The sequence below is a fragment of the Peromyscus maniculatus genome, chromosome 21 (assembly GCF_049852395.1).
Source record: "Peromyscus maniculatus bairdii isolate BWxNUB_F1_BW_parent chromosome 21, HU_Pman_BW_mat_3.1, whole genome shotgun sequence".
Classification (NCBI taxonomy): Eukaryota; Metazoa; Chordata; class Mammalia; order Rodentia; family Cricetidae; genus Peromyscus; species Peromyscus maniculatus.
Genome location: NC_134872.1, coordinates 52,184,075 through 52,328,253, shown reverse-complemented (window position 1 = coordinate 52,328,253; position 144,179 = coordinate 52,184,075). Strand labels below are relative to the sequence as shown.

Here is a 144,179-nt window from a genome sequence, read left to right as displayed (position 1 = left end):
TCACCTCCACTACACATGCACATGATAGAGTGAGTGTCCGGGTCCTTCAGACCCAAGCGGAGAAGGTTCTAGCAGGGCCCAGACCTCCAGTGGGCATCTGGGATCTGAGGCAGCCTGACTATGGGTCCACTCTTCCACCAAGTACCTTTGTGACTCGTCACTCGTGGGTGCTGTGTGGGTCACATATTAACTAAACCTGTTTCCTCACAATACAGCCCCCTCCAGCCCACACTTTGCCTTAGAAGCCTTTAAATATAGAGACATCCTTTGTCTTGTGGGCCTCAAACTTTGCCTTTGGACTCCTGCTGTGGCCTATTGCCTGAAATGAACGACATTCACCGCGTTAGGCAAGTTCAAGCCCCAGATAGACAGCATGCAAGTGTATGTGTGTGCGTGTGCGTGCATGTGTGTGTGTGTGTGTGTGTGCGCGCGCGCTGCATGCATGCGTGTGTGTCCTCCTCTTATGCTCCCTAGAATCTAATATTATACACTCACACATCTGTGGGGGAAGAGGGGGGCCAGTGAGTGGGGAGCATAATGTAGGGGGAAATCTATTTTTGTGTTTGCAAAGTGAAACGTTAATTATTATTTTTAATGCTTTGAAATGTTTAACATATGTGTGGGTTTTGTCTGCATAACACATGGGTCCCTGCCAGAGGAGGGTGTCAAAGCCCCTGACACTGGAGTTACAGATGATTGTGAGCCATCCTGTGGGTGCTGGGAATTGAATTTGACTTCTCTGCAAGAACAGCAAGTGCTCTTAACCCCCGAGTCATCTCTCCAGCCCCTGTAAAACATTAATTATTTTTAGTTAATGAAAATTTAATTAAAAAACTTTGAAGTTGTCTGCATAGTGCTCCCCTCCCCCCGTAAACTCTAGATTTTTAAAAAACTGAGGAAGAGCCAGTTTTATTTCTCTGTTATTTCTAGAGCAAATGAAGAGGCTGAAAGATGGCCACTTCACCCACTAGAAAGTTACTCAACCCAAGGCAGGCTTCAGTAGAAACTCCCAGATCTATTTCCTTAGGTTCTTGGGCAAAAAGACAATGGGGCTTTGCAAGAAGGCTGCTGTGCTGAACTGTAGTTACCCTGATTGGACGGTAGAGGGCAGGCTCTGACCAAGAACCTCACCCAGACACCTTGACAAGATAACCGCACCTGAGTGCCTCTCTAGCTCACAGGAGTGGGGGGTCGGGTGGGGTTAGTGCTGCTCTTCTGATTAGCAGTGTGGCTGCATCCTTGCTTTGTTTAATAGGAGAGGTTAGGAAGCTCAGAGCACAATAGCTCAGCCGAGTGACAAGCAATGCCTTTCTTTCCCGGGTTTGTGCCCCAAGGTGCCGGTAAACAGTGCGGACCGCTTAAGCAAAGGAGGAATCAGCCGCGGTCTGCGAACAATTTCCACCTGCTAGAAAGCAGCCTGTGTGGGTGGGTACGCCTTGGACATCTTGTGTGGATACATAAGTTAAGGGTTAAGTCAAGGTCCTGAGGCCACACTGATTGAGACTACCTTGAGCTTTCCGATTTAACTGATTGGAAAGAAGTAGTTTGAAAACGTATGTTAAGGTTTGAGCTTCCCCCTCCCCTGCAGTGGTGGTGGTGGTCTTCTTGTAGGTTCAGTTTTGTTCCTAAGGCCAAGTAAGTACAAACAGTGATTGGCAGCCAGAATAGAGATTTATAGTCAAGCGCCGCCTGGGGAGATCAGAGCTGCTGGGCCATCACTGCCTGTTCTACTCTGCTTCCTGTTGCTGTGATAAACACCATGACCAGAAGTGACTTGGGGAGGAGAGGGCTTGTTGGGCTTGCCCATCCCTACCACAGTCCCCAACACTAAGAGAAGCCGAGGCCTGAATTCAAGCCTGGCAGGAACCTGCAGAGAATCCGTTTACTAGCTTGCTATCACGGCTTGCTAGCTCGCTTTTTTTGTATAATCCAGGACCGCCTGCACCGGGGGTACCACGAACCACTGTGGGTGGGCCCTCCTGCGTCAATCATCATCAAGAAAATGCCCCAGAAACTCGCCAATCTGATGGGGACATTTTCTCAGTTGAGGTTCCTTCTACCCAGACGACCTTAGTTTGTGTCAGGTTGACAAGAAAACTAACCAGTACAGCCCGTCGACCCTCTGTCCCAGGGCTCAGCTCATCCCAGGAGACGGTAAAGAGATTTTCCTCTCCATCATCAGTCAAGCAATGCCTTCCAACCCTGTGGCCCATAGCTAGACAATATCCTCCACTAGAGCACATATCCACACCCCCGTGGAAATGTTATAAAATTAGGTCTTTTTTTAAGCTGCAATATACACAGTTTAATTCAACAAGAACAACAACAACAAAAACATGTAATAATCAAGTGGAAATAAACTGAACAGTAAACTTTGTTCCTGGGGAGATTTCATTGCGTACTCCTTCCGGCTGGCTCACACAGAGCCAGGCGTCACTCTTATGTTAAGCACACAGGTGAATAAAGAGGATTCCACCTGAATCGCACCCCAGCCTTCCCCACCCTCCAGCCTACAGCCGCGGCTGTGATTTAAGCCCTAGCAGGGTCTCTCTTCTTCATGCTGCTCAGCTTCCCTCAGAGAAGCAGCAAAGACCGTGCAGTATACCCATACAGCTTTAGTCCTCTTGGGTTGTGATTGAACGCTGAGGCTCTCTTGAAAAAGATTTCATTCCCACAATGGGTGTGGTGACACATGCCTGCCATCTCTCAATTCTTTTGAGGCTGGAGCAGGAGGCTCATGAATTTGAGGCAAATCTAAGCTACACAGGGAGACCTGAGCTCAAACAACAAAAGTATATCCCTTCTAACACCAAACCATGGGGTAGCCGCCCCCCCCCCCCAGATTCTGTGCTAGAGCTCGCGTGCATACGTGCTTTGGTCTTACACAAGCCACGCAAGCATGCTACCACACTACTGTTAAGCTATATACTCCCACTGCCACACACACACACACACACACACACACACACACACACACACACACACACACAAACTTTTTAGACAGAATCTCATTTATCTCAGGCTGAGCGAGACCTTTCCACATAACTAAAGGTCCCTCTTGATCCTTTTTGCCTCTGGGTCCTAAATGCTTGGGTTGCTGTGCTGGTTTATAGGCTACTGAGGACTGAACGCAGGGCTTCGTGCATGCTAGGTAAGCAGCACTCTACCAACAGAGTGGCATCCTTTGCTCATTCCAGATCCTTCTGAAAACTGGGGCAAGGTGGAATGAGAGCTGGATCAGGAGAAAACTATAGGAAAGGTCTCATAGCTCAGTCCCTACTGCTAACTCTATAGTAATTCCACAGTTCACCTGCTTTGAACCTAGCTGAAGGAGTCAGGATTCCACTCCATAGACTGACTCCTGTGAGATGATGTGGAGGAGTCTCTCCGGGTCAGGGAGACCCTGGGGGACCCACACCCGACATTCTCTATTGTTTCCACAGTTGAGTTCTTCATCTTTGAAATGGCAAGCCTGCACTCAATAGATAACCTCAAAGGTCTCTTGGATCCCGAACTTTCTATGGTTCTGTGACTCTTCACAGTTAACACCCTGGAAGAAGAGAAATTTATCGCCAAAGATTACCAGCCCAAGTGGGTTTGGCAAGAGCTTATCTTGGTGGGTAGGAATCATCGGTACAAACATTGCCACCAGCTACATTATGCCAACTGCATGGGAGGGGACACCCTATTGGAATTCTGACCTGATGATCTGATCCACAGCAGAGGAGCTCCTCGCTGTGATGTGCTGCCAAGGGACACATTGGTTTTGTGGATAAGGCTTCCTGGTTCTTAGATCTCAGCCACATCCCTCACCAGGACCTGGGGAAGGCAGCTTGTGAATTCCATAACAACATATTGCCAGGTTCTGCCAAGGATAACTGTGCCGTCTGAGAGCTTCCCCTGGTACTGGCGATAATGCGGCTCTGTTTTCCTGGAGCCAACTGGGCCAGGGAACTAGCTCCATCTATCATCTGTTTCATCAGAGGGAGGGAATGTTATGAAGCACCAACCCTTGCCACCGATTTTGAAAGGAAGAAATAGGAAATCGCATTCCCAGAGGCACAGTCAGAATTTGGTCTGACCATATTAAAAAGTCTGTTAAAAAAAAAAAAAAAAAAAAAAAAACATGACTTGGTCATGACCTGATTTCTCTTAGACTAGAGAATGATTCTCCAGGTCTCACTCCAAGCAGCAGCATCCAAGTATTCAAGCACTTGTTAGAAATGCTATGTCCAGGCTGGGGAGACTGTTCTGTTGGTAAATTGCTCGTTGTGAACACATAAGGACCTGAGCTTGATTCTCCTAGATCCATGTAAAAAATTCTGGGCACAGTAGAGCATGCTTGGAATCCCCGCGCTGGGCAGGGAGAGACAAGATGATCCCTGAAGCTCCGTGACCAGCCGGTCTAGCTTACTTGGTGAGCTACAGGTTCAGTGAGAGTCTGGTCTCAAAAATAAGGTGGAGCAGGGCATGGTGGTGCACACCTTTAACCTTAGCATTTAGGAGGCAGGAGAACATGGATCTCTGTGACTTTCAGGCTAGCCTAGTCTACTTAGTGAGACCTTGCCTCAAACAAACAAACAAACAAATAAATAAATAAAATAAAAAGAAAGCAATTGAGAAAGAGTGGATGCTAACCTCTGGCCTCTGCACATACAGGCGTGCGCACCTGTACACACACCAGCACCAACATAGACATGTTCAATAAAATAAAACGTAGACACCAGGGGCCTGCATTTCCACACACTATCCAAGCAACTGCTGCCTACTCAAGTTCAGAGACACTAAACTGAAAACTTGAGAGGAGATTGTTAGAGCCTGAGATGTGATTGGGCACCAAGGTGGTGATGGTACGAGCTCTTCTTTCTGATTGCTTTTGCATCATCACTGGCATTTCTCTGAGCTTCAGCAGTCAAGAGAGTGTTGGGAAAGGCCTGAGCTAAGATGTTGGACGGAGGTTTTCAGGCGATGTAGTATGGGTGTTAAGAATGAAACTGGTTGGAGGCCTGGCTCCTTCCCTAAACTGTACCAACCTGGTTACCTAGCAACCCTTGGGCACATTATCATAAGAAAAACTGTGGGTGAGAGTATGGGAGGGGAGCCTGAAAGTTCTCTGAAAAGTCTCTGATAGGGGTTCAAGACGCACAGGAAGATGGATTATTGAAGGTAAGAAATTTATTAGAGGAGTTATCAGTGCCGTGGGCAGATAGACAGACGGACGGCAGCATGGCAGGGGCTTTGAGGCAAGTCCAAGCTCCAGACAGATGACATGGCTGGGCCTCTGGAGAGAAGAAAGTCGAGGCCCACAGGGCTGAAGTGGAGTCTTTCCTTAGACCTTTCACAGTGTGACCACCGATACCTGCTTGGAATCTGCTGGGTAGATATTCCCAGGAGAGGCTCAGTGCGGAGCCTGTCAGTATCTGGGAGGGCTGCTGCAGGTCTGCATTCCGCGGCCTGAGCTGGGTTCCTACATGCTTGACATTCTTAACAGACTTCCTGTTATTTGACGAGCTCCTGACAAAGGGCCGCCGCTGTTTTTTATTGTCGGTAATGCTAACACGGAGCAGCAGCGAGGGAAGAACTCCGCACAGCTCTGCTGTGAGCGTAACTCAGTGTGTTTAAAGGAAAGGCATCATTGGAGAGGACAATGCACACTCAAACCTCATTTCTGTCACTGACGTCCTGGGACAGACTACAGTACCGTAAGCTGTAAAGTGGGGAAGACGACAATGATCTTGCTGGGTCCTTGGGAGGCTCAGGTGGAGAAGCAGACAGGGAGGGCAGCTGTTGGGGCATGAAGCACTGAGGATTTTTCAACAGCGCCTTCCACTTTTCACCGTCTTCTTCAGTGGAGGAAGCAAACTCAGGCATCCAAGAGTGCAAGGACAGTGTACTGTCTATTCCACCAGGCAGGACACTCTCCTGCACCACACCAGGGGCAGGACTTTGGGACTATACACATACTTTCCCCCTTCCTCCTAGCCTTTCTCTATTGAAACTGGAAGCTCCTGTCAGTATCCCAAAGATAGATTTGGGGGTCTCTGAACAGCCCCGTTAACTATTTCTCTTTCCACTGTGGCCACATTGAATAAATCTCCCTTCACACACACACACACACACGCACACGCACACGCACACGCACACGCACACGCACACGCACACGCACACGCACACGCACACACAAAATGGGACGTTCTATTTATGTAGACTGGAAAACGCCTCTCTAAAGCTAGAGGGAGGGCTGGAGTTAGTCTTTTAGAGCACTGACTGCTCTTTCCATCACCTGAGCACCTGGGTTCAGTTCACTGCGCCCACCTGGAGGCTCACAGTGGCAGTTCCAGTCACAGAGACCGATGTCTTCTGTCCTCCATGGGCTTCTATACACATGCGGTACACATATACATAAACACAAAATAATAAAATAAATCCTGTTTTAAAAGCTAGAAGGGGGGTCTATGGAAGGGGCTGAGAATAAGAAAGAAATATATTTCCATTTCTTGTTTATTACCCTATAGAAAATGTTGATGGCCCCTCGTCAGGTAGAAACAAAGGTAGCAAAAGAAGCCTTCGAAAAGAAATAAAACTGAAGAGTTACAAAACAAGACAATTCTCAATTTCTTTTTTTTCCTAGTTAACACAAAACAGACATTTTAGGGCTGGTGACGTGGTTCAGTGGGTAAAGGTGCCCACTGTTAAGTCTGATGATCGAGTTCAGTCCCCAGGATCCACATGACGGAAAGGGAGACGGACTTCTGAAGTTGTCCTCTGACCTCCACATGTCCCTGTGGCACACATGAACTGAGGCACACTCTTTTTCACACATAACTACACACTCAAAATAAATAAACAAACAAACAAATGAGAGAGAGAGAGACGGAGGGAGGGAGGAAGGAAGGAAGGAAGGAAGGAAGGAAGGAAGGAAGGAAGGAAGGAAGGAAGGAAAGGAGAGAGAGAGGAAGAGAGAGAGAGAGGAAGAGAGAGAGAGAGAGAGAGAAGAGAGAGAGAGAGAGAAAGAAAGAAAGAAAGAAAGAAAGAAAGAAAGAAAGAAAGAAAGAAAGAAAGAAAGAAAGAAAGAAAGAAAGAAAGAAAGAAAGAAAGAAGAGACTTTTATTTAGGCAGTGGTTCTCAACCTTCCTAAAGCTGTGACCCTTTAATACAGTTCCTCTTGTGGTGACCCTCACCCATGAAATTATTTTGTTGCTATTTCTTCTCCTTACTGTCTTTTAAGTTTATTTGACTTACCAACTGCAGTTTCCCCTCCCTCCTCTCTCCCGTTTTCTCCTCTGACCTCCTTCCTAACCCCCATCCACTCCTCAGAAAGTGTAAGGCCTCCCATGGGAGTCAGCAAAGCATGGCATACCAAAGGCATCCCACCATAGGGAATGGGTTCCAGAAAGCCAGCTCGTGCTCCAGGGACAGATCCTGGTCCCGCCGCCAGGGGCCCCACAAACAGACCCAGCTACACAACTGCCACCCCTATGCAGAGGGCCCAGGTCGGTCCATGCAGGCTCCCTAGCTGTCGGTCTAGAGTCCGTGAGCTCCCACCGGCTGGGGTCAGCTGTCTCTGTGGGTTTCCCTCATGGTGATCTTGACCCCCCTTGCTCATATAAACCCTCCCCCCTCTCTTCCGCTGGACTCCAGGAGCTAGGCTGAGTGCTTGGCTGTGGATCTCGCATCTACTTCCATCATTCCATCCATTGCTGGATGAAGGTTCTAGGATGACGTTAGGGAAGTCACCGATCTGATCAGAGGAGAAGGCCACTTCAGGGACCCTCTCCACTGTTGCCAGTTGCTATTTCTTAACTGTCATTTTGCTGCTGTTGTGAATCGAAATGTAAATATCTGTGTTTTCTGATGGTCTTAGGTGACCCCGCAAGTGGGTCGCGACCCGCATGGTGAGAACCACTGGTTTAGGCCCTCTTCAAGTGCAATTCTTCCTAACCCACCTCTCCCCCTGCCTTTGTTTTCTGCTCTACAGAGGCCCAGACGCCAGCATCCAGCCCTTTTCCGGTCTGCCCCTCCTCCAGACCATATGGGAATGTGTTTTTCTTATCCTGGCCTTGCAGGTGCAGGGAGTGCCCATGCAGAGCAGTAATATACGTCTGATGGAGTGTTGAAGTGAGGCGTAGTTTACTTCCGGAGTATAATCAGAGGCCGCACAGAAGGTGTGACTATAAGGCAGTGGGATGGAACTCTTTCTTCCTAAAGGAATTTGGCTTTTGTTTATTTGTTCATTTGGGGGAGTTCAGGACGGTCTCCAGACTACAGACTTCGAGCTCCTTATCTACATCACCTCTTACACTTACCGTACATCCTCTGGTAATTAATCTCTCCACTACTTTGAAACCTCAGCTGTGAAATAAGGAGAGCCAAGGTCCTGCCTACGGGTTGCTATGAGAATTAAATAAGTAGTGCATTTAGCAAAATTCCTGGAACACATTCAGTGCTCAGTATATGTTCCTATTAACATCTGGTTAATTAGTGTACAGCTGCCCAGCAGACAGCGAAGATTCCTCTCCTTGTTATACTTTCCCTTCTTAAGTCCTATTCACCCCACCAAGACACAGCCTGAAAGTCCAGATCACACCTTTCAAGACTAGGCTGAGAAACGGCTCTTGCCGAGGACCTGAGTTCCCAGCACCCATAGCTGGCAGCTCATAACTGCCTATAATTCAACTCCAGGAAATTTGACCCCCATTTCTGTCCTCCATGGGCATCGGTATATACACTCTTGTGCTTACTTACACAAGCACAAGCCCCTCCCCCTACCCACACATACGTGAATAAAAATAAAATCTTTGTAAAATAAATAAAACCCTACTCACAATATTTATTTTAAATATTCACACCCCTGGGCCAGTCATGATAGGATATACCTTTAATCCTAGGAACTGGGACGCAGAGGCAGGTAGATTTCTATGAGTTCAAAGGTAGCCAGAGCTACAAAGTGAGACCCTGTCTCAAAAACAAAAACAAAAACAAAAACAAAAAACTTTCAAACCCTGGTCAAAGCTGCTGATTGGTCATGATCAGTGGTGTCAGCATTACTGATGGTAAAAAGAGGGCAACCTCCACCCTGCCATAACTCCAAGGGAAGCGTTTGTTTGCTCAGCCTCCCTCCCACACTTCCCTGGCTTTGAGTGCTGTTCCCAGCCTCCATAGCCTCCCTGCCAGGTCAAGCCCCAAATCAAAGAGGAGGCCAGCCTCTCTTGGAGCTGCAATCAATCAACTGCTGCTAGGTATTTCGCAACGCTCAGAAGCGATCCTGGGCAAGGGGCAGCTAGACTCAATGCAGTCAGTACGCTGGGCTGGCGTAAGGTGACAGCTTCTATAGCCAAGAAGTAAGGAGGCAGCCTGACACAACCCCACTTTACCTTTAGGAATGCCTCTACTGGGTGGACCCAAATGCACTACAGCATATGTACATGTCTGTATGTGTGCGTGTGTGTGTGTGTGTGTGTGTGTGTGTGTGTGTGTGTGTGTACGCTTGTGTGTTTCTGTAGGTGCACATGTGTGTGCAGAGGCCAAAAGCTGACCCTGGGATTTGCTCCTCAGGAGCCACCCAGCTTTCTTTTAAGACAGGATTCTTAATGTCTGGAACTTTCCAAGTAGGCAAGGCTGATTTGCTAGTAAGGCCCAGAGATCTATGTGTCTCTGCCTCCTCAGCTTTGGAATTACAAACACATCACAACACCCAGCCGTTCCACATGGCTTCTGGGGATCCGACTCAGATCTTCAGGTTGGACACTGTACAAATGAAGCCGGCGCCCCAGGCTTCAGAACCCCAATTACAGCTCAGCAGTAGCTTCATACGGATGGACGTATAGATCTAACATAACAAACCCAGTCCTGGAGACGAGGAGACAGACGAAATTCATCTAGAAAGTGGCAAAAATAGAACTCCAACTCAAGATGTTGCCACTCCGATTCTATTCTCCTTCCCAATCAGGAATGCCAGAGATCTGAGGAGGGCTGAGGAGGGAGGGACTTCCGGAGTGCTTTCTGGGGCTCATCAGATTCTTCTCAGCTAATGCTTTTCTTTTAATCTGTTAACTTAGCTCTGGCAACACACACACACACACACACACACACACACACACACACACACACACACACACACACAAAAACAACCAGCCAACAAACAAACCAAACCTCGATGTTTAGTGGTAAGTAAACTCATGCTAGCCCTGGGTTTATGGTTGAGAGTTGAATCTCTGGACCAGCTTATATTCTTTGCAGCCCCGAAGCTCCCCAGGCTGTCAAAAGTTCTAGTTCTTGCCTCCCTGACTTTAACTGCCAGGACCTGAAAGCAGATAATAATGTCAAGAAGAATGAAGAGGTCCTGGGTTAGAGACACGCCCCCAGGAAGCCAGGCCTCCGGGCTGGACTTCCTAGTGGGAAGGAAAGAGTTCTCTTCTTTCTCCCAACAGTGGGGAAGGTCACAGGGGAAGCAGTTACCACGTTTATTCTCAGCCTGTCTCCCAGGGAGGCAAGAGCAGGGAGACCCGTCTAATAGTCAAACAAGTTAAAAAGAAACCCACCTGGGTTGGATGTTGGAAGCATGAGAGGAGGAGAAATTAATTAAAGAGGATAGAGGTATTTTTTTTTTTAATTCCTGCTGAAACTGTGAGTCTGAAGTAAAGGTCATTCTATTGCTAGAAAGAAAAACCCAGTGCAAGATGCGGAGAGATGTGGGTCCTTGTTTACTAAAGAGCTTTGAGAGAAAGAGGCATGTGCAAGAGAGGACCTCTGTAGTTTCTTCTGTCAGAAGGAAGAGGCCAGTAGGTGCGTGTGCGTGTGCGCGCGCGCGCGCGCGCGCGTGCGTGCGTGTGTGTGTGTGTGTGTGTGTGTGTGTGTGTGTGTGTGAGAGAGAGAGAGAGAGAGAGAGACAGACAGACAGACAGACAGACAGACAGACAGACACAGACAGACACAGGTGCATACAGAGGCCAGAGGAGGGCATCAGATCCCCTGCAGATGGAATTACAGGTAGTGTGAGCCAGCCATCATGGTGCTGGGAACTGAACTCAAGACCTCTGTGAATGAGAACCTGACTGTTCCTAGGAACGTCTGAGAAGGAGGTTTTTATTGTAGATATGAGATAGAGAACAGTCAGAGGCATCTGGACAGGTCCAGACTGAACTGGGCCATGAGAGGTGTCTCCGTTTGCATTTCCTGTTGCTGTGAAAAGACACCATGACCACAGCAACTCTTCGGAAGTAAACATTTCATTGGGGTGGCTTGCTTACAGTTTCAGAGGTCCAGTCCATTGAGACCACGAAGGAGAGCACGGTGGTGTGCAGGCAGGTGTGATGCTGGAGCTGAGAGTCCGACATCTCACAGGCAACAGGAAGTCAACTGGCAGTCACACTGAGGGAAGCTTGAGCAAAGGAGACCTCAGAGCCCAGCCCCACAGTGACACATGTCCTCCAACAAGGCCACACCTCCTACTAGTGACACTCCCTTTGGGGACCATTTTCTTTCAAACCACCTCAAGGGGAGAGGAGAGTGGAGGGGAGGGGAGGGGAGGGGAGGGGAGGAGATCAAGAGAGGAAGAAGGGGGAGCTTAGTGTAGGGGCAGGGTATGCCACCCCAGGGTGACTCTGTAACAGGTACTTGTGAGGAAGGACTGAGGGAACATAGGCCTTGATATGCGCATGTCCCTTTTGCCAGAGATAAGGAGAAGGATTCCTTTCAGCAAGTAGGAATTATCTTCTTAAGTCCCTGGGGGAATGCTGGCTTTTGACTAAATGCCAGACTTTGGGGAAAGGACCTAGCACTCAGAAAGAGTACAAACCCTTAACCACTGAGTCCTCTCTCCAGTCCCTCATAGTGGATAGATAGTTCATCCTGCTAGGGCTGGATCATCAGGGCAGTGGGAAGACAGAACCATGGTGGAACGTGGCAGATATATCACTCAGTATTGGAATGAGAAAATAAAACATGTTGAGTTGCTGGGGATCGAACCCAGGGCCTATCAAATGCTAAGCTGACATCTACCACCGGGTGACAATCACAGCCCTCTTGTTTTACCTTATGAAATGATATTTCAACCCCCTGTGTTCTTACTTGGGACACTTTCTTTTTATGAGTCTATCCCTAGTAAAGGGCCATGCCTTTTCTCTGCAGTTAGCTGAAGCCATGTTGGTGGATTTAACTACATCTGAATTCATTCCGCACTTGATAAGCTGTCCTGCATGGATTTAGTTCTTAGGCTGCACACAAGAGGTAGTCTCAAGATATGTAACTGGCTTGTTCATAAAGTGCTGAGCACTCTTGTGGCTTTTATTAATGTCACTCTCATAAACGTTGGGGACAACAATCAACATTTATACTTCTAGGCTTGGGCAGGGAGGAGATAAGCTTAGACAGGATATTTATATTCAAGTACTTCTGAAAGGAGGCATTTCTTGGGTTCCTTCAGCTTTACTCTAATGACAAAATGGGGAGACAAACAGCATTAACTCCTTCTTCTAGAATGGTTCTCCTTAGATGTGTATGGACCAGATACGGAAGTGAGTCTTAAAGGTAGGACTGTGCTATGTAGGGTTATCTGAGAAGAGGGAAGTGATATCTGAGAACATGCCTTCATCAAACTGGCCCGGCAGAGAAGCCTATGGAACATTCATCTAATCAGTGATTGATGTGAGAGGGCCCGATCTACTTTGGATGGTGCCACCCATGGGCTGCTGGTCCTGGGTTCTATTTTAAAAAAGAGACTCATCAAGCCATGAAAAGCAAGACTGTAAGCTTCTCTCTCCATGGCCTCCACATCAGCTTCTGCCTTCAGGTTCCTCCCCTGTTTGAGTTCCTGCCCTGACTTCCTTCAATGATTAATAGTGATATGGAAGTGTAAGCCAAAAACAAAACCCTTTCCCCTCCAAGTTCCTGTTGTTCGTGGTGTTTCATCACAGCAATAGACAAGGACTCACTCATTCATTTTATAAAGTTCATTGAAGGTTTCCTCTCAGTTAGGCACTCTGCCCCCAGGAGCACAGTGGGATTATGGTGAATAAGGGAGATGATATCACCACCACTATGGAAACTATCACTAGTCACATATCCATGTGATACCAAGCCATCTCACCCAGCACATGTCATAACTATTAACCCTGTCTGATGGGTGTTTTCTTGCTTTCTTTTAGCCTCTGCCATCCTGCAAAGTGAGATTTCTTTTATTGTTGTTGATTGATCTGAAACATATAGGACCTGCCAATGGATAACTCAATATGTTCATGCTTGTATAGTTGCATTCCAAAGGAAAAAACTTGCCATTCACTGTTACTTCACTTATCAGGAAACACGTTTACTCTCCTACCTGCACAAACGTTGTCTTTTCAAGGTCCATGTAGCTGATTTCTATCTATAATTTGAAGTACAAATGTGCTCTCATAATATTCAACATGAGGTGTACCTATTCCTTTGAACAATATGACATATAAATGTGGCCTGTTTGGTTTTCATTTGTTTGTGTTTACTGTGTGTGTATGAATGTGCACACATGCACTTGTGTATAAAATTTGCACATGCCACAGCGTACATGTGGTGGTCAAAGCATTAAGGCCCATTAAGGAAAAAACTCCTTCTGGTCAAGAGACTAGGGCCTGTGGCCTGGCTAGAAACATAACATTTCAATTGGGCCATGTCAGTTATTTGGTCAAGTCCTGCCCTCCCCTGCACCCCCCCAGGATCACAGTAAGCCAAGCTAAGGAGATAGACAGAATGATCATCTCTTTAATGAGCTACTGTACTTTTCCTTCCCAGATTTCCAACTCTCACTGCAGCTCCTACGGGCCATCACCATGAGGGTCTTCCAACCTTCTGGGGCCCAAGAGAGAAAAGTGTAACTTTCCATTTTTAATTTTTCTGTCTCTTCCTTTTGGAAGAGAAGCTAAGTGTGCCTTTTCCAATCCTTTAGACTTCTTTCTTCTTTCTTTAAATCTACCCTTACCAACACGTGCCTGCTTCTCCCGGACATGTCTGACTTCAGTGCTGGTTTAAATGGCATGTTTTTGCTTTTTCCTTTCCTTCTCTCCTCCAGACATTGGTTAGGTTTTAGAGCTTGCCTGCCCTGGGGCTGTCTTTTAAACAGTAATAAAATTGCCCTTGAGTTTCCATTTGAATCGATTCGTAAACGCATATATTAACAAGCCTAAGAAGCCCCAAATGGGAGTCCTCATTTCCCCTGTGTAAAGAAGGCACCTTGCGGGCATCACCACTCTCCCCCATGTGGGTTCTGGGGATGGTACTCAAGTACTGGACCTTGACCAGCAGCCCTGGGGGCAAATGCCTTGAACCTCTGAGTTGTCTCACAGCCCAGCAAAAGTGTTCTTCCGACAGGCAGTGTCTTATCTGCTCTCACCCATAAGATATCGAGGCAGAAAATTCCGAAGGCAGAAAAATGGAGAAAATTCCGAAGACTGACAGAGTCAGGCAGCAGCAGGGGAAGGACTGGCAGCCCCTACCTACCCCAGCTTCATCCCATCAAGGGCGCATGCTCAGAAAAGCCGGTGTTATAGGAACCTGGAAGAGGCTGGTGCTATCCGGGCATTCTTCTGGGATTATGTCTCCTAGAAATGACGGGAAGACCTCCCCCATGATACCTCCACAATATGGATGCCCACACAAGACCTGAACAGTAACATCAACAGACATGCTGTTGTGAAAGAGGAGACATCTCATGGGGTTCCTAGACAAAGAACGACAGGTAACTAATGGCCGATGGGGGGAGAATTAGTCTTTCCCAGGGATGAGTTCTCGAGTTGTTTATTCAACGCCAAGCATTCAGCCCTGAAATTATACACACACACCAACACTAAATGGATTCAACACGTTGTATTTATGTATTTCTGCAGATACATGTATAACAATAATAGTGAAAGAAAAAGTGAGTTTGAGAAGGAGAGGGGCACATGGGAAAATTTGCAGGGAAGAAATTTTAGTGGAAATGGAGGGAAGAAAGGGAAGGGGGAAAAGATGTAATTATATTTTAGTTAAAATTTAAAATTACTAACTTCTTAAAGAAAAAGGTCCCTGAGGACCACACCTCAGTCAGTCTTGCCTTCTGGGGCCAAGCCGCAGGGGGCGAGGCAGGGCATGCCTCCAGGCCCCATTCTATCTGGCCCGTAACAAGCCATCCCGTCTCCTGTAACCATGCACAGACCTCTGTACAACCCAATGCAAAGGGGCACAAGAACCCGAGACTTCAGCGTCTGCCTTCTGGACCCCAGATCTGCTTCGGTGACAACATGGTGGCTTTGTTTCCATATTGCTGCGGCCCGTGTCCTGACACTGCCGTGTACTTTCCACCGTGAACATATGTGTGTACATGTAAATATTAAGTAAGAGCTATGATTTATTCTTTCATGTAAACACTCGTGTTTGGTGGAAAACAAATGTGACTCACATTTTCTTGTAATTTTGCTTTACAACAAGTGGCATTTCCAGAATCGGTGCTTGGGAAATCACTGTAAAATCACTGAAGGTCAACTATAGACACCTGGGACCCACTGGGGTGGCTGTTCTGACATTGTAGCATCTTGTGCTGCAGATGGGGGTACATCTGTGAACACTGAAGGCTGAAAAGTGAATAAATGGCCAAATTCCAAATTAAACAGAAAAAAAAGAAGATAATTGGGATTGCAAACCAGTAGGATGAACCATGTCCCCATTGGTAATTAATCTAACCTTAAGAGCTGTCTGTCTTGCCTTTGGTTACTAGGAGATGCTCAGCACCCCCCACCCCCACTTTCCCCACCATGTCCTGTCTAGGAAGATTTTTGTTTACATGAGCCATGCTGAACAGTCTAACAACATATGATTTAGAGGGTGGGAGACCAAATTTATTAGCTTGGTGTGTAGAGGTCATCCATGTGGTCCCTCAGTTATAGCTGCATAATTGGTCCTCAATAAAAATTCTGGGTACTCAGTGATTCCATATGTTAGAGTCTCTTGCCAGGGAGAGTTAGCATCCTAGTTTGTAGCCAAAGATCAAATGGAAGCATTTAGAAAGTTCTTAGATCCTGCCTTAATCTGCACACACACACACACACACACACACACACACACACACACACACACACACACATGAGCGCATGCACGCACACACAAAAGAGAGAGAGAGAGAGAGAGAGAGAGAGAGAGGGAGGGAGGGAGGGAGGGAGGGAGGGAGGGAGGGAGAGAGAGAGAGAGAGAGAGAGAGGAGCGGGGGAGGCTCTCATATAGTTTAAACTGGTCTGAACTCCCGATCCACCTGTCTGCCCCTCAAGTACTACCCGAGTTCTAGAATTACAGGATGCATCATCATACCCAGCATGCATCTGTGGCATTCATCTGTCTATTTTCTCATTGTAATAAACTGTCTCCAAGAGCACCAGTGCTTCCTGTGTGAATCTGACATCTCCTCCTGATAGCTTATCAGAACCCAGAATGATCTTGGGACTCTGGAGTCTTTAGAATTGGCATCACCATCAGGGTCATTTGGTAGACTATGCCCAACTTGGTGGAGAAACAGTATCACTATTTCCTTTATTACAAGTTCTTAATGATTTTAAAGTGAGACACTGATTAAAATAACACCTTTCGGAAGCAATAAAATGACATGAACATATCTTATTTGTAAAATGCCTTAGGAAGATTAAAGGGAGTACATCTGTCTGTTCATTGATTCATTCATTTTCCAGATTGTTTTACTGCAAGACAGGGATATTTTGTTGCTCAGGATGCCCTCGAACTCAAGCTTCTCTTTTCTCAGCCTCCAAAATGTTGTAATTACATAAATGCTCCACCATACTCCTCTTGTTTCTGTTTTAAAAAGTGCACGCATCTGTGTGTGTCTTCGATTGTTTCTTACTGTTAGATGCAGGAAAGTTAGATGAGTTGGTTAACAGGCATGCACCAGGCTTGAAGGATATGGACGTGTAGGTATGTGACGTAGAAGAGGTCAGGGAGGGGCTCCTCAGGAGGACTGAAGAGCAGGGCAAATGCCGGAAGAGAGAAGAACATGTGTGTCTTGGGGTTCTGTGAGAGAATGATCCAGGATAATGCACAGATGGATGAGCCATCGAGGGGAATGGATTTAGAAGGTATGTCTCACTTGACGGTGGAGTCATCCAAGATGCTTAGAAGTTTGCAAGACAGGAAATACTTCAATTCTCAGACCTCCTGAGAGGTAAGCTGCTGCTGATATTTGGGGAGCCTAGTCTTATTAATCACCCCGGAGCGGTGAGATGGCTCTGTGGCTAAGATAACTTGCTTCCAAGCCAGATAACCTGAGTTTGATTCCCAGAACCAACATGGTGGAAGAAGGTGACTAAGTCCCACAGACTGTCCTCCGACCTCCACAAGGTGCTGTGGCAATCATGCATTCACACATATGCAGGAACACGTGCACACAAAATAAATCAATATGATGTAAAAAATAAAATGTCAAAAAAGGCTCACTTTCAATGTCAACCATTCCCAAGCACTCAGAAGAACCAGGCAGGAGATAACACACGAATCATGTGGGCAGAGTCCAGACTAAAAGTCTTTTTGCTACAAGGACACTTAATAGAATTTAAAAACCTTGAGAGTTCTTACAGAGGGCTGTAAGTGGACGTAGCTCACTTGCTCTGTTCTTGACTTATACGCACAAAGCCCTGGGTTCAGTTCCCAGTACTACCTAAAGCCAGGAGCAGTGGGGCTGTCTGTAATCTCAGCACTCAGGAGGCAACAGCCGCAGGATTAGAAGTTCAAGATTATCTCTGAGTACATAGCACATTCAAGGTGAGCCTGGGCTGCATGCAGCTCTGAATAATAATAATAATAATGATAATTATGATAATAATGATAAAATAAGAGTAATAATAGGTTCTGTGCCAGCAAGATAGATCAGCAGGTAAAGGCACTCTGGCCTACACACACACACACACACACACACACACACACGCACGCACGCACGCACGCACGCACGCATGCACGCACGCACGCGCACGCGCACACACACACACACACACACACACACAGGAATAATGATTTTAAAGTTTTTACACAAATACTGAAGCATTACTAGGACTTACTAAGAAAATAATATTTTGCCATTAAAGTATCTTAATTCATATAATGGAAGCTTCCAAGTAGCTCCCCAGCTGCCACCGAAGGCTCGTGGGCATAGCAGATATGATAAATGTTATGTCAGAGGATAATGATGGGTGATGGGTGAATAGAAGCTATTACCGTTCCGTTATATCATCACAATGGTCGAACTCAAAGGCCTATTATTAGAGGACATGGACAGTTTCTAAAAGGATGAAGTGTTCAAATATGAAACACCTAAGGATTTTTCTAAATATTTTGGAATGATTAATGAGGTTGTTGTATTTTGAGAGATAATACTCCTCTAGCAAAGAATGGAAAATAGATGTATGGTTTTTTTTTTGTTGTTTTTTTTTGACAATTTGATCCATGAACAAGGATAGAGGACCCTTGTAACTCTGACTCCAATGTATCCCTGAGAATAATTCTCCTCACTGTGTGTCCACAGAAGGCCAACTTCATGGATGTGCGACTTGCAAGACCCACAGGGTTCCACAGGGTTCCACAGGGCTCACACTGGCTTCATTCTGTATTGTCCTTGTCTAGAAATTCTTAATTTCTTAAGAAAGGGACTTAAGCTTTATTCTTTACTGGGATCTGCAAATTCCATACCAGAACAGGCCCCTATTGAGGTGGTTCTTATCGAGAAAGGAGCTGAGCAACTATGAGGTAGCTAAACAGAAGACATGGGTCAGCATTGGTTCCTAACGTGCTTGCATGAGGCCTTGAGTTTAATCTCAAGGAACAATGTGGAACATGGTAGCATGTACTTGGAGGCACAGCCAGAAACAAGCAGACCCCCAGGACTCACCAGAGAGCCAGCCTAGCCTACATGTCAAGTTCTAGCTAGTGAGAGAGAGAGGCAAGGATGCTGCCAGCATCCTTGCCTCTCTCTCTCACTACACGGCAACGTCTCCTGGAGAGTGGCACCCACAGTTGCACTCTGGCCTCCACATACGTACGTGCACACATGTGCATGAATGCTGCATGCTCACACTCACTTCCCAGCATCCACCTACCCATGGAATTCTCTGCCACAGCCGCAGTCCTCATCCTGCATTTTCTCTGTCCCACTAGCCGGCCTGATTCTGGGTGGTATCGTCAATTCCTTGCTTCCCCCAAACTTACCATATTCTCTCACACGTCCTTTTCACCTTCAGAATACTTCAGAATATTTCTTCAGGCTCCTGGGATCCCCTTCCTAACAGCACATAAGGAGGACCCCACCGCTGGAACTGTAGATTTTGTTTAATGACCCTCTACTCCTGCTTGAGAACAGCACCTTTTCCCAGCCATTCAGGGTACCTGCCATCAAACTCTGTGTGTGTGTGTGTGTGTGTGTGTGTGTGTGTGTAGGTTTCAAGATTGTATATTTCTTACGTCTTTTTCATACTGCCTTTATACTGATTAATCTTCTTCCCCGACCTCTCCATCTCCCCTATCCTCTCCCCTCCCTGCTTAAACCATTCCATCCCTAATATTATCCCCTCTCTACTTTCATTTTATCTACACTCTATTCTCTCTCTCTCTCTCTCTCTCTCTCTCTCTCTCTCTCTCTCTCTCTCTCTCTCTCTCTCTCTCCCATTCCTTAAGGCATCTCTCTCCCCTTGGTCCTTTTCTAGTTTCCTGGCTTCTACAGTAGTTCAAACTGAACACATAAAATTCAGTGTTAAGATTCACATGTGAGAATTCGCAGGCGGACATGTGGCATCTGGGCCTGTATTACCTTACTCAGCATGTCTTCCAGTTTTTATTTGTTTACCTGAAAATCCATAATTTCACTTTTCTTTACATCTGAGTAAAGTTCCGTTGTGTCCATGCACGATGTTTTCATTATTTTCTCATCAGTTGATGGACGTCTAGGCTGATTCCATTCTCTAGCTATTGTGAATAGAGTGAGCATGAGCATCGGTGAGCCAGCATCTCCATAGTTATCTCCTTTTCATCCCCACGTCAACTACCTGACCAGAGAAAGAGCCTGAGCTGACTGCGTGGGGTGTTCAGAAGAGACCTGCAGGCCCCCGGTCATAACCGAAGCAGTCAAGGATGAAGTACAGCCCAAGGGTATGTGCTGTGCTCACTTTCTCTGCCCTTTACAGGAGCATTGTATGGTTGTTTCTGCAAATATTTGGTGTTGTGTCGGAACACTGTGGGATGGAGTCATGTGTAAATCACACACAGTCGTAACTCACTCTAGACAAGCAAACTCTTTCCCTTATGGCTCAAAGTATATACCCTGTTGTTTAAAAAAAAATCCCCCTTCTTTCAAACTAAGAATGCTGTTCTTAATTTTAAAAAAGTAACTTCCCATTCCCAATGTTTATCAAGTTCTCCATGTACTTGCCAATCTCTTTTTTATAACTTACACCTGAGGCTGATACGTAAGTGAAAAATCAATTCTATGTTGATCACAGTCATATTTCCTGATGGACTGGGTCAATATTTGCCTTACTGCTTCAGAAGACAGGAGCAGAGTCTTGAGATAAATGGATCATTTGCCTTCAGTATAAATATCCTGGAAAATTTCAAAACTTTGCCTTCTCGGTTTCCTTGTCTACAGCTTGTCTGGAGGTATCTGGGCCTTCAGAATCAGGAGTAAGACTATACTAGAAAATACCTGTCGTGATGGATAGGAATTACATCTGTGAGGAGAGAATTAATTGCCTTCTATTAACATTATGTCATATTTATGGCTTTGCAAGAAAGATTAGCTTTAGGGAAAGAGGTTACTTCCGCTTTTCCCAGGCTCAAGCTTTGTTCTTTTTCTTCCTTACTGAGGACACAAGGTCTCTCAGCACATAAACAGGGAGCTGGGTAGCCAACATCTTAGGATGTTCTCTTTTTAACAAACAGGAATAGACACGCTTGGAGGTTTTCTTGTTCACTACTGTGGTTCCCGTTAAAAGTTTTCAAACAGAAGTTTTGAAGATAAGTATGTTTCATAATCTCTCAACTCTAAATAGCAGTCACTGCAACAGAAAGAATTCATAGTTAAGTGCAAATGTTCTTCAGGAGTCTGTCTCCCTAGCGTGGAGATTGGGTCATGGCTGTGAGTATAAGTGTGTGTGAATATGAGCCTCATGAAGCAGAGAAGGTCATCCAATGTCTGATCCGAACTGAGCCATATTTTGAAACACAGCCAAGGAAACTTTCTGAGGTCCAGTTTCCCTACTCATTAAACAAGAGAGTTGAGCGTCTGCTGGCACAGAGGCTGGCCCTTCCATGACTGCAAATGTAGCAGACATGGCCGACCCACCCTGAGTGTTCCCACTCAGCCAAAATCAGGAATAAAATTCTTCTCAGCTAAATACTACCAAGCTGCATCCAGTTGAGCAGATCTTGTGTATCTCCAATGTGACGCACATATGCTTCCACAAGTAGCTAAAATATAAGGGATCCCATCTGGAAGCTGTGTGTGTGTGTGTGTGTGTGTGTGTGTGTGTGTGTGTGTGTGTGTGTGTGTGTTAGCAGACTGAACCTTTGAGACAAAAGTAAGTGTATTTTATGATTTAATTCAAGAAATAGTACCCAAAGTGAGGCAATCAAAAATGCTCATTCCCTGCTGCTGTCTGCTGCTTTCTCACCTGACAGTTCCCCACTTTCATGAGGCTGGGAAGAGTCGGACCATATATCCAGAACAGAAGTCACTACTCAGAGTAGCGGCCATCTCTGCACACTGGGAGCCTTAGAGCAAGTTATTTTCTTATGCACTTAATTTTAATTCAGCAAACTCAGTGATACTACCTTGTGTGTTTTATATCAGCCGAGATGCTAGAGAATGGGTGTGGACCAGTGTTTAACCTTGAAAGAAGAGAGTGGTGCTGCAGTGGAACGCTCATGCCAAAGTAGAAGAGTGTGGACCCTCAGTGGGATGCTCATGTCAAAGTCTACGTGTGGAGTATGGATGGTTCAGACTAGGAAATGTTATTCACAGATGCCAATGTGTAGAGGAAAGGCTTCACTGAGATGCAAACATCTGGACATGACAACTGGCATTAGTCACAAAAAGGAGGGAAAACAGTTGAAGCTTACATTAAATGCCTGGCACTAAGGACAGGAGAAATGGTCATATTAGCAGAATGGTGGAACAGGGATCATGGCTTCCCTAACACTAGGAGAGGCATCTCTAGGAATGCAATTCAGAAAGAACTTTTCATGCTGGAAAAAAATCAACTCCCACTGAAAAATGCTAAAACTTTTGCCTTCGTTTTTCTTAATAATCTGAATGATTTTATAACATAGCTTTTGTCTTTGAGAAAAAATTATCTACAAATATAAATTCTGTAGTGGATCTTAAGATAACTAATTAATGATATTTATGAAAAAATTTATAACTTCCAAGACATTAAATAAATAAAAATAAGTAACATAAAATTTTTATCTTTAAAAATTGGTTTGTAGCTAATGGGTGTATATATTCTACTTCAAAGACAGAGTGTGTGTTACTCTGAGTTCCTTGGAGTCTCTTTTCCAAGGGTAGCTGTAGGGCATCAAGGTGCCTGCTACCGGAAACTCTTGGGCTCTCAATAAAGATAACATGAAGGGCAAATTTAAAACCTCAAACAGTCACTAGTGGAACTCAAAAACAGAAGTTGAACAAATGGAAAACATCAAAATAGAACTTTGAACGTTAGGTGGCATTTTAAAAAGAATAGTCCTATGCCCAATATTTACCCAATCATAATGATGTTTCTGTAACAACAGAAAGACAGTATTTACAGAAAATAATGAAAAATTTGCAGGTTAACTAGAAATACTTTTGAAATTTGATGTTAAACTGGCCAAACACATAATATTGGTTTAAAAAATAATTGTCATACCTAGATTGAGACTTTTTACAACGGTTGTTAATAATAGCTACTAAACTAAAAAAATCTACTGTATAAAAATTAATGACCAACTAAATTATGTCATCATTAACTGTATACCTACAAAGTGGTAAAAAAAAAATACTTCTAGTTGAAAAAACAAGAAAGTAAAAATTTACAAATGCTTCCTGGGATTTATATTTATTATTTAAAAAGTAAGAGTTCCAAATTTTATAAAAAGTCAAAAGCACAGCTTACCATTTTAGGCACTTGGTTTAAAAGTCTTTTGAGAATGCAGCTCAGGCATTTTCTATAGAAGAGGAAATATGTTGGGATGGATATTGTTGTTTATGCTTCTGCTGAGCTAGAGATTGGACCTAATGTCGTAGGCATGCTAGGCAAGCAGGCACTCACTCTACCACTGAACTATATCCCTGGCCCTCAGCATGATTTGAATTGGGTATCAGAACACGAACTCTGAACTCAAGCACGCAGTACCATGAGACAGTTCAAAGACTACACAAGGTGTTGCTTGCATCCACCAGAAATTGGAATAATAAACTAAGCCAGGTATGACAGTGGTACCATATATGTAATCCTGCATCATGGGAGACTGAGGCAGGAGGATGAAGAGTTTGCAGCCAGACTAGGCTACAAAACAAAATTAATGTCTAATTTGGCCATATGACCACTCATAGACATCGCATGACCACAATGGCTGAAAGCCATCAAAGCCATTTTGATTTATTTTATGTTGAGATAGAATCTCACTCTCTAGCTCAACTTAGGCTAAAGCTCATGGTAAAAATGTCTCAGCTTCCCTAGTGCTGGGCTCACAGGTATGAGCCACCATGCCGCGTCTGGATTTGATTTAGACAAGCTGTCAGATGTACATGAGAGTTACCCAAAAGAGCAAACGCTTTTAGGCAAGAAGCAGTTCACGGCAATCAGCAGAACATTACAAGAATTTGAACACGAGCTGTCCACATTTTATTTAGATGGACTGATGGGTTCTGTGTTGATTTCATGTGCTCTGTTAAAAATATTACAAAAAGAAAATCCATGTTTTATTATTTTATACATGAAAGGATTCTAGTTTTTAAAAAATGTTTTTAGACATGGCATCACATAGCCCAAGCTGACCTCAGCCTCATGTGGAGGTGAGGATGGCTCTACACTCCTCTTGCCTCCTCTTCTTAAGACAGACACCATCAGGCCCAGCTTTTTTCTTTTCCGTTTTCAGTGAAAAATGCCACATAAGACACAAAAAGGCATTCCAATAGAATAAAAATATTTGTGGGCAAACAATCCTGAAAGAAAATTCTGTCAGGCTTTTCTGGCCCCAAAGGTTGTAGAACGTGGTGGCCACTGATGAGCAGTTTGAAGAAATGCCAGATACAGCTATTTTCTGTCTTCTTCCATTCCAGCTTTGAGAAACTCAGTAACGTTAGAAATGCTATGTGAAACTAGACTGCAAATCCACTTCCTTCAGGTCCCTGACACTTATAATCAGACTTTATTCTCTTCACTACACATGGTAACCGAAGGGCAGGAATGAATCAGTAAGGAGTTACACCCTCTAACGGGAAGCAAATCCAGGCTCCCAGGAAAATTAGGGCAAACTCAGGGCCACTTCTTAACTCCCCACATTGCCCATCTCCCTCCTCTGTGCACCTTGGGACCTTTTAAATATCAGACTTCAATGGAAGTATCTACTTCTCCTAGTTTCTTGATTTTTAAATTTTATTTTTAAGCATAGTTTATTACTAAGAGCATAATGACTTTTCTGTTTATTTTTTTTCCATAGGCACACTAAAAAGGCATTCTTCAGGAACACCCTGATTCATGCTTTGTTCATTCTTTCCTTCTCTTATTCTGTGTTTGCTAGTCCAAAAGAAAACCAAAAATTAGTGTATAGGTTCTTAAAGCACAGCTGGAGTCAGATACGTAATCTCTGATTTCAGTTGCCTTCAAAGGGCGTTCTTGCCCTTCAGTTGCTCTCAGGATTGAGTGAAATCATGTCACCCACTCTAATAAAGTATCCTTGACATAATACATAAGCAATGGTATTGATTATTCTTCAAGAAGTAAATTTACTTTTGAATTTATGGAAAATGTGTTCTGCATTCCCTAAGATATGACTGGGCTCTATTTAGTGTGTGTGTGTGTGTGTGTGTGTGTGTGTGTGTGTGTGTGTGTGTGTTTATGGAGGTCAAAGGACAACTCCTGGGAGTTGGTTCTCAAGTTGGGTTTCAAGGGCTGAACTCAGGTCATCAAGCTTATCGCCAAGCACCTCCCTATGCTGTGCCACCTCCTTGGCCCATGAATTAAAATAAAGAAAAAAGAAACAGAAAAAAGTGACTGCTAAATTGTCTCATCCCTACCCCAACTCCTTCCTTATCTTCTTTACATTTCCTTTCCTTTCTTTTATCTTGTTTTTGTTTTTAGCTCTGAGGATCAGACCTAGGACCTCGGGGCCTCAGCATGTTACACAACTGCTCTGCCTTTAGGTGACATCCCTAGCCCCTCAATTTCTATCAGATGTGGAAATGGTGTGTGTGTGTGTGTGTGTGTGTGTGTGTGTGTGTGTGTGTGTGTATGACTAAGATAATAGTAGACAGGAATTCTTTACAAATGATATATTATCAAGTTGCATGAAAAAAAAAATCTCAATAAGGTCAGCATACCAGAGTTACAGTATTTCTAAATCTGCATAGTCAGGAAATGATTTAAAGGCTGAGGGAGGCTATGAACTCCTTGGACTCAGAATGTGTCCTATTTGTTTCTATGGTGCTACAGGACCCAACATAGAGCGTGGGATGGGACTGGAGGTGTTGCGATAGTAAGACATCTTCAAGGGGAGTCTTTGGAGTCCGGAGACACTGCTCTAGCTTCATTTCTGCTGCTGTGATAAAATACACCCTGACAAAAAGCAATGTTGAAGAGGAAAAGACTTATGATGGTTACAATTCCAGGTCAGTCCAGGATTGAAGACAAGCGAAGGCAGAACCTCAGATACGAAGTCACATCACAGTCAAGATCAAGAGCTGTTGGAAACCAATAGACTCATGCTGCCTACCTGCTTCTAGCTTCCCTCTGCCTTTCTCCTGTCTCAGAGCACAGAACCCCCTCCTAGGGAATGGCGCTACCCGCAGTGTGCTGGGTCTTCCTACCTTAACTAACAATCAAGACAGTCACCCATAGACAGACACACAGGCAAACGTGATCTAAGTAATCCCTTTGTTGAGAGTTTCTTCTCAGGTGAATCTGTGCTTTGGCAAGTTGACATTTAAAAACTATCCATCACACACATGAATAAAGAACATAAAATGTTTCTGTTGATCCTGAAGAGTGAAGAGCTGAGAAAGAACTGTTTCTGTGACAAGAAATGATGGACCATTGAGGCCAAGAGCTTGGGAGACATCCCCTGGGAAGAATGAGTGAGTCCCCTAGGAAGTGTGAGGGTGAGTTCAACAATGGTAAGTCACAGGACGTGGTTTCCATCTGAGGGTAACCTACACCCTGGAGCCTACAGACACCCAGTAGGCAGCCTATGCCAGAATGCTTCTCATTTCAGAATATAAACGATTGAGGGAAAATGGTTTCCTAAGATATTTAGTATTTATAGAAAACATTTAGTAACCAAGACCCAAACAAAAAACCAGAACATTCTGGAAAGTGCGTGGAACTTCAAGACCTTGTCAATGTTACTTGTGTGCACATTTTCTATCTACTAGCTTTGAGTCACCAGTGACTCTGCAAACAAAGCCTTCTAGCTTTTCCAGTCAGTGATAGAAACCAGTCTCCTGTCTCCTCATCCCATCTACCTGCCAGCTAGCATCTACAGTCATTGATGAATATATTCAGCAGTGGGTGGGACAAGGAGGGATACAAGGCTGGCTAAGACACAGCAAAGATGCTTAGACTGTACAGTAGACATATACACACCAGGAAGTTAAGATGCACGAGCTCTGGATGGATGCTTATTTTAGAAGATACCCTAACTGGGTTGGACAGAGGTCAAAATTGGTACCCGCTGAACACTTGCAAGGACAGATGAAAAGAAAGAGGCTGAACTGTTGTGGGTTTTGAGAACTTAGCACTTTATATAGTAGTGACAGAAGGAGCCAGACGGGGAGAAAGAAAAGATGCCAGGAGGCCTGGGGAAGGTAAAGGAACCCAGTCCTAGCCCATAGACAGAGGCATGAGGGGAGCGCTGTCATAATCATCCCCAGTCACAGACGATGAACAAAGGTGTGAGGAGAACATGGGTCAAAACCATTTCCTGTGCAGCAAAGTCAAGGGGACTTTTAGGACACGGGCGACCAGTAAGGACTTAAGAGGTTTTCTGAGGTATGACCTAGCTAGCCATTTCTCTTTTCTCTGACATTTAATAGAAGTCGGTTCTGCTCAACAGCTTTATGCCAGCTGGGATTTAGGAAGTGGGAGATTGTGGAGTTTGGTTCAGAAACCAAGAACCACAGCTATGTGGTGAAATATTCCTTGGGGTTCCAGGGAGGATGGCCCTGAAGAATGCGACTCCCCGCTGCTTTCTTTTGGAGAATCCCAGAGGATGGAGAAATATGGGATCTGGCAGAGTTTCCATGTCAGAAGTGATTAGACCTGAACCCATCATCTTCATTCTATGGTAAAGAAGAGTTATTTGGTCACACACAAGAACAAAATTGTATCCCTTGCAGGAAAAATAGATAGAATTGGAGATCATGTTAAGTGAGAGAAGCTAGACTAAAAACAAGTACACATTTCTCACATGTGTGATCTGGGGGTGGGTTAGGGGTTTGTTCATGAAGGTAGATCTACTAAGAAAAAGTGGATGGTGGAATAAATGAGGGTAACATTTTGTGGACCATAAATGTGGTCAAAGTATATTATATACATATAATGAAAATGCCATAATAAACCCCACCTACTGTTCTGGACATAACATAGGCTGTTAAGGAAAGGAAGCACAGTAAGCATCCATGAGTTTTGCATTTAGGGAGAATTGGTCAAGTTACCTTCTGTCAAAGGCATGTAGTAAGGTCTTGACTAATTTTTGGTGCTGCTATTTTTGTTACTTGAGTGGATAGGTTGTAGAGTCAAAGATCTAGAATGTAAGACAAAAAGGCCAGAGAGATAGCCCAGCCAATAAAGTGCTTGCTGGGTAAAAAACCATGGTCTCCTTTGTCAAGGGGTTTGCCGTGACCACTCAGCAGGAGGACATCTCTAAATAGTTGTCTACATGGCTAGAATTCCTATGAAATCTGTTTTTAAGAACCCCTGCTCAGGTGACATGAATGTCCTTTCTTTATCAAGGTCATTGGTCAAAACCTAGACCTCTCTCCCCAGACCTGGTGAACCCCGTCCTCTTGTCTTCCATAGACCTGCTTTAGACTTTGCCGTCTGTCCCGACTGAAAACCCTGATGGTCAGCTGACAGTTCCACCATGTGCTTTTGTTATTGACACATTTTATATCTATATACAAATTGATTTGATTTCAATATGATGTTTAGACCCACACCTGTGGCATGGACTGATCAAACCTGCCTACTTCCTTTTTTTTAAAAAAAAATTATTTAAAGAACTTTTTTCATTTATTTTACATACCAGCCAGTTTTCCTTCTCCCTCTCCTCTTAGTCAACCCTCCTTCTCCCCCCAAATTCCCATCTACCCCTCCCCCTTCCACTCCTCCTCCTCCATTCAGAAAGGGGCAGGCTTCCCACAGGCTTGAGCAAAGCATGGCACATCAAGTTGAGACAGGACCAAGCTCCTCCCCCTGCATCAAGGCTGGGCAAGGTAGCCCAGCATGGGCAACAGGTTCTCAAAAGCCAGCTAAGCATCAGGGACAGGTCCTGATCTCACCTCTAGGAGACCCACAAAGAGACCAAAGAGACCCCACACACATGCAGAGGGCCTAGGTAGGTCCTACAGAGGGCCCCCCAACTGTTTTTCTAGATTCCATGTGCTCCCATAAGCCCAGGTCAGCTGCCCCTGAGGGTTCCGCTATCATGACCCTCCTCCCCTTGCCTCCCCCCCACTTCCCCACTCCCACCCCCAGTTCTACAATCCCTGCTCCCTTTCTTCGGCAAGACTTCCGGAGCTCAGCCCAGTGCTTGGCTGTGGATCTCTGCATCTGCTTCCATCAGTTACTGGATAGAGTATCTCTGATGACAATTAGGGTAACCACCAATCTGGTTACAGTAGATGGCCAGTTCAGGCACCCTCTCCACTATTGCTAGGAGTCTTAATTCTGATAGGTCTGCCTTTATATGTTACTCGGCCTTTTTCATTTGCAGCTCTTAATATTCTTTCTTTATTCTGTATGTTTAGTGTTTTGATCATTATGTGGTGAGGGGACTTTTTTTTTTTTTTTTTTTTTTTGGTCCAGTCGATTTGGTGTTCTGTAAGCTCTTTGTACCTTCATAGGCATGTCCTTTTTTAGGTTGGGAAAGTTTTCTTCTATGATTTTGTTGAATGCATTTTCTGTGCCTTTGAGCTGGAATTCTTCTCCTTCTTCTATCCCTATTATTCTTAGGTTTGATCTTTCATTGGTGTCCCAGATTTCCTGGGTGTTTTACATTAAGAATTTTTTGGATTTAACGTTTTTTGTTTTTTGTTTTTTGACCAATGAATCTATTTCCTCTATTGTATCTTTAACACCTGAGATTTTTCTCTTCCATCTCTTGTATTCTGTTGGTGATGCTTGCATCTGTAGTTCTGTTCAATTACCCAAATTTTTCCATTTCCAGAATTCCCTCAGTTTGTGTTTTCTTTATTGCCTCCATTTCAGTTTCCAATTTTTTGTTTGTCTTTTCATCAATTTCTTTAAGGGAATTTTTCATTTCCTCTTTAAGGGCATCTATCATCTTCATAAAGTTATTATTATTTTTTTTTTGGTTTTTCGAGACAGGGTTTCTCTGCGTAGCTTTGTGCCTTTCCTGGAGCTCACTTGGTAGCCCAGCGTGACCTCGAACTCACAGAGATCCGTCTGCCTCTGCCTCCCGAGTGCTGGGATTAAAGGTGTGCGCCACCACCGCCCGGCCATAAAGTTATTTTTAAGGTCATTTTCTTCTGCTTCATCTGTGTTGGGATGTTGAGGTCTTGCTGTTGTAGGACCACTGGGTTCTGGTGGGGCCATATTGCCCTTTGTGTTGTTGCATGTATTCTTACACTACTGTTTGCCAATCTGTTCTTCCAACTGGTGTAGGTGGTGCTTGTGCCTATATTGGCCAAGGGGAGGGTGATGGGGTCAGTGGGTTTGGCCTGCAGAGTGGATCTTAGAGGTTACAGAGTCCAGTGAGTGTCAGGAGTGTTGGTGCAGCCTGCCTATAGGTCTCTCACCTGTTGGCTGGCTGCTGGGGACTGTTCCAGGGCAGTGAAGATCCACCAGAGTGGGAGCAGGGCCCAGCTACCTTGCTGTGACTGAGATGGGAGGGGGAGGGACACAGGATGTGTCCTGGGGCTTGAGTACTGGAGATTGGGACTGTTCAGCTGGGGCATCAGTCACTCACCTGTTCTTCCAACTGGAGTATGAGGTGCTTGTATAGGGGCTGCTGATGTTGCACTGGATGGTTGGCCGAGAGGAGAGGGTGATGAGGTTGGGGTGGACGGTTGGGTGGCAGAGTAGGTCCTAGAGGTTACAGAGTCCAGTGGACGTCTAGGGTGTTGGTGCAGCCTGCCTGCAGGTCTCTCACCTGTTGGCCAGCTTCTGGGGACTCGCCTACCTACTTAACTTAGTTGTTTGTATTTATAATTTATTTGTTAGTGTTTTAGTGTTTTAGTGTTTTAGTGTGTGTGTGTGTGTGTGTGTGTGTGTGTGTGTGTGTGTGTTTGCACACACATGCAATGCACATATGGAGGTCAGAGGACAATTTGTATGAACCGGTTCTCTCCTTCTACCGTGTGGGTCTTGGGATTGACGTCAGGTTCTCAGGCTTGGTTGCAAGTGGCCCTACTCACAGAGCCATCTTGCTGGCCTTCCACACACTCTTTGCTCCCCTTCCCAATTCTTAGTAACCACTATTGCCCTTTTGTCTTAACTACTTTTCTGTTGTGAAGAGACACCCTGACCGAGGCACTTTATGAGAGAAAGCATTTAACTGGGGACTTGCCTGTAGGTTCAGGGGATGAGCCTATGACCATCATGGTGGGGAGCTTGGAAACAGGCATGTAAGAACGGAGCTGTAGCAGTAGCTGAGGGTGTAAATCTTATCCTCAAGCTGGAGGCAGAGAACCAGGGTGATTGGGAATGGTGTGGCTTCATCCCCGATGGCACACCTCTTCCAACAAGGCCATACCTCCTAATCCTTCCCCCAAACAGTTCCAGCAACTAGAGACCAAGCAGTCACGTATGTGAGCCTATGGGGGCCATTCTTCTTCAAACAATCACACCTTTCAAGGGGAATTTTTCTCAGCTTCCATACACTAAAAACAGAACAAAATAAAGCATGCAATCTTGTCTTCCTAAATCGGGCTACTTAACTGCTACTTAACATAAATATCTCTAGCTCCATCTACTTTACTGCAAATGTCCAGGTTTTAGTGTTTTATGTGGTGGGATAAAAACACCAACGTGTATAGTAGCCTTGTTTATCTGCCCCATTCTCCTGTTGCTGGGCACCTAGCCTGATTCTATATCCTAGCTGTTGTGATCCACGTGGCAATAAACGTGGGCACACAGGTATCTCTGCGTTGCTGGTTTGCTTTTCTCTGTGTATATAACCAGAGGTGAGCTAGCTGGGTTACATACTAGATCTATTCTTAGTTTTCCAAGGGCTCACACCTGCTTTCCACAGTTGCTGTACCAGTTTGCATTCTATTGACAGTGTGTAAGAGTTCTGTTTTCTCTACATCCTTACCAGTTTCTTTTTTTCTTCTTTCCTCTCTACCTGTCTCTCTCCCTCCCTCTCTCCCTCTCTTGCTCTCTCCCTCCTCCCCTCCCTCCCTCCTTCTTTCCCTCCCTCCCTTCCTTTTTGTTTTGTCTTTTTGATAATAGTCACTTTCACTAGGGTGAAATGTATCTCATCCTAGTTTTGAATGGCATCTCCTTGACAGTTAATGATATATATTATCCACCCCCACCCCCCGCAGTGTTGGCTAGTTCCTCTTTTGAGTATCTTCAATTTGCCCATCTTTTTAAAGTCAGTTTTTGTTTTGTGTTGTTGAGTTGAGTTTTGAAACTTTACCATCTGTCAGATGGCAGATAAATTCTCCCATTCTCCAGGTTGTCTCTTCAGGCATAGTTTACTTTGCTGTAAGAAAGTGTACAATGTATTCCCCCCTTTTTTCCTTTTCTTTCTTGAGTTTTTAAGGTCCTACTAGAAAATCAGTGTTTGCACCAATGTCTTTAAGTGTGCCCTCTGCTCTGAGTTTCGGGTCTTACATATTTAGTTCTTTCATCCATCTTTTACGGGGTGAGAGATAATGGCCAAGTTTCAATCTTCCCTATGAGAATACCCAGCCTTCCCAGCACCCTTGCTTAGATGCTGCCCTTTCTCTAGCATAAGCCTTTGGTAGCACTGTTAAGAGTCAGTTGACCAAGGATTGACACACTTATTCCTAAGTTTATGATTGTTCTGTTGATCGTCTACCATGCTGTTCTGGTCACTATGGTTCTGCATATGTCTTGAAACCAGACATCAGGATGCTTACAGCTTTGTTATTTTTGTTCAAGATTGCTGTGGTTATTCAGGGTCTTTTGTGCTTCTATTATGAATTAAAGCATTGCATTAAATTTGTAGATGGCCTTGAATGTGGACATTATAACAATATTAATTTTTCTGATCCAGAAACATGGGGTTTTAGGTTTGCAATTTCCTTGTTCAGGGTTTATAATTTCTATTATACAAGTTTTTCTTTGGTTACATTTATTCTTAGTGTTTTATTTATTATTTATTTATTTATTTATTTATTTATTTATTTATTGTATTTGTTGTAAATGGAATTGATTCAATGATTTCTATCTCAGTAAACTCACTGTCAACATGTTGAAAAACTATTGGGTTTTATGTATTGATTTTCCATCCTTTTACATTACTGAATTAGTAATCTTTTAGTGGATGTTTTGATGAAGGTTCTTGTATATGTACCATCATATCCTCTGCCAACAAGGATAATTTGACTTCTTCCCTAACTATATGGTTTTAATTTCACTCTCTTGCTCAATTGTTCTGGCTAAATAGTTTTCTAGTACTGTGTTGAATAAAGGTGTCAGGAGTGGAAAGCCCTCTATTATTACAATCTAGGAAGAAATGCTTTGATCTTTTCCTCTTTCTTACGGTGTTGACTATGAATTCATCATCTATAGTCTTTGCTATGTTGAAGGACTTCTATACTTATTTCAGGACTTTAATCGTAATGTATATGGGGATATGTATGAATATTTATATCCAAGTATGAATATTCATGTGTGTTCACCTAGAGGCCACAGGTCCATGTCAAGTGTCGTCCTCTCTCATTCTCCCCATTGGTTTTTTTTTTTTTTTTTCAGATGGAGTCACTGTCATCTAAGAGTTAGCTAGAGTGGCTGGTCAGCAAGTCCCCAGGACCCCCCTTTCTCTGTTTCCCACTTCTGAGAGAACAAGTGTACACCAACCACAACCACCACAGCCAACTTTTTGCTTGGGTACTGGGAACCCGAGCTCATGCGCATATGCTTGTACAGCATGCACTGAGCCACCTCTCAGCCTCTTCGTACTGAATTTTAGTGAGTGATATTTTACATCTATTGAGAAGACTGCAGTCTTTATCTGTTGTTCTGATACATTGTTATACTTATTGATTTGCATATGTGTAACCATCCTTGCATGCCTCCAAAGACACCAACTTGACCACGATGAAAGACATTTTTATACACTATTTAGTTTGATTTGCAAGTATTTTGCTTGAGAAATTTTGAACCAATGCTCATCAGGGATATTGGTATAGAGTTTGTTGTTGTGTCCTTGTCTAGTTTTAGTAACAGGGTGATGCTGGCCTCAGAAGGAATTTGGAAGAGTTCCTCTCATCTCAATTTTGTGGGATGGTTTGAGAAAAACTGGGATCGCTTCTTTAAAAAATTGGCAAAATCCAGTAGGGAAAGCTGGTGCTGTGGCTCGGTTGACAGTGTTTACTTGAATGTTCATGACCTTGGGGTCAATGAGAGAGGACGACACTTGAAAAAAAAACAACCAGGTGAATTCAGCTTTGAGACAACACACTGTCAGCAATGCTTACATCGACCTTCTTTCCAAGGATCATTTTCAAAGTGGTAAAATCATAATTCTTACCTCAATATGAAATAAATACACAGCAGAGGTTGTCTCTATCTCATTAATTAATGAAGGGGGCTGTAAGGCATTAAAATTTGTCCCAAGGGAAATCTGAAGAACAAGTTTATTTATACATAGATGGTCATGAAGGCTGAACCACATTTGCTAATATAAGCACGACTGGATAATTCCCTATAATGAACTAAAATAGGATGATGCTCAGGATAAGCGTTTGCAGAGAGGACATCAATTACCCTGCATGCCACCAAACAAAATGAATTTCCACTTCTAAAATAAGAATCATTTTCTGTAACAATGGTTTCTCTAAGAATAATTACAATATGGCCAAGGACAATAAAAAATAGACCCCTATAGATTCACACCCCTCCTTACAAGATCTCCTAGTGCTGCTCAACACTCTGCTGACGGATGATCCTGTTTTTGTTTCCATTTTAAAGTCTTCCACTCTTTCCTGATGCTCCCATTTTAACTGGAATAATACCCACTAACTAGGAACCAAACAGAGTTGCTAAGAAAAATGCAAATAACTCATTACATGAGTACCTTTATTTTAGATACATGTGTATGGGGCTGGAGAGATGGCTCAGCAGTTTGAAGAGCTTACTGCTCTTCCAGAGGACCCAAATGTAGGCCCCGAGCATCCACACTGGAGGGCTCACAACAGCCTGTAATTTCAGCTCCAGGGGACCTGACCCCACTTCAGGCCTCTGCAGTAAGGCCCCCAACATGTGCGTGCGTCGCCCTCCCCACACAAATAAACAAACAAACAAATAAATAAATAACAAAAAAACCCTTTAATTTCCAGTGCTGAGCACAAAAGTGGCTACTCAGAGTGCCTGTGACCTGATTGTCCTTGCACATGCTGGCATTCTTGTACTTTAATCAGGCAGCCCCATTGGAGCATCTCAGCTAAGAACAGCCTTTGTAAACAGAGAAGGCAACCACTTGATTCTGGAGAACCCTGGGAAGGAACCCAAATACATGCTTAAAAATTCCAGGGGTGACTGTCAAGGATGTGTTCTAACCCATAAAATGACAGATGACGGTGTGGCTTTAACAATGCCTCAGAGTCCAAGAAAAAGGCAAAGGCTAATGCTTTGCTGCAGTGGCAGCCACTGTGGTGTGTTCCAGGACCTCCCTCTGCCTGCAGGAGAGAGGAAAGAAGGAAGGAGTCAAGCCGGAAGCGCAGAGAGCCTGCCCTGATGCTTCCCCTACAGGAAATGCTGGTGTGTGACGGCCCCCTAACTTCCTGTCTCGATGTTTTCTATCCTTTCCTCGCCCCACACTTCTTCCCAACTTCCCCACCTTCATCCTGCCTCCCTTCCTTTCCCAATCCATCCCTTCTCTCCCACCCCCACTTGCTGGTTCCTCCTCCCCCTTCTCCTCTTATGTTTTAATGACCTGTGCTTCCCCTCACCCTTATTAACTCTAGTCCCTTCTCTTCTGAGCACATCTAAACATTTTTAAAGATTTATATTTACTTTTATTTGTACAGGTGAGGCGCGTGTGTGCAGGTACCTGAGATGGCCAAAAGAACGTGGAACTAGAGTTACAAGTGATTCCGAGCTACCCCCATGTGGGTTGTGTGAACCAAACTCAGGTGCTAGATCCGTCTCTGTGGCTGTATAACCTTTCCTTTTTTGAAGGCTAAGTTTCAAGAAAGGATCTGAAAAGTCCCCTCTGGAGTCCTCTAAGCATGAACCCCAATTTATAGGCATATTGCTCTTTCCTCAGACCTGGAAAAAAATGGCTGAACTTGAGTTTCAGCAAATACTGATTCTTCCTTTTTCTTTAGATAAAAATTGGGATGATCCCAAAACAATTCCTTCTGGAATGAATGTTCCTCTTCTCCTCCCCAAACCAGCTCAAATGTGGTCACCTTGTCAGTTGAACTAGGTTGAGGGTAGAAAATAAGACATGTGAACGTCTCTTCACTGAGAGGCATAGCTCGCTTTACCATTTTATTTATTTGTTTGTTTCTATTTGCATGAATGTTTTGTCTGCATGTATGCTTGTGCATCATGTGAATGCTTGGTCTCCAGAGAGGCCAGAAGTATCAAATTCCTTGGGACTATAGTCATAAACTATTGTGAGCCAACATGTGGTTGCTTGGATTTAAACCCATGTCCTCTGGAAAAGCAGCCAGTGTTCTTAACTACTGAGCCATCTCTCCAGTCCCAGCATATCTAACTCTTAAATATTCATTTTCTGAATAGTGGCCATCACTTATTCCTAACACAGTCTGCAAGGACATGACAAGCTATGGCATTGTTTCCTGTGAAAATACTGCTCTCCATCTGCCAGAGTTTAAACTGTAAAACCCTAACAACAATTGTGTGTTTTCTTCTGAGTCATCAGTTTTCTTTTTCTCCTAAAGATCTCTTTCTCCTATATAATGGCAATTTATAAATATTCTTCCGAGTAACTATCAACTTACAGAAATCAAATATTTCTGAGTGTGGGTCCTGGCGATTTGGTCCATACCTCAGAGAGAGAGACAGAGATAAGGAGGTAGAGAGACAGGTTTCCTGGCTTTGGGAAATAACCATAGTTTGTAGGGAACAATACCAGGGATCGGGTTATTAGAGAATGTGCTTGGGGGGGGGGGGGGGCTCTCAGAGTTAAAGGACCCTGGAACGAGGACTCTGCATTCTGCATAGAGTAATTCTCGTAAATGAAGAGAGGGAGGAAAGGAGGGAATGAGAAGGAGGATTAAACAGGGCATGCAGAAGGGAGCCTTGAGGTAAAGCAGGGAAGTTGTTCTATGATATGGTGAAGTGTTTGGCTTTTCTTCTTAAGGTATCACAAGATTTTAATCATGAGAAACATTTCATGGAGATTGTATTTGAGGGCAATTTCCCTGGAAGCTGGGACAAGAAGCTAAGACATTGGCAAAGAGTCAACTGGTGTGATGTTAACTGACACATTGTAGTGTGTTTCTGTTGTGGGATATTTGTACACCGTGTGAAGATATGTCACTGGGATTGGTTCAGTAAAGAGCAAAATGGCCAATAGCTAGGCAGGAAGCCATTAGGCAGGACTTCTGGGGACAGAGAGGACTCTGGAAAAAAGAAAGGCAGAGTTGCCAGCCAGACATAGAGAGGAAACAGAAGGTGCAAGATGGAAGAAAGGTAATGCCACGTGATAGAATTAGGTTAATATAAATGGGTTAATATAAGTTATAAGAGCTAGTTAGGAACAAGCCTAAGCTATAGACGGAGCTTTCATAATTAATAAAAAAAAAAATCTCTGTGTTGTTATTTGTGATCTGGCAGCCCAAAGAAAATTCTGACTGTGTGCCTCTCTTCACACCCCCAATTCCCTCCAGGCACTAGCTTCTAATATGCTTCACCCAACAAAGCAAAATAGGGGAGTCTAAGCCTCTTGAAGTCACCTCATTTAGAGTTCCCAGCATCTTCCTATAACTGGAAGTAGCTTGGCGGATTACTCTGTATAGTTATACTGAGGCCTGTGCTCACAGAGGCCTCCCTGTCCTTGGCTGAGTGCTCTTTTGCCGCCATCTTGAATTCTTACACTTTCGAATGAGTGCCTTTTGTTCTCAGCTCACAGCGAGCTTCACACTTCATGTGGAAAGGGTCCTGCTTGCAGCCATTTATAAGCCATAGGTCACCAATAATTCTTAAAGCAGAAGAATGACTTGAGAATTATTAGGAGATTTTTTTCAAGATTGATAAAGACTATCATGAGCCTTTCTATAGAGAGAGCAGTGCCAGTCTCTCCTGGGGGCAGGCAGACCCTCTTCCTGAGCCAGTGCTGACATGTTTCTCACTGGCTGCTCTGCTACACCACGTCTGGACCGCGGCCAGAAGCAGCATGGGAGAGGATGAAGGCATCCTTGACTTTCGCAGAGTTAAACACTTGGAGAGACTTCAGGAGAAAAGTACTTGGTTAAAGATAAAGGTAGCTGGCCAGTGCGAGCTCCCGGCCTGTTGCCCGCTTCTCCTTATTTTCAGAGTTCTTAGCATGTTTATTCTCTCCTTTCTCAGTGGCCAAAGGACAAGTTTAAATTTCTGATTTCCTCTGGGGACCCTGAGAGAGGCAAGAGGCACCAAATACAGGAAATCATGTGGAGAGAATTTCTCATTTATTACAGTCCCCAGATTACTTCCCTTCCTCAGCCTCCGCCTCCACCTCCAGCCACACGGTGCCTCCCAGTTTCTTCCTGCACTGAGGAACAGCCCACAGTTCACCTCTGCCCGAGGTCTGGAAGCCTGCGCACGAGCCTGAAGGCTGATCTGGAGAAACTCAGCCCTTCTCAGGTTACTTGAATGAATGGGACGCCCTTAAGTTTCACCTCCCCTCAGAGGTCTGGGGACCGATCTTTCATACAGGAGTAAATGTGAAGAGGCTGCCTACTGCTGAAGAGAAAGGTAGGTGTCTGTGGTTTTGTTGTTGTTGTTGTTGGGTTTTCGTTGTTGTTTTGTCTCCTTGGATGTGAGACTAGCTCCTCTAAAGCAGATAGACGGTGTCTGTTGACCCAGCACTCCACTGCGTTTGCCTGTGCTCAGCTTGTGTGCCTTGTGGAGAGCCGCTGAGTTACAAGATTGTGTGGGCAAACAGTGGTAGGCAGAGGAATTGTGGTTGGTTGTTCTGAGTTCGTGTGTCTTTGGCTAGAGAATAGTGACCAGCATAGTTCATGAAACTATGTTTTCTTTGGAGGAACATCTCATTAGGGGTTGTGTGTTTTGGCTTCTGTGTCGTGGAAGGGGAAAATATTTATGCTCTGACTTGCCTTTCCCCCCACTGTGCAGACCTTTACCATGATTATTTTAATTAGTTTTCAAGTTAGAAATATATCAAGGTGGATAGAGAAGAAGGTGTTTCTCGTTTACATAACCATGGTTTTTATTTATTTTTTTAAATAGACATGTTGTTCAGGGATTTGGTGGGCATCTGTGTCGTTTTCCAGAACTTTCTTGTTCTCCCTGAGATTTCCTGAGATACGTATCCAATGATAACTACAAAGCCTGGCTTTACCTGTTTGGTGTGGAAATCCTTTGCAGGCATGATGTTCGTCCGTTCCCTGGCCACCTTGGCTGGATGTCTGTGGGGTTCAAGAGGATGCAGCTGAGACCCAGAGGAAGGCGAGGCAGATTCAGTTCACGGAGTTCTGAATTGGGTGGGGTGTGCTTGTGCTTTATTGTTTCATGTCCCCCTCATCACCAGGCTTTCCTTAAAGAGAGATATTTGTCCTGACTTCAAAGACCGTGCTGAACTCTTTCCTCTAGCTTACTTGGTTTAGATGCTCTCGTGTATTTATTTATTTGCCACTGTGTACTTAGCTTTGGTATTGCCTTTCTCCATTCATCCTCCGTATCCTGCTACAGAGTTCCTGGAAAAGTGTAATTGTGATTTTGAGGTTCTCCTCCTGAGCTTTATCTAATATACACCCCCCCACCCCGCCACCTGCAGCTCTGCTGCTTAAGGGGCCCCAGGGACCATTTGTATCAGGCATCACTAAGGACTCTTTAGAAATGCAAACCCCCTTCTCCTCCCTAGACTGAGTCTGTACTTCATCCAGGTTCCTGGGTGGGTGACATGCGTAATAAATCTTGCCAGGTCCTGCCTGCAGTGAGGGCGGATGACTCTTTCCAGGTCTGCTCCATAACTCCCTGCCAGACTCGCCTCTCACCACCTGACTTCCCAACTCTACCTAGTACCACTTCCCTTGTGCTGAGATCATTCTGCTGCCCACCTCTGTCTGGGTGTGCTGTTGTCTCTGCCTAGGTACCTCCATTCAGCTTCTTCCCGATTACCCGTTAAAGCCTTATTTTATAATCTCAGGCCCCCATATTCAGTTCACCCCTCTACTAAGCACCCTGGGTCTGTGGTTTTTATGGCACACAAAGTACGGTTGCTATGGGTTTTCTCATCCTTGACTAGACTCTGGTGCTTTATTTCTGAATCCATAGCTCTGGACAAGACATCTGGCAAACTGCTTGTCTCAGTATTATCTGAGTTCCTGAGTGAATGAATGGAGGAAGGAACAAATGAATGTGTGTGCTAGCAGAATAATTTAAGTTAACAGTCAGAACGAGACGTATAGGTAGACGTTTTTTTCCAGGAAGACTGCCAATGTCTATAACATCTTCCCATTCTTTGAGCTGAGACTTTGCTGGATTCAGTTATTCGTCGAGTATTTTGAGGATCTACTGTGTGCCATGCGTTTTTGAAAGTCTCTACCTCTTTCTGGATCCCTAGCCTCTCTGGTTAGGTTCTTCCTCATCCCTGCTCTCCACTCTTTACCACACTGAGTCAGAGCTTTACTCTCTCGCCATGTGTACGGAACACCTTCCACCTATCAGGCAGCTGGCAGTGCAAGAGGAACATGATGACAAAGGAGAGGATGCGAACCTGAGCAGGGGACCTTTCAGCACCCTCCCTCATGACCCCTCACCCCTGCACCCTCCAAAATGAAAAGAAACTGGGGAAACAAAAAGACCTGGTGCCTCATCCATGTTAACATATGCAAGCAAGGGCGTCGGGAACTTTAAGACAGTGCAGTAAAGCAGAAAGACTCACTTTGTGTCCTGGGGTCTCTGGCCATAACCCCTGTACCTGTGACTGTCTTGCCAGGTAACTTTGGGTCTACAACCTTTCTTTCAGCCTTTGATTTTCTACAGTGGTGAATAGGGAAGCTTTGGTGTCACTCAGTGTACGGAGGTCGGGGTGCCTCTGCTCACATTGGCTCGTGATAATGGTTTATGGGTCCCAGGCTAGTCTTGAACTACATAGCCAGGAATGACCTTGAATTTCTGATGCCCCTGCTTCCATTTCCAAGTCTTGGGCTTTCATGTTGCCCTCATCGTACCCAGTTTATGCTGTACCAGAGATGGAACCATGCATGGAACCTGGCTCATGCATGCCAGGCAAGCCCACTACCAACTGAGCTACATCCCCCGTCTCTCACAGTCATGTGAAGGGCGATGAGCTGTAGGTTTCTGAGGCAAAGTCACAACGAGACCCTAAGGGAGTCATTCTGTCCCTCTGCCTTTAACCCCAGCCACAGATGTCCACGCTGCCCTTTGGTACCTTTTCCTAAGGCACCGCATAGCAGCAGATCAAAGGGAGCCGCAGGAAAAAGAGCACCATCTACGTGTGTCCAGACCCGGCCACCAGACTTAGGGTGACGCAAGCTGCTCGGGCCTTATCCCGTGACATCTTTCCCTGTCTTTTAACCCTCTTTTTCTTGACCCTCTACCGCTGGACATTTCCCAGTAAATACCCCCTGGACATCCCGAATTCTTTCTTACTTCCTGTTGCTCACACTGCATGGCCTCTCACTCACTGCCCTTTCTGTACAACAGCCCTTCAAGTCATTTCCCAACTACTCAAACTTGCACTCGTCTCTATAAATGGTAAGCAATAGTTTTAGCTGTAAAAAAGGATGTTAACCCGCATGGGAAGGGTCTAGTGAACGGGCGTACATCGATTATGTCTGAAACCTTGGTTTATAGAATACGATCTCTCTCTCTCTTTCCCTCCTTCTCTCCCTCTCTCTCTTCTTCCCTCTCACCCCCTTCCTTTCCCTTCTTCCTTCTCACCCTCCTCATCCACCACCCTTTCTGGAGACAGGGCTGCATGCTGCCCAGGCTGGTCCCCACCTTAATATATAGACGAGGCGGGAAGATCCTTGACCTCTTGGTCCTCCTCTCTCTCTAAGTGCTGGGATTCCCATTGAGCAACACCTCACCTAGCTGACCTTTTCTTTTTAATCGGAGCCTGCTGCAGGGTAACAAGAGGCCAAGCCAGTTTTAAATTCCTTGTTGTTAATTCCCTAAGTAATTGTACCTTGCTAAATCTTGATTTTGTTTCTGAAAATCTGTACTAACGCACAAGGTGAAAAGGAGAGGAATCAGCTGACGGTTGGAACGAGTGACTTGGCTGAACTATACCGGCAGAGCTGGGGAGATGGATCAACAGCTAAAATGCTGGCCTCGTAGCCCTGAGAACCTGGATTCCCATGGCTATCACCTACGAAAAGCCAGGTGTGGCAGCGCACATCTGTAATCTTAGTTCTGCGGGGAAGGGGAGGCGCAGAAACACGTGGATTTCCAGTGCTTTCTGCCCCCCAATCCAATCTAATCAATGACCTGACCTCTGGTGTCTGTGAGCGTGCGAATACACCCAGTCACACTAGATAGGAGCCATCCCAGATCTTAAAAGGGCTACCCCAAGATGGAGAAAGTGAGAAAAGGGTCACCCGTAGAGTAGCAGAAGAACACGCAGGTATATTGGAAAGAAGAGCTTTACATTGTAACATGTAAAGGTTGCCTGCGATTACTTAAAGGTCTCTGGTGTGGGAAAAGAGAAGGCCCCCAGATTATGGGACAGAAATTATAGGGTAAAAGATTTCAACCCAGTTTTCGGAAGGATTTACCCACCATCAGAATTGTCTAAAAATGGGTGAGTTGTCCTGCGGGGGCGGGGAACACCCTGTCCTGGGCAGCGTTCCAGCACCCCAGGAGACCAGCGGCCAGGGTGTTCCCAAAGGCATGACTGACTGGGTGGGGTCTGAGCGATGACCTCCAAGGTCCCTTCCCTCTCTTGAGAATCTCATGATGTCAGTGCCCTAATCCAAGCCACCAGATAAAGAACTGAAAAAAAAAAAATCGCTAGCCTGGAGTGACGTGAGCTGACTTCTCACTTGCTAGCCGTAGCTTTTGGCTGCAATAATTTAAAAATAGGATCCTGGCAACAATAGATTAAGTCGAATTTCCAAGAAAACGGTACAGAAAAAGAAATGAGAGCAAAGAGGAGGGGACTAGTTCACCCCGAACCACTCTCAGGTCACTCTGGAACTTGATTGTGGCTCCGTCCCTGTGTTCCAAACACATTCTTATTTGGTGGGAAACCGCTGTGTTTGGAGGCATTTTTCAGTCAACATAGAATCTGACAGCTATCTCTCAGTCCTGAAACAGGAGTCCTACATGGATGTACGTACAGGCTAAGGTTTCTTGTCACTCAGAAACCTAACTGAGACATACTGAAGCTAAATAGTTCCACGTTGCTCTGATGCCTTCAGTCTGGTTTCTGACCCCTATGGAGAGAAGAGAGCTGGGGGGCGGGCGGGGGGGGGGGCGCTGCCTTCTCTAGCCATTCTTGCGGTCTGCTTAGGACCCTCACATCCTTCTAAAGATGCTGGGCTGCATTCCAGCACGCCTTTGCTTCCTTCAGCCTCACACTGAAATCCCAGGGAAGGAAAAAGACCATCAACTGTCCTTCCTACAGAAAAGGCTGCAGTTTGTTGTGCAAAAATAGAGACACGATACAGTTTATTCTGCAGGTTTACCGAGGTCGGCTTTCTTAAAAACAGCTATGTAATAAAAACTCCCCTTGAAATATAATCAGCAGTGCAGGGCCGCATTATAGAACCTTTGCAGACCGGTGTGTTTATTTTTAGATGCCCTTTGGCTACACAGCATAGCAAAGCAACTGTCTAATGTCCAAAGCATGGCCCTGGGAATTTCCTCTAACAAGGCTGTGCTTCCGTCCATTGTTGTAGTACAGAGGGCAGGAGGAGGCATGAGTGGAGATCCTGGTAACCCCACCTAGAGGGAGACATGGAAGCTGTCATCCCCTTCAGTCAACTCAATGGGATCCCGAGTGCAGGGGGTCAAGATGGAGGTCGTCCTCCACTCTGGGCAAATGCAAATGAGGAGACAGGTCTGATTGTTTCATCTAAAAATATCTCAGACACCGGTGACGGCAATTCAACAATAAAAGGTCTGTTTTCTATTTGCAGCGAAGGATAGACCCCTGCCTGGTGATAGGTGATGGGTGCTGGATTCTGATGGAGTTTTGATACAGGGATGGGATTTGAGGAGTCGGGTTGAATTGTATAACAAAGGGGCTTTTAAGCGTATTACAGTAGAAAGGAAATCATAAGAGCACACGCACAGCCCCAACACGCATGTGCGGGCACTTGCCAATGCAAGAACCAAGTCCTTGAATCACCCAGAATTTTGTAATTATTGTAGGCTTTGATTTGTTCACCTGCAAGATAGACATCAAAGGTCTCATAGCTTATTCGTTTGGAGATAAATAAGCTGCTACATTGCAAACTACCAGACCCTAGCTAGACTTTTGCTTACAGTTTTACAGTATGATTCTACTTTGCTACAAGTTCCTTTTAAGTTATTCTTATCAAAGTACTTAACAACCAGTTTCCAACACTGTTTTTCTGTTTGCTTTTTTCTCTAGTGTAGGCAAAGAAGCCCAGAATGCCACTTAAGCTGGGTATGATGGCACACATTTTTAATCTTAGTGCTAGGAAAGCTAAGGTCGGAGTGCCTCTCCAAGTTCAAAGGCAGCCTGGCTACGAGAAAGTTCTAGAATACCCTGAGCTACATGGTGAGATCTTTCCCCCAAACCTCCTAAAACTGGCTATGCTGATAGGTTCAGTAAATAGTGTGCTTGCAAGCATGAACACACACACACACACACACACACACACACACACACACACAAACTCAGAAATTAAATCATAAACTTCTTTTACTTCACTGTCCATTATATTTTAATCCCTCCCCGCACACTCCTGAGGAAGGTCTGCACAGCATTGTTTAAAGGTTCAGGGCCCTGGCTTGTGTCTGAGGGTCTCACAGAAAAGGAAAAGGTGGGTCTCAGGTCCACATGCAGCATTCCACACCTGCCCTGCCCTGTGTCTACCTGTGATCCTAACTCTGGGGGCTCAAGGCCCAGCCCCCGCACAGTCAAAGGCTCAGGGAGCAGAGGAGACCTGCTTGTAGACAGAGCAGCTCAGTGGACCTTGCCAACAGGTGGCTATCCAGGCCCTTCCAGGTCCCCAGATGCCGATGAATGTTTTCTAGTCCTCTAGTGAGAATACAGGGACATGGGTAAAAATGCCGTTCTGGGTTGTTTTGTGGCCGAGTGTTTATTATCACACCCCTCAGGGGTTCACAGGGCAGGCTGTGAAGGTCCATGTGAGGCCTGGGAATTTCCTTCCATGGAAGCCACGCTTCCTGTCTTTGTTGTTCCTCAAAGGACAAGTGGAGACATTACTAGAGATGCCTACTTAACCCTCTCCCGCTGATGCCCTGTGGCCTCTCGGAGCTGAGAAAAACACACTGGAAAGTAAAAAAGATCTATGCTTTTCCGCTGCATGAATGGTCCTGCAACATGTCTGTGCCTGTGCATGCATGTCTGTGTGCTTGTGTGTGCATACGCATGTGTCAGTGGAGAAGAAAAATGTGTAATACATTTCAGTAAACCAATTTTCACTCACAGTTATCTTCATGCCCCTATCATTGCCTAGAAGTCATAAAACGACTACTTTCTTTACCATAATATATATTTCTATTAAAAATTCTAATTCAATTTCAGTTCTTTGTCTATTAATAGTTGAGTTCCCCACCTTGTAGTGTATTTATAAAGCAGAGCCATGAGAGGTTGAAAGATCTTTTCATCGGATAGCAATGATTTATGGAACATCCTTCTACAACACTGTTAAGTACAAAGGCGATGCAGATGTTCTAGAAAGTTCTAGAGCACATACATATGTGCAGGCACATACTTTCATGCATGATGAGGGTGCAAAGAAGTCAGACAGTTGTCTGGACTAAGGACAGCAAGGATTAGAAGGCCTTGAGTCCTCATCTTGCCTGAGACCCCTGTGTAGTTCCTAGAAACACTGTCCAGAATTGTCTAAGTATGAGGACAGTGAGTGCTCATGGGCCGCTCCTCTCATCTGTACACAGGCGTGCAAGCACAGTTTGCTCTAGGGAGGACAGATTGAAACAGTCCCCTGTCCCCAACTCCAACCCGAATCACACTTCTGGTCATTTCCTCTCTGACTCTCCATCTTGTTTACATGGTAGAAGTGACTGACAATATGGCTGTCGTGCTATGTTCCAATTTCCATTCCGGAGCATTTGAGCATGCATTCTGCTGCATGTTTACTCTCCTTGTGAAGGGAGAAAAACCACACCAGAGGGAGGTTTGCAGAGGTTGTCTGAGGGAGAAGCGCCGTCATCATAGAGAAAGAGTGTGAACACTGAGTCAGTGGAGGAGCTGTCCGACCTCTTCTTGCCTAGGAGTAAGAATGGAGACCCATCTGAGACGACACGGGCGTCCCCAACGATGGGCTGTGGATAGGGTCCCACGGCCTCTGTTGGGTTGGGATCCCGCAGCCTCTGGTGGGCTGTCAGCAGAAAGTAGGTTCACTGCTGTTTTTTATTAACCTAATCTCTTTACAGTATTGATTTGTGTGCATGCTCATACATGTATAGGTGCATGTATGTGTACAGGTGTGCGTGTGTGTGTGTGCAGGTGCATGTGTCAGCATGCCTGTGGAATCCAGAGCTTGACATTAAGTGTCTTCCTCCATCTCTCTCCACCTTAGTTTTGGAGACAAGGTCTGTCCTGAACCTGGAGCTCATTGTAATTCACCTTGACTGTCTAGCCAGTCAGATCTATGGATTGCCCTGTCTCTGCCTCCTCTCTGTAGTCAGCACTGGGATTACAGGTGTGCACTGCAACACCCGGATTTTTGCATAGTTTCTTAGTTTCTAGGGATCTGAACCTGGGTCCTCATACTTCTGTAGCAATACTGTACCAACTGAGTCGGCTCCCTGGTGCACAGTCTCCATTTTTGCAACACAGCAGTGCTCCTGAATTGTAAATAACAAAGGACCAGAGATGCCAAGCAAGGTGAACACAGGTATGATAAGATGTGCATGGAGTGATGGACAAAGAGCAGGTTCCCAGGCCCCCTGAGCCTTAGGGGCCAGACCCTGTATGCAGGAGTGTAGGAGTGGCAGGGGAGGAAAAACATGCTGCCAGATGCCCATTTTCCAAACAGCATCTTCCATGGTATGCCCACCCCCAAGACTGATGCACACTTACTCAGTTGTAAGAACCATTTTCTAGAAAATATCCCCCAATGTTGGTTTAGAAGACTGTTTACAATGGTGATAAAAGAGCCCCTGATGTGTTCTTTGGGGTGGGTGTGATCTTTAGCTTGTAGACTTGACACAACCTAAAATCACCTGGGAAGAGAGACTCGATAAGGGATTGTCTATATTGGGTTGGCCTTGTAAGCATGTCTGTGGGAAATTGTTTAGTGAATTGATGTGGGAAGACTCAGCCCACTGTGGGCAGCACCATTCCCTGGGCAAGGGACTGTGACTGTGTGTGTAAGAGTTGAGAAATCAAGCTGAACATATGCGGCTGCTCAAGCAAACACACAGGCATTTTTTCCTGTCTGTTCTCAACTGTAGGTATGATGTGATCAGCCATAGACTGTAACCTGGAATTGTAAACTGAAACGAATCCCTGTCTTACCTGAATTGCTCATCCCCAGATATCTTATCACAAAAACAGAAGTGAAAACTGAACAGTAGGTTCACAATTTTGCACTCTCGGCTCATCTTTGCTAGAACATTCATCCTGCTGAATATGTATCCCTGTTTGGAAGCACCATTTGGAAGAAAAGTCTTCTTTTGTTACCTTCTTCTGTTTCATCTTTTGTAATGTTGCATTTACTCTTCTGTTTGGTTACATCGCAGCACTTTTGCGTCTCGGAACACAACCTAATGCAGTGGCAAGAACTGGGTTTGGGGCTCAGCCTGAACTTTTTCAGCATGTTCAATTATTTTCAGTCCGTGTAGATTTTTGTTTTGTCTTAAGCCTTGAAAAGTTGTTTCATTTTTACTAGTCTTCTTTCTGAAGTGGAAACAGTTAACTAATTTATACAATATTATGAAACTAAATGACAGAGTACATAAAAAGTTTTGTCAAAAGCTCTCAGTGTAGTTTTATGATGAGATTTGTTCCCAAGAAGGTACAAGAATCACCAATAACAACAAACACATCAACACTTCCCCCAATATCAACACCTCCACCAACACCAACATCAACACCTCCCCAACATCAACATCTCTCCAACATCAACAGCTCCACCAACACCAATACCTCCACCAACACCAACATCAAAACCTCCCCAACATCAGCACCTCCACCATCAACACCTCCCCAACATCAACATCTCCACCAACACCAACACCTCAACCAACACCAACACCTCAACCAACACCAACATCAACACCTCCACCAACATCAAAACCTCCCCAACATCAACACCAACATCTCCACCAACATCAACACCTCCTCAACAGGAAGTCTGTAATCTTGGGAAACCCCTAACCTGTGGATGAGTTCTTTCTTAAAGCACTAAGACAGTATTCTGGGCTGCAGTTATAACTTGGTGGTAGAATAGATGCTTAGCTTGTGTAAAGCCCTAGGTTCAATTGCTAATATGGGAGGAGGGATTGAAGAATGAGAAGAAAGAGAGAAAAAAAGAAAATACTCCATATAAAGTAGGTACTCAACTCTGTTTAGCCAGTGAGTGAATTTTACTCCCTGGTGTGAATGCCCTTACTCAGAAAAGGGTAGGGTTTAAAAAATAGTAAATGTCTACCTAAAGCCAGATGTGGTGGTACAGGTTTGTAATCTGAGCACATGTGGGTGAGGGGCATGGAACAGGAGGATCACTGCAAGTTGGAGGCCAACCTATACTACATAGTGAGTTAGAGACTATCCTGGGCTGTTTAGTGAGACTTTGTCTCAAAAACGAACTAAGTATCGAAAACACTCTAGGGTTCTAGAGAGATGCTCAGCAGTTAAGAGCACATAAGGCCCTTGCAGAGGACCCACGGTGAGTTTGCAGCATCCACATCTGGAGGCTCCCACTCCCTGTAACTCGGGCTCCTGGGATCTGATGCCCTGTTCTGGCTTTATCAGGAGCCTATACTCATGTGCACATATCCACATGAAGACATACATGCACATATGCATAATTAGAAAATAAAATTAAATCCACTAAGATAACCCGACTGTGAATGGAGATTGCAGCTGGGCACACAATCACTTGAAAAGAGCATCTGTAACATACCACACACTCTCTAGTTCTCTATAAATTCTCCTCAGTTTATCAGACAATTCAGTCCTCTGCTTGTATACTTAAATCACATAACTGACTTAAAATTTAAAATCAGAGAGTTGTTTTATTTGAAACCCATGCTAAATAAATGCTTTCACAAATGATCATTTTAATGATTCATTTATAAACTTATTTATTGTGCTAGATTAGCCTTCAGAATTTGGACACACACCCCCTTCATTAGTGATTTGGCTAATAGTTCCAGTTGATTGAGATTGGTTGGTTCCATTTTAACCTCAGAAACTAACCCATCAAACTTTAACATCTGTAAAAGGATCTACTCACACATTCATGGAGACACACACTAGTAATTTATGGTGGTTATGCATGTGGGATCTTAGCTATGGGTTTGCAATGCACCATACTGTATCAGAGAAAGATGAGAAAGGAGAAAAAGTATTAGCAATCTAGAAAGAACTAAGAAAATTTGGAGAGATAGAGGACAAGGGAGAGGAAGGGATAAAGAATGTGAATTTGACAGTGCATGAGGAGGTATCTAAGCAGAGAAGCATCTTAGATTCTTCTGGATCTTTCCTTGCTAGCATCGAGGCCCTAACACTCACCAGGCTCAGCTCTGAGCACTTCCTGTGGATAATGCCATTTAATATGGGACAATCACACTACCATCTCCATTTTACAGGTGAGAAAGCTGAGGACTGGAGAGGTTGAATAACTGCCACGCCTCCACAGTTAGCAAGTAGTAGAACTCAGGCTTTTACTCCAGCAGTACGGCATCACAGCCCAAGTTCTCGCTTTTCTAGGACTCTAATAATAAGCCACCTCAAGGATCGTTTGCAAACATGAATGAGCATCCCCTTCTCTGGACCGCGTAGTACAAGGTGCTGGGCCTGAAAAGTAGGCAAACACTGACAGAGTAGGAATGCGGCAGGAAGGCTGAGGGCCTAAAAATAGATCTTTAGCAAGGCAGTCCAGTTAGTGCTCTGACAGAAGGAAGTCAGAGTGTGCGTGCATCTGGAGAGGATTCCTGCAGTAGTGACCCTGAACTGGCCCATGACGGACAGGGGAAGCTAATGCAACAGAGACACCAGCCGTTTTCAGGCCGGGAGGGCACATTGGCTGCAGGGCTCTTGGGTAAGAGGGAAGGAAGGAGGCATTCATGTATAAAATTATCATTTCGTACATCATACATAACTGTTTGATTCTTGTCAATTGTGTCTCAATCAAACTGGGTAGGGTAGGTAAAGCATAGAAAGAGGCAAAGTTGGATGTGGAAAGAGAAGTTCTAATTACTAAGGGTATTAGTCGGAGATCAGTGTACGTGTGTGTGTGTGTGTGTCTGTGTGTGTGCGGGCGCGCGCGCATGCATGTTGGGGAAAAAGGAGAGATGCTCCGTGGATTGACTCAGGAGCACCTCTCCCTGCCAGTATTTTTCTAAAGGCCCTGGGAGGCTCTGGTCACCTCCCCCAAGGCTGGAAGCCAAGCATCTTTCCAGAGTGAGAAGCTGTAGAATGAGACAATCCTGCATCTCTCCATAACCATTAAATTCCCATGTGCCCTGGAACCACCACAGAGCTTGGTGGGAGGCTAGTTACCAAGCTCCACTGGTGGTTTGAGATGCTAGAGTCTGGAGTAGACCCTAGGATTTTGTAACCAGATCTCAGGTGGCCCCGACACTGCCTGCTGGCCACCTTGGGACACACACACATTCTAGAACCACCATTCTGTGAATCCAGCTCCATCTCTTGAGTAGATGGCAGGAACTTGGCCAAAATCACTTGGATCATTCTTAGGTCACATTAAGATTAGAAATGTCCTTGGAGGAAGATGACTAAAGCTCTTCTTTGCTATAAATGCTTCTTTTATTTTTAAACATTTCTGTAATTTAACAAAACTCAAATCCAGATATTTCTAATATTCTGGTTCATTTTGGTCTGTAAGGGGTCAAAATATGGTGACTTCTAGGGTTCTTTGGAATTTTAAGAATCGGTCCTTTGAAACCTCTGTTTGCAAAGCAGGAAGTCAATGGTTGCCCAGAACAAACACTTGAATCAAGCAATCTGTTCCTTTGGAGGGCTTTTACGCCGCAGCGTTTAAGCAACTTTCCATGATCCAGGAGAGTTTGAAACTGAGTCCTTGCGGAATGGACCATGAATGAGAAAACAGGAGGTCTGTGCTCTGAGTGTGGTCTGCTAGCAAAGACAAACTGTATCCTGAGGGCTGTTATTTCCTCCTGCAGATAAGACAGGAAGGGCTAGGAGACCAAGATCACTGACCAGAAAGGATGGAAGGAGGGATGGGGAGGAATCTGTGTGTTCCTCCCCCCCCCCTTTGTTTACAGGAGTTGGGATAGGGGTGGAGCTAAAACCCTCCAAAGTCTCTCAGCTGCAGGTTAGGAGCATGGATGCTAAAGAACAACTGAAATCTTTCATACTTAAGATTTAAAGGGGGACGGAGGGTTTGTCAGGGTGGCCCAGTGGGTAAAGACACTTCCTGCCAAGCCTCTCTTGGCATGATGGAAGTAGAGAACCAAGTCCCAAAAGGTGTCCTCTGACCAAAATGCACAAGGGCATGCCACTTTCAAAGCCACCAGAGTGTTGTCGTTTGGCTAAAAAGAATTTACATGGTAAGTGTTGGAACTGGTTTTACGGGCTTTCGAGGTTTAAGCCATGTTTCCCAAACACACAAATTCAATAGAAAATCGTGTTTCCTCAAAGCAACTCTTGATAGGAAGTCTTTCTGGTTCTCGGGATGCTTCCTATTATGTTGGAAGTAGAGTGGTCCATTCTAGAGGAACCTTCACTGAGAGGCCCCAAGACACACATTGGGAAGTGGATGCTTTGATGAGAGAAATGCTTGATGTAGTTAAGAAAACTCCAGTGGCACCAGTCATGGGAAATCTTGGCTGAAATCCCTGTCCCTGGGAGGTAGAAACGGGAGGATCAGAAGTTCAAGGTAACCCTCGGCTACATAGCAAGTTTAAAGACAGCCGTGGATGTAGGAGAGCCTAGCTTAGAATCAACAAACAAGAACAAAACACAAAGAGGCCTGGGCTGGTAGGTAGGGGAAAGGGGCAGGGGATTTCACAACAGAGAAGAGAGACCCACGCCACCAGCACTAACCCTCAGATGCACACTCGCACCCACCACCAGCACTAACCCTCAGATGCATACTCACACCCACCACCAGCACTAACCCTCAGATGCACACTCACACCCACCACCAGCACTAACCCTCAGATGCACACTCACACCCACCACCAGCACTAAACCTCAGATGCACACACTCACACTAGCCACCACTGCTAACACTCAGATGCACACTCACACCGCTCTATTGTCTTCACACATTTTTTTGCTCCGCAAATGACAGAAATGACTTCTTGTTTACTTGTCTGCAACTGCTCTGTCAGTCAAGATCTTTTTTTGGTTTTTCGAGACCAGGTTTCTCTGTGTAACAGTCCTGGCTATCCTGGAACTCACTTTGTAGACCAGGCTGGCCTCGAACTCACAGATATCCACCTGCCTCTGCCTCCTGAGTGCTGGGATTAAAGGTGTGCGCCGCCGCCGCCGCCGCCGCCGCCGCCGCCGCCGCCGCCGCCGCCGCCGCCACCACCACCATCACCACCACCACCGCCTGGTCAGTTGAGATCTTATAGGGGAAAAAATGCCGCTCTGATGAATTAATGGAAGAGGTGAGGCCGCTAAGTCTATAGGTGACTTGAAGCATGAAAAAACAGCCCACTTGGTGGCTTCTCCTTGAACAAAAAGTGGCAAAAAGTTGGGAAGATGAGGAGAAGTGTCCTAAGAACTTGGTGAGATCTGAGACTGTGGGCAAATGGCTCTCTCTGGATCCGAAGCTGAGGGGATTATTTCCGGAACTGCAGCCTGGCCAGTCCTGCAGTATCTCCTTCCGGGATGTTTCCTTGTACTCCCCAGGGTCAGCAGGGAATGGGGCAGCCTGTCCCTGAGAGTTGCTTCATCCCCGTTCTGTAGAAATGCCTTCCTTAAGGACATGGTGATGCGGAATAACGCACACAGCAGAACACAGAAAGACAGAGCTGGACCCGGAGGGGAAGGCAAGGCTAACCAGTACTCTTCTGTTGCTATACCTGCGGCTTCTCCTTGGGTTCTGGACCAGTGTCTCATGTACAGATCTTGACTGGGCCTAGTACTACAGGCAGGTGTAGAAGGAAGGAACACGGGGTGGGTTGGCATCTAGATGACCCAGTGCCTGCAGGGAGTCTCTCAGACCTTGGCTTTCTTTTCTAATCATGTTGCAACAGCCTCTGGACCTTGCTAACTCCAAACAAGGTCCCCAGCGCAGAAAGCATCAGTGAACTTGAGTGTGTTCCAAGAGTTGGTGTTCTGGTATCTGCTGGTGCTAGACACGTGGGAAAATTTAGCCATTGCTGACCCCCACCTACTTGGATAGGGGCCAGCCCAGGGTACCTCCCTTACCACTTAGTTGCTGAGCGTGAGTTTTCTCATCTATAAAATGAGGATGTGCATAGTCCTCCCTCGGGACTTGAAGGTCTATGGTGACCTGACACTGTGACTGGTGTGGTAAACAAGGGCAGTAGCAACCACTGGTGCTGTTTTTTAATCTTTTCTAAATATATTTTTATTAATGTTTTGAGAAATCCATATATATATGCAATGTATTTTGGTTATATTCAACCCCATCCCTCCTCCCTAACTCCTCCCATATCTACCCCTACTCTCCTCCCCATCCCAAGTTTGAATCCTCTTTTCATTGTTTTTGAGTCCAGTTCTTGCCGCCTTCATACTCATGGTGGAGCCACGTGCTGGAGCATGGTCTAACTACCAGGGACTACACCCTCAAAGAAAACTGTCTCTCCCTTCCTCAGAAGCCATCAACTGGCTGGGGCAAGGGCGGGTGAGGGCAGTGGGGGAAGGGGCAGGGAGTGGGAGGAGGCTGTGAGCCCCTCTCCCCTCGCTGGAAGGCTTTCTGGCTTGATCTTGTGCAAGTCTTGTACAGGCCACGGCAGCTTCTAATGGGTGGTCTGCTTCTTACACCAAACACGTTCTCTGAACTTGAGAGAGGAATGCACATGCTGCCAGAGGCTCTGCCTTCTGCACTGAGGCGGTCATTCCACACTCTTGATTAGAGATGGGGTCAGGAGGTAAGAAATGGCCTGTCCCTACGGGCTGCTTCAGCCCTGTTCTGTTCCTCGGCAAGACTTCCTGTTTCCTTCCTTCAGGTCAGGTGGAGCCAAAGCTTGTGCGCCTCCAGGCCCTGCATACCACACTTTTTTAAAAGGTGACCCAGGGGGCTTGGAACTGAGAATTTTGAAGCTTTGCTTCCTCTTAGTTAGGAAGATGTTTCCAGATGGAGCAAGTTGGGGGGAAGTGGGGGACTTTGGGGAAAGGAAGTGGCAGAATTAGCTTCTTCTGGAGAAGAGGGTAGACCTCCAGTGAGTCCTGGGATTCTCGTGGCCTTCCTGCTCTGTGAGCTGTCTCCCCGTTTCTACTTGGCGTTAACAAGTCTGCCCTCCACTTACCTTTGTATGTGTGTCCTGACAGGCTTGCTCCACATTCACAAGGAGGACACTAATGAAGATGACCAGGTGACTTTACTGCAGTTCCCTCTGCCCCTGTGAAGAGTTCACTGGAGTGGAGAGGGGGGCTGTATGCAGTAAAGGTGAAATGTCTACAGAGTATTTAAAAATCAGTAAAAGATGAATCAAAGTCTGAAAAAGGCAATCAACGTATGACGTCATTTCTCAACGTATGACGTCATTTCTCAACACCACTAAAACCAAACAAAGCCTTTGTTACTGTAAGTTCTGAGGAATTGCTCATGTCAGTGAGTTCTACAATATCATTTAAGCTTCTTGTTATTGTGTGTGTGCCTTTTTGTTTACAGTTTATTAAATTGTACTTTAAACGAAAACAACTAGCCAGGGCTGCTGGTGTACGTCTTTAATCCTAATACTCAGGAGGCAGAGGCAGGAGGATTTCTGTGAGTTTGGGGTTAGCCTGGTCTACATAGCAAGCTTCAGGCTATCCAGGGCTCCACAGTGAAACTGTCTCAACAGAAGAAAAAGGCATATTCCAACCTGGAGTTAATTTAGACACCTTTCGTGTATATCATGGCTCCTGGTACAGGCAGACTCGGCTCCTCTGTTGCTTTTAACCCTACAAGGGGGTTACAGAGAAGGCTCAGAGCTTCCTGGACCACATCAGGGAGCTCACAACTGCCTTTAACTCCAAGTTCAGGAAACCCGACGCCCCTCTCCTGTCTTCTGCAGTTACCTATACCACATGTTCTACACATACACAGACACAAACTCACAGATAATACAAATACGAAATATTTAATTTAAAAAAGGAGTAGGCTCCACTATGCTGAAAACCCCTGGTGCTTGCCTCAAGTGTCTCTAGCTCCTGATGGAGAAATGACATCGATCCTCATTTGAAATAGAGATTTAAAAGGTAAGCTCTGGGGTTTGGACAGGGCTCAGCAGGTAGAGTGCTTTCTTAAGGTGACCCAAGCCCTGGGCTCCACCCGCAGCCTCAAATGAACCTTGTGCGGTGTCCCACATCCCAGCACTTGGGAGCAGAGGCAGGAAGATTAGAAGCTCAAGGTCATCTCTGGCTCCAGAGTGTGCTCAAGTTCGGCAGAGGCTACATGCGGCTAGCCTTGTTAGCATGGCTGCTGGAAAGACAAAGGAGCTGGGCAGGAATCACTTCACTTCCATAACTCTGTGAACCATAAGAGTTCTTATTTGTGTTTAAAAATGGATAAGTACAAATTTTAGTTCATATTTAAGTATTGCACTGGATTAATAGTATTTTTTTTAAAGAAAAATGTTTCCCTTCTTAGTTAATTATTTTCAAAGACCAGTAACAGCCACCACACACAGCCTTTAACTTCTTACCCTGCCTGAAAAACATGGGGTCAGGCTAGAATCCAGGACACTTCACCTTCGTGTTCACCAGCTTGATTAGGAGGACAGCAGCAAGGTCAGTTCCTGCATCAGAGGTCCCCATCATAGTGAACAGAGAAGGTACCATACCCGTGTGCCTTGCCCATGTAAGCAATGGTATACCCGTGACTTCTGTCTGGGGAGGCAAAGGATTCATTTGATTTACAGGCAAGCCACTAGTAACTAATGCTTTTCCCCAGTACGAAAACAAACAAGTTATTCTGAACATGAGTGAGTTTCTAACATGTGCAGCGTCTGGCAATTATGTGTCCTTACGTTCTCTTTCAAATGATTCACAAGAGGTCACAAGAAAGTGGGGTCCTTGCTTCATGAGGACCTTCCTAACTAGTTACCCCAGATTCTCAATTTTTAGCCTTCCTCGTCTCTGGGCCTTTAAAAAAGCACAAGGAGTCAAACTTCAGAAAATTGGATTCTCATTTGTGTGTCATGCTCCGTCTTCACCACTACCCCCAACCGTGACTTTGGGCTTCTCCTCAGCCAGCCTATTTTCAGCCCCTTTTCATGACTGAATTTCAGAACCATTGTTGTTCACAGAGCTAAATGAGAATTGGCCAATCCTTTCCCTGTTTCTGCCTCAAGCAAACACCTTCACAGCACCTGACATGTGACATAATCTTGAAGCAGTTTTTTTTTTTTTTAAAGAAAGTTTATTATCCACAGCAGAATTGAGAAATGAGTTATTACAGGGCCATTGCTTGTAAAACATAAAGACAGAGGCCCTGGAGCCAAGCTTTGGGTAGGTAGGTGGGTTGGCAATTATTATTGCTGGGAAACCCTTTTAGGGTTGACCAGAAGGCTAAGTTGACTCGTTATTGCTATCCTTGTGTTGTACATCTTGGAAAACTTATGGTTTGAGCTTTCCCCCAGAACCAATTTTTCTTTACCCAAGTAGTGTGTAGCATATGGCAGCCTGGTCATACATCTAGTAATAGGGGTTTTATTGGGGTTTTAATGCCATAGAAAATCTCATGTGGATATGTTATTGTGATGGTTAATCTCAATTATCTATTTGATGAAATCAAATCATATTTGATGAGAGATGGGCCTCTGAGCATGCATATGGGGGACTACCTTTATTAGGTTAATTAAGGTAAAAAGCCTGCTTTCTGTGGGGGACACCATTCCCTTAGCTAGGATTCTGGATTGTGTATAAGGGAGAAGGCAAGCTGAGCATAAGTATGCACTGTTCTCTGCTTCCTGACTGAAGACACAGTGGGACCAGCTGCTCCGAACTCCTGCCTTGACGTCTCCATGTCTCCATCATGATGGACTGTTCCTCACACTCTGAACAGAACGAAACAGTTCCTTACTTAGAAAACTTTTGCCAATGTGTATTATCACAGCAACAACAAAGTAACTAAGAGAGTTAGCAACCAGATGACACCCTGACTTTGCTTTTGAATATACTGAATTACACTAACAGCAGGTGTCTTAGGCAGCTGAAAACTGACAAGGTAAACAAAAGTGTGCCTTTGATTCACACATTCATCTCTTTCAAAAGCATTAATTGGGCACTTACTATTTTCTTTTTAATAGTTCCTAAGCATCTTGAATTAACCTTTTTTTCCTCTTCTTTTTCCTCCATGTATGTCTGTACATATGCACATGTACATGTAACACAACATGTGAGGGTCAGAGGTCAACTCAGGCATAGACCACCAAACTATCCAGCCTCATCTAAAAATTTCTCTGTCTCTACCTTCAGAGGCTGAAATTATAGGCAGGCCACCATGCACACCTGACATTTACATGGATTCTGATGATACACATTTGCTTGCAGGAGCCTTTCTTCCCAGATCTTTCTTTTCATGTTCTATACAATCTCTTCTGTTTATCCCAGGCTCGTCTTGAACCACTATGTAGCCAAAGATGACCTTGAATTTTTAATTCTCCTGCCTCTCCATCTCAAGTGCTGGGGTAACTGGTGTATACCATCACTTCTGGTTTATGTTGCTGGGGATTGAACCCACGGCTTTGTGCACACTAGGTGTAGCAATTCTTGGTTGTCTTCCTGACTGCATCTAGAATTAACTAAATCCAAAAATGGAGGGCACATCAGTGAAGGATTCTTTGCTTAATTTGAAGTAGGAAGATCAACTTCTAATCTGGGTCTTGAGGCAGGAAGACCCAAGCCTTCAGTCTGGACCACACCTTCTGCTGGAAGCCTATATAAGGACATGGAAAGAAGTTTCACTCTTTGCTTGCTTGTCCTAACCTTGCTAGCACACCCATTCCTTCACTAGACTAAGAACCTACTTCTTTGGGAGTCCAGAATATATTTGAAGACCAGCTGGGACGTCCAGCATTGTGGACTGAGCAAGTGCCGGATTCTTGGACTTTCCATTCACAGCTGGCCATTGTTGGATTAACTGGATTGCAGCATATAAGTCAATTTTAATAAATCCCCATTCTCTCTGGATTCATTCTATAAGTTCTGTTACTCTAGAGAACCCTGACTAATATACTAGGCCAGAGCTCTACCAACTGGGCTAGCTCCCTAGCCCTTACTTTTTCTTTTTGTGACTGATAATGGAGCTAAAGAAGAGCTATGACAAAATCTACTCACTTGACTCTGGTTAAGGGTAGCTGTGGTGGTAAAGGAGTGTTGCAGTGAGTCAGGGGAGAGGAAGGAGCTTGGAAACACCACTGTGTACCGCTGCGGGAATCCGACATGCTCGAGCCTGCACACTGCAAACCTGCCATATTGTAGCTCAAGTCCACATGCCACAGCATCTCTTTACCTCGCCGTCTTTATATCTCAGCCTGCATGAGACATGAAGTAGAAAGCTGTTTTTGGCTTTGTTAATGTGTGTTTAGAAGCCCTTTAGGCCTTATGGAAATTCAAGAGCCCCACATTGGTATGCCAAATGTAGCTAGAAGTTTTCCTGTGTTTCACCCAGTCCTGCAGCCACTCTGACCCAAATAAACACACAGAGGCTTATATTATTTTTAAACTATATGGCCTAGTGGCACAGGCTTCTCGCTAGCTAGCTCTTACATCTTAAATTAACCCATTTCTATACATCTATACTTTGCCACGTGGCTTGTGGCTTACCGGTACTTTACTTCTTGCTTCTCCTGGCGGCGGTTAGCAACATCTCCTCAGCTCTGCCTTTCTCCTTCCTCTCTCTCTAGTTGTAATGTCTGCCTAACCTTATTCTGCATCACTATTGGGCAGATAGCTTTATTTATCAACCAATCAGAGCAACACACATTCACAGCATACAGAACGGCAAGTAAGCAAGCAGGTATCGAGAGTGTATTGGTTTATCACAATGGTTGACTGTGGATGTGATTCAGCTAGCTGCTTGAGTTCCTCCATTGACTTCCTCCAACATGATAGGCTATGACTTGGAATTGTAAGCCAAATAAACCTCTTTTTCCCCTAAGTCTTTTTGACAGTGTTTTTATCACAGTGGCAGAAAGAAAACCAGGATATCTGGGCTTCATTTAACCTTTTTTGATTTGGATTTTTCTCCTGGCATGCATGAATCTTTGCTTCCTATTTGTCTGGTAGCTTGGGCAATGTGGCTGCTCAGTAGTCATGCTAAACATGTTAGTAAATTTGAAGGAAATTAATTCCTATCATGAAGGACTGTTTTTTGGCGGGGGAGGGTTCATGGGAAATGATGAGGCCCTGAAAAGAACTGAGAATATTGGAATGGGTGGAGGCAAAGCACCTTTAAGGGTTGAACCGAGAGTCCAGTGTCTGTAGATTACGCTCACTGTCAGTCACTGCATACATTATGTGCTGATACACAACATCTGCCCCAGCATGCACCATAAAAGAACTGAAGTGCTGGACCAGTGTGCACAGGCATTACCATGTAGACCTCTAGAGGCAAAGTACAGCTTTCTTCTATATAGATATCTTCCAGGCCAAAGAATACCCAGCTCCTTCAACACCTTGCTCTCCTCATGGTACCAGGGGAGGAGGGGACTACTGGAAGGAAGAGTCCGTGACAAACGTAGTTACCCAATAACTGATGTCATGTGCATCACAGCTGAACTATGTGAGTGACACATAAGTCCAGCCAGAATTTTTTTTTTTCCCTCCAGGAATGATGTCACCTCAGAGAACCGGAAAGTGTATTTGAGGTTTCAGGTCAGCTTCCCCCAAGGAGAGGTCAAGAAGGGTCAATTGAGGGTTGCTGCTGGCAACTGTACAGAGCCACACCTCAAGTTTCCCTCTCCCAGGAAAAGGCAAAGAAGGGAGCCGAATCCAACGCAGCTTTCTATTTGCGGTGTGTCTGGGATTGCTGGCAGAGGCTGGGCTTTTAGTGGAGGCACAAAGCGGCAGAAAGAGGTTGTCAGCCACATTCAGCCAGCTCCTAAGATGGCGGATGTGGGATCTTCTACTGTGAAACACCACCACTCTCTGAGAGATTTAGAGAAGCGACCCTTAGAAGATTGGTGTGTTAAGAGTGAGTGTGACGACAACCTTGGAGGCTGCAGCTGAGCACGTGTGTGACCAAAGCCTTCAGCGCAGGCTCTGACAGACTGCAGGCCACAGATAGCAGTAAAGCCCTTTGTGTGCTATGAAACAGCCTAGTTGTTTGCCCTGGCCTTCTTTGCCGAAAGATAGGTCAGTGGCAAAGATGTAAAGATAGTAAAACAGAGCTGACCCTGGGTCACATGGGTCAAAAGGCTTGCCAACACCTGGTTATAGATGGAAAAATATGGGGCTGACCCAGGCAAGAAGTGGAAGTGGGAATGTTTTTCCAGTAGATTTGCATGAATTTCTTTGGGTAGACTGCTTTGGGCTGGGATTTGTGGTGATGTATTATGTTCAAATGGTCTTCTCCAAGGAATTAGTGGTCATTGTCTCTTCTCTCAGGGACATGATTTTCTAACAGAAGAAAGGTAACCAGAGACACAAGCAAGGTTGTTAGGGTTTGGGTGTGGGTAACCTCGAGGTATGGAGATGGCCACTGAGATAGCTCATTTTGGACACGTACAGCCTGTGGTCCTGTTGAACTTCCGGCTAGAAATGGTACATAGGCAGTTAGGTATATGGGTCAGAGTTTCAGGTCCATAATAGGGACAGATATTTGGGAGTCATTATACAGACATTCAAACCAAAGTGGAGATCGCCTCGGAATATGTGTCAACAGAGAAGCATTCCAAAGTTGAAGCCATGGGACAGTTTGCTGAGAGGAACCCGCTGTGAGAAGTGACATGACCTGGCTTAATTTCAGCAGCTTCTTCTTCTTATTGATCGTCTACTGCATTCCACTCCTATAATAGGACCTAGGAATAAAATACATCATACTAGTCCCTGACCTCAAAGCTCTCATAGTGAATGCATTAAACTGATCGTTTGCCTGCAGACTGGTAGCAGCAAAGACTCCTCTGAGGTAGCATGGGACGAGGCAGAGCGAGGGTAGGGTCGTGGGGGTTGGGTTTGGAGTGAGGGGGTGGGGGAGACACTTGGCTCAGGATAGGAGAGTTAGGGTCTTTGGAGAAAATAACACCTGTAAACTCAAAGAGAAAAAGTAGCATCTTGGGTGAAGAAGAGGAGAACAGAAGAAGAAGATGCCTTGGTCCATACTAGAAAGTGCATGTTGATTGCAGCAGCTGCAATTCTTGCCTGGGAAAGCAGGAGGTCTGTCTTTATGAAGGTTACCCCCCCCCCCCCCCCGGGCGTGTGAGGCGGCACTTCTGTTAACAAGCATGGGTAGCACAGTGGACGCGTTATTTACTCTGGCTGTGTCCATAGTTTGCTTGCAGAGGTTTGAGTTCAACTGGCCACCAACTGCAACATTCTAGAATTAAAAGAGAAAGGTGTCTCGGGTGGTCAAGGCAAGGCAAGGCGCTTCGTCAGCAGCGAACTCCAAGCCCCGGTCGGGACCATGTGGCAGCTCCATTTCCGAGCAGGCTTTGTTTTCCCTGGAAAGTGTATGGTGAGCACAGAGTGTTCCTAGTGACGACAGGGGACTGTGGGCAGCGGGAAGGAAAGGGGAAACCACTTTGTCAATGCCCCATTCCACATCAGAGAGCAAACTGTAACCCAGCCGCCACCAAAGCAAGTGAGCATTGTGAAAAAGAAAGACTTGCCCAGGAGCTCCCGCTGACAGCAAGCTCTTTCTTCGGGCAAAAAATACCCAGTTCAAGCTATAGAATGGAGCCGAGAGCATAGATGTGGAATAATACACTATAGGACCTCATGCTCTTTGTGCCCAAACACAGTCTTCTATAGTTTTTGGTTGAACAGACTTGAATTCAGCCAACCTTGGATTGAACATGTTCGGAAAATTCCATCTGTGTTGAACATGGACAGACCCTTTCTGTTCATCATTATTTTCTAAACAATACAGAATCATAATTATTTATGTAGCAGCTATATTACATTGACTATTGGGAGTAATAAAAGTGATTTTAAGTATGTAGGAATACACGTATAGGTTATATGTGAATGCCATGCTATTTTATATAAAGGACTTGAGCATCCTTAGACTTTAGAATCTTCTGGGACTCCTAGAACTGGCCCCTGAGGGATGACGTCAGCTAGCCTTTGTCTCCAGTCCGATCTCTGCTCACGGTCTGCCCTGCAGAGGTAGCATCCTCAGAAGAGGAGATGTGCAGGGAGAAGGGGCAGAGTGGAACAGGAGAGAGATGAGACAGCAGGAGACTCCATGTCTCCAGCCCCGGCCTCTAACTCTAAACTTTTTATTTATCAGTTCAGTGTGTGTGTGTGTGTGTGTGTGTGTGTGTGTGTGTGTGTGTGTGTGTGTGTGAGTGTGTGATGAGTAGAGGTCAGAGGACAATTTTATAGAGTTGATTTTCTCCATTTACTTTTATACAGGCTCCAGGGATCGCACTTTCATCTTGAGGTTTGTGTGGTAAGAGTGTTTACATGCTCATCCATCTCCCTGGCCCGTCCAGCCTAGGACCTCAGCTCTTCTAAATGATCAACAGCAAATCCTGCAAATTTGATATGTTTTGTTTTGTTTGGTTTTGGTTGGTTTGGTTTGGTTTTTCAAGACAGGGCTTCTCTGTGCAGTTTTGGTGCCTGTTCTGGATCTCACTCTGTAGACCAGGCTGGCCTTGAACTCAGTTCCGCCTGGCTCTGCCTCCCAAGTGCTGGGATTAAAGGCGTGCACCACCACCACCTGGCTTCGATATGGTTTTCATCACAGTCCCACACAGTAAAACTAAGTTCCAATATCATCAAGTCATATCCATGTGACTGTATGAATAGACATTGGTGGGCTATGATTTGAATCCTTATAGTCGGATTCTGGGGTCCTTGTTCTGTCAGTACATGGTTTTCTTTAAAATTTGGGACCATCCGGGATTGCTTTTTTCCCCACATAGATTCCTGGGCCCCAGCAAGACTTCATTCAGCAAACCTTGTGTGGATAGAGTTTCAGAAATTGAACAGCATTTCCCATACACAAAAGAAGTTTAGTTAATGACGACCTACCACTTCCCATGTTTATTCCAACCCCAGGCAGGTCACAGAATCTCCTCAGTCTCCACTGTCCTCTCTTGTGAGTTATGGGCAGGCAGAACTGTTTCCAGTTCAGAAACTGTGACTATGATGGCAATTTACTCTTAAAGCCTGTGGCAGGAGCTGGCCGGCTAGCCCTCTCCATCTCTCTCTGTCTTCAGATACCTCTGTCGCTGAGAAGATGTTGCAGTTGTCACTGTATTAATATCATTTGATCGACAAATGGTCAGTTTCCCTGGGAACTAGATGTCCCCTACTGTGATGTGTTCGACGCACAGGTCTCCCTAAAGCTCTGGTCAGGTCTCCAACCCCTCAGATATTTTTAGCTTCTGACTTCTTGGTCCTGCTAGAAATAAGGGGCTTGTGGGTAATTTTAATTTTCCTTATACAGTCTAAGTTCCCAGTCATGCCTTGAAGGCTTCCATCAGGTATCCTGCACCACTCATTCGTAAGCTAGCCCATTTCTGGCTTGCACTGTTGGTAGTTTTTTAAATCTTTTAACTCCCTTTGGAGAAAGGAAAGCAAACAAGTCTGTCCACTTGGTGGAGAGGCTTCTCAGTAAGAGGACCTGAAGGACTTCCCATTGGGCGTGAGGGAAATTGCACACGCCATCCGCCATCCGGGGAAGTGGACCAGGAAATCGCTTCTTGTTTTTCAAAAGGCAAACGAGGCTCCAGGGGATGGCTCCGAGAGGCTAGGAGGAGTGAGCAGCGCAGGGAGGCTAACCTTGAGCAAAGGAGTGACCGCTCCTGTTCACAATGAAGCCTGCCCCGCTGTCCCCTGACTGTCTGTGAGGTTCCCCAAGAAGGCTGCGGGGCCAATGGCCCCGTAGTGAAAGACAGAGAAGCTTCTAGACATCTGCTGAGAACAGGCGCCTGGAGACAACAGTGGTGGACAGGTAACAGTTTCTTTCTTCTTCTTTCTGTATAGTCTGTGTCCCTTTGCAACCTGAGGCATTTTGACATTCCTTCAGCGGTGTCCCAGTCATGGTGACTTAGATCACTCAAGATCATTGGCTGTTGGAAGATCCCAGCGAGTCTCCCTCCAGTTCACCGGGATCCTTAAGGATTCCCTCTTTGGTAGGGATTGCTTTCCTGAATCCCCCCAAACTTGTCAGGAGCACTGGTGAGCCTGTCCTGATAGCCATGCAGTTGTGGTGGTGGTGGTGGCGGCCTGGAGCAAGGGGAGGTTGCCCTTGAGGAGTTCTCAGACAGTGCTTGGGTGGGGCAAAGAGACTTCCCGGCCACAGCTGAGGGGAAAGCAGCTTGTGTGTTGCTCAGTAAAAGTGTGTGGGACCAAGAAGCAGTCAGACTTGCTTGGAATGTTCTGGAAAGTAGGGGAAATCTCTGTGGTGTATGGCTTTTGTTGTTGTTGTTGTTGTTTTAAAGAAAACCAGGCTGTGCAATTCCACCATAGGTCTTTGTCCTTTCTAAAGGGCCCGATGCAGTTGTTTGTTGTTATTGTTTTGTTTTTATTTGAGACAGGGTCTTGTGTCTTGCTACATAGCCCTGGTTGGCCTGGAATTTGCTATGTAGACCATGTTAGCCTCAGACTTGTGATCCTCCTGCCTCTATGTCCAGAACACTGTGAGGACAGGGGTGAGCCATTTTTTTCGTAATTGCATAGGAACACATGGATGTATTCTTATTGTAGAAGACTAGCTCTTGACAGTTTTCAAATATTATACCACCTCCATACACGCTTTTTCTCCTCTCCCCCACAAATTATATCACCACGTACTCTATATGGTACCAGTTAAAGGCTTATTTTTTTTGTTTTCCCTGGCTCTTAGAGTAAGCCAGGCTGGGATCTCACACATACTCAATGTCACAGTCTCGTGATGATACCTAATATCTCCTCCATAAAAGGATAACGTGACTCATGAGGAATGTGCACTGCTCACTAGAACTTATAAAGTGTGAAAAAATAGTACATTTCTTTTTACTATTTTGTCATTTTGTGTTGCTTTTGGCTCTGGTACTTAACAATATTAACGACAGCTTCTCCAGGATGAAACTTTAACAGTTAGTAGTTTGGGCATTTCCTTTGAAGGACATCAGAGTTAGCCTTCTTCTAGAAATAAAAAAGGGGAACGATAAAGAAATTAACTGGCTATACAGATAGATCAGTCATTCGATAGCTAAATGGTTGACCCAGGGAGGACTGGGTGAAGGCAGGGAACATTTGATTTTTACTGGATGGATCATCTTCCAAATATTTTAATCTTCTGTACAAAAGGCGGCCTTCTCTCTTTGCCCCAACTCTGTGTGATCTCTGTGCCCACAACAGGGGTGCCAAGAGATCCACAAGGCTAGGCCAGAAAAGTAGCTAGGTAGAGAGATGCAGGTGTATTTCAAAAAAGAATGCATCCCTGAAGAAAAGATGAGAGACGGTGTGCCACAAAGGCCAAGGACTCAGGCTTTGGGATAGACACTACCCTGTGCTCTGTGAACTGGGTATATTGTGTAATTTAGCTAGGCTTTGGTTTTCCCATTATACAAGTGGGGGGATAATGGTGGTTTTCGTAAGATAGGATCATAAATAGATAAAAAAAAAAAAAGAGTAAGGAAAAAATTGCAATGAACCAGTCCTCAGGGGTCATAGAGAATGGGAGGGGCCTTCAGAAAGAAGAAACAAACAAGGAAAAATGAAAAACTCCTGAGAGTAACAGCAACTCACTCAGTTGTTTGTGTGTATTTTCTTGATGTTTCTGAGACTTCTGCACCCCGAAACGGAAGGTCACTTGGGGCTACTGGATCTGAGATTCTGTTTTAGGCTGTCTTGCTCAACCACAGTCCCCTCTTCAGAACTGTCGCTAAGCTAATGAATCCTCTCACCCACTGTGCTGACCTCAGGGTACACCTGATAGCCCAATGCTGCACAGAATGCAGCCACATCACTGGGCACCACCTGGTACTCAGTGGCATGTCAGGGCAGTGGATGCTCACGCAAGCTACCCCCTTCTGAGTGGTGAGGCCGATCCACCTCCACTAGGTCTCCGTTCAGTCTCTTGCGTTCGTATATAACTTCTGCATCCTCAGAAGACACCCATACCTCTTCTTTCACCATGCCGCAGGTAAAGCTGACCTCTGGCGGATTCCAGTATTAGTGAGTAAAAGCTGAGAAGTGCACGAACATTTCCAAGAATCCGAAAGTGAAGCTAACTAATTTGCCCAGCTTTACACAGTGACTTTCTGGTGGGACTCTGAGATGAGAATTCAGATCTCTTTTCAGCTCTTCAGCCCACTTCTTAACTAGGAACGTGAAGATAAACGATAACAAAGAATTGGCGTGATTATCTGGAGTCCATTAGCTCTGCAGCATGCTTTGCTGGCGACTGGGAAAATGCATCCCATTATTGCGTCATTTGGATATTTGCAGACTAGAATACCTCCTGTCAGGTGCTGTCATCCCAGGAGCTTCCCCAAACCAGAGCGAGATCCATACACTTAACTGTCGCAGTTGGATCAGAACCTTTCTGGAAGGGACCTGTGCCGTGTGTTGTTTGCTGTCAATCTCCCCAGTGGTTCCGTTATGCCCCCGAGGCTGAGAGTGGAAACCTTGGCTGTAAAGGGTGGAGTGGTTAACGTGAGGTACAACGACATTACCTGGTTATGGTTCTGAAAATCTGGGCCTGTGCCCAGCTGTGAGCGCTATGAGTTAGAACCCTGGCAGGCAAGGATGGAGAGGACATTCCTGTCTCCACCCAGAGTGGCATTCATTGTCTTTCCCATTTAAACTGGAATGACCCCACTGACTTGACACAGATACATTAGCGCCTGCTTCTTGCAGACCTTGCGGAGTCTGATTAAACGTCCTAGTAAACAGGATATGCTCAGTTAAATGCATGAACTGGCTGTGTGTGTGCACACCGTAAATGCACAAGTGATTTACCAGTGTATTTCAGTTCACATTAACTCTGGTCACCACCCTCAAAACAACTGAAAGCTTGCTTATTTCCTAAAAGATAGTTATAAAAATAAAGACTTTAAAGTCACAGCCTAGGAGAATCAGGTGTCCCAGAGCAGCTTGCTAGGTTTCACAGGATTAAGAACGCAGACACCCTTGTCCTGTAATTAATTCCTTTAGACTTTTAACATGAGCTGAGTTGCTAGTATTGAGAATTTGGATGGCATGTGTTTATGGAGTGCTCACTGTGTTCTAAGCACCATGACCATTGTTTTGTGAAGATAGCTTTTTTTTTTTTAGTTGTGTCAACAGGCCTGTGTTATTGTAATCCTTATTTAATAGAGAAGCAAATATACAAAGGTTAAGTAAATTGCTTAAAGAGAAAACACTAATGTGTAAGAGAGTCATAATTACATTTCAGGCAGTCTGACTTCAGAGTTCATGTTCCGAATTATTGCGCCACACTCCACAAACCACAACACGGGTGCCAAGAGATCCACAAGGCTGGGCCAGAAAAGCAGCTAGGTAGAGAAATGCAGGTGTGTTTCAAAGAAGGATGCATCCCTGAAGGAAAGATGAGAGATGGTGTGCCACAAAGGCCAAGGACTCAGGCTTTGGCAATAGACACTACCCTGCGCTATGTGACCTGGGTATATTGTGTAATTTAGCTAGGCTGTGGTTTTCCCATTATGCAAGTGGGCAATAATGGTGGTTTTCATAAGATAGGATCATAAAGACTAAGTGAGTCTGATGTGTGTGCGTGTTTAGCCTTACATCTAGTCTGTAGACGTGCTTGATAAAAGGTAGCGGCGGTCATTGTTATTGAGTAATTAAAAAAAAGGGAGGGGCCCAAAACAATGCCCCAAGCTCAAAAAGGAAGAAAAATAGCTTCGCAGTGGTCAAGACCCATATGGGGAGACACTCAGAGGTGGCAATGCATCTAACCCACGTTTACTGTTAGTATTTGTGCCATGTTTGGTAAAGGAAGTCACAGTAAAAGCTTGTGAGTGGGTCTGTCCATATCCAAATATCCCGGAGACAACTTTGGCTGAGCTGGGTTTGCGTTAGGTTAGGTTAGGTTTGTCAGATGTTGCCGAAGCATCCATCCTCAAGACATCTGAAAATGTTGGAAGTGCTTGAATTAGATGCAGTGGTGGTCTAGAGGAGAGCTCGGCCAGAGAAAACTTAACAGTTGCTACTGTGTAGGATGTGTGGTCAGGGAAAGGGGGAGGGTCATTCAGGAGATTACAGCCACCATCCAGATGTGACTGGGTAACATCCAACCCCCTCAGAAAGGAACATGAGCTCCTCCGAGAGTGTCATCAGTTACCTAGCAACTGCTTGGATGCCACTCCTTACCCCTGTCTGCTTCTTGTACCCAAGAATAACGGTAGGGCCGTGGGCCTGTGTATTTGGAGAACAAAGCAGCAGAAGTCGAATCCAGAAAGAGATGGTTAGGAGAGACTGTGGACGCACAGAAGACAGCAGATTTGATTCTAGCTGAGCCAAATTCAGACCCAGATGGAGATGGTACAGCTGGAATTATGTGCCTAGTATTTAGCAGATAGGCCAGGGTAGAAATAAAGCTTGGACTGTTCTCACATAAAACCACTGTTCAAACTGGGGAACTAGACAAGCTCCCCAGGAGCGAAGGTGTCAAGGTAGAAAAGCCAAACCGGAAGGTGAGGCATTTGGCAAGATTCCGGTTCTGGGGGTTGTGGTGGATGAGAAAGGAGAGAAGCAGGGGAATAGGGGGAGGAGAAGGGATGTCACAGAGGAGGGGACACAGGTAAGGAACCAGAGGGAGCCCCAGTGAGACACATTGTCAAGTTCTTTTTTTGTAAAATACTTACGATAATAAGCTCTACAGTCACATGGTCCAGATTAATACATCTTGGAGCATTGAGGTCTTATAGTTACATCTGGAGAGAAAACTGAAAAAATTATGATTTCTTTTTCAGTTTTGTGTGGCATAGTCCTTATCGTTAAAATTCAACAGTATTTATAATGGGAGAAACAAAAATGTAAGAGAATTAAGATCATGAGCAAGGGTAGCCAGACCACATTGTAGGTGGTGTGGCCAGGACTGAAAGGAGCCCTTCAGAGGGCTAAGATGGCCCTATAACGATGTACATGCTGGAATATTGTGTGTGTGTGTGTGTGTGTGTGTGTGTGTGTGTGTGTGTGTGTGTGCATTCACACATTCCTGGAGGTGTGCATATGCATGTATGAAGGCATGTATGTTGAGGATAAGTGTCTCCCTCTAGGTATCTTCCTCTGTCACCCCCCACCTTATTTTTTGAGCCAGGATCTCTCATTAAACCCGGAAGTCACCAATTTAGCTAGACTTGTTGGCCAGCAAGCCACAGGGATCCTTCTAGCTCCACATAGTGTTCTAGAAGTTTCTGCTGAGCCTGGCCTTTTTATGTGATGCTATAGGACTGAATTTAGGCTGTCCTCTTGTGTGCACAGCAAACACTTTACCAACCAGGCCAGCTCCCTAGCTCAACATGTTGAAATATTTTAAATCACATGACAGACCACACCAGCTCTGATTTTCCACAATCCAGCAATGGAATAGTTAAGATCAGGCCCAGCAGAAGACTCCAGACTGCAGGGTTAGCCACACATCATTAGTGTTATTTAACTACTCACCCAAGAGCAGTAAACCTCCAGGACTGTGAAGCTTACACCCACTCCTTCTCAATCTAGCCCTGTGGCCAACCACAAGGCTACCCCTGTCTGCAGTTGGAAAGTCTACTTGACATTGTTCTCTCTGGTGCAGGGAAACCCCTTTCTGTGAAACATGGAAGCTATGAGATAGAATAGATAAGAGTTCAGTTAGGAACTTCATGTTTTCTTAAAGATGCTAATCTCCGCTTGAAGGTTAAAATCCCCCGGTGACTTACAAGAAGGCAAGAAGCCTAGAGTTATCAAGAATCAACACATGTGTAGTGTGTTTTGGAAAACTCCATCCCATTGTGTACAAACAAATGCTCCTCTGTAATCAGATAGTCTCCGAGCTGCTGGGACACAATGCTGCCACAGAAGCTTATTTCAAGGCAAAGGAAAATTAAATAGGAAAAAAAAAGTTCTTCAATAGAATCCTTTAATTGGCATTGTGTTTCGTGTTTGTGTTGAATAAATATTTACTTTAGAATCCTGCATGTGCCAGGGATGAGTCACCGTATTAAATAAGGTCAACAGAGATAAGTCTTATCGACTCCGCTGTTGTAAATACAGGTCTGTTGGGAGCCTCTTAAAGCTACACTTAAGGATTTTGAATCTGCACTTCTGTTGTTCTGGAGGGAGGTTACATATGGACAGCATCCCATCCTTATTGCATCCTCAACCATCATGCAGACGAATGAAGACTTCTTATTTATTTATTTATTTATTCATTTTAGTTTCCTCTTTGTTTGTGTGTATGTGTTTGTGCACATGCACTTTCACACATATGTGCAGATGCACATATACCCTCATATGTCTACAGAGGCCAGAGGTCAACACTGGTTGTCTGTTTCCATAACTCCCTACCTTTCTAATTAATGTTTTTGACTCACTGACCCTGGAGCGCTCCAATTGGCTAGACTGGTGAACCACCAGTGATCCCCAAGGATGCTGCTGTCTCTGTCTCCCCAGAGCTAGGATTATAGCCACATACAATCTTGCTTAGTTTTCTTACATGGGTGCTAGAGATCCCAATTCAGTTTCTGACATTTGCACAGCGAGCATTCTCCCCATTAGCCATCTCCCAGCCAAAAGTTGTTTTCTCTTTGTTTGCTTTCTTAAAATTCTGGGGACCAAATCTTGGTAGCGTAGGCAATTGCTCTGACATTGAGCCACATGCCCAGTAAACAAAGAAATAATCTCAGAGTGTAAAACTGCTCCTGGAATGAGGCGCCATCACCCATTGCCCATCATCTAGACAAGGAGATTTGTTTTGTGTTATTCTCTCTTGTTGAGGTCATAAGTGAACATACTATTTTTAGTCTAAGTCTTGATTTTGGTAAGGACATGTTTTCAAAAAGAGTCTAGTCTCTACCCTAGGACAAGGACGTAAAAGGTATAAAGAGACAGCTCCTAAATTACTCCTGAAGGGTACAATAGCATGTCTGGTTAGTGAGCCCCAGGCCACGTTGAGTTAGAGGCAAGGCTTCCCTTGATATCACCCATTTATAGCACCATAATTTGTTCAATTCATACAAAAGAGAGCTATGGATACAACATTACCCAAGTATGCGGTGCAGACTGAAGGGCCACCACTCACTCCCTTGAGGCCATTGTAAGCAAATTCTCCAGTCCTGTGCTCGCCATCTCCAATTCCTTGCCTCCTACACGCTCTACAACTCTTCCCAGGATGATTACCACCTCAGTACCCCAACGAGACCTCTATCCTTGTTAAGAGACCATCCTGTCTGAAGTTCCAATGGACACCCTTAGTCCCTCCTTCATGGACCACTCATCATGGACAGTGTTGACCACATCCCCTTTCTTAATGCCAACGCTTCCTGGCTTACATCATTTCCTGCTAACTTGTTCATTGCTTTAGTTTTCTATGTTTGTTTTTGGAGACAGTCTCACATGTAGCGCAGGCTGACCTTGAACTCAAGATCCTCATGCCTCAGCTTCAAAAAGCACTGGGATTATGAGTGTGCATGACATGGCTGGCCTCTTTCCCTTCCTTCTACTGGAGTCTCATTCCTAAATACCTGGATGCAATCATCCTCTTGGCCCGAAGCTGACTGTTGGGAATTCGGCTGAACTTGGTTCCAGCCTTCTCTCCCACATGACTCTTTATGAAATCTTAACTAATCCTGTGGTCCAAATTGTCAGGTCTGCCTAGCCTGGCTTCTGTTCACCTCCCAGAATACCTGTCTTCTGCGCTTTCAATATCCAGGCACTCTGACCCATTTATAGCACCATAAATGGACTCTGCTTTCTCCTACCTCAAGGCCTTTGCACATGATGTTATTAACCTGGAACCTCTTCTTCTAATTCACCCTCTTACCACCCCCCCACATAAAGATAATAAACACTGTGCCTGGGACACCTTCCACAGACCCAAGATTGGGTCAGGTCCTACTTATGGGTGTTTTGTTTTGTTTTTCCAGAAAATTCAGCACACTGATAAAATGATCCACACCACATTTAGGCTTCCTGCATTTAAACTCTTACTCAAAAGTTGTTTAAGCCCTATGTGACTCAGTTAATTTTAGATCACACTGTTAATTAGAAAGCATCCCTGAAACCCTTCAGTGAGATTGTTATAAAGATGAAGTGATTAAATATAGTTGGTTCTCAGCATTGGGTACATAACAACTGCTCAGGAACTGTTAATACTACAGTGACCTGAGTAATTGATTCTTTAGTGACATCTGTCTGCTTCATTAGACTCCACGCTCTATGGAGACAGGACCCACTCTCTTGGTGACCGCCACTTCCTTGAGCCCAGCAGAACACCTGGCACTTGTCAGGACCTAATAAATGGACACATGAATAGATGGGAGAGGGAATCATGGCTTTGTGGAACAATACATGTCATGCAGGCGGGAAGGCCCAGGGTCTGCATAAGTGTGTGTAGGTGTTCGGGGAATAGGACTATTTATAGCTGCATGCATCAAGGGACTAGCATTAGGAGGCAGCCTTTTCCTGGACATGGTGGGTGGGTAAACTTTGAATGTACAGTGACTGCTGGGCCTATTAGATGAAGATTAATGAACCAAGTAAATGGCAGGATTATCTTAGTTTGCCAAACTCTTAAAATAGTTTGCTGATAATTGTTGCCCTCCACCCTCAAGAATGGTTTTTGTTGGACTTTTTGCTTTTGTATGAACACTGGAAAAACTTCTTGCACTATTTTAGATATTCCTGTATCAGCTAACATTAGTAGAAGAAATATGGGGAGTACTTATTAAACACATTATTAAAAAATAAAAGCCAGGTCATAGGGGCCTTGGGTACCAGTGAGAGTACTTTTATTTTGAAAATCATTAAGAGCTAAGCAGAGAAGGCCTAGAGAGAAAGGTGCTTCAGAAAGACTTAATCTGGGCCAAAGCGAAAGGGTCACAGCTATTGTTGACATGGTACACAGGTCAGGAAGGGAGGCCTGGGCCAGGTCTCACATCAGAGGGGTGGGTGACTTTAGAAGTTAATCTGTAAGACTGCATCTGAGATGCAAATAAATGTAAGGAATTGTACATGTTTCAAAGTCACAGACTTCTCAAGGCCAACTGCTGTAACTCAACTTGCAATCATTGAGTCCTGACAAATCCTTGCCTTAGTTCATAAGAAAACTGTGACTCAGAAGATAAAGTGGCCTGCTCTGCATCACATGGATAACTGCTGGCAATGTGAGACTAGAATTCATGTTTCAGCTGCCTGGTCCATTTTGAAAAAAAATTTCTATTTATTATTGTTGCTATTTCACCAAGAAATTCGATCGGCTCAAATGCCCTTTCTCTGGTGGACAGGTCTCTTGGTAATCAATTTCTCTGCTGTCTGGTACAAGCAGTGTGGCTCTGAGCCTTGAACAAAGTTTCCACTTCTATATCTGGAAAGTAAGTAGGAATAATTTAGTAGTCTCACCAAGTTGTAGATGATGGAGGGGACTAAATAAGACAATCCTCCTTTTTTGTTTTGTTTTGTTTTTCTAGATAGGGTTTCTCTATGTAGTTTTGGTGCCTGTCCTGGAACTCACTTTGTAGACCAGGCTGGCCTTGAACTCATAGAGATCTGCCTGGCTCTGCCTCCTGAGTGCTGGGATTAAGGGCATGCACCACCACCGCCTGGCAAATCCTTACTGTGGGATAATGCTTTTGTACACTAGTTTAATAAAACACTGATTGGCCAGTAGCCAGGCAGGAAGTATAGGCGGGATAAGCAGACAAGGAGAATTCTGGGAAGAGGAAGGCTGAGTCAGGAGACCACAGCCCACCGTCCAGGAAGCATCATGTAATAGAACACAGGTAAAGCCACGGAACATGTGGCGACATATAGATTAACAGAAATGGGCTGAGTTTAGGTGTAAGAGCTAGTCAGTAGGAAGCCTGAGTTAATGGCCAAGCAGTTTTAATTAATATAAGCCTCTGTGTGTTTACTTGGGTCTAAGAGCCTGCGGACCAGATGGGACACAGGAAAATTTCCAGTTACAAATCCTCTTATTTCCAGAAATGACATCTCGATGTGTAGCTGAGGCTACCTTTAAACTCATGGTCTTCCTCTTATTTCTTGAATACTGGAAGGCTTGCACTATGGTGCCCAGAGGGCATCACCCTTACAGAGAGCTTAACACACACTGGGTTGTGGTTAGCTACCATCATTGCTAGGGATTGTCATCTCCATCACCACCTGCAATTATCCAATGTCCTATCCACATGGCTCACCAGGATATAGGGAAATATGATTAGCTGGGTTTTTAAAAATCATCGGCAACTGCTTGAGTTCTGACTGTCTCCACTCCTAGCTAGCTGTGAGATAAAGTTAGCCCTAAGCTTTAGGAACCTCATCTGAAAAATCAAGACGGCTGAGTGTATTTGGTGAGGGGCAGATGGGAGAACATGGGAAGGCAGAGCTGTAGGGAGTTTACCAAGCCAATCATTTCAAAAAGAACCCCACAGTGGCCCTGTTGGGGGCATCCTGGCATCCATGTGACAGTCCACGGAATTATCAGACAACCTAGACGTGACCATTTTATGACCAGGAGTTGAATTCCTCAAGAAACCTGTTTGTTTTCTTCTCTCTTGCCATTTCCTCATCCGCAATAAAATCAGAGTTAGCCGGGACCGCTGGTGAGATTCTAGTAGAAGAGTCTGTCTTCCGTGCAGGGTGTTTCTCAGGTTTGCGCGAATAGACTGGCGCTTCACTGGGCCTTTCCTGGTGCATCACCACTCTGCAAGAGACCGTTGCTATTGACAGCCGAGGAGCCAGACATGTCATGGTCCGGGTGTTGCCGAGAATAACCGTGACTTATTCCTGGAATATGACATCAGCCTCCACTTTCCTTTTATCTGATTCTTAAAACTTCGTAGACAGGAAGACTGAGTCCGAGGTGACCGGGAAGTTGCTCAGCACGATGGGGTTAATCCTGGGAATTAGAGCACGGTTCCCAGGATCAGCCGGCTCACACAAGCAGTGGCTTCGAGTACAGTGTCCAATACGTTAATTCATTAAGAGAAAATCGGGAATGACAACAGATAACGTCTCTTGCTCCTCTGCATCTCTTAGTCTTTGACCTTCACTCCAGGGATGTGAGAAGCAATGTGCGTGTCTAGGGGCATTACAACTAAAGGCACTGTGGCCACACATGGCCTTGAATGGGGGAGGCAGCTCCAGGTCTCAACTGGATCAGCGTGGATATTTTTCTCACTAGCTGAGTTTCAAAGCACCGGCTGGATTCCTCCTGGGTGAGATTCCTCCTGGGTGAGAACTCCTGCGAGCCAGAGGGCAGATGCGTTAGTAAGATCAGGGGCAAGGCTGGGAGGAATTGCAGCCTCACACATCTTCCCTGATGAAGTAGGAACCTCCGTCGCTGAAGGGGTCTCCAGCTGGCGCTGTGTTCCCTCTGACGAAGCCCCTGCCTCACGATATGCCAGTTATTTGGAATATGGCTTTCCCTTCAGAGAAATGGTTTTCTCCTTTCTTCCAAAGGAGGCCTCACCTCCTTGGCAGTGTAGCTGACAGTTGTCTCTCATTCCAGAGCATATTCGTAGGAAGAGTCCTGTGTCTTTGGACACACACACACACACACACACACACACACACACACACACACACACACACAGAAACACATACCCCGACTGAGTCAAGCAATGTATTATATTTTTCTCCAAATGTCTCAACAGAAAGAAGAATGTCTCCTTTACTAAGAACAGTCTCAAAGGAGGCTAAGAGGTAGAAAAAGATGGAACTGTAATGGTCACTGACCTACATTAGTGCACCAGATGTGACAATTTAGGGACATTATAATTCATCATAACTCTAACACAAACAAACAGGAAAGATTCACTGAAGCAGTTGGGAAGTAAAGAGCAGAGCTTTACCCTAGTCCCTCCTCCACCCCCGCCCATGCCTGAGTCCCTCCCTAGACTCTCTAACTATTCTGTTATTATTTCTCACACCCTTGACTAATTACCTCATTATGGTGCGGACCAGTGTAGAACATACTCTGTTGGGACCTGAGAAAATTAATTCACCTGCCGAGGGAGTATCCTGTGGAGACATAGGATGGACTGATTCGTCTTAGAGATAGTTGCTACCAGCAGACTTCATCAGCCTATGCCCAGATCAAACATAAAGACTAAATAATGTATCTCTATGGTTTCCCAGCAGCAGATGCATCTGGCCTGTGGCATCTAGCCCCATAGCTGAAACTGCAAAGCATTGTCCTAAAATCACTGAGCTGAGGAATTTTAAAAATGTAGCATTGATTGCCAGATGTGCCAACTGAAACATTTCACAGTGCCGTGTGTTTCCCTCTTTCTCACCGGCGAGGAGGGAAAGGCAGCTGGCTCTTGGCTGACGTACAGTTCTTCCTGGCACGTGCTTTGGCCCTCATCAGTGTGGCATCCTGAACCTGAGCCTCTGGTGTTCTCTGCAGCTCCCTCCTGGATGCCCTCTGCCCTTCTTCACTGACCATTGGGGTGATAACCGTTGTTGTATTCATCGCGTTTTGATATTCCAATTCTTTTCTCAGGAGCTCTTCCTGACTTTTAATCTCATCTGCATCTCAGGAAATTCTGAGAGAATTAAGGGAGGAAGTATAATGATTTCCACTTTACAGGTGAAGTATTAGGGTCAAGAAACAGGAGATTTAGGCCAGGATACCGGTCACAATAATGTCCTAATCCTGGTCCCTAATCCAAATCTTCCATCCTCATCTGTGGCTCTTTTCAGTGGCACACATCATGGGGGCATAGAAAACCCCAGTGAGAGGGCCGGGCAGGTGGCTCAGTGGGTCACATGCCTCCTGTATTACCATGTTGTTCAATCCCTAGTACCCATGTCAATGCCCAGCGCAGTCTCTAGCACCCGTAATCTCAGCACTGGCGAGGTAGACAGGCAGGTCCTGGCCTGGATGACCAGACAGTTGAGTCAGTAGATGAGCTCCAGGTTCAATGAAAGACCTGCCTCAAGATAAGGTGGAACACTACGGACGAATGTTCCTGACATTGACCTCTGGCCTCCTTACATGCATGCATAGGTGAGCCAACCTGTGTGCACACTGCACATGCACACAAAGTCAGAAAAGAAATGAGTCATTTTTCTTGATTCCTGGATGTACTGGGCTTGAATTTATTGCTCTGGTTTTCAAATACAAGAATGATTGATTTGGTTATAAGAAAGCTCCTATATACATAACCAGCATTCTACAGAAAGCATTTAAAAATTAACATGTCTGATAGAATACTTTATGACATTAATGTCATATATGTTTTATACCTTGATATAAATAGTGTTATAAAGTAAAACTGGCATCTTTATAACTAAATACTAGTAAGTCCTAGCCTATTAATATGGTCAAGGGGTAAAGTGAACGGGTTGCTTTCAGAATTAAAATAAAAACATAGGTTAAAGATAGAATAAAGTAGACATGAAAATGCCAAAGTGCAGTGAATGTAGCAAAAAATGAGGCAAGTTTTCTGAATACTTTTATGGTACAGTATACATAGTGGACTACATGAAAGAGATTTTCCCTGTCTCTCTGTGCAGATCTAGGTATGTGGGGTGTGCACAGGACAAGCTGCATGCACAGAGACTGGAGGACAACCCCAAGTATCTAGCCTAGTTCACTGCTGCATACACCAGGCTAGCCGGCCGGGAGCTTTCGGAGATGCTGTTCATTTCATTTCCCATCTGTCCACAGCAGCTCTGGATTTATAGATGGTGCAGCCTCACCTGGCTTTACATGCATGCTGGGGATGCAAAATCCCGTTCTCGTGTTGGTGCGGCAAGCGCTTGACGCACGGCACCATCTCCCAGACCTAACAGTATCTCCTACTAAACTGTCCATCTCTTTTTTCTTGCTTTCTTTCTTCAGCCTCATTTTCTCCTCTCGTTCATTCATCCCACTCTTCTTCACGTGTGCGGGAACTGAACCCCCAAACCTGCTACCTTTGTTTTACTTACTTGCATTAACAACCCCCCCAAACCCCCTCCTCTCCTCATCCTCCCTGACGTGTTTATGTCCCCACTGAGACAAAGCTTGGTCCTCGATTTGATTGTCTGTGCCCTTCCCCTCTATTGAAAAGTCCTGTGTGATGTGGCTTTCAAGACAGGGGGTGGCAACTCTTTCCTTGTTTCATAAATCAATTGCTGTGTCTCTAAAGCATCCTATTTCCATTTCAGGCAAAACAACTCGAATCCGAAGAGATGAAATCGCCAAGGACAGCCGCGTTCTGCTTCGTGCTTATTGTGATCTGTTCTTGTGAAACGACGTTGAGCGTGACTACGCAGTCCATTGTTCATCCTTTGGTGAGTAAATCCACATCTGCAGCAATTTCCCCGTGGCAGGTCTTTGATTTCCTGGTACGATTAACATCAGAAAACAGTTCTTTTTAAAAATGACGGAGGAGGGGATTTTGAGGTGGCGCTTCAACCTTCTAGAGTCGTTAATCAGTGGTAGTGTGATTAGGAGATCACCAGCTCCCTCACTAGACTGCCGTCTCCATGTCCAAGCTGGCTGGTGGGCTTCATCCAGCCGAGGCAAGCTATAAATATAGATCAACCCAAACTTGTAGACTTACTTAAAACAGTCAACATGACTCGATTGCATGGTTCTTGATGGTAACCTCTGTAGATGACAACAGCATGTTGCCATCCCACAAATGCTGGGGACACCCACTAGGCTGAGGCTTCATACTGAAGCTGGCAGTGATAAAGCAGATTTGGAAAGCCGAGCAGAAAATGTGTTCTCAAAGGACTGTATCTGAGCGTCAGACTGCAGCACAGTCCAAAATCCTTTCCTCTCTGTGTGTGTCACAGTCAAAGCTTAGCATGGCCAAAGATTCTTCCCCAGGAATAATGGTGTCCAAGATTCTTCCCCAGGAATAATGCGCACCGTTTGTCTTTGGGAAGTCGAGAGACATTCAGTTAAGTAAAGGGAGGGACGCTTCTTTATCCCACTTCTCCTTACACCAGAGGCAATGCCGTTGCTGGCTGGGAATAAGACATGCAATTCTGCATCTTCTCTTCACCTACAGAATCATGCTAATAGTAGTACCAATGTCCTATGATCATTATGAGAATTAAATTAGCTTACGTTTATAGCAGGCATCAGGGTGTTCTGTTAGTCTATGTATCACTGTTGAAGTTTTAATAATTCCAAGGTAAATAAAAGCATGTCTTTGAGATTTTTTTCCTGTATTGAACTTAATCTCAGGAGACTGGAATTGGATTCAGGGAGTATAAGTTATTCACATTTAGTGTGTTGTAAGTATTTGATCTTGCTTTCCGCATTTTGTTTCATCACTGTGTTTCTTGGCTTTCTTGGTGCTGTAACAAATACCTAACAAATACCTGACATGGAAAACATGAAAACGAAAGCTTTCACGCTGGCTCACAATTCTAGAGACTTTAGTTGCTGGAGGGACGGCACAGAAGACCACAGATGAGCATCACAGTAGCCATGACGGAAAGGAAATGCTCATGTCTGGCTGCTTTTCTTCTCTCCCCTTTCTGCCCATCCCTGTTGCCCCTGCATCCCCTGCTGCCCCCTAATGTAGGGATGATGCCAGCTGCACCAGGGTGGGTCTGTTCGCAGGCAATCCTCTCCGGAAATGCCTCTGCATCGTCACGTTGACGATGAAGATTTACCGTCTCAATTAGTTTATGTGCTTTTTTCATTTCCCCATTTCAGCGTCTTTTGTTTTGGTCCAGATTTTCTTTGTCTTTTTTGTTTTTCTCTCTCATAACTTGGGGGATGCACATAATATGTCTCTTCTCCCAAATCTTGGTTTGCGGGGTACAACTGAGACAGGAGAATGAGCCAGCCTGCTCATTAGATTGAGGAGGGAACGTTGGCGCCTGCACAGCACTGGTTACTCGAAAGACATGGTGTCTCAAGCGAGAGCTTAAGGGATTTCCACATTGAGGTTGGCCTATCCTCTCTTCCAGAAGTAACCCCAGAGATCACACTCACAATAACACCTTGGTATCACACCAGGATTGAAGTCCAGCTCTGACCCACATAAGCTTCAGAGATTTTATTAATTTTCCTCATATCTTTGAACCTATGCCCTCTGTATAAAATGAGAATAAATAATATCCCCTTCTCTGGCTGTTGTAAGGATCATACATATGCTCCTTCACTAGTTCACAGGCCAAGGGCTTCTGAATTGGTCCTTATTGGTGATGTGTGTTGCTAGCCTTCTGTGAGGAATCTTGGTAAGGTAGCTCCAAGTTATCCAACTTGGAAGCAAGAGGTTAGTATTCTAGGCTAACAAAAGGACTGAGTGGCAGGCTCTGGTGATGGGGGCTGAGATGTGGGGCAGCTCGGTAAGCATCTTATTTGCCTTCTGTCTCTTTAGATTTTCATCCCCACCTTTCAGGCTGGGGAGATGGCTCAGTTGCTGAGCCTTTCCTGCTCTGCAAGAGTCAGGCCCCAAGTGTGATCTTCAGCATCCATGTGAAAAAGCCAAATGTAGTAGTGCATGCTCATCATTGCACACTGAGGGAGGAAGGAGGCAGGAGGATCGCTGGTACTCACCGCTAGCTGGTCTAGCCACATTTGATGAGTCTCAGGTACAAAAGAGAAATGCTAGACCAAAAACGGAGGTGTAGATAGAGTAACTGAGGAAGGCATCTAAAGGTAACCTCTGGCATCCATACTTACATGTAGACACAGACACACACACACAGACACACACACACACACACACACACACACACACACACACACACACACACACACACACACACACCACCTCTCATTCCTGACTGATTACCCTCTCCAACCCGAGGCCACCCCACTTCCACCAAAATTGTTTAGAAAGTCCTCTTGTATGGAAGGTGGAGCTCTTCCTGGAATTGGTGGCCTTGTCTCTTCCGACTGAAGCTCTGCCATCAGGAAATCCCCAGTGATCGGAATTGTGGCTCAGAGCCTCATCTGGAGAACTTTGCAGAGGGTGTATTAGACAGATCCAAGTGGGAGCTGTTTTGTCTAACCTGAAAACAACCCAGAGCTGTGTGATCCTCTAGCTGGACCAATTTTCCTTCCTTAGCTCTTCTAGCCAGAAAGCACACTTTAGTAGAAAAAGCAAGTGTTAGAGTTTCATGGTTACACAAACTAGACTCTCTGGAGGACTCAGGATGGCGAGAATGGTCCCAGGGAGCCCAGGGCAGCAGGACACATGAGCACATACCACTACCATAGGCCATGTCAGGCACTCCATATGCCTCTGCAGAGGTTATTGTTTAGAAAGCAAGAATCAGAACTTAGGAGGAGTGGGTGGATTTTCCAGCCTAGAATAGGAGGAGGCAGTTGAAGTCTGCTCATGATAGGACTCTAGATTTGCCTGTTCAAATCAGGACCTGGTACCCAACAGCCCAGTTCTGTGCAGTACTCTCCAGCAGAGTGGGCAGGGACAAGATGTGGGAGCAGAACCTTACAAAGATGTGTCCAGAAAGTTCCAGGAGGTTACTCTAAAGAGTTGGGAAAGCAGTGACTCCCTAAAGGCATCTTCACACATGGGAGGTACTGGTCACAAGGCCCCAAACCTATAGTTGTACCCAGTCAGTCTGGGGGAAGGAAAATTCTGTCCTCACAAAGACTTGAGACACTCTGCATTAGAAGGGAAATGTACCTTCATATTTTACACACCTCAGCCAGCAGTGATTTTGGAACCCCACCAGAAGATAGGAAGCATGAAGACTTGACCTGGAAGAGCTGCTCAAAGGTCACCCTTTGGGACTGGCTCCTCTTGGTTTGTCTGAACCCCTCAAATACATCTTAGGACTTAGCTAGGTGGCTAGCCTCTCCCCAGGCCCCAGGGAGGATAAAAACAGGATTGCAGGGTAGAACCTTCCTTCTGCCTGGGCACAGGGCCAAGCCAGCAGCAGGGGAAACTGCCAGGAACCACCCTATACATCGACGGAGTGACTTCAGTTCCTGTGCGCTTACATTCCTCTGCCACCACCTCACTGCAGAGGAAGCAGCAATTGGGCTTTTGAAATTCCAGTCACCATCCATCAGGTCTCTAGTTCTCCAAGAGCATTTGTGAACAAACGCTCGGCTACACGCCCCCTCCCCATCCCCACTTCTGCACATTTTAATGTTCTCCTCAGCTGATGTTCCTTGTGGACTTCAAGGAGGGGAACACCCAAAGCAACTGATAATTTCCCAAAAGTGCAGCCTGTAAAGGGGAGGGAGACCAGCCATGGAAAATGTTTGTTGAAAAGGAGAGAGGGAACAGGTCGAGATGGAGCATACCTTTAATCCCAGCAGAGGCAGAGGTAGACAGATCGCTAAGTTTGAGGCCAGCCTGGTCTACAGAGTGAGTTCCAGCACAGCCAGGGCTGTTACACAGAAAAATACTGTCTTGAAAAAACTAAAACTAAAAAACGAAAGAAAAGGAGAAAGGGAGGAAGAGGCAATGGGGTGTGGAGAGATACATTAAGCAGGAGAAGACTAGCTCCCTGAGAGGCTTCGTTTCCCATGTGTCTCCTAAGCTCTCCTGGGCAAGGGCAGACTTTGGAGTCAGGCTAGCGAAGTTCAAATTCTGAGTCCCGAAACACAAGGACCTTAGTCAACCATATTTGACTACCTGTACCTGTGTTTCCTTATCAGTGAAATGTGGGTAGTCATAGAACCTTTGATTGTCCTGGTGTGGAGTGTGGTGATACATCTTAGGAATTTTGTTAGAGTTGAGAGACAGCAAACGAACTACAAAATCACAACAGACACCCAGTGATGAGGATACACTTAGCATTGTGTGACTTTCAGAGGTGTGTGCAGCTCACAGGAAAGGACACGTCCCTGTGTGTAGGGTCCATCTAGGAAAACGTCTAAGAAACGAAGCTTGTTTGCTAAGCCTCAGAGGGAGCTTGCCTTGTGGGTTACCCCAGGAGTCTTCCTGCAGGCAGGAAGCAATGAGAAAGAGAAAAGCCATGTTAGGTCAAGGCAAAGAGAAGGCTTGGTTACTGCTACTGAGTGGAAACTGATCCCATCAGCAAAATAGACCATTCACTACAGATAGGTGTTGGAAAGGATGACCTTGAGAAGAACCAGATAGCAGACAGGTGAGAAGTATCCCGAAGCAGTGTGGCATCTGATTCTAGACAGTGCTTGCATGCAACCAGAGCTTTCTGTTCTATATTGTATAGTAACCATTTGACCTTTGCAAGGACCCGTATTTATCCCCATGCTCCTGATTAGGAGAGAGCCATAGAGATTCAATAACTTGTTTGAGGTCACACCGCTATCTGATGGTGGAGCTGAGATTGGAGCTTAACATCAGCAGAGTCCCCATTTCTCTGTGTGTGTATGTGGTGGTGGTGGGGGTTGGAGTGGGGGTGGGGGAGGTACACAAGTGTGTGCAGATGTGTGGACCTGTGTGTGCAGCAGCCAGAGCTTCCTCCATTTGGTATCCTGCTCAGTCACCCTCTATCTTACACCCTGGAGACAGAAGCTCTTGCCGAACTTCTCGATGAAAAACTAGGCTGGGATTCTGCAAACCCTAGCTCTCCTCTCTCTGATCCCCACTCTGCTGGGGTTATATGTGTGTGAGGTCATGCCCAACTTTTTACCTGGGTTCTGGGCATTTGAACTCAGGTACCCACACTTGAATAGCAAGTGCTTTTATCCATTGCTCTGGTTTGTTTCCCAAAGCCACTTGTGGAGGGAAGGATTTATTTCATCCTACAGCTTACCATGGTCCATCATCCAGGGAAGCCAAGGCAGGAACTTAAAGCAGAAACTGAGGCGGGGAGGCATGCTGCTTCCTGTCTCGCTCCCTATGGCTTGCTCACTCAGCTGCCGTCCTTATACAGCATAGGCTGACTGCCTAGGGATGGTCCTGCCCATCGTGGGCTGGGACTTCCTACACCAATCCGCAATCCTCATGCCCCCAGGCCTCAGTTGATAAAGGAAAGTCCTCAACTGAGGTTCCCTCTCTTGAGTGCATCAGGTTGATCGCCAAGAGCAGCCATCACACCTGGTGAGCTATCTCCCTTGTCCCAGTCTTTGCTTTTAAACACTGTACCTCATAACAACTAAGATTTGCCTAGAACTCACCCTCTGCCATTTTTGTAGTTCACTTGAGCCTTGTAATGGTCCTATGATATTGACACTGTCCTTAGTCCCATTTCACAGAAAAGGAAAGTAAGGTCCACTGAGTATCAGTAACTTTCCTATAGACTCAAAGCTAGAAAGAGGCATAGTATATATGCAGATGTCTGACCACAGACACCATCTAGAATCTAGGAGAAAAAGACCCAGAAGAGGGGACTATCATGTCTAAGCAGGCAGTGGTTAAGCTGCCTTAACATCAGTAGAAACACTGAGGCCATCCTCAGTGAATGCTGGGAAAAGATGGGGAGATTGCCTCAGGCTACAGACCACTGTCCCAAGGTAGGGTTCAAATCTCGGGTATAGAGAACATAGATTGGAAGAGAGCAGTGTCTGTTTCTAGACAGGGCCTGCAGAGCAGAGATACCAAGAGGCTCAGGAAGCAGTGAGTTCTTCCACTGCTAGATTGAGGGACTGGTTTATACAAACACACTCCTGTGGTGTTTTCCCCCGATTGGCATCTGTGTTCAGGTGTGATGCTGAGTGGCCTGGGAGTGGGAAGCCAAGGTAAGAGAGTTCCCCAGTATCGACTGATGTGTTTCAAATTGTTCTTCCAGATTCTCCATGACCATGGACTGGCAGAGGAAGAGCCTCTGAGGCAGAGACGAGCAGGTATGTGCACTTCTTGCTTGGAGTCTCTTTTAGAAATCCAACCAAATGGCATTTGCTGTAACTCTACAATTGATCCTCCTCTTCTGTTTCTCATACAAGGTATGGTGGGCCTTACATTGCCAGACAAACACTCCGTCTCCATCTCCTTTGTTATTTGTTTGTTTGTTAAGTGCAAGTTTGCATACCTGTGCGTGCGTGCGTGCGTGCGTGCGTGTGTGTGTACATGTGTGTGTGTGTATGTGTGTGTGTGTGTGTGTGTGTGTGTGTGTGTGTGTAGGTTAGAGGTGGCATTCATCAGAAGCCATCCTCCTTGATTGTTGAGATAGGGTTTCTTACTGGTTAGGTACCACTCCACCCCCAAGCAGACTAGGCTAGCTGGCCAACGCAAGAGCCCCAGAGATCTGCCTGTTCTTCCCTCCAGAGCACTAGAACTGTGAATGTGTGATACCACCATGTCTGGGTTTGTAAATGTGGGTTCTGGGGATGAAACTTAGGTCGTAATGTTTACACTGAAGGAACCACTTTACCAACTGAGTAATTTCTTCAACCGTTTTAGTCAAAGTACTATTGCTGTGAAGAGACACCATGGTCATGGCAAATCTTATAAAGGAAAACAGTTAATTGGGGCTGGCTTGCAGTTCAGAGGTTTAGTTCATTGTCATCATGGTGGGGAAGCATGGCAGCATGCAGGCAGACACGGTGCTGGATAATATCTGAAAGGTCTATGTCCAGATAGATCCACAGGCCGCAGGCAGAGAAAGACACTGGGCCTGGCTTGAACTTTTGAAACCTCAAAGCCCACCCCCAGTGACATACTTCCTCCAACAAGGCCACACCTACTCCAACAAGGCCACACCTCCTAATAGTGCCACTCCCTATGGGCCTGTGGGGGCCATTTTCAATCAAACCACCACGCCTTTATTTATTTGTTTATAGATAGGTTCTTGCTAAATTGCCCGTGTTGGCCTTGAACTTGGTGTCTTCCTGCCTCAGCCTTCTAAGTGGCTGGGATTACAGGCCTCCAAACCAGGCTATGGGGCAACTTTTTCAAACATAGTATTCTCCATGGTTCAGTCTCCCAGTAACTCATGGGAAGAGTGTTTTTTGTGTGCTAAGAGTAACTATAAAGAACCCCCATTTTCAGCTCTATCGAGTGATGTTAAGCGGCCACGGAGACGCCTTTCAACCCCTTTCTTCCCGTCACCACTGCTCGACACCCCCTAACCTCCTGTCACTCTCCTGGCTGCTCTCCAGTGCCACCCAAACCAGCAGCTTCCCCTCCCCTCCTCCCACGCCTCCATTCTCTATTTTAGACATGCCTGCGCTCTGCTGCCCTCCCCTCGCCTGGTTTTCTTTTCCCCTCTCTTCCCTCTTCCTCTCCTCTTCGTTCTCTTCCAGCTTATCCTTCACTTTAGTGTCCCAGTGGACTCCAATGTCCCTTCTGCTTCCTTCCCTGATGCCAGCCTGGAGCTGCTGTACTCATAATCAAGTGCAATGCCTCCGTCATCCCATCAACCCTGTGAACTCCCCTTTACCCTGTGACAGGCACTGGGCCAGAGATGTGTCCATTTGTACTGTGGAAGGTTTCCATGGTTCAAAATGGAGCCACGTGTGGATGAGTCCCAGCTCTGGTTTGTACCAAGTTCTTCCAGGGAGCAGCTGGTCTCCCTGCTCTGTTGAGCCTGTCTGTCTGTCACTCCTGTGAGCATCCTAAGAGGGTAGTTCTGGGACAGGAAATACTCGCACATCTAAGGATTTGAACATTCCAAAATTTTTCCAGGCTTGCTTTCACTAAAAACAATCATGACAATGATAAGTCACCATGAAGACGTGTTTTCCGTTTATTATGCATGATGCCCAGTGCTCTCGGGCCACTAGAGTCAATGGGAAGTGTTAAAGAATCAGCCTGTCCTCTGCGGATGATGGATTTGCCTTGGTACTTTCACAAAACTGCCAATGTGAGAAACAGCCGTAGAAAGTTCCAGTGATAAGCCCTCGATGGTGGGATTGTAAGCTGCAGTGAGAAGGGGAGTCTCCAGCTAAGTGAAGGAAGCAGGTGATGGAGGCGTTACAAACGGCCACACCCAGAGGATGTCCAAGTTTGACCTGCTGTGCTCATCACGTGAGGAGTTCGGATGGGAGTCAGGTTGTCAGAAGAGCGCACCTGTTCTGGGAAGTGTATGCCTTCATTTCTGAGGCCATGATAGCAAGATGTGTGAAGGTTCTAGAAGAAATAAACTTAGCAATGGAATTTCCATCTGAATCACTGGACGACATCTTTACAACTTAGGATAGAAATCATCTTTTAAAAAATATTCTGTGAGAATTTTATATATATATACAATGTATTTTGATCATAACTCAATCCATCATTAATGGCTGAATCAATATTTATATTTATTCTCAGGACATAATAGATGTCTACATATGTGACAAGTCAGATGCCCAAGCTCACTGTCCTCCTGAGATGTATATTTGTGTGTGTGTGTGTGTGTGTGTGTGTGCAATGTATATGTATATATACACACATTGCATACATGTATCCATCATGTACTTTATACATATATCAGAGTTATTATATTTCTAGGGCCTTAAGATGGTTGGAGGACTTTTAAGGCCTGGAGCTAAGGAGAGAGCTCAGTTGGTAACGTGTTGCCACACAAGCATGTGGACCTGAGTTTGATCCCCGGCATCCATACTGAAAGCCAGGTGGAGTGGGGCCAAGATTTGTAAGCCCAGCACTGGGGAGGCAGAGACAGGAGGACCCAATGGGGTTCATTGGCCTGATAGGCGAGGAGGTAAATCCCAGGTTTCAGTGAGAGACATTGTCTCCAAAACCAAGTGAACAGAATCCGAAGGAATGACACACAAGGCTGACCTCTGGCTTCCACATGTACAAACATACATGCTTAAGCATGCTCACATACACACACACACACACACACACACACACACACACACACACACACACACACACATCCATGAACACACACACACACACACACACACACACACACACAAGCTTCTGTTTGCAGAAACCTGATATATCCCCAGTACTGAGAGGTCATTCACTTGGTACCAGCCCCAGAGAATGACCTGATGGCAGGAACATGATGCCATGACACACCAGCTGGCATTTTAGGAAAGCTCCTTCCCTGCAGTTGGTGAGGAGCCTGCACAGAACCCAAGACCAGAAGCAAGAATATGTATGGAGTTCCTTGAGAGAGTGAAGTGTGGCTGTGGGAGAGAAGGAGGAGCTAAGATGGGTGAAAACATCCAGGATTGTGTCATTATCACATCGGGAAGTAGGGTCCAGGACAGCTGGAGGCTGGCACCAAGAACATGGATGAAAACTACTGAAAGTGACAATGATCCAGGTGGTCTTGGCTGAATTACTTAGATAAAGAAATCAGTGTGCTGAGAAGCTAGCTAGGAGGCTGAGCAGTTCCCACATGGGCCCTGACCATGAGTAAGAGAGGAGCAAAGCAGAGGGCATGCTTGCCCAAGGCCATTTAAGTAACAGAAGGAAAGAGATGCAGATGCCAGTGTGACGTGGAGAAGAGGTGTGCAATGTCCAGAAGACAAGAAAGCACAGACCTAAGAGACTATGTGCTGGGAAAGCTGTAGAGAGAGGCCTGGGCTGGAAAGGATTTTAGAGATTTGAAGATAAACCCCAAATGTGGTCTTGTCTGGCTACTGTGTCAAAACACCTGACACGGGTAATTTAAGAAGGGGAGGGATAAGACGCGCACAAGAGCAAGTCAACATCACTCAGTATTCCAGAAGTCAGCGCTAATTGTACTACTCAGTGGGTTTGGAGAGTCAGAGAGAAAGAGAGACAGAGACAGACAGAGACAGAGAGAAAGAGAGAACCTGAAGGAGGTATGGAGGAAGGTCTCTAGGAGGAGTGGGCATAGGGAGGGGAAATTGGAGGCGGACAGGATCAAGATATTTTGTATGCATGTATGAGACTGTCAAAGAATAAATAAAAGGTATTTTGAGAAAGAAAGAGGGAGGCTCTTGGTTTGTAGTTCCAAGTGCTGACCATCATGGCGGGCCAGGACTGGAGGCAAGCCTTGAGGCAGCTGGTCACATCGCATCTCCAGTCAGGAGCCAGAGAGAGATGGATGCCGGTGTTCAGCTTGCCTGGTCATTATTCAGCCCGGAACCCCAGCTCAGGGGATGGAGCACCCCACACTCCAGGGGGGCCCTTCCCTTTCAGCAGATCTCTGCAAATGCCCTCAAGGGCACACCCGGAGCTGAGTCTCCTAGAGGGGGGGTTCTAAATCAAAATCAAGTCGATAATCAAAATTAACTACCCACAGGGAATTTTCATGGGGGTCTTCAAGGGAACATTCTCACTGTTCACGAATAGTAGAAATGCCAACTGTCAAGTTCTCGACTTGGAGTTTCTGAGCTAAATTGGGGAGAGTGCCTTAAGCCCTGACACTGGAGAATGCCTACCACCTTGTCTTCGGCTTCAGGAGTGACTGGTGGGAAGCAGAAGGGCAGGGGGGAGGAATCTGCATGCATAGAGCTGCTGGACATGCCAGTGTCCTCACACCTTCCGTTGGCCAGAGCAAAGCCCTTACTGGAGTGAGCAGGTCTCTGGCTGCCTGTGAGGAAATCCTGACTTCTTACAGACATGACAGGTTGTGTGCATGGGCGCTTTTGTGATCTGGGTTCCACATGTACTGTGCAAATCTGAGTCTGTGGTACAGAACCTGGAGAGTCATAGCTGTACTTCGGGGACCGTGTGGTATGTGGTCTGAGTGAACAGACTAGTGATGGGGTGACAGGAGGGGCTGGGTTCTCCCTGGCTGACGTGTGGGGTTGATCTAGGGCTTGGTTCAGTTTTAGACTTAACATTGAGTGTCCAGAGTGTCAAGAAAAAGTTTTCCTTTTGGTTTTCTTGTTTTTGTTTTGGTTTATTTTTTTATTTTATTTTATTATCTTTGATTTTTCAAGACAGGGTTTCTCTGTGTAACAGCTCTGGCTGTTTTGGAACTCACTTTGTAGACCAGGTTAGCCTCAAACTCACTGAGATCCGCCTGGCTCTGCCTCCCAAGTGCTGGGATTAAAGGTGTGCGCCACCACTGCCTGGCTTTTTTTTTTTTTTTTTAAATCTGATTTCTGCTTAACTATTTGAAGGTGAAATATGATCAAGTTAAGGTCAATTTTGTTTTACTACTAATGCACATCATTATATGCATGTGTGTGTGTGTGTGTGTGTGTGTGTGTGTGAGAGAGAGAGAGAGAGAGAGAGAGAGAGAGAGAGAGAGAGAGAGAGAGAGAGAGAGAGAGAGAGAATAGGTGTGTGCATATGTGTCCATCCATGTAAGTGAGTTCAGGTGTGTGTGTGTGAGTGCAGGTGTGTGCATGTGTGTTCATCCATGTGTGTGAGTGAGCACAGGTGTGTACATACCACCAAGCGTGTGGAGATCTGAGGATGGGGTCAAGTGTTGTTCCTTCCCGTCCACCTCTTGTTTGAGGTGGGATCTCTTTTGTCCACTGCTGCGCTCGCCAGGCTAGCTGGCCTGAAAGCCTTGGGTGATTCTCCTGTTTCTGCTTCCCGTCTCCTGGTGGAGCTCTAGGATTACAGGCCTTTGAATTACTATGTCTGGGTTTCTTTCTTTTCATTTCATTTCTCCTTTAAAACATGGGTTCTAGGAATCTAAACTCAGGTCATCAAAAGCTCTTCGGACCCCACCCCCACCCCCACTCCCCACCATCTCCCCATCCCCATCTCACAACCCTTGAGTAGCTTTAAGGAGCGAGGAGGATTGGAGGTCTGTCCTGTCTTCCCAGAGAAAGAACATTACATGGGGCTAATTCTGACAATTCCAAATTGACTATTTTCTCTGGACGTCACAGTCCATTGTTCCATCCTATGTGATGTTGACCTTCTCCTCCACTCGCACGTGCTACAGGAGCCACAGCCTGGAATTCAGGCAGCTTACTCCTGTGTGACAAACCTTAACCCAGAGTGACAATGGGTCCTCCAATGGCATCCCCTGAGCCCAGGGTGGTACAGACAGCGCTGCCTAACAGCCCTCTGGGAAATGCCAAGAAGCAAGCAGAAGAACAGGTGTCTTTGGGTGTTTATTGCTTTGAGACCAAGACTGTATGTGTGCGCAAGTGTGTGTGTGTGTGTGTGTGTGTGTGTGTGTGTGTGTGTGTGGCTCCCTTCTCCTGGATGAGGTCGGCGGGCGTCCTTTTGCAGGCTGGAGATTCATTCATGCATCTACTTAAGTTCTGCTGCTGAGAACCCTTAGTTCCCATGAGTTGCTAGGCAAAAACGGTATTGTTTGCTTAAACAGCTGCGATTAAGACCCAGCATTGCTTGAGGCCGTTGGTGGCCAATTTTCCAGAAATGTCCCTTCCAGATAAGTGCTTCGAGGCTGGCAGCGACTTGTGGGAAAGGAGAAGGGAAATCCTGGTCAGTTAGTGTCCCCTGGGCTGGCGGATGGGCATCGTCTGACACTAATGACACCAGGAATGTTCTACCCTCCACTCTGGGCAGTGGGAGCCAGAAAAATCCAGACAAACAACACAAAGGGCAAAGGCCATGCAGACAAAGAAAATATGGTGAGCCGCCAGGAGGCAGCTGGTTCAGGTGGCAGAGCAGGCTGAGGGTCATCAAAGATACACACAGGGAAGGAGGGGAGCTGCGGTCCGACCCTCCTGAGTCCTGCGGCCAAGAGCAAGACAAAGGATGTCACTTTCCCAGGCTCCGAGGTCTTCAGGTTCATGAGGAGACAGAAAGACAGAGTTTGGCATTTCTTTTTTTTTTTTCTTACTGTTTTTAGATTTATTTGTTTTATTTGTATGTGCATAAGTGTTTTTCCTTCCTGTATGTATACTTCGCACGTGTCCTGGTGCCTGCAGAGATCAGAAGAGAGCAGGAGATGCTGTAGTTACAGATGGTTGTGAGCAACTGTGTGGGTGCAGGGATCCAAATCCAGGTTCTCTGCTGGAGCAGCGAATGCTCCTAACCCCTGAGTCATCCCCAGGCCCTAGAGTTTGACATCCCTAACTCAAGGCTTCCATCTGCCTGAGGGAAACAAGAGGCTATCACACTGATACCTGAGCTCCTGGGTGAGTTGCCTTACTTGCCAGGGTTCTGGAACCTTGATACCGTCCTAAGATCCTCGAAGGAAAGAATGGCCCAAGCAGGAGTCACCTTATGGCCCTCTAGGGAGCCAAGAGGGCTGCAACTCACTCAGAGCACCCGTGTTCATTTGCGCTTCCCAGAGTGATGTTCTCCCAATGGCTTGCTGGTGCCTTTTTCACCTCATTCAAGTCTGTATTCAATGCCTAGAGCTTTAAAAAGTTTTTTTCTGGTCATCCTTTGTCACTGTCATCATCATCACCATTGTCATCATCGTCATCGTCATCACCATCATCATCCTCTTCCTTATTCTATTTCATGAAGAACTGTCTGATATTAAGACACAGACTGCCCAGCTGAGGAGGGGAAATATCATGGAGACAGGACCTTGCTTTTTTTATTAATCCAACACTGGGACATCAATCACAGTGCTGGGAAACAGGCACCCAGTGAATGGTAAAACTGAAAGAAAATCAGTAAATCGAGGAACAGATCTGTGTAACGTCAGCAAGGCTGGTGGGCAAAAGCCTTGGTTCTGAGTTTGGATTTCTAAGATATTTATGGTGCTGACAGACTTGAAGAAATTTTTCAAGACTTTTGCATTTACTATAAATAATTTTGTTTTTGAGCTTGGCTTTAAAAAAATTAAGAATATTAACTTACCACAAGGCCATATTTAACAATAATATGTTTTTTTTTATAGTGCTTTAGGGCCTTGTGAAATGGTTGCTTTTCTTATCTTCTTCCTTTAGCATTGTAGCAGAGTGTGATGAAAAGAAAATGGACTTTGGAGTCAGCAAAATGTCTTCTTAAATCTTAGCTCAGATATTACTTTAGGACGTCAACCCTCAGTGCCTCAGTTTGGGCACCTGCGGAGTGGAAGTAAGCATCTTGCCCTTACAGCCCTTTACCCGGCCAGACAAGAGCAAATAGCAACTGCTGTCGTGATTGTTACTATTCATCTCCTCCTTCACCTGGCATCCCCAGAAGGTGACCCCTAGAAGCCTGTGCCAGCTCTGAGGTAAAATCTGTAAACGGGGCTGGAGAGATGGCTCAGCAGTTAATAGCTCTTGTTGCTCTTCCAGAGGACATGACTTCCATTTCCAACACCCACATGGTGCAGCTCACAACCACCTGTGACTCTTGCCCTGCAGGATCTGACACCCAGTCTCCAAGGGAACTGCATATCTATGGTATACTGACATCTAAGTAAATAAGAAAATCTATAAAACACAGGAGGCTAAGCCAATATAACCAGGGGGTGCCTATTTGCCACCAGGAGCAGCAGCAGATGACTGACCATAAAAGGCAAAACACCCCAAAAGCAAGTCTATTCAAGTCAGTTCTCCAGGATCACTAGAAATATTTAATCATTTGGTTTAGAATGTTTGATCTCCAGCCACCTGCACATGAAAATCACCATAAGAAGGTTTTAATAGAGCAGATATCCAGGCCTAACTCTCTGTATAAAGAGTACAGTTCACTTCACCTGGGCACGTAATGCCCTAGATGTGAGTAGCTCTCAGTCAAGATCAGGAGTGGGTACTACCCAAGGACAAGCCTGTGGCTGCCTAATTGCAATGGTGTGTCTGAGGCTTCTTCAGAGAATTTACTGTTTTCAAAGAGACATTTCTGGCCAGGCACAGCGGCACACACTGGAAATCTTAACACTTAAGAGGAACATGAATTAGAGGCTAGCCTAAGCTACACAGTAAACTCCAAACCAGCCTGGGTTTATGGCAAGACCTCTTGAAAAAGGGGGGGGAGGTGGAGGAGGAACTGTAGGTTCCAGATCCTCATCAGTTCGTAAGTCACCTGAGGGTGACTCTAAAGCTTTCTGAGGTGTTGGAGAAAGTGACGGGTGTGAGAAGAGGACCATGGGCATGAATCCCAAAGGCTGACTCTCCCTACATCACAAGATCCTTCACTTCCCAGAATTTATGCTTTCGGTTCAGTTTTGTGAAAATCTAAGCAGAACTGCCTGGGCTTTTCACCAGGAGTGCTGACATTCATGGATAGCTGTTGCTTTTCAGGTACACACTTGTCCCGTTCTTGTGTCCGAAAGGAGCACAGGAAGGAGGGCTTTGGGCTGGGGAGGACCCTCAGGTAGGTATCAGTGTCAAGTTGGGACGCAGCCACACAAACAACAAAGTAGATGGTAGAGGATTGTTGTTGACCCCACCCATCCAGGGCAGCCACCATCCAGGAAATCCTGTTTGCATTCATGGGAGGACCCTGAGCTAGTGAATTTACCGGAGGGAATAAACATGGTCACGTGACTTTTCAGGGAGCAAGAATGTTCTGGAATGTAGATGTAAATACTGTATATCTGCCCTGTTGGAAATGTTCCTAGTGGGCAGGATGGTGTGTCTGGAGTTAGAATCACACAAATTAACACTAGCCATTCCTCCAGGATGCTTGTTTTCATCACAGAACATTTGAGAATTAAAAACAAAAACCCAGGAAACTTGAGGCAATGTCTCTATGTCATGATAGACAAGACTCCATATTAGACTTCACAAGTGACTTTTAAATTTAATTTTAGTTTAGTTTAGTTTTTGATGCAAGGTCTCTTGAATCCCAGACAAACCTCAGACTCACTATGTATTTGAAACTGGTATTGAACTCACGATCCACCTGCCTCCACTGCCCAGGTGGCATGATGGCAGTCGTATGTCACCACATCCAACTGAAAACCTGTCTTGTTCTGCTTGTCTAAGGAGGAAATACGCCATCAAATTCATACCTAAAATACCTTCACAGGTGTTCTTTAAAAATAACGAGTTTGAGGCCAGCCTGGTCTCCAAAGGAAGTTCCAGGAAAGTCGAAAAGCTACACAGAGAAACCCTGTCTCATAAAACCAAAACAAAACAAAAAAAAATGAGTTCATTGCAGCAAACAGAATGATGTCAAAGAGAAATAATTTCCAACAAGGTTATAGCCTGAGATTAATGTACTTCATACCTCCAAAGAAACGTGCATTCTAGCTCCCAGTAGTAGATATTTAACCACTGGGGTTTTCTATACTTAACTTTCCTAGTGTTTCCCAGCAATGGTCCTTGGGATGCTTAAAACAAACCTTAGCATTTCATAGGAAAACAATTGTCTTTAGAAAGAAGACACAGAGTTCTACCTACATATTAAAATAGAGATCATGTTACCTGATTTCATTTAAATTTTAAAGGAATGGCTTTACAAGTATTCATTAATATTTTTAACCTGTTTAAAATATTCTCCATACTTCTGTGTGAAAAACAACCTTGTCCTTCAAACTTTTTCATGAGGTAGTAACTGAGCCCATGCCTTTGGCCTTAATTGGGTATTCCAATAGTATTTTCCAGCCAGGGCTAGAGCAATGATTAGCCCAGTGATAGAGAAGTGAATGTATGACTCGAAGTAGGGGATAGGCTTAGTGAGAAGTGCTTGGGCACATGTTTGTTACATGATGAGCTCCGGGACAGATGAGTGGGGTCATCAGAAGGGAAGGAACCAGTTCCTGTCACAGGAATTTACAATTGGTGGTCAAAACACGATGTAACGTGTGTGTGTGTGTGTGTGTGTGTGTGTGTGTGTGTGTGTGTGTGTGTGTGTGTGTGTTTGCAGCAGATTTATTTGGAGAGCCCGCATTCAACCTGGAGACACTTTTGAAAATCAACCAAGAACTGGGAATCTTTTGCATTTCACTTTTCAAGTGGCCAAACTTCTGTTGACCACCATTCAAGTTCAGGATATTGGGGATATGAAGCAACCATAGAGAGTGCGCTGTGTGCCTGTGTACAAGCTAAGGCCAAAGGACGTTAATGGGGGGGGGGAGTGTTCTAGGAGGTTTTCAAGCATGCATGCATGCCTGTTCAGCTCTTAGAGTGTATGCAAACAACACGATGATATAAAGACAGCAAGCCATTCCTATGGGTGGAGATCCGAACGCTTATCGACTGCACAGGTGTAAGAGCCTCCCTTCCGGGTCATTACTACCAGTCCTGCTCCAGCTCCATTTTGCTCTTCACACACGGCCCTTGGCCTTGGACATCAAGGTTGAGGGTAATAGTCAGGAGAGAGTAGAGTAGATAAACATTTTTTCTTTTCCTAAAAGGGCCCATTAGTAATTCTTATGGGCTGACATGCCCAGTATCTCCGTGAATGTGTCACTGGCTTTCCTTGTTTTGGTGTCCACCAGGATCTCTCTCCCGTCTCTGCAAACGCTCAGTCTTCATGCACTTTCATTTCAGTTGCGGAGGAAGAATACACCGTGGATATTGAGATCAGTCTTGAAAACATCTCCTTCCTGGAGTCTGTCAAAGCTCACTTGAACAGCCTCAGTCTTCCGATTCAAGGAAACAGCACTGACCCAGGCACTGACATCGTGAGCGTGGCAGTGACAACAGGTGAGCTTGGCAGTGGGTGACTGGGCATATCGGGAGAAAGACCAACAATCAAATTAAACACGGGAGGCCAAGTGTAATAATGACTGTGTGATTTTAGCACCCCATACCTCCCAGAATGAACTTGCTAGCAGTGAGTTTCCCAGCCAGTCATCACCTTATTTTAAATGATGGCCAGAGGTTTCCATGGTGGTTATCATCAAATGACCCTAAAGATGCCAGCAGACCCTTCCTGACAAATTACTGGATCCTTTCCCTCTGAACAATGTGTGGGTGCAATGGGGAGAGGCTCAGTGTTCATAAGCAGCAACTTCTTCTTTGAGGGGAGTGTCATAGGTCAGGAAATAGGAACCAGGCACATACCTGGATCGGAAGCAAGACATTAAGCAAAATTCTCCCAGATCATGACTTTGGGTTTGACAGCCGCCTACTAAACTAAGCCTTTTCTCCTTTGTCTCGGGGTACCATCCATCCCCAAAGACTTGGGGTCTCGTAGGTGACGCTGCCGCTTGTCCTATAAAAGCTCTGTAAATTGGAAAGCACCATGGTAACTTGGTGACTGTTCGATGGCTTTCCTTAGAGTAGCATCCTGTGGGTACCTATCTGCAGAGCATCTTCCAAAGACATCTCGGTGGTCCAACTGTAGAAACTGATTCAAGGGTCTCTGTTTTCAGAGCTTTTTTTTTCTTCCCTTTTGAATGTCTCCAGTGGGATCAGAGTCCCATTTGGGCTGCTCTTTAGATTGGAAATGGAAAGGGCCTTTGTTTACATTCTGCATTTGTGATTTATTCGATGTAACAAATGACTCTTAGCACTATAGAACCACTGACATGTGCTATCTTGAGGTTTCTGGGGGTCTGGAATCTTGGAGTAGTAGCAGAGGTGGGTGATTCTAGCTTAGGAAGCTCTGATCTGAAGGCCCCCACTGGACTGGAAAATTCACTTTCAAGTTCACCAGGTGGTTTTTGGAAGACCTCTGTCCCCAGGTAGTTATCGTTTAGAGACCTTAATTCTTTACCATTTGGGTCTCTCCCTGACAGGTCTTTGTGCCATGCAGCCAACTTCCCCAGAGAAAAAGAGAAGGAGGGAAGGAGAAAAGAGATGGGGGAGGGGGAGGGAGGAGAGAATATGCTAAATGATCCCATCACTTTTACCATGTTCTGTAAGAGGACACCACAAAAGGCTGCGAATTCCTAGGGGCAGAGATGCTCAGAGGTCATCTTGGAAGCTGGCTGCCCCTTATTCTGTATCAATGATTCTTATACTTCCTAATACTATAGGACCCTTTACTACAGTTCCTCATGTTGTGGTGACCCCCAAATGCCAAATTATTTTCATTGCTACTTCATAACTGTAATTTTGCTACTGTTATGAATTGTAGTGTAAATATTTTTTGGAGATAGAGATTTGTTGGGGAGTGGGAGTGGGGGTGTCATGACCAACAGGTTGAGAACCACTGCTCTACATCACGGGATCCACTCATCACTGACACCTAGTGGCCATGCAATATAAAACATGACTATCCAAAAAATGATTCAATAGTCTGTAGCCACTCAACAATCTCTCCTTCCAGATGCCCTCATCTAATGGTTCTGTGATGTATAAATGCCTTCTTGAATCTCATGTGATTCTGTTGAACTTTCCAGAAGATCAGTGTGGAACTGAGCTAGGATTTCCTTCAAGTGTAGACATTTGCAATCTACAAATGTAAGGGCAGTGACCATCTTGTCTCTCCTCTCTCTTTTGGTTGATGGCAGTCTGCACACCTGCTGGAAATGACCTCTTGTGCTCCTGTGAGAAAGGCTATGTGTGGCCTCGGGAAAGGTGTCTCCACAGTGTCACTTGTCAAGAGCATGACAGTGCCCTGTCAGGCCGCCACTGCAGTTGTCTGAAAGGACTTCCTCCCCAGGGACCTTTTTGCCAGCTCCCAGAAGGTATGCAATTGTTCTTTGAAGATATATTGAATGGGTATTCAACTTTACCTCAAGCAAATGTCTCCCTGTATTGTCTGTATTCAAATACCAAGGAGACATTTACATTTTACCCTGTGTTTTTCAGCATATATTACCTTAAAAATCAGAGTCAGACTGAACATAGGATTTCAAGAAGACCTCAAGAACACATCCTCTGCCCTCTATAGGTCCTACAAGACTGACTTGGAAAGAGCGGTAGGTTTGGGCTGTTGCTTACCCAAGAAACTGCTTAGGGGGAACAAGCCAAGCCCATTCCCAGTGGACAGGGTGCTTGCGTGTGTATAATCTAGGTGTAAGGATTTGAAGTTATGGAAGTCCACCTGAGAAGGAGAATTAAGAAGTACTCAAATCAAACAGCATTCAGAGGACAGGGCCATCACCGTGGCCTGTAAATAGAATCTTTTCCCTGAGTAAAAATGATTCAGATAAGATTCGGTGGCTTCGCTTCACTAAAATCAATTCAGGAGCTAGGGAGCCTGGTCCAAAAGAGGTAGGTAGCTCATTCAGGCATTCACTCTAGCATTCTATTGTCTTGTATAGCTCAGAACATTCTGCCTAGTGGATGGTACTACCCCCAAAATGGGCAGGGATTTCCCACATAGATAAGGATCCAACTCAAGGCTGAGCTCAAAGAGCTTCCAACTTCTCTGCCCTGGAGGTCACTAGGCACTCACTCTAGGGACAGTTTATAGTTACTGAGGTAAAAACAGAGAAGTCTCTGCAAGTGTTAACTGTCTCCCAGATGCACTTTGTACAGTGCTTGGTGTTAGATTAAGCCGTTTAAAGGTAAATGCTTTGCTTGAACTTGTTCATTTCAAACACTGCTTCCTCACTGGTGTGGTGAATACTATTACACATGGGCTGAGATAATGACTTCCCATAGCTCCTGGTGCAGACAGACCCCCTGCCTCAGGACAGGAGAAGTCCCTGCTGATCCCAGTATGCCACACGAAAATGGTGACTTTTCCATGGTGCCTTGATGGAATATTGATTCCACAGAGCCCTGGGACACCTGATTGACATCTCTGACATATGATGATTCTACACAGCAGACCAGTCACTGAAATCTGTGCTTGTAAGGAAAGGTGGATTCCATAGTACCCTTGAGTGCTACTCACCTAAGTACTAGGCCTGCTACACATGTAGACTTCTTGGTGGCCTACCTTTATTCCTGCGGCTGTGATAAAGCACTCTGGCACAAAGCAATTTAAGGAAGGGTTTACCTGGGTTAAAATTGCAGGGCATAGTCTGTGATTTGGGGAAAGTAAAGCAGCTAGTTATATCATAACCACAGTGAAACGAGGAATGAATGCACCCTGCTGCCTGCTTCTTGCTGCTAGCTTTCACCTAGCTTTCATCGGTCTCACATAGCTCTGGGCCCTCTGCCTGTGGAATGGTGCCACCCACAGTGGGCTGGGTCTCCCCCTGTCCAGTACCAATCAAGACAATCCCCCACAGATGTGTCCACAAGCCAACATGACCTAGGCGTTCCTCCAGTAGAGGCTGTCTTCTCAGGTGACTCCAGGTTGTGGCAAGTGGCACTGAAAGCTAACTATGATACCTGGATCAGTCAGGACCTATTATGGGGTTGATATTCAGAAGAACAATACGAACACATCATTAAAAATGAGACCGCTTCACCAAAGTCACAGGGGTGTTAAGGCAGGGAACAAGCGTGACGGCCGCCAGGAGGGTGTTCCTGACTTCCTACTCTCTGGCTATGGTTAAGTAAGTAGCCCCTAGTGCTGCCCCTGACACTCAGGAACATGTTTCCGCTCCTTACCTCAGAATGCATACAAGTGCTGTGTGCCTGGTGGACACGGGGATTCCTAGAAAGACACCCACATGTCCTTGGAAGATCTTTCTGAGCATTGTCAGGCTTGGTGTCCAACTCTTTCATAATATTTCCTCCCTTTTTTCTTCCACTTGGAGTCTGATGCCTCTCTATCCCGCCCCCATAGCCTCTCTCTCTTCTCTCCTGCATTTCCCTGAGCAGTATTTTTGTGCACTTAATCTACTGTCTGCTTCTCTAAAAACTGACTCAAGTTAGGAGAAATTGCTCCTTCAAAGCTCTGCCAACACCACCACTAGCAAAGTACACAAAATAAAGCCGTACCCAGGTTGATAAAGAGCATGTGTAGACCTCTGGTAACGTTCACCAGGCTTTGATTACATGACTCTTCTCTTGCTGTATTTTCCAGTTCCGAGAGGGTTACAAAACTTTGCCAGGATTCAGATCGGCGATTGTGACCCAGTTCACGTAAGAATGATGTAGCTTGCTCATTTTTTTTTTTTTTAATGAGGGCAGAATTCAGAATTCCAGGAAAGGAGATGACACATTCTTGGGCTATCATGTGGGGTGCTCAGCAGGAGCAGCTTGACAAAGGTGAGAGCTATTACCAAACCACAGTGGTGAACAGGAAAAGGGACACCATGATGCGTCCCTATTCTTCACAGATGGACCTCCTTAGCAGTAAGGAGACACAAAGGTGTGTTCATCTCATGTGTACAAAAATTTTACAAACAGAAATGCATCTGCAGTTCTGAGAGTTTGAAATGTTCAAGTGGAATCATCTCAGATAGTGATATGAAAGACATTACTAGAAGATCCTGCTAGGTAGACGGGATTGCAGGTTTTCTGGTGTGCCTTGAAGGACTCCCCTGGAGCCTGGAAACCTTGCAGGTTCAGCTCATTTTCCCCATCAGGTCACTTTTCTCATTTGTATTCCCAGGCAAGGAATATAAATTCTCCTTTATAAACCTTGGGATGTCCATTAACATTTGAAGACAGGCTTATTGTTAGCAGTTCCTTGAAGATAATAGTACCCAGTTGGCTTCTGCTATTTCTGCTTTTCCATGCCCTAAGTCACAACGATCAGGACTTTCTTAGGTCAATGACTGCTTTACTAAACTGAGTGGTCTCTATGCAGCAAAGGCAGCGTGGTTGTGAACTATGAGGTCCAGCTATCATCGGCACCACAGCCTGGATCATTTCACAAAGCCAACCAGCAGGTCACACAGAACCTTAACCAGACTTACAAAATGGACTACAACTCCTTCCAAGGAACACCGAGCAGTAAGTGGAACCCGCTTCATTATTGCACGTGTCCACTTGGGGTGGGCATGGTGATGGTGTCGATTAAACCTAGGAGTCTGCCACAGAGGTTCTTGCATGTCTGTGTGCACTGCTGCACTAGTAACAAATCATCAAGGAAACAGAATCAGCCTAGACATCTGCCAACAAACGGATAATGAAAACTCAGTGTGTATGTACAATGGGATCTTCCCGGGCTGTCAAGAAAAATGAAATTATGAAAATTCCTGGAAAATAGATGAGTATGGAAAATACGAAGCCAGGTGAACCAGACTCAGAAAAACAAAACTTGTGTGTTCTCTCTTATATGTAGTTCCTAACATCTAATGTATGAAAGGAAGGCAGAAAGGAAGCTTCCAAGCGTAGAAGGGTGGAAGTGGGGGGTGAGGGGGAAGTTTGGGAAGAGGAGACTCAAAAAGAAATAATTTTGAAATGCCATAATGGGCCAGACATGGTGGCAAGCACCTCTAATCTCAGGACTCGGGAGGCAGAGGCAGGAGGATCTCTGTGAGTTCGAGGCCAGCCTGGTCTACAGAGTGAGTTCCAGGTCAGCCAGGACGTCATAAAGAAACCCTATCTTGAAGTTGTTTGGCTCGAACTGTTTGGGGGGCACCCAGACAGGGGGATCGGGATCTGTCCCTGGTTCATGGACAGGCTTCTGGAATCTGGTGCCAGTGGTGTGACGCCTTGCACAGCCTTGGTGCAGTGGGAAGGGGCTTGGACCTGCCTAGGCTTAGTGTGCCAGGCTCTGCTGACTCCACATGGGAGACTTCAATTTGGGGGATGTGGGGATGTGGGGATGTGGGGTGGCTTGGGAAAGAGGGCAGGGGGGTGGGATGAGGGAGGAGATGGGATCTGTGGGTAGTATGTAGAGTGAGTAGAAAATTTCTTAATAAAGAAAAAAGAAAAGAAAAGAGAGAATATGGATATGATAAAATAAAAGGGGAGATTATTAAATCTACTTTTAAAAAGAAACTACATAGGATAAGTAATGAAAATATTTGTCTGAATTTGTCAAATGTTAATGGACTGGACATTATTAATATATATATATATATATAATGGAGTTTTTTGTCTGAATCTGTCAAATGATAATGGACTAAACATTGTTAATGTAAAAAAAAAAAAGAAGAAAAAAAGAAACCCTATCTTGAAACAGACGAACAAAAAAAGCCATAATGAAATATAATACTTTGTATATTTTTTTAAAATGAGGGAAAGGAGGAAGGCCTAGGAAATCATGGGGATTTTCTTATTACAGAGGCCTGGAGTACTGTGTGCCTCCTTAACTAACACTATTACAGCTGGAGAGTCAGGGAGATGGGGACAGGGTTTCTAACAGAAACACAGGGCCTGTGAGTTTCCTATGTTCATATATTCAAAAGATTCATAAATGTTAGGCTAACACCGTGGTGGACGGGATGGGGGGGGCGGGAATCAGAGCAGATACTGACACTTAGTAGGGTTCCATTGTTGTTTTAGAGGGTGAGTCTCAGAGCTCATCTGCACCACATTAGCCCTACAAAGACCCATCTGTACTTGACCGACACCTCAACCCTGGAAGGTTCAGATGCATGGGGAGGCTTCCAAACTGCTGTTCCCGATCATTTAAACTAGTGGTGGAAAATGCATGACTTTAGATGCTCTCTTCCAGAGGGGTCCAGACACGGGCTCTGGTGCGTCAGTGGGCAATGGGACCATTGTTACTCAAAGAGTGGTAAGAGGAGCCTGTGGGCAGCACTGTGACAGGCAGGTGCTGAGAAGAGCCCTCAGAGAGGGAGAGGAGGCAAAGTCTGGAGAGCCGGTTCCATGGTTTACGTTCATTGATATGTTACCCTCACACTTTGTCTTTGAATTCCCAGATGAAACGAAGTTCACCGTTATACCGGAAGTCATCTTTGAAGGAGACAACGTCACTCTGGAGTGTGAAAGTGAAATCGTGTCCTCCAACACATCTTGGTATTATGAAGGAAGACGCTTGGACATGAAGGATGGCGGCAGATTCTCCATTCACACCTCCGTCCTCAACAACATGAGCTTGGTCTCCCGCCTCATCATTTATAACTTCACGAAGCATGATGCAGGTGGGTTTTCCACCTGAGACTTGTGGGAGGAGCTGAATGGTGTGCTCAGAGAGGCAGCCCACAGAACAGGGGACGGGGGTGAGCTGCCCACAAGAAGCCTGATGGCTCAGGTTCCAAAATGGAAAATGCATCCCATGGCATTCGTGTGTGTGTGTGTGTGTGTGTGTGTGTGTGTGTGTGTGTGTGTGTGTGTGTGTGTGTGCACAAATGCTGTGTGAGTGTGTATATATCTGCTAGGAGGACCTGCTGGTCAGAGGTTGCAGTCTACCATGGCCTGGCAGCTTTCTCTGAGCTTGGCAACATGGACGACTGCCTCTCCCCAAGCCCTGTTCTCTACCTGACCTTATTTGGAGACTATCTCTAGGCCCAGATCCCTGACTTATCTCTAGTGTGACCCTGGACACAGTTCCCTGCAGAAGCTTCCCCTCTGCTGCCCACATGATAATTAGACATTGTGCTGGGAGCCTTATGATAGGACCGCACTTCCACAGAAGCTCGGTCAGCTTTTGAATATTCCTTTAGCGGTCCTTGAATCAAATCTCAGATGCCATGATACATGGGGTGCTCAATTTTATTAAGAGAAATTCATAGGAGTGATAATAATTTATAATTTGGTATATTCTTTACAGGTGAATATCGTTGCAAGCTGACCTTGGATATTTTTGAATTTGGGGACTTCAGAAAACTAGATGTCACCCCCATTCGGATTTTGGCCAAGGAAGAGAGGAAGGTGGTGTGTGATAGCAACCCTATATCTCTGAACTGCTGCAGCGAGAACATTGCAAACTGGAGTAAAATCGAATGGAAGCAGGAAGGGGAAATAAGAATTCTAGGTAAGAGTTTCTAGATCAAGACCTTTTGCAAAGAGAGCTCTTTGCTTGCCTCTCAGCCAAGAATAAGTGAGAGATCTTGTGAGCAGAGGAGGAAAGACATTTATTCTGGACCATGAAAACAAACCCCAAAAACCTAGCTTTGATGTCAGCACCAGCTTAGACCCTCTACAACAAACCTCTCAAAGTACTTGCATGCAAGCAGCATGCTTGTGTCCTGGGCAAGATCCCAGCAAATAAAGACCTGAGAGGGAGTGATCCTAGAGACTTAGTCCATAGCATGGCCCATCCTGCCCTTTTCCCCCATCCTCAGCAAAGCTGAGGTCATGAAGGGTTCACTGAGACCTGACCAGAGCTTCTCATTTCCATCCCACCGGAAGTCACTCACTTACATGCTTGCTTCAGCTTTTTCTGTCTCTCTGCTCCCAGCTTTCATTTCTCTGCAGACTCATTTCTCTTTCAGTTACTTCATGTCAATTCCTACTAATTTTTTGTATGTATATGTATGTGGTATGTGTATGTGTTTACACATGTTGGGCCACATGTGTAAAGGGCAGAGGCTAACACTGAGGTTCCTCCTTGAATGCTTTCTTTTTCTTGAACCCAGAGCTAAAGGAATTTTGCTAGTAGAGCTAGCCTGATTGATCCAGGGATCTCCCATCTCTCCCTTCTGCACGCTGGGGTTACAGGCAGGCTGCAGTATTTATACAGATGCTGTGGACCTGACTCCCGTCCTCTGTCTTCCCAACACTGCTTTTGTTTTGCCCGGAGCTGTAAACTGAAGTTCCCCACCCTCCAGTTTAGACTAATAAATGATAATAATAAAGAAAAGCAGCAATGGTGTCTATAGACATGGCTCAGCTAGCAAGAGCGTTTGTTGCCCTTGCAGAGAACCAGGGTTTGGTTCCCAGCACCCACATGGCTACTTGCAACCATGTGAAACTCGAGTTCCCAGGGATCTGATACTCCATTCTGACCCCCTTGGACACCATGTACACACGTGCTGCACAAATGCACCTACAGGGAAGACACTCAGACACACAACATAAACAAATCTTTAAAAACATTCTGAGTTTGGCAGAAATGTTAATCCATTTAAAAAAAAAAAAACCATGATTGCTAGTGATCACATCTTAAAACCTGGTCACAAGTTTGGAGCTAGTAGTTTTACTTCCAGTAAGAAATTAAGGAAACTAGGATCCAGATTAAATTACTTTCCCAAGTTTATCACCCTATGAAAAGAAAGGAATTAGAATTCTTCATTGATCTCATGTCACAAGGCTGGCTATAGTGACCAGCACTTTCTCCATCCAGTGAGCCAGCTTTGGATGGAGCTGCCAGTGGTTTAAATACAAAACTTAGAAATTATATGGGACCACAGCCATCTTTTCTTTTAAGAAACAATTGTATAATGCACAAAGATTTAAGGGGAAAAAAATCTTTGAACTAAAATGCAGGGCTACAAACTCTGTGAGTGCAGTAAGTGTTTACGTTACAAAGTCTTTGCTCTTAAGACTGTGCTCGATCGTTATTACTCTTTTAGTGTGAGAAAGTCCGTTTCCACCCACACTTTCCTGACAACCTCTAGTCTGTAAAGCACATTTGCCCTGCAGCATCTGATTAGACCTTCGTTGACTGAGAAAGACATCTGGTAAACCTGAAAAATGTCGGCACGGGCCATTTAGTCACTTCCCTGGTTTATGAGGAAAAGGTGGCACAGGCATCCTGAAGGAGCTGCCAGATGGATAAGAGGCCTTTCACGATTCCCATGGCTCTGCTGAAGGAGCTTTCAACCCTGCAACGTGACAGACCTTGCCCTCTGGCAGAGGGACCAGGAAGTCTGCAGTGGGATGCTCCGGGACCTCTCTCTCTGGTGACCCCTTTGCAGACTTTCCTAAGTCCTGTAAGACCGACCAGGCTGCAGAACAATGGATTTCCTGCATAGCTTGTTATCTCCCCATCCTGACCCCAGCCCTGGCCCCTACAGGAGCTTGATGAAGTGCTAAGTTCTACAATGAGAATTGCTGGTTTATGCACCCACAGCACAGTGACCGCCTCACATCATCACACCACAGCCCTGATTTCTGTTAAAGTCCCAGTTGTCTTTTAAGGCTTAGAAGAACATCCTCTCCTCTGAAATCCTTTGTAGACACCCATCTGAAATGACCGTCCCTCCCCCACTGTAACCTACATGCTGTACTGAATTTTCTTTTGTGGGACCTATCCTTGAGACATTCTATTATTCTGTCTGTTTCTCTATACATCTCATTCATGGCTTATTGGCTTGCCTGTTGAGTGAGAAGACTGGACTTTTACGTTGGACAGGAAGAGGAGGGGCATCCAGGTCCGAGGCTGCACGGTGTGTTGAAAGCCTGGATGTGGTTTGGGTTTTGAGAGGATGAAGAAGCAGGTTCAGAGGAGAGGGACAGATTAGAGCATACTGTGCGACAAACGCTGCTACCACCCAGGGGTCTGAATCGGGTTTGTTTTGTCTGCCAATTAAACAACTTAAAGGCACAAAAATATCTCGAGGGTGAAGGGTAGCAACGGGAGAAATCTCAGACGTGACAGACAGACTCAGAAGATGAAGAAGGCTTTCACAGGGGTGAGAAAACACGCTCAGTAGGACCCATCTAGAGAAAGCAAGACAAAGACCTCTGCAAAACAAAGGAGGGTCTCGGGAGCCTAAAACCCTCCTCGCTGGGATTTTGAGAGGTTTTTCTCCTTCAATTTAGGGCTGGTCAGTTGGAACAAAGACAGGGAGGCAGAGAGGCTCACAGCCCTGGAGCAAATCTGTCCTGCTAAAGCCCTGAACTTGTTGGGCTGGTCTGCTGGTGGAGTCGGGGATACTGCTGGGAGGAAAAAGCCCACTGGGTCTTTGTTTTGAGATGCCAGGCTCTTGTCCCAGAAAGAAGCAGGAAGGTCAGGAAAGAAGCTGGAAGCTTGCTATCTTCTTCGTCTGTTTGTCCTCTCCCCATCTGTCTGTCTAGCTCCCCATCCTTGAGAGCCACACACTGTGTTAAGAACATCTGACTTCACCACACACACAGCAAGAATTTCACAGTAAAAGTTCGACCACCAGAGCTTTAGAAAACTAACATTCCAGGGGCCTCATGGCGTCTACTTATACTGGAAGCTCGGGAGGCTGAGGCAGGGGCATCGCAAGTTGAAGGCCAGTCTGAACTATACAGCAAATTCAAGCTTGAGCTGTATAGTGAGACCCTACAGCAAACCCAAAGCTATAGAAGGAAAGTGAAAGTTATAGGTAGCCTCGTGAGTAAGTTGAAGCATGAAATAATTGAGAATTGAGTCCCACATGGAATCAGTTGCAGAGTTCAGTCAACAGTGGGGCCTGGGAGAGTGACCTTGCTTTGAGGGAGACAGCCTTGGTTCAGGAGTGTAAGCATGGAGCGCATTTTTACAAGTGAATGGAAGCACAATGTGAGGAAGCGCAGGTAATTAAAGTGGCCTTTAAGCTTTTAAATTTGTGTTTCTGCCAATATCAGTGAGAGGAAACACTGGATGTGCGAGTTTTGTCTGGGGGGAAAAATAAATAAATTGCACGTGTTGAGTTTGAGGTACCGGAGATGTCAAATCAACACTTGGGAATTTGCCTCAAAAGTTTCCAACCAGGACATTCCTCTTAGAGGAGTGTGGGAAGTCGTCCAACCTCGATTTATAACGGGAGCCAGAGCTGATGATGTTGCTGAGAGGGTGAAGAAAGGATGAGCAGCAGTGGGATGAGGTGGAGGGGATGAGGTGGAGGACAACATATGCATTTAAGGGGGATGCTCAGGGGCAGCGCTTAGAAAGGAGGCCCAGAAGGATGGGGGCAAAAAAGACAAAGGAAGGAGCCCAAGGCTCAAGCCGTCACAGCAGAAAGAAGGTGGCTGGGGAGGGTGTAGTGCGGATAGTATGAAGAAAAGCCCCGGATGGAGCAAAGAGGAGGTCCCTGTTGGCCTTAAGGAAAAACTTTTGGTAAAGTAGAGGGTCACAAAGGTCAATTTCATAGATGTAAAGAAAATGGGAGTGGGAAACCAGAGGTGACAAATGCAGAAGCATCATGAAAAGGAAGGGGTGGGGTGGGGTGGGGCTGGGGCTGGAGTTAGCTAGAGGGAATTTCACAGGAGCTGACTTGGCCTAAGATTTGACCCCCGTCTGAGGGCAAAATTTTAGCTCTCTACAGTCAGCCAGCCTTGTAGAATCCTTAATGCAGAGGTGGCTCTCTTCTGAGAACTCAGTTCAAGAAAGGGTGAACAGAGAGAGGATGTCTTTAGAGAGTTAGAAGTGATTTTTGTCCAAGTGAAAGAAAGTGGAAATCGGTGGAGTGGCTTGAACAGACACTGGGGGAAGAAAGCTGGTTGTAGGAGCTACTTTTCTCTTGGTGTGATAAAATAACCTGAGGGGAAAAAAACAGGTTAGAGAAGGCACTGTTCGCTTTTGGCTTCCAGTTCCAGAGCAGACACGGGTCCACCATGATGGGGAGGGCCTGGCAACCAGGAGTGCTCACGTTTCATCCACACACAGGAATCAGAACAGGAAGTGCGCCCAGGCTGTAAAACCGTAGAGCCCACCCACAGTGACGTACTTCCTTCAGCAAGTTCCCACATCCTAAACCTTCCCAAAGAGCAGTGCTAACTGGAGACTAAGTCTTCAAACACATGAGCCTATGGGGGACATAGCTCATTCAAACCACAACAATGCTCATATGTCAATCAAAATAATAAAGGCACCTGTCTTAGGGTGACTACTGCTGTGACGAAATGCCATGACCAAAAGCAACTTGGGGAGGAAAGGGTTTATTTCACTCACAGCTCCACGTAACAGTTCACTGTCAAAAGCAGTGAGGGCAGGAACTCACGCAGGGCAGGAACCTGGAGGCAGGAGCTGAAGCAGAGGCCATAGAGGGGTGCTGCTTACTGGCTTGTTCCTCATGGCTTACTCAGCCTGCTTTCTTATAGAAGCCAGGACTACCAGCCTAGTGATGGCCCCACCCACCATGGGCTGGCCCTCCCACATTGATCACACATTAAGAAAATGCCTTATAGCTGGCGCTTCTGGGGGCATTTTCTCAACTGAGGCTCCCTCCTCTCTGATGACCCTTGTGTCCGGCTGACATAAAACCAGCCAGCACAGCACTGCTGATCAGCTACAGTTGAAAGACACTGACCCATCAACACTTACTCTGTGTTGTTCACTTTGGGACGGTGTAAATGTTTGAAGAATGTCTCGGGACGGCAGTAGCAGGTGAAGGGGCAGGGAGGAAATGGAGACTGGAGTAGAAAAAGCAGACACGGGGTTATTCTAGAACCCTAGCAAGAAGTAGGGATGGCTTGGAGGGTAGACTGTTTCTGGGGATGGGAACAATGATTTTTGGACACATAAAGCTGCCAACAACTGAAAAAGTATGAAACTGAAGCTTCCACTAAAAACTGGCTACCAATTTAGAGTCAGACAACCGTGATATCAACAGATTTGTTTGTATCATTGCAGGGAACCCAGAAACAGACCTGGAATCTAGCTGTAGCACTTACACCCTCAAGGCAGATGGAACCCAGTGTCCCAGTGGGTCTTCTGGAACCACAGTCACCTACACGTGTGAGTTCGTCAGTCCCTACGGAGCCACAGGCAGTAAGAACATAGCTGTGACATTCATCTCTGTAGGTAAGAACTCTTGCCATAGAATGTTTTAATAGATTATGTTGCACTTGCCAGTCAACAGGGATCATTAGTGGGCAAAATAAAGCTGGGCTTTCCCTAGGAGTGGGATGGTGGTCGGATGTTCCTCTACACCATTTCAAGTCAGGTGGAACCCATTTTAAATTGGGAAGGGTTGGGTGGGAAAGAGCGGCAAGAAACTAATCAGGTTGTCCTGATAAAAGAAGCGGAAGGGCTGGGAAAGTAGTGTCATGACCAGGTTATTGAATTCATGTGACAGCAAACGCCCTCTCCTTCCACAATTCAATTTCTCTTCTTTAAATTCCAACAGCCTCGTTCACATCCCCACTACTCAGTTCCTCTCCCAGTCTACACATTCTAGAAATAACTCTGCAGAAAGTTGGGACAATGATCAATTGCCATTGTCCTGTGGTTCAATAAAAACCTTTGTTTCAATCTCTCAATTCTTAGTGAGGTTTCGTAAAGTATCATTTCTGATGTCATCCACACACGGGAATCAGAGAGACAACAGGAAGTGTGGCCAGGCTGTAAAACTTTAAAGCCTGCCCACAGTGATGTACTTCCTTCAGCAAGTTCCATGTCTTAAAGGTTTTGTAACCTTCCCAAAGACTATCACCAACCGGGAACTACGTGTCCAAACACATGAGCCTGTGGGGGACATTTCTTGTTCAAACCATAGCATTGGTCATATGCCAATCAAAATAATAAAGGCATCATTAATCAACCAGCATTATAGAGTCACCACAGCTACAAACATTTCTTCCCACCTAGCCTATGAAAATGAACCATTTACAGCCTTTTTGAGAAGTGTCCTGAAAAGCAGGATGGAAACAGTACCCATTTTGTCTCCTGCCTGCGTTCTGTTACTGGGACTTAGTGTTTATACATCGAGAACAGGTTCTGGGGGCTCCTGTCCACAGCACAGCTCTCTGAGTTAGAACATGAGTGCACAGGCTTGGCAGTTTTCACTACAGAAAACTGCAAAGTTCCAGAATACCCAGGAGAGCCTCTAAGGCAAGCACCTGGTTCCTCTCCTGATGCTCATCAAGACTTCGCTCTTACCTGTAAACCTGGGCCATATTGTAGAGGCCTGGTTAATCCTTGCTGAAATCACTGGTCTGGTCATCTGACCTCCTCTGAGGACAAGAGAACCAGACTTCTGGTCCACGAGGCTTTGCTTTCTGCTCAGACATGGCGAACCCTCAGAGAGCCATTTCCAGATCCCTCTAGTCAGGGAGGGCAGAGTGAGGGACACACTGTGTTATCTGCACACTTTGGTGCTGGACCTCAGCATGAGAACCCTGACTAAGACACTGTGGAAATCACTGGCTTCTCTGGGTTATCATTAAGAATATGATTCATATTGACTGGAGAAGCTGGCCTGTGGTGGTAGCCGTTCACCTCCATGGGTGACTGAGGCAAACGCCGTTTTGAGATGTCAGTCATGGAAAAGACATGCTCCCAGAGAAGGGGAATGATAGAAAAATATAAAAATAAACAGTGGGGTTTTCATATCGGCATCTGTATCCACAATGGTCTCGACATTGTCAACAAACAATGTCTTACTAATCTGAGAGAATTCCCAAAATAGTAGTAATCAATTACATTATATAACCCTGGTTCTAGTACTATATATAGTTAAAATGAAATAGCTATAAATAATTATTAAGGTGCCCATACATCTCAGTCTGCCTGAGATAGTCTAAGCATAATTATTTAACTAGGGAACTTTATGATCTGTCTACTGAAAAAGTAGATCAAGAATTCATTCTTTTGTTTATGAAGCACTAACTGTATACTAGACCATTAGTAAATGCTAAGGATGTACCAACAGGGGACAAAGGCTACTTTTTTTTTAATTGGGGACAGCTATAGAAAGAAGTGAAGCTCCATTACAGTGGTGTGGCACTGGTGGAACCCTGGTAATCATAGCTACCTTCCAAGATACAATGCAGTATTATGGGGGCAGTGTTTAAAAAGTTGATATGAATCATTGCAAGAACCCAGTCCTCTATTTTTCCCTTGAGGGGTCACCGAGGAGGTTGGAGGGGAGCCTGGGTTAAGCCAACATCCCTAAGTTTGCAACCTTTTACCCTGCTAATCATCAGGAGATAATTCCAGCTACAAAGGGGAAGTGCCCGAGGTCCTCAGGCATGTGATGGAAGTGAGTACAGTTCAGAGCACCACCGGGAACAGCCTAGAAACAAGTAAAGCCCAGGAGCAGCAAGGTACCAATCGCGTGTTGACATCAGTAGAGCCAGGACGGTCCGTGTTGATGTCTCTGTCTTAAGTTTCACTCCTGTGTCGATGTCACCAGAAAAACTAAACGTTGGATTTGTTGTCAGTTTTGTCTTGTCTCTTTTGTTTGCATCCCTTCAGCCAACCTAACAATAACCTCGGACCCAATTTCTGTTTCTGAGGGACAACGCTTTTCTATAACATGCACCAGCGATGTGGTTAACTATGATGAGGTATACTGGAACACTTCAGCTGGTATTAAAATCCATCCAAGGTTTTATACCATGGAGAAGTATCAGGATAGAGCGGAGTCGGTGCTGACGGTGCAGACCTCCACCAGGGAGTGGAATGGTAAGTGATGGGCCAGCCCCTGCCGCGGGCTGTGTAGACCCCTGGAAATGTGCACAGACAGCAGCTGCCTATGAAGACTCTGGCTCGGGACATGCCTCTGATGGCTATGTTAATTGCTCTTTGTGGGCAGTATGACAAGATAGCATCCAGCCCTCTTGTGGATGTAGAAAATGATGCTCAGAGGCAATAATCATCGCGGGGGTACAAGCCAAGTTGTGCAGCGTGAAGTTAGTGTCTGAGCCCGCAGCCTGCACCCCTGCCATCAAGACAATAGGAGTTGTTCCCAAGTCACTTTGCTAGGGCCTGAGAAATGGCTCGGTCAGTAACGCACTTGCCTTGCAAATATAAGGGCCTGAGTTCGATCCCCAGAAGCCTCGTAAAAAGCCCAGCACAGTAGTGACAGTTTACAACCTCAGCAGTGGGACGCAGGGGTGGGGGTCATGACAGGGTGGATCCCTGGAGGCTTGCTAACCAGCTAGTCTGGCCTATGTGGCAAACTTCTACTCCAATGAGAGGACCTGTCTCAAACAAAAAACAGAGGGGCCCAGGAGGCACAATACTGGAGGTTGTTCTCTGAACTTTACATGTATGTATATATACATACACATGCATATGTGCATACATGTGCACACACACACACACACACACACACACAAATAATAATAATACAACTTTACTAGATGCTTGGTGCTACCCTACCCAGATGTGCTATGAAAACTCTAGGAAGTGTTTATTTGTCTAGTTTTAAGTAGAGAAGTATTTGTATTTCCTGTTTATAGCTCTGTGCTGTTCATGTTGCCAGGAGATACAAGTCTTGGAAAGTGTAAGAAATTGGTAGACCTGTGTGGTGACAGCTGACATCCATGGATCCTTTAAGATACAATATTCACTGTGCTAAATACTTAAACATCCAGGGCAGCTGCTTAAGTGGTGGTTTGTCCTCTGGTGCCATGGTGTCCTGGAGCCCAAGGGACCACTCATTTAGACAGACAAGTGGGTGTGACACAGTCCTCCATCATGTCCCAGATCTTCAGAAACTCCCTCGTCTCTGCGCACCACCAAATCCCCATTCTTTCCTTGGTTGTGGGAGAAGCTCGGAGTAGGAAGTTTGGCACTCAGCTTCATGCTTAACCTTGCATAAGCCACTTGATTTGATTGGTTGGAGTGAATGCATACTTGCAAGAAGGAGAGTTATTGGTTAGTTCTCCAGACGTGTGAAGTACCTAGGAGAGAAGTCAATCAAGCTCTCCCAGCGCCCTTACCCAAGTTGGGGAAGGAAGGCTAAGACTCTTCTTATCGTCAGCGATGCTGAGTGAGGACCACATGACAGTGATGCCTTTTAAGACCAAGGACTTCACTCTGCCTCCCTTTTGCTCCCTCCCCACAGGAACCTACCACTGCATATTTCGATACAAGAATTCATACAGTGTCGCCACCAAAGATGTCACCGTCCACCCACTGCCTCTGGAATCAGATATCATGATGGATCCTTTGGAAGCCAGTGGTCTGTGCACCAGTTCCCATCAGTTCAAGTGCTGTGTGGAAAAGGAGGAAGGGGAAGAATACTCTGTGACTTTCCACGTCGATTCCTTATCCTTTCCTGCTGGTAAGAGGCAGGCCACCCCATTGTTAGGTCCCATTAGCTCACAGAAATGAGGTTTTATTCTTAAAATAGATATTGAAAAGTTCCCGGAGATGGAGCCTCACTTGCTGTCCAGGAATGCAATCCCCGGTTACTCAGGAAACTGATACAGATGGATTCATGTGCTAGGCCTGCCTGAGCAACATAGGGAATTCAAAGCCAACCTAGGAACTTAGCGAGAGACCCTGTCTCAAAATAAAAGAATGGAAAGAGGCTGAGGATGTAGTTCTGCTTCAGGGCACATCCCAGCATACAGGAGGCCTATGGCATCAGTTCCCTCAGTACTGGATAGAGACTTCATCAGGGATGAAATGTCACAGAGACTTCTTTGTTATCATGCTTTGGCACATGGCTGATGACTCACTAGTTTGAAGCAGAAACTTTGGGTGGAGCCCATACGTTCTTCTCCATCTCCACTCTCTCACTGTGGCCGACTAGACATTCTGATAAGCCCTCCTTCTGTGTCCTAAGATAACTTGATAGAAAATGACCCAGTAATCCTTCTAAATGTGTAACCGGGCCAGCAAGACAGTAAGAGAGAAACAGCCAAGGACCAGAGACAGAAAGAAAGTAAAGTAAGACTCACACTCAAATGAAGGCATTTGCCATTATCAGAATCCCAGAGCCTTGAGCTTCAGGCTCTGGAAGACCTTGCTCTTTAAACTTTTTTAGGCTGGGTGGTGGTGGTGCAGGAGACTAGCCTGGTCTACAGAGTGAGTTCCAGGAGAGCCAAAGCGCCACAGGGAAACCCTGTTTTGAAAAACAAACAAAAACAACAACAGAAAACCAAACCAACTCGTTTTAAAGATTTATATTATTTTATGTGTATAAATATTTTCACCTGCTTATATGTGTGTATCAGATATATACAGAGCCTGTGGAAGTTAGAAGAGGATGTTGAGTCCCCTGGAACTGGAGTTATCGATGGTTATGAGCCACCACGTGGGTCTGGGAACCAAATCCAGCCTGTCTGAAAGAGCAGCCAATGCTCTCAACCACTGAGCCATCTCTCCAGCCCCTGTCTCAGTCCTTTAAATGGTACCCAAGCCTGGTGGGAGCCTACCACATCCCATGCCTGGCACAATGGCAGGATCTTCAAAGGGTATCATGCTCAGTAGAAGACTAGGGCAGAAAAACAAAAATCCATCAGTCATGGTTAAAAGTCTGGCTTCCTCTCTGGGTGGATGCAAGCTCCCCTAAGCGTTGAAACTTCCCTGCTTTCAGCCCACTTTGGATGCTGTTCGTATACTATGTGGTATTTAAGAATGCTATGTTGAGGAGAAATTAGCTTCCGGTTCCTCACTGGCAATCATCTTGCAAAAGTAAATAAAACAAAGTTCAAATCCTCTCTTGTCAAAGGTCTCACAACTCCGAATCTCAAATGCACATGGCTTGTTAATTCTTGAGAACGATAGACAAAGAAAAAGGCAAAAAAAACTTAGGCATGGAGATGGAGAGACGGCTTAGTGGCTGAATGTGGGGTCTCTCTGCATCCACCACCACCAGCAGAGCAATGACCCATTGGCGTCAAGAGGCAGTTTGGTTCAACACAACTCAGTAGCTGGTGTTGGTTCAGACTTCAGGAGTCTGACCCTGAGTAGTTTATTTTAGGCATATTTAAACAGCACAATTTGGTGAAAACATCGCTGGTGATAATTAATCCCATGTGCACAATGAGCATACATAAATCTCCTTGAGGACCAAAGTAAGCTAAATAAAGGGCAGACATGACTACATCTTTGTCAAGTACATGTGACACCTTCCATAACAATAGGTTCTATAGATTGAGAAAAGCTTCTCAATCTCGTGATAAGGGCTTAGGAAAGGATCCAGTGTGGTCTCAGTCACACAGATAGTGCAAAGGTCACCAGGCCATTAACCTCTTCTCCCAACCTTCAGGGCGGATGACAGGTTACGCATTCCCCAGTGCTTACCTGTGAGCACAAGGACCCCCAGGCCTCCTACAATTGAAGGCACTTACTGCTCTTGCAGAGGACCTGAGTTTGGCTTTCAGCATCCCCACTGGGCTGCTTACAACCATCTGTAACTCCAGTCCCAGGGCATTCGGCACCCTCTTCTGGCATCTGTGAGATCTTAGCACCTGTGAGATCCTGCATGTACATGATGCACATACAGACAAGCGGACACATATAAATCATAAGTAAATTAATAATAATAATAGCAAATAATAATTTAGGTGTTTATTTTAATGTCTAAAAAGGCCTATGCTATATAAAATGCCATGCATATAACACTAAATATCCTAAATGTGTAGCATAGATTGAAAAGGCAGTGGAAATTCAGAAAAGTAAGACTCCAGTTAGATAGAGAAGGCCATGTTACAGTATTTGGATGGCAAAGAATCAACCCAGGTAGTGAAGAGTGCCAATATCTCCACATTCTAAGGCCAGTATGCATAAACTGGGTGCTTTTCATGTGCCAGATACTGAGACAAGCACTGGGAGACATGAAGATAAAAGAGACTGGGTGGGAATTCCTCTCCTGGAGCTTCTGGGTTAGTAGAACAGAATGACCTACAGGCAAGGGAGAGGGCTGAGTTGTTAAGAAAATATACTGTGCTTGCAGAGTTTGAGTTCAGTTCACAGCACCCACCTTAGGTGGCTCACAACCACCAGCAACTACAGCTCCATGCTGTCTGGTGCCTTCTTCTGGGCTCTGAAGGTAACTACTCTAATAAGCATACACACACACCTATGAGTACACATCATTTTTTTTTTTTTTTTTTTTTTTTTTTTTTTGGTTTTTCGAGACAGGGTTTCTCTGTGTAGCTTTGCACCTTTCCTGGAACTCACTTGGTAGCACAGGCTGGCCTTGAACTCACAGAGATCCACCTGCCTCTGCCTCCCGAGTGCTGGGATTAAAGGCGTGCGCCACCACTGCCCAGCTATGGTACACATCATTTTTAAAAACTTAAATAAATCTCCAAAATATAGAATAGTCTATAAAGTGGTGGTTATAAATCACTGTGAAGCAGGGTGCAATCAATATGCTGAGCAGGATGTGGGCTCAGACTGGAAATTATGAATGGCCTAGGTGACATTTGGGTTAGCATATATTCATATGAATTCAGCTATTCTGAGAGCCAGAGGTTATTTTCACATAAATATGTGAAACCACACTAAAAATAAATGTCACAAATTTCCAAGGAGAATCTGGGGCAGGTTTGTTCATCTTAGAACATCTTGACAACCTTTGTGTCTTGACTATTCATGTTGTGAATTCACGTTCTGGATAACACTGTCTTTAGAGAAAGAAGTCAATGGCAAGCAAGCATGCTACAAATACAGTCTCCCGGCAAACGCACCACGCTGGTGTCCCCAACACATCGATGTGTTTTGCCACTTTACCAATGCAGCTAACAGTTCGGTCCGGAGCCCACCGATGAAGCTTACCCTTCTTCCAGGTGAGTGCACTGAAATTCCTTTAAAATCATATAATCCTGAGCAGAGACTCCTCATTCATTGCCTCCTTCGTTTGGCTACTCCATAAATATATATTAAGTACATTCACTGGGGCAGGCCTCGGGTGAACCATAGGAAAAACTAAAAGAAACAGAATGTTCTCTGGCCTCTAGCCTAGAGGTGAGATAGAGAGATGATTGAAGACACTGTCACAGCTGCTGTGGCAGCTGTAAAGACAGAACTATTGTGGGTGGCCAGAAAGGCTGCTTGGTTTTGGTTTAACTCTGCTGCTGATAGTGGAGAGAGGTCTTAGCAGATGAAGTCGTTCCAGGGCTGAGCCCAGAAGACTGAGTGATTTGTGAGGCAGACTGGGCAGTATCTGTGTCCGGCTGAGATTCCCTAGAGAGAATGTCAAGGGAATGTGTCCTCACTAGCACTCCATTCCTGAGAGAGAGCCATTTGAAAAGAATCGGTGGGAAGAAGAGGTGCCTGCCTTTTCCATCCTCTGTCACCACTGGGCCAGTGTGACCTGGCCTATTCTCAAGGTGGCTGTGTGACTATTTCTATGTGAGTCCATGTAGAAGAAATCACCCCAGTCACCAGAGAGGCAAAGTGATAAAGATGATTTCCTGAAAATGGGATCCCTGATAGTCAAAGGTTCCCTAATTCTTCTACCTAGTTTGTTTGGCTTACTGAACATTCTGTGGACATTCTGGCTCATATTGGTAACTGGGACCTGTCAATCAAAGTGGGAAGGCATTATGACCTTAAGACCCTTGGCGAACAGGGTAATCTCTTATTTGGATGAGCATACATTAAGTTCTTGTTGTTTTCCATGGTTTAGATTTCCTCTACATCCAAAATGAGAGTCCAGGGATTAGAGGTGGGCATGAAGCAGAGACAAAAGCAATTGCAGATTACAGGAATTTGCTGTGGGTTGAAAGCAAGAAGGGGCTTTGGAAAACCAGGAACAGAATGAAAGTGTTTAGTTCCCACCAGGCCACTAAGAGCAAAGGCAGTATGAACGCTAGCACCAAAGACTGCAGCCTGATCCTGATTCCTTCTTCCTTCTCTTCCTATAAGTTGTCTCTTTTGAAAATTCGTATATGTGTTTTTAATACTCATGACAGGGGCAGGACAGGCAGATCAACAGTAGAGCAATCTCCTGCCATCCACAGTAGCTCTGACTGCGTCTTGATCACAGCAGCTGAGATGGCATTTCCCCTCACACTCACAAGGTCAATCATCAGCCAGACAGAACTAAAGTGAGATGACTTTACACATGGACAGGCTTCTGAGTGGGGAATTGCCCACTTGTGGCTCCATGCTGGTTCTTAGAAATATTCGGAATTCAGAGTGATTTGGATCTCAAGTTTTCAAATTAAAGGTGTTCAACTTCTTTTTTTAAATGTCACTGTAAGTTATCGTTGTAGATGGCACTGTATAACACAAGGACCGTTTCATAGAAGTGTGCAGTATATACTGAATTTATCCCCTCTTTCCTTCTCCCCCTCCCCCAATAGTCTTCTTGGTTCCCCTAGATTATTTCATCTCTACATTCATCATATACATATACATATATACATATGTATTATATATACATGATTTTATGAATCTATATAAAATCTAGGAACCACAAATGAGAGACAATATACAATATTTGTCTGAGAATGGCTTAATGTGCTTAATATGATCATCTCCAGTGGCATCCAGTTACCCCCAAACGGCATAACTTCATTCTTCTTTATGGCTGAAAGACATTGCTGATGGCCCCTTTCGTTTCCGTGTTTCTGGCACAGGGGAGAACATCACATGCCGGGATCCTGTGATAGGGATCGGGGAGCCTGGGAAAATCATCCAGAAGCTGTGCCAGTTCTCCAGTGTTTCCAGAAGCCCTGGCCAGATCATCGGTGGGACCATCACGTACAGATGTGTGGGCTCCCAGTGGAAGGAGGAGAAAAGAGGCTGCATCTCGGCCCCCATCAACGGTTTGCTCCGGCTGGCCAAGGTGAACCTGGAACCCTTGACTCCAAGCTCTTGGGGAAGAGCATCTCTGCGGCTCAGCAGTTCTCAGCACTTAGGAAAGCCATGAGAGTGTTACACTTTCTCAGTGATCTCTTTCAAATAGCTCTGGTCGCAAGTCGCTATTAACATTTTCATAAAGGGATAATATAAAAATAAGATTCAATAATGAATAGTTTAATTAGGAAAATGCTGAAAGTGAACTGCTAGATGACATTGGTGGCCATGTCTCAGTATGAAGTGTTTTAAATAAAACAAATATCTGTGTGTTCACAGAAGGGACACTCATCAAAGTCTTCCTAGAGAAGACAGATTTTTTTTTTCCCAACTCATTCTTTTTAAAGAGTTAAGAATGTAGAGAGTTAGAAAACAGATATGTACAGTAGATGATACAATCTGTCATCTGACTAGAGATACTCTGAGACTAAAAGAGGACAACTCTTTTATTTTTATAATAGTATTTTTATGATTAAAATATAATCACACAATTCTATCCCATTCCCTTTCCTTCCTCCAATTCTCTCCATGCCTCGCGTTCCCTTTTTCTTTAACTTACGTATTTATGCACACACACACATACACATAACCTTCTCAGTCCACTCACTGTTGCTTATATGTATATGATTTCAGGGTTGACCACTTGATATTGGATAACCAATTAGGAAATGCATCCCTTGGGGAGACTCTTTCGTCTGCTCCCAGCATCTCTTAGTTGCCTGTAGTTTTTCATCTAGGCTCGGGACCCGTGAAATTTCCCCCTTACACATTAGTGTGTCTGTTATTATTGTCCTTGTGTAGACCTTGCGGGGGCAGGCGTGTTATGGAGGTATCACAGGCGAAGCTTCCTTTGTCGTTCCTAGGAGACACCCTCCCACAGCATTTTCCAAGTCCCCTGGCTCTTCCAGTCTTTCTATCTCCTCTTCCTCAGTGTTTCTAGGCCTTACACAAAGGAGTGGTGTTGTAGACGTATCTACTGGGCTGGATGCCCCATGCTGAGTTATTTTCTACATTTTGACCAGTTATGGGTTTGTATAATCGTTTATGCCTGTTGCAAAGAGAAGTTTTGTTTGTGTGGGTTAGAAGTGACACTTATCTGTGGGTCCATGGGTAAGAATTTAAAAAGCAGTTAGGAGTTATGTGGTTTAGTGAAATAGTAGTGTGCACTTCTCCTCAAGGTCTGTGACCTCACTAGCCCAGTTGACTAGGTTTCTCGTATTAGGCATAATTTCCCTCCTGTTAAATGAGCTCTAATTCCTATTATACGGTGGTTGGTTACTGTCAAGATATGAGTGCCACTGTTGCAGCACTAGTGATGTCTTGCCACATTGGTCCCTTTTGAGGTTCATAGGCTTCACAGTTCACTTCACTCCCTTGGCACTTTGCATAGGACCTTTCAGGACTATGAAAGTAAAAGAGGACACACCTAATAATTATATTGAGATAACAGATATAGAACAATAAAACAGGGGGGACAATCACAGTCACAATCAGAAGTATCAGCAGTACACAGGGGAAAAAGAATGGTAGGTGTGCTTCCCTATGGACAAGTGACGAGTTTGGTTTACTTTAACCCTGTAGCAATCACATATATCATTCCTTTGTTTCTAGTTAGATTTCAGGTTGGCCTGTATTTGACTCTTTGCTTTCTATATCCATGAGGTCTTAAGTTTTTTTTCTTTTTTTTTTTTTTTTTTTTTTTTTGGTTTTTCGAGACAGGGTTTCTCTGCGTAGTTTTGCGCCTTTCCTGGAGCTCACTTGGTAGCCCAGGCTGGCCTCGAACTCACAGCGATCCCTCTGGCTCTGCCTCCCGAGTGCTGGGATTAAAGGCGTGCGCCACCACCGCCCGGCTTAAGTTTTTTTCATCCTGAGGGGCATGCACAGACAGTTTAAGGGGCAAAGGCTTCAACTTACAATATAGACTATTGATTATGGACACTGAGAAAAAAAAAAAAGGAGACCACAGCTTCCAGATAACCAGGATGAAAACATCTTCATTTGTTCTGCCTTTTTTTTAAACTAGGCATTGATCAAGAGCCCCTCACAGGACCAGAAGCTCCCTATATACCTGAGGGACCTTTCTGCTAGTTCTGTGAAGGAGGAACAGGATATCCGCTCATCTCCAGGGAGCCTGGGAGCCGTCATTAGCATCCTTGATTTGCTCGCAACAGTTCCAACCCAAGTGACTTCAGAAATGATGAGGGTAAGTGCCCTTAAACCTTGTGAGAGTTTGGGGTCTTATTTTCTTACACCCCTGGACTTGTGCTCAAGAAGCATTCCTTCTTCCCGTGAAGATTCTTCTTTTCTAGAGCACTGATTTGGATATGAGAATAGCAAAGCATGCTCTGCAGGCTACGACTTCTACATTAGAAGGGTCTCAGTTTCTTTAAAGAATCTCTGTTTTTGTTTCTTTGTTTAAATAGAATGAGTCCCTAATAGTTTTCTACGAAAACTAGGAATTAAGAGAGTTACAAAGTATCTACAAGGTGGGTGTGATGGTGCCAACTTGGCATCTAGGAGGCAGGGCTTTTGACACACCTGTGAAAGATCAGCTGGGCTAACTAAGGTCAATGTAGCTGAAAGTTTTTCTGTGTCCTGCCTGGCCTGCGGTCAGGACAAAAAAATCTAACTACAGGCTAGCTTCAGAGAAGGTCTGTGAGAGACTGTCTTCATTAAATTAATTAATATAGGAAGACCCATCTTAATTGTGGGGAGCACCATTCCCTAGGCTAGGGATCCTGGGTTATATAGGAGTAGAGGATGTGAGCTGAGCACGTGCGTGCTCGCATTAATCCGTAGCTCTCAGCTCTTGACTGTGGATATAATGTGTCCAGTTCTCTTAAGCTCCTGCTGATGTCACTTCTCTGCCATGATGGGCTGTAATCTGAAATTGTAGGCCCCTAAGTTGTTTTTGTTGGGGCATTTTGTCACAGCAACGCTTTTTACAGCAACAGAAAGAAAATCAAGACAAGATTCTCACAGGTCTTGCATTGAATGCGAACTGTGAGGTACTTGCTGTTTTGCGAAAAAGGAAAAGTCCTAAGAGTTCAAATGGAGAGGCTTTAATGAAGGGAGACAGAATAAAATATGTGAGGGGTGGCAGGGCACTCAGAGACCAGCGCCTTTATAAGCTATTACCACACTATAGACAAAAGATTGGAAATCACACAACTGGAGTCCCGTGAGAGCTGAAGTTTTGGAGGAGAGCACTCTCCTCACAAGCTATAGATTTTGAAGTCCAGTGTGGTTTTTTACCAGAGTCAAGCTTGGGAGGAAGGGAAGAGGGCAAGGGGACACTATGGGTAGTTATGTCAACTTCTCTTGCTCTCATCTTCCTGTCGCCTGCCCCCTGGTGGCCAAGCCCAACAAGAGGCCAACAAGCATGGAGCACAGTAGCAATGCTTTATGTTTATGGGTAGGGACAGCACAACCAGGAACCATGGGTTGGGTGGCTTAGGCAGAAGTGTCACTGTTCTAGATGTGAATCATGCTCAATGCAAAGGTGCTGGAAGAGCCTTTCTTTCCTTCTTCAGCTTCTGGGGAAAACGTTCATACTTTAGATCCTGCAGCACCCTCCAATCTCTGTCCTATCCCTTTTCTCTTCTGTGTTTTGTGAAGATATTCTTGGAGTTGGGAGCCACCCAGATAATGCAGAACAAATCTTGTCCTAGGTTCATTGTTGCTGTGATAAACACCATACCCAGAGGCAACTTGGGGGAGGGAAGGGTTCATTGAAGCTCACAGAGGAAGTGAGGGCAGGAACTTGAGGCAGGAACCAGAGAGGAATGCTGCTTGGTGGTTCACGGGCTCCTGCTTAGCTGGCTTCATTATATATCTCAGGACCACCTGCCCAGGGAATGGCATTGCCCACAGTGGACTGGGCCCTCCTACATCAGTTAAGGCAACCAAGACAGTTCCTCACAGGCGTGCCCACCTGCCATTCTGCTCTAAGCAATTCACCGATTGAGACGACTTCTCAGACAACACTTGTGACTCTAGGCTGTGTCAAGTTGGCAGCTAAAGCTGACTAGAGCAGATCTTTAGTGCAATTACATTTGTAAAGGCTCTCCGTCCACATAAGGTCACATTCCCAAGGATTGGGTATCAGGATATACCCTGTTAGGGGCTGCCACTCAACCTGTTCCATGGGCTTATTCTCCTATAGGTCAGACAAAAAAAATAGGGAGAAAAACTATTTTCAAGAGAAGGGAATGAACGAAAAGCATTGGGCCCAAGCTTAAGAAAAAGAGAAAGAAATTGTTTATCAGAAAACAAAACTGCCCTTGGAAACACTCCCATAGCTAATTTGATGCTCAGGGCTAGAGCAGGTCTTCTGGGACCTGTGTTAGTGACAATGCCCCCCACCAAAAAGCCTTCACAGGCTTGTGATTTAAAGTCAAGTCAACCAAGGGCCTGGAGAGATATTTGCAAAGTGTTTACCAAGCAAGCACGAGACTCTGAGTTCAGTCCCCAGAACCCATGTAGAGAAACTGGGCACAAGGCTTGACCCCCACCCTACCCCCCACCCCTAGTGCTGGGAACAGCAGGAGGATCAATCTTTGGAGTATATCAGCCATGCAATCGCACCGAATCAGTGAGCTCCAGATTCAGTGAGAGATCCTGTGGACAGATGTTGTGAAAGAGACCCAATGTTAACCTCTGGCCAACGTCAACCTCAGTACCTTCATGCATATATATGTACACCCATAAGCATACATATACAAAAATACAATAAGAACCAAAAAAAAATTCAAAAGACAAAAAACAGGAAATAAGATCCCTCCCGGCCAGCTAAATAGGTCTTAGTAGTGATGGAGATGATTCTCATAGTCATTGTTACTAAATGCTCAGGAAAGTCCCACAGCCTTGTACTCCCTGCCTCTGTCATGCTCTGTCCTGAGAAAGCAGGGGACAGATCTTCTCTGCTTGTGATGCTTTCGATTCTCTGCTTTTCCCCTTTGCTTATAGATGCCAACCAGTACCCAGAGAAATGCTGTTTTGCCTCTTTTATCTTGAAAAAATGGTTTGGTTGCCCCCCCCCAAATGTCGCCTACAGGATATCCTTGCTACCATCAATGTCATCTTAGACAAGTCCACCTTGAACTCCTGGGAGAAGTTACGGCAGCAACAGAACAACCAGAGCTCTCAGTTCCTGCATTCCGTGGAAAGGTTTACCAAAGCACTGCAGCTGGGAGACCACACCCCTCCGTTCCTCTTCCACCCTAATGTTCAGATGAAGAGCATGGTCATAAAACAAGACAGCCCCCAAGCCTACCAACAGAAGTTTGTCTTCACAGACTCCGACCTGTGGGGTGATGTTGCCATTGATGAGTGTCAGCTGGAAAGCCTGCAGGCCAAGTCATCGATTGTCACTGTGGCTTTCCCGACTCTCAAAGCCATCCTTGCCAAGGATGCGCAGAAAAATATGGCTTCCAACAGCTTAGTGATGACCACCACCATCAGCCGCAGCATCAGCAAGCCGTTTAGGATCGCCATGACTTTTAAGAACAGCCGTCGTGCAGGCGGCACGCCGCAGTGTGTCTTCTGGAACTTCAGCCTTGACAACTATGCAGGGGGGTGGGACAGCAGTGGCTGTTCTGTGGAGGAGGATGGTCGGGACACCAGGGACAGGGTCTTCTGCAAGTGTAACCACCTGACCTCATTCTCCATCCTCATGTCCCCAGACTCCCCAGATCCAGGATCTCTCCTAAAAGTACTTCTGGATATCATTTCTTACATTGGGTTGGGCTTTTCCATCTTCAGCTTAGCAGCCTGTCTGGTCGTGGAAACCATGGTGTGGAAATCAGTGACCAAGAATCGGACTTCCTATATGCGCCACATCTGCATAGTTAACATTGCTTTTTGCCTTCTGATTGCTGACGTCTGGTTCATTGTGGCTGGTGCTATCCATGATGGTTACTACCCACTCAACGAAACCGCCTGCGTGGCCGCCACCTTCTTCATTCACTTCTTTTACCTCAGTGTCTTCTTCTGGATGCTGACCCTGGGCCTCATGCTCTTCTACCGCCTCATTTTCATTCTACATGATGCAAGCAAGTCCACCCAGAAAGCCCTGGCCTTTTCCCTGGGCTATGGCTGTCCACTCATTATCTCCTCCATCACAGTGGGCGTTACCCAGCCGCAGGAAGTCTACATGAGGAAGAACGCATGTTGGCTCAACTGGGAGGACACCAGAGCACTCCTGGCTTTTGCCATCCCGGCACTGATGATTGTGGTGGTGAACGTGAGCATCACAGTTGTGGTCATCACCAAGATCCTGAGGCCTTCCATCGGAGACAAGCCAGGCAAGCAGGAGAAGAGCAGCCTGTTCCAGATCAGCAAGAGCATCGGGGTCCTCACGCCCCTCTTGGGGCTCACTTGGGGTTTCGGTCTTGCCACAGTGATCCAGGGGAGTAATGCTGTGTTCCACATCATATTTACCCTCCTCAATGCCTTCCAGGTAAGCCATATATCCAGGCATCAGGGTCTCAGGAAATGCCCGTTCTCGTGGGATGAACTAATGATAGAAACACAAACAAGAGGAGGAATGGGGAAGGGTTTGAATGCACAGGAGACCTAAGCGTCAGAAAGCAGTAATTGCAAGCACTCTGCCTCTGTGGAACCTTGAACCTTTTATCACCTGCATTATGACTGGGTTCCCAATGTCCCCATAGTACAATTAGGACAACTAGATGATGCTGTTTACTCAAGATAATCTTGCCCTAGTCTTACATTTTGAGTAAGAATAGCGCTGTCACTAAGTCAAGTCATGGCTCCAGCTAGTCTCTGTGAGCATCAGCAAGCTCTGGCTTTGTGAGAACAGACTTCCTGTTGGCCACTGTATCCCCCCATCTGATACAGTGCCTGATAAAGACCTTGGTCCAAGGTAGGTTCTCAAAAGCCAATGGAAGCCATGAGTACCATGTGGTTCCCCCAGAAAAACACATGGAAGAATAGGCCCTGCATACGCCAATCTATCTGGTGGTGTTAGGGTAAAGACATTTCTTTGCTCTCCCGTAGTATGTAGTCACTTACAGTGGAGGCTGCTTTGTTAGATGAGCTGCAAGAGAAAGACAGGGGACAAGGAAGCATCTTGCCCCTGGGCGCTTGTGACAAAACCCTATGAGCCCCAAGTCCTACCATCGTGTGAGGAGCTACAAGGTTCTTAGCTAATGGTTTTCAAGATATGCTCCCAGGGAAGGAAATATCATTCAAGGAAACATCCCATGATTGTCTTCAACATCCTAGGGGGATAAGTGAGGAATAATGTCGATTGGAGAAGTGTATTAGCATAACCCTGTTCGCAGTCAGAGGAAAACAGAAGTGATTGCCCTGGCAGCTATCGTTTAAGGCCCCCTACTGTGTAGTGTTGTATCACTTAATGTCGCCTTGTCCTGGACTCATCATACCCACTCAGAGGGGGAAAGAGGTGGGGCAGACTCAACAGCGGCTTACTAACGCTTTCTGTGGAACTGGATGATGGTGTGCCATTAAAATGCGGTCCTTAATCCTCTCCACAGGGACTCTTCATTCTCCTCTTCGGCTGCCTCTGGGATCAGAAGGTAAGAACAGAGATAGGTTCATGTGTCTGGCAAGGTCTAACATGCCCAAACGGAGTCTGTTGAATTGACACTGGTTTCTTTTAAACAATGTAGGTGCAGGAAGCCCTGCTGAATAAGTTTTCATTGTCAAGGTGGTCTTCTCAGCACTCAAAGGTAAGCCTGGTCCTGAAGAGACTTTACCCTCGTGGACTCCATTAATGCGATCCCAGGAAGTAGACTAACTCTTACCTTGGGGTTGTGGTCAGTTGGGTAAAACATAAAGAAACCCCTCTGCTTCCGTGACTAATTCCTGCTCTCTGTCATTTAGTTCCACAGAAAGCATTAGCAAGCAGATGTTAAGTCTTTCCCAGCTCTTTCCCCATTTTAGTGGATGTGATGAGTCCAGGGCATGATGATACAACAGTTACACAGTGAGAGCCTTAAATGACAGTCAGTGACTACTGCTTCTTGCCACAGTCTCTGGTTCGATGTGCCACACACATCTCTTGAAGATGTGACTCCACAGCTTTCGATGGCAGAGAATCTGAAGATGACATCTAAGCCAGAGCAGTGGTGCATATTTGGTTTTTTTTCTGTTTGTTTTTTGGTTTTTCAAGACAGGGTTTCTCTGTGTAGTTTTGGTGCCTGTCCTGGATCTCACGTTGTAGACCAGGCTGGCCTCGAACACACAGAAATCTGCATGGCTCTGCCTCCCGAGTGCTGGGATTAAAGGCGTGCGCCACTGCCGCCCGGCTGATGCATACTTGTAATCCCAGCACTCAGTAGGATCTCCGTGAGTTGGAGACCAGCCTGGGCTGCTTAGCAAGTAACCAACCCCAGGGCAACTAGGTCTAAATAGTGAGACCCTGTCTCAGAACCCAATACCAACAGCAACACTGTAGAGCCCTTTAGGTGAAAATCAAATTCTCAGTGAGAAGCTTCTGGGTAGAATTCAAGGAATTAGAAAAAAACAATGTAAGAAATCATAATGAACATTTCTATAGTTCATTCTTTTAGAGTGCAACTGCTGTCCTTGAATATGATTGGCTACCTTTCATATGCCAAAAGGTACTGGGGAAAAAAACTAACAGTAAAGTTAAAGAAAAAAAATTAAGTACAAAACATTAAGACATGTATTTAAGCAAGAATACAACTTAGCTTATGATTAGTCTGTAAAAAGAGCTAAACTGGTTTCTTAGCAAAGAAAGATAAAACAGAGAAAGGGGAGGGGAGGGAGAAGGGGGAGGGAAGGATGTATGCAGAGAAGAGGAAGTAAGGGAAGAAGGAAGAAAAAAATGAGGAACAGGCAAAGAGAAAGAGGGAGGGGAAGGAGACAGGGAGGGAGAGAGGAAGAATGGGAAGGCCGGGCTGAAGAGGGAGTGAGAACGCAGCTCGTATATATTTGCGATCTCTTCAGTTCAGAGCACACCACTCGACCTAAGGGACAGCGTTAGGAACACAGGAAAGCGACCCCTAGAAGGCAGTAAGCCACCGGCCCCCCAAGAGACCCAAACAGCGCTGGTCTCCCAGACTTGCTTTGTGACTGTCTTTTCTTCCCTCTCTCTTCTAGTCAACATCCCTGGGTTCATCGACACCTGTGTTTTCTATGAGTTCTCCAATATCCAGAAGATTTAATAATCTTTTTGGTAAAACAGGTACGTAGTGACTGCTAGGTGCTCCCAGGTGGACCAGATCAGACTGGCCCTGACCTAGTACCTCTGCTTCCACCCCCATTTCCTGGCAGGGACCTCAACAACTGTGTTTAGGGTAGAGATTGAATCCAGGAACTTGCTTATATGTTCACAAGCGACCAGGAGCTTGCTAAAGAAGGGCAGCTACTCTAAACTGACAAGTAATGGAAGCTCATGAAGATTTTTAGAATCTTGACAAGCCCTAGAGATCTATCAAGCAGAAACAGTATCTGCAAGTTTCTGGGCTTGTCCAGCACAGAATTCTTTGTATCATGTTAAGTAGTAGACGCATCACTTTTCTGTGTCATGCAGAGAATCAAAGTGGAAAATTTGATTACAGGATTCAGCTCAGTGTGGTTCCTCCCACTTATAGAGAAGGTTTGTTCCATACGTTGACATTTACAAACCGGGGAAACATACACGAGCCATCACCCGGGCTAGACAGTCTATTAGATAATTGTAAGTTCTACCTTGGAAATAGGAAATGAACAGTGTTAATGAGTTCACAGCTGGTCTCAGCTAATCAGAATGTAAAACCCAGTCCCAATCACTGCCTCCCACAGCACAGCCCCATCACATTGCCCTGACAGGACAGTCCTATCACACTTTTGCCCCATGGGACAGTCCCCTCACACCACCCCCATGGAACAGTCCTGTTTACACAGACCCCTCACAACACATTTCCGTCACACTGCCCCTCCCACAAGAAAATGAGCACACACGTGCCTTCCATTTCATTTTTCTCAGTGTCGGGGATCAAATCGAGGTTCTCAAGCATGCTAAGTAAACACTCTACCATGGAACCGCCTCCCAGCCTCATGTCCATCTCTTTAAAACCAGATCTCACAATTGCAAACTTAGATTATGCTTTCTTCCAGACTCTGGGCATCATACATTTGCTATCAAATATATCTGAATCTGAATATTCTGAGAAGTCCATGGAGACCGAATCCCCACTGGATATAGTGGAGAATTGGGGAATCACTCCAGAGACGAGAGAATTGTCCCTTTTCACTTCAAATGTCACTAATTTGACCCCATATGAAATGACTGAGTCTTTGGAATATTATTGGACTTCCTGAGCATTTAGCATTTCCAATGAAGTGAGCAGAAATTATTAAGTAATCCGCTGAATCTGAACTTTGCAAAATATCAGGCCAATAGAATACACTCTTTAATTGTGAATGATCCAGATCTAAGTTGGGAGGTGGGCTTTGTTCCTGGGGTGTCGGGGCCTGAGGTTCCTGGTCCCCGCTCTTGCATGGGCCATCAGTACAGCCCTGCTCTGGATAATTTTTTTTTTTGGTGGGGGCTAATTCCTGTAACTTTGGTTTATGTTGTCAGCAGCCCCAAAGGTCCCCCCAGACAGTGATGGAAACCCTGTTAGCAGTGGCAGTTCATCATACTGATGGTAGGGTAGTCACTTCGGCCCTTCCCTTGCCCAGTGTGTGTTCTCTGTCTTCCTCGTGCACAGCGCCTGCCGTCTGCCCACACAAGGCTGAGCGGTCCCACCAGCTGCCCTCTCCACTCTGCTGGTCCTCGGTACTTCCGTTGGTATCCGTCACTTCTTCCCACCCTGCCTCTTCCTCCCTTACAATTATTCTTCCTTTCCCTTGTCTTCCCCTTATGAACCTTCGGCTCAATGGCTAGCTCCTTCCTACAAACTTCCCCAAATCAAGATAAACATGGGGACCAGGAAGTTTTCTTCATATAGAAGCCCCCAGCTCCATGCATGTGGGCGCTTAGGGAGAGGCTGCCCACGTTGAGATCTTCCTGTCTTGTGTGGAAATCTGGCTGCTGGTGTGTCGGGGAGTAGTTAGTGCTTGGTGGCTGCTGTGCATGCTTGAGGACAGCACTTCTGGCGTTCTCTGGCACTCTGGGTTAGGGAGGAGGGCAGGCCTGGGTTGGTTTCCAGGCATGACTGCTGGACCAGAGTGCATCTTGGTTCGTTAGAAGATGTTCACATCCCAAAGTGCGTGAAAGTTTGTCTTTGAGGCTGAAATGCTGCTTTGCCTTCTTTTGCAGGAACATATAACGTTTCCACCCCAGAAACAACCAGTTCGTCTGTGGAAAATTCATCCAGTGCCTATTCACTGCTTAACTAGGACAGACAAAACCAAGTCCGCAGAGCATCTCAGAAACGGCACGTGCCGAGAAAAGGGGCCCATCCAAAACTCTGGGTAAAGTGTTCTCTCCGCAGACTTCTGGGGGGCAGATGCTGAAGAGACTCTTTCAGTAGAGAAGACCCTTTGTTTTGTAAAGACAGACTAAAAGCAATTACTATGTTTATTTTTGTTTTCACCCCTATCCCTTATATAATGCCAAATATGTATAGTATTTAAAAGAAACCCCCTAGGGCCCAACTTTTCTATATGTATTGTAAAATAGAATTTTGAAAAGAGTTTTTGCCCCACCCCACCCCTCATTGGCTACAAATATATGTGTTGATTGGAGTTGTAAGTAAAAGGCTAGTACTCCGGTGTTCAGGGAATTCAGGGAACAAAGGAAGGGTGAGAAAAAGGAAGGAAGGAAGGAAGGAAGGAAGGAAGGAAGGAAGGAAGGAAGGAAGGAAGGAAGGAAGGAAGGAAGGAAGGAAGGAAGGAAGGAAGGGGAAATAATGTAGAAAACATTAGGGAGCACATTTTAAGGTTTCCACATCAAGCTCTAATATGATCACTCAGCACTGAGAATGAAAATCTATGCCTCAAAACTGGACAATGAAATCAAGTCATGGGGGACAAGCTACGCACATTCCTGATGTTTCCCTAGTTTAAAGGGTAGAATCAAAGACAGAGGAGAAAATAGGAAGGAAACCATGCCATGCAGATGCTTCTGACTGGATGATGATATTTGCGAGCAATGCGCCCAAGGAGATCCATGTCCTCATGACAAGGACGTGCATATGAACCTTTGCATGCCAAGGCCTGAGCAAAGTAAGATGAGCACACAGGAAATTGGACAGCAACTCTGTCAGGTATTCAAGTAAGGATTCATCTCTCATGGTTTGTCAGGAAAGCACTGTGGGAAAGTTGGTTTGACATTTTGGAAGCAATGCGTGTATCTGTACATATTATACCCAGTTACTGACAAATTTCATATATTGCACTGAACTCAGACTCCCACATGTCTTACGTGTAACAGCTTTTCCAGGTACTTTCTGTGCGTTATAGATTTTAATAACTGTGTAGCGTGTACATTTTTTTATTGCCGCTGTGACTTCATCCTGACTGTGGAGATGGTGGCCCCGGTGTGCTGTACAGCTTGCTGTGTACTAGCTCTTCCCGGTTTCCTGTGTTTCCAGACCAATATACATCCAGAGTTTCTGTGGTCTGATTCGTGTTTATTACAGCCACTTGGAAGGCTTCTGGAGGAAAGCGTACAGTAGGCTCTTCTGTGCTATATACAACACTTTGTTTGTTCTGACTAATACTTCAGAATACAGTCCATGTGGTGGGGAGAGCGTGGCTGTGGGGCGTGAAGCCAGTCCCTCACACTGCTTGCCCCCTCGGCAGTGTGGAAATAAAGAACAGGAGGTGGGCAAGGCTGGGAGAACTCACAGCCCTCCCCCAGGGACACACTTCCTCTAGCCCGCTCTACTTCCTAAAGGTTCCATAACCTTCCCAAACAGCACCGACAACGGGGTGGGGTTGGGGGTCAAGGGTTCAAATACAGGAGCCTATGGGGGACATTTCACATTCAACAACAAGCAGCAGGCTCTTCAGGGTGGATGGGTGGGCAGTGGTGGGTTTTTTTAAGGAATGAGAGCCTTTGTGTGCCCTCCATTGGAATGACGAGAGAGGAGTCTGAACTCTGCCCATCACACATTGACTTTGATTCTAAAAGTTTTATTTTTAATACTTTTAAGTACATTAAATCTCTTCCTTTTAGTTCTAAGCTTAAATTCTACTTCTCTGTTCATCACAGAGGAAGAGAGAGGTGGGATGGACAAAGTCCCATCCAGATTGAGTTTCGTTTCTACACTAATGCCACAGATATCTTGAATAAGAACCAACACACACCTGCCCCAACTTAATGGCTCATTATTCAAAGTCCTTCCAAGGAACAAATGTTGGTATGCAGATGTGGATGAGTTCTCCAGGGAATCTTCAAGGCAGGGCAGAGTTCAGCAGAGAGAAAAGAGAGATGAGTCTAAGATGAGGCCTCCTTTGCATTAGAGTCGGGTACTAGAGAAAGAATGACGTGGACTGATTTAGATTCAGGAGCACTGACTGAGCCGGGGTGTTACACAGCATGACGGGGCAGCCTTGACATGAGAGAGGCACAGCACCAGGGAAGGCTGGGGCCGTGGTGCCCAGGGAACACTGAACTCTGGCCCACTTCATTGGTGCCCCCTTGGGAGCCATTGGGCTTGACCTTGTGAAGAGAACCTCCATGACGGCTATTATAATAGCAGGAACTTGCAGCTGAATTCCATAGGATGTGGATCTGGCCCTCCGCCTGCTTTCATGAGCAGAGACACGTTTCCCTGTCACCAGGGCGCATGCCCACAAACTCTAATGCACACACAAATTCATACACAGACCCCACAAACTGGCATAGGCACAGAAACATGTGTGCACAGACATGCACACACACACACACACACACACACACACACACACACAGGCTCATGTGAACACACACTGACACCAGTGTGTCACAGGCATACATGTACCCATCTCTGTCTCAACTGAATGGCTCATTATTTAAAATTCCCTAGAGGAAGTTTGTTAGTTTGTAAATGCAAGATTCAGCAGGGGGCCATTCATCTTGGGGCAGACACATACACATTCACACCAGCATGAACAAACACAGAGTCCCCTCAGTCTTTCAAGGCCCAGCACTGGATTCCAGGAAAGGCAGTTGGAGATACGGCTTGGTGCTTGAGAATGCATACTGCTCTTACAGAGGAATCCCAAGTTCGGTTCCCGGCGGCCACGTTGGGCAGCTCACCGCCACCTCTAACTCCAGCTGAAGGGAATCTGCTGCCCTCGTCTTGACTTTGAGGGTACTTACATGTGCCTATCCCCCCTCCCTGACACACATGTTTACACATAATTAAAGTTTTAAAAAATGAATTCCAGAAAATCCGTGTGACAAAACGCTGAAGGAGTGCTTAGTGGTTTTCCTCTCACCACCCCACACTGACATTTCTAAACAATAAAGTAAATGGAGTCTCCAAAATCGCAAAAGATGGAAGCACACGGGTCTGTGCGTTGCGTGAAAGCCAGAGACTGCACCCGGTTCTGGGGCAGCAAGGGGCACGAACTGTGGCAGAGAAGGGTGTCCAGTGCCACAGGTGCCACATGAAGCCTGTTCACTTTGCTAAGAGAGCGCTCCCGCCTGCCTGTATTCCATATGCTCTGTGTCTTTTATTGTGTGAAGTAAATTCATGGGCTCCAGCTTTCTTTCCACAATGGACTTTCTATTAAGGCAGTTTCTTGCAAAAGAATCTATGCCAATGTTTCAGGGGTTGTGAAGTTGGAGGATCCAAAACCACACAATTAGTGCACAGCAATGTCCTTGGGGACTGCTCTAAAGATCACCCAGCATCTCCCAGGGCATAGGTCACTAAGGGAGGAAAAGAAGAAATGCCCTGGGAAGCCAGAACCTTTTGTGCTTTGTGCAGGGCCCTCCAGAGAGGTCTGTGTCTGAAGAAAATGTACGCGGAGATAAGAAAGAATACAGCAGCCAGTCTGTGGAGACAGACATGGGGGAGTTAATCCCAGGTGAGGGGAGCAGTAAGTCACAGCCAGTTAGGAAGACAGAAGAAAATTACATGAGCTGTTTATGCAGGGAGAGAGTGTTAGATCTGTGACATGTAGAAGTGCCATGATATGGGGCCCTTGCACCCCCAAAAGAAACCAGAGACCCAGGCCAATAGAAGCCTGGTTCCTTGAGAGTCCACAAGGGAGGCACTTAGGGTGAGCATCTATTTCTCATTTTTAAGCAGAAATAGCATTTCTATTGCAATCAGATGCCATGGGTTTCTAGAATTATGACTCAGAGTTTAAAATCATGTCCTACTAATATGTCAGTGTATGGCGATGCTTCCTTTCCTGATAATAAAATAGCTAATGGTGTGCCGAGCTTTCTCTGTATAAACTGTCCATTTTTCAGTCGAGTGCCGCCCCAGCTGCTGCTGCGTATCAGCCAGAACCCAATCGCACTCCCCAAGCCCAGTGAGGCCTTCCATTTTCCAGCCGCAGAGGATGCCAGAGGCTCACAGCTGAGCTCAGGCAGGGCCAGAAGCTTCTGTCACACCCTCCACACTCCCGGGAACGTGGTGACGATCCAGCACCATCCCCGGAGTTTAAACGGGGTCCTTGAAGAAAAGCCGTGAGGACCTAAACATCTAGGAAACAAATCCACTCGTGTCTGTTCCAACATGTGTGATTCAGTTGGCTGAAGCTAGATCCCTCGGGCCCTAGAAATACCTTGTAGCACATTCTAGAAGGAGCTGAAGTTGGTAAGGCTCCCCCTTCCTGTGGCGTGGGCAAAGGCCACGAGAAGAGGGCAGGTAGACCCAATGGCTGAAGTCTACGCTGAGCAAACACCTGCTGTTCATTTCCAAAGGCCACTGCAGGTATCGCAGTGGCCACCAAGGGGCTCAGCTGTGGGGTTCTTCCCTCACAACCCACATCCTGCTTATGGAACCCCTGGCAAAGCTAAAACCGGAAGTGACATAGTCCAGCCCTTCCAGACAGGCTGCCGAACGGGATTTGAGGAAGCCAATAATCGTACTGGCTCCCATTGCCACCCTTGATAAACTGAGAAGAGACAGGTCCCTCCCCCCCACACACCCTCCCACCCGGCGCCGCCCTTCACAGACGGGACCAGGCAGGAGCTACGGGAATCTGTTCCCATCCCAAGGCCTTTATTCTTTAACCCAGAGCCAAGTGAAGTATGCTGGCAACCATGACAGATTAAACATAACCACCCCAGGAATCTAGCGGGGGGGGGGCCGGACGGGGGCTTTTTCTCAGCATGAAAGGCAACAGGAACCAGTTGGGCAAGGCCTGGGGAGGTGGCTGTCACAGCCCACTTCCGACAGCGCTGGACAACGGAGTCCAAGAATGTCTTCATGCTTGGCCTCTCTGGGAGCGATTCTGATGAGTGCCGTCTCCTGTCCCCATCCTGCCAGTCAGCAACCCCGCCCCCCGCCCCCCGCCCCCGCAGTTGTGGAAAGAAGTGTTTGATTTTGATTAACCGAGGAAAATTGTTACATCCATTTGCTGTGTTTTTTTTCTGGAACCGTGAGTGTTTTCCCACGCCCCAGAGCTCTTTCCCAGCTGTCTGAATCAGCATCCTCGCGGGCATCTCCAGCTGGGCTAACCAGTGACAGCTGGCCTCAATGGCCCGGGCTCCAGCGCGCCCTATTCGCGTCGCCCGGAGCTTGATCGCCACCTGGTGGGCATTAGAGGATGTGCCGCTTTTGAGGGGCTCAGAGCCCCAGTGCGGAGGCTGAGGGTCCTCGCTGGACAACCCACAGTGATGGAACTTGGGTCACCTTAACAGGATGAAGTCCGAGGCTGCAGACGTGCGGGATGAAGGAATCACTCCCCTTCTCACCTCCTCCCACCTCCTCCCACCCCATGACATTATGATCCTGGCAGGGACCGGTCAGGAAACACACAGAAGTGTGGACACGTACAGTTGAACTGTGCATAGGGAATTTGCAGGTGGGTCCGTTTTTTACATACACGACGAGGAATAGCTCCCTTCTGCCTTTTGTTTCCTCCTTTATAAATTAGCGAAAGCTAATTTATGTAACCAATCAAAGCTAAAGGCAGCCCCGGAAGCGATGACCCGCTCTGCCCCACCCCTTTACCACGAGGTAAAGGGATGCTGGCAGGCATGCTGGCATCCCCGCATCCCCTTGCCCTTCCAAACAGGTTTCTGAAAGGTATTTTAGGAAGCAGAATGGGAGCCTTTCCATGTTCCATGAGAACAAACTTTCTCCATGAGTGAGGCTGTAAAACGATTGATTTGGATTCTCCTTTTTCCATTTCTAACTCACCTATGGAACTGTTCTATTCAGCCACAAAGAAGAGCGTAGTTTACATCATTTGGGGGAAACTAGATGGAAGTAGAGATGGTTGTGTTATGAAAGGTAAGCTTAACCCAGGAAAAGACAACCATCTAGATTGAACACACACACACACACACACACACACAAATAGAATGGAGACTGTTAGGGGAGAGGAAGGGAGAAGCAGGGAACAGAAGTGGGAAGGAAGACGGAGGTAATAGGGTGAATACAGTCATAGTGCATGGTAATCTTGACTAAAATGCCATTATTGGGACTAGACGATGGCTCAGCAGTTAGGAGGGCATACTGCTCTTCCAGAGGACTCAAGTTCTGTTCCCAGCACCCATTTCAAGCAGCTCACAACAACCTGTAACACAGCTCCAAGAGATACAATGCTCTCTTCTGGCCTCTGTGGGTACCTGCACCCATATGCACATACACATAGATGCATACTTTTAAAAAATAAAATATCTTAAAATGTCATTATGAAACTTACCACTTTATTCAATGGATACATATTTGTTTTAAACTAGCCAGTTGAATTTTCATAGCTGGGACAGATTTCCAACTTTCAATCCACACTGAATCCTCAGTTGTCCAGGGTTGTCATTAACCAGGCCAGCAGCTGGAGCCATGTGGTAAGTTTCTCCTCTAGCCTCTGGGCACACATTGCCAAAGCATGAGCCAAGAAGAGGATAAACAGGGTCAGCTGTTGAGAAGGCTGGTACTTAGGGCAGAGGGACAAACTGAATTGGCTTTATATAATGAGAAAGGTCACTACCCAGTGTCTGGGGGGATAGCATATGCATTGAGATGTTCACCCTACCATACACACACACACACACACACACACACACACACACACACACACACACACACACTCACGTGCATGTAGCTCTCATGCCTTTCCTCTTATGTTGGATATTTCTTCACCAGATAGCAAAATCTCAGTGAGAGGCGATGCTTAATAAGCAAGTCCGTCTATGAGAGGCACACGAGAACCCTAAGTGGAATGGGTTGCTAGATCTACTACTATATTAAATGACATTTACTGATGCCCTACTCTGTATCTTATACCTGGTTCTTTATGTCTGCAGCCTTGTTGAAATTCTCTAGCAATCCAAAACTGAGTTATCATTGCAACAAACCTGACCATGTTGTTCAGGGGATTGTGGACGTGTGCTCTTAGGATTGGGGGTGTGTTTGGGGTTTTAAGCTGAAGTGCCTTCGAGGACTCGAAGCTTCCTGGTTGTCCTGTAGGAACGTGGAAGATAACGCTGAGAGCAATGCAGATGGCGGAGGCCTGGTTTGTGATGACTCAAAGTGAAGCCAAGACTTCACTCACTTCAGGGCCCATGCCACTTAGTCTTACATCAACCCGAAACAAGCTGGAGTCATCTTGGAAGATGGATTCTGAGTTGAGAAAAAAACGCTTCCAAAAGATCGGGTTGAGGGCAAGCCTGAGGGGCATTTTCTTAATTAGTGATTGACGTGGGAGGGCCCAGTCCATTGTGAGTGGTGTGTGGGTACAGTAAGAAAGCATGCTGAACAACTGAGGAGGAGCAAGCCAGTAAGCAGTACCCCTTTATGGACTCTGTGTCCGCTCCTACCTCCAGATTCCTGCCCCAACTTCGTTCAGCGATGGAGTGTGACCTGAGAGTTATCAATGAAATAAGTTAACCCACCCCTCCCTAGGGCATTTACGGTCATGGTGTTTGATCACAGCAATAAAAACCCTAAGACAGGGCCACTTGCATGGTATATTTGAATTAAAAATCTGCGGTTTCTGGCCGTCTGTGGTTAAGCAGTCAGCTAGGACTAACAAGAGACCAGGATCACTGAAGTGAAACCTTGCTTTGCTGGGACAAGTGATGCTGGTCAGCTGGGGCTAAGTAAGAGACCGGCCGTTGATAAGTAAAGAATGACATCACTGTAGCAATATCTCCTCAGAATATTTTCTTGTAATCAACACACAGAGCTGTGGTCCAGAGGGGGACCAGGACATGTTATCTCAGGCTGGCAACAAACGTGTTAATATGTAAGAGTTTCCCAGGTTGTACTGGTTTGGGGAGAATAAAAACTGCAAAACCCCGGGGGTCCTAGGGAGCAGCTGGGACTTGACACTGTGTTGCATGAATCTTAAAAGATCTTATTAATAAAATCAAACCCGAAGCGAGTTATTGGGGTCAATGCTGGTAGATCAGAGAGACAGAACAAGCCACAGCTATCTCACCTCGCCAGTTCCTCAGCTGGTCCTGTTTCCTCAGACTGGAAGCCTCTGAGTCCTCATCCAGAATGAATCTCAGCTGAACTGTGTTGCTCCATAGCCTGAAAGCTTAACCAGGCCAAATGCTTAACCAGCCAAAATCTTCTAGTTTCTGGTCCTCACGCCTTATATATCTTTCTACTTTCTACCACCACTCCCTGGGATTAAAGGCTGGCTTTCTGGGATTAAAGGTGTGTGTCACCATGCTTGGCTATTTCCAATGTGGCCTTGAACTCACAGAGATCCAGAGGGATTTCTATCTCTGGAATGCTAGGATTAAAGGCGTGTGCTATCACTGACTAACTAGTGGCTTGTCTGTTCTCTGACCCCAGGTAAGTTTATTAAGGTACACAATATTTTGGGGAACACAATACCACCACATCTCCTCTCTTTTTGTCTAAAATTTAAAAAGCTTATAACTAATACAAGAAAAACTATCCAATAAGCATATACAACATATACAGCCAAAATTACATTAATGATGTCTAGTCCATTAACATTTGACAGATTCAGATAAAAACTCCATTATATATATTAACGATGTCCAGTCCAGTAACATCTGATAAACTCAGACCAAAAAATTTTCATTACTTATCTTATTTAAAACAAGTAGTTCCTTTTTAAAAGTAGATTCCATAAGCACTGGGTGGCCGGCTTAGAGTCTCTAAAAAGAGTCCTGGGGAAGCTGCTGGTTCACCAGCCTTATTTGCACTGGAAACCCCGGGACCAAAGAGATCAGGGAGAGACTGAGGCTTGGCACCGTGGGGCAGGGTTGTTGGACCTGAAAAGACGAAAAGGGGCCTTGGTAAAGGTGCAGCCTCAGTGGTAGGGAAGACCCCAGCATACTGGAGGTGCCAAGACTGTGGGATGATCAGCAAGGACACCAGCAGCTGTCGAGTGGAGCCCCCCTGAGTGTATGAGACAAACGATGGGTTTCAGATGGCGGAGATGGAAGGATGGAGCTGCCCGAGTCCATAGGAACCCAGAAGATCCTGAGTCCCAGATGCTGTATATTGAACTAAAGGATTTGACTTATATTGCTGAATATTGGTTTTGCTTTGATTTTATTGTAATTGTGCCCTGATTCTTCCCTCTTAGAATAAACGTAATTAACTATTTTCTGGTTTTACAGGAGCCCATAGTTGAGAGACTTTACACTTTTAAAGAGACATTCGATTTTATTTATTTATTTATTTATTTATTTATTTATTTATTTGGGTATTTGTTTTGGTTTTTTGGAGGGGGTATTTTCAAGACAGGGTTTCTCTGTGTAGCTCTGGCTATACCAGAACTGGCTCTATAGACCAGGCTAGCCTCAAACCAACCTCCCCTCCCCTCCATGCTGGAATTAAAGTTGTGTACCACTGCTCCTACCTGAGAAATTAGATTTTTAAACACAACTTGGACTCTTTTAAAGTGTTGAAATTTTTAAAGACTAGGGGACTTTTAAAAATTACACCGTAAGATTAATATGAGATCTTGTGGATAAGCAAGGGAAAGGTAACACTTTGATTAGGATGTGCTCACGGGTCAATTTTACAAGGGGTCTATTGTGCTGTTAGTTTTTGTCAACTTGCTACAAGCTAGAGTCATTTGGGAAAAAGGAACCCCAATACAGAAAATGCTTCCTCTGTTGACAAGTCTATGGGGCATTTTCTTTGTCAGCGATTGATGAGGGAGCCTACTGTGGCCAGTGCCACCCTGTGGTCCTGGGCGAGACTGTGAGCCTGGGTTGGGAGCCAGGAAGCAGCATCCCTCCAAGGTGTCTGCTTCCGTTCCTGACTCCGTGTTCCTGCCTTGGCCTCCCAAAGTGATGGAATGTGATTAGGACATACAAGCCAAATAAACCCTTTATCCCCATCTGGCCTTTGGTCTGGTCTTTATCACAGCAACGGAAAGCAAACCAAAACGTAAGCAAAGAATCTTTTTCTCTTCATTTTCCAGATTTAAAAAAAATGGTAAACACAGAGAGGTTAACAACTTCCCTAAAGGTCACACAGCCGTGGATCTCTGGAGTCAAGAATTAAATGCCAATGCAGTGTCTAGCAGGAAACATGGGAACATCACTGTATTCCAACCTATTGCCACTGCTTTGTTACCACAAAATGAGAGAGAGAGAGAGAGAGAGAGAGAGAGAGAGAGAGAGAGAGAGAGAGAGAGCTGTGAACTGTGGCGGACAGGAAATGTAGAGGATTAAGTCTTATTTTTATTTATTTTTAAAATTTATATATATATGGGTGTTTTGCCTGCATGTGTGTCTGTAAACCACATGTATGCCTGGAGTCTATGGAGGCCAGAAAAGGGCATGGACCCTCTGGAACTGGAGCTACAAGTGGTTGTTAGTGTGTTACATGCTGGCAATCAAACTTTTCCAGTGCTCTTAACTGCTGAACCATCTCTTCAGTCCCAAGTTAAATCTAACTCGAGCTTAATCTCATTTCATTATTTCAGGCAGGGGCAGGTGACCAATGTTTTGGGCAAATTCACCTTCCTCTGTCAGTCTGAGAGAGTGACAAAGAATTGCACTTCGAACGGCCGTCCTCAGATGAGCACCAATGGACGCTTGAAACCCAGCAGCTGGGCCACCCAGTGCCATGTTAATTCCTAGTTAGCATTCAAGCATGGTGGCACAGCTCTGCTGCTGAAAATGTTGTCTTTATTCTCAGCACAGATCTGTCAAGCATTCTCAGGCTGTTGGCTGTCACAGAGGAGGAAAACGTGATTTCCCGGAAGTGAAGCATGAGTTTTGGAGGCTGTGTTAAAACACAGAATGGGCCGTAGTAGAGTTGGCTTTTCCTTGTCACATGAAGACTGAAGCGGTGGGTGTCTGAATCATTGGATTCCTGCTTCACTTGCGTGAGCAGACGGGTGAGATGACGTGGTCATGAGGACGCTCATTGGAAGCGTGTCAGCACGCTGCATGGAAGTCAGTCTACGACTTGCACGGCCTACCTTCCGTGGCCCACTTAAGCTGGTGACTTGGGAAAAGTAACCCTTGTGACTCAGTTTTCCCAAAGTGAACCAAGATGATAACAGCGCAATTTCTACTAACTGCTGAGGGATTCATACAGAGCTAAGAGAATGAAGTCAGCCATTGTCACCTTGAGTCATTCCCTGGGGGTAGTTTGAGTTTCACAGAGAATCTCCATTCAGAAAAACAAGCACACAGCCTCTCCACGTCCATATTTAATTTATGGTTTGGAGTCTTCAAGAAGAATCCCAGGACTGGGAAGATGGTTCAGTCCTTAAAGTGCTTCTCAGGCCGGCATGAGGACCTGAGGGATGGAGACAGGCGGAAGCAGACACCTGACATGGACCTTTACCTTCCACACGCACACACATAACACACATGACCATGCACACAGGCTTATATCACACACAAGAAAAAAATAGAAGAATTTCAAAGATATATAACATCTTTTTTCTTGTAAAAATATTTTTATTGAAAATTTCATACAGTGTGTTTTGATCATATTTGAGGGAAATTTGTCCAACTTTTTCCTATAACTCCTCCAGGATCAACCTCTACCCACACCCAACTCCATGTCTTCTTGGTTTTTGTTTGTTTGTTTTTAATAGCACTGTGACTTCAGTTTGTATGCCCATATACTGTGGTGATATTTTATTTGTATGTTAATAAATAAAGCTTGCCTGAAGTTCAGGGGGAAAAGGCCAGACATTTTAAGTAAACAAGAAGTCAGGCAGCACATGCCCTTAATCCCTGAGCAGGCAGGGTCTCTGTGTGTTCAAGGCCACACAAGGGAACAGAGCCAAGGTTGTGACACACGCCTTTAATCCCAGTACCAACCATAGAGGCCTGGAGGTCTGTACAGACAGACAGAAAGAAAGAGAGCTGTGTAGGAAGAGGAAATGAGGTAGCTGGGCTAAGAGAGCCAATGAGAGGGCAGAACAGCAAGGCAATAAAAACATGGGTAGACAGTTACTACTCACATTTGGAAGCTGCAGAGTTGGTGAGGTAAGGTTGGCTGGTAGCTTTTCCTATTTCCTTGATCTCTAAGGCTTTCACCCCTATATTTTGTTGGACCCCAAAATTTAGGGTCTCCAGTGGGGGCCCCAAGAACCCAGACTCCAGTCCAGTTGATGCAATAGCATGAGGATTTTATTATTAAAGCTTCTATATAGAAGGGCAAACTCTGCTCCTAAGAGCAAGAGCCGCATCTTACTGCAGCCCCATGGGAGTTTTTAAAGGAAAAACCCACAAAAGCCATAAGATTACAATTCCCAAACAATTTCGTTTCACAAGATCATGGTCTGGGTACAGAGTGATCACAGAGGGGGTACAGTTACGTCAACAGGTACATTCTTGCTGAAACTTCAAGGGGGTTATCAAGGCGGGAGCGGAGTTTACACAAAGGTCACAGTGGTCCTTCCTGGAACACCTGCAACTCTCCCAGTCCCAGTTGAGCACATCTCTTAACAGAAATCTTTTTACATTGTTATAAGGTTCATAGCACCCAAGAAGCTCACAACTGTCCA

The 144,179-nt window shown here is 45.6% G+C and overlaps 1 protein-coding gene and 1 non-coding gene across 7 annotated transcripts; one reads left to right on the top strand and one right to left on the bottom strand.

Moving 5' to 3' along the window:
* Window positions 1–35,965: 35,965 nt before the first annotated feature.
* Window positions 35,966–36,095, bottom strand: LOC121824937 (small nucleolar RNA SNORD22). The gene has a single exon (XR_006066931.2). It is a non-coding gene; the product is annotated as a small nucleolar RNA SNORD22 (small nucleolar RNA).
* Window positions 36,096–38,374: 2,279 nt separating this feature from the next.
* On the top strand, window positions 38,375–132,707 carry Adgrf5 (adhesion G protein-coupled receptor F5). 6 transcript variants are annotated; one of them, XM_042266561.2, is made up of 23 exons: window positions 64,205–64,420; window positions 78,778–78,903; window positions 85,273–85,327; window positions 96,668–96,823; window positions 98,578–98,754; window positions 98,879–98,988; window positions 100,995–101,053; window positions 101,724–101,869; window positions 103,750–103,971; window positions 104,601–104,804; window positions 110,295–110,465; window positions 112,589–112,708; window positions 112,860–113,069; window positions 114,457–114,675; window positions 117,980–118,135; window positions 119,933–120,141; window positions 122,176–122,355; window positions 125,209–126,612; window positions 127,673–127,714; window positions 127,808–127,867; window positions 129,264–129,348; window positions 130,729–130,795; window positions 131,410–132,707. In XM_042266561.2, the coding sequence occupies exons 2-22, from the start codon at window positions 78,802–78,804 to the stop codon at window positions 130,791–130,793; spliced, it is 4,152 nt and encodes a 1,383-aa protein (XP_042122495.2). In that variant the 5' UTR covers window positions 64,205–64,420; window positions 78,778–78,801; the 3' UTR covers window positions 130,794–130,795; window positions 131,410–132,707. The 6 variants fall into 6 exon arrangements, with proteins under 6 accessions (XP_042122493.2, XP_076413943.1, XP_042122492.2 ...); XM_042266559.2 differs by lacking the exons at window positions 64,205–64,420; window positions 130,729–130,795 and adding an exon at window positions 38,375–38,546; XM_042266558.2 differs by lacking the exon at window positions 130,729–130,795 and having other exon boundaries at window positions 64,152–64,420.
* Window positions 132,708–144,179: the final 11,472 nt, after the last annotated feature.

What these genes read in the sequence shown, in the direction of transcription:
- Adgrf5 (XM_042266559.2), top strand. Translation starts at nt 78,802, where the DNA reads ATGAAATCGCCAAGGACAGCCGCGTTCTGCTTCGTGCTTATTGTGATC. An exon ending in AGGGGAAATAAGAATTCTAG is followed by an intron (nt 104,805 to 110,294) that starts GTAAGAGTTTCT and finishes GTATCATTGCAG; the next exon opens with GGAACCCAGAAACAGACCTG. An exon ending in GGTCTTCTCAGCACTCAAAG is followed by an intron (nt 127,868 to 129,263) that starts GTAAGCCTGGTC and finishes TCTCTCTTCTAG; the next exon opens with TCAACATCCCTGGGTTCATC.